The sequence below is a fragment of the Engystomops pustulosus genome, chromosome 10 (genome assembly GCF_040894005.1).
Source record: "Engystomops pustulosus chromosome 10, aEngPut4.maternal, whole genome shotgun sequence".
Lineage (NCBI taxonomy): Eukaryota > Metazoa > Chordata > Amphibia > Anura > Leptodactylidae > Engystomops > Engystomops pustulosus.
This window is the reverse complement of record NC_092420.1, coordinates 48344593-48488771: the sequence shown is the minus strand read 5'-3', so window position 1 is coordinate 48488771 and position 144179 is coordinate 48344593. Positions and strand designations below refer to the sequence as shown.

At 43.4% G+C, this 144179-nt stretch overlaps 1 protein-coding gene across 2 annotated transcripts; it reads right to left on the bottom strand.

Annotated features, from left to right (window-relative positions):
- Positions 1–84781: 84781 nt before the first annotated feature.
- Positions 84782–130163, bottom strand: LOC140103987 (beta-1,3-galactosyltransferase 2-like). Of its 2 annotated transcripts, XM_072127308.1 has the most exons (3): positions 88845–88923; positions 87443–87525; positions 84782–86249 (listed from the first exon to the last, which is right to left on the bottom strand). In XM_072127308.1, exon 3 carries the CDS (start codon positions 86183–86185, stop codon positions 85079–85081), a length of 1107 nt encoding a protein of 368 aa, XP_071983409.1. In that variant the 5' UTR covers positions 86186–86249; positions 87443–87525; positions 88845–88923; the 3' UTR covers positions 84782–85078. The 2 variants fall into 2 exon arrangements, with proteins under 2 accessions (XP_071983409.1, XP_071983408.1); XM_072127307.1 differs by lacking the exons at positions 87443–87525; positions 88845–88923 and adding an exon at positions 129917–130163.
- Positions 130164–144179: the final 14016 nt, after the last annotated feature.

Below are 144179 nucleotides of genomic sequence, written 5' to 3'. Positions count from 1 at the left end.
TGCCTATCCCGTGACCCTCGTGTTCAAAGAATTTATTCCAGCACCGATTACTGGGTATTCACTCTCCTGGACCCAAGGTACAAGCACTCTCATCCCTGGAGAGGAAAGGAGTGTGAGAATGCATGAATACCAGCAGGCCCTGGTGCACAAGCTGAAACAGTATTTCCCTTCTGACAGCGCTAGCAGCAGAGGGTGTACTTGTGCGGGACAAGTAGCGAGGGAGAGTAGGCGAGCAGGCAGCTTGTCCAGCACTGGCAGAGGTACGCTTTACAAGGCCTTTGCCAGTTTTATGTCACCCCAGCAAGACACTGTCACCTGTCCCCAGTCTCGGCAGAGTAGGGCTGATCTTTACAGAAAGATGGTGAGGGAGTACGTAGCTGACCATACCATCGTCCTAAATGATCACACAGCTCTGGGTTTCAAAGCTGGACATGTGGCATGAACTGGCGCTGTACGCCTTGGAGGTTCTTGCCTGCCCTGCCGCTAGCGTGTTGTCCGAGCAGGTTTTCAGTGGCATCATCACCGATAAGCGTACACGCCTGTCGACTGACAGCGCTGACAGGCTGACGCTTATCAAGATGAATAAAGCCTGGATTTCTCAGGAATCCCATTCTCCACCAGGTGAAAGAAGCTCAACCTGAATAATGCATGCACTCCTCCTCCTCATTGTCCTCCTTCTCCTCCTCTTTGTACACTAAAGCAGAGGAAACTGGCTATTTTTTGCAGGGCCAACTGGCTTTAGCTATAGTACTCTATGTATTTAATTTTTCTGGAGGGCCACCTACCCGGTCCCCTGTTTTAAACAATTTTTGGGAGTGCCACATACAGGCACTCAATCTGTTTAATTTTTCTGGAGGACCACCTACCTGCTCCTCTGGTTTGAAAACTTTTTTGGACTGCCACATACAAGCACTCAATTTATTTAATTTTTCTGGAGTACCACCTACCTGCTCCTCTGGTTTGAAAACTTTTTTGGACTGCCACATACAGGCACTCAATCTATTTAATTTTTCTGGAGGACCACCTACCTGCTCCTCTGGTTTGAAAACTTTTTTGGACTGCCACATGCATGCACATGCATGCACATCTAAATTTAATTGTCTCCATAGCAGTCTCCACACGTCGTCTTTTTAGCTGCCTCCACACGTTGTCTCCATTGCTACCTCCACACGTCATTGCCATAGCTGCCTCCAAAAGTCGTCCATATAGCTGCCTCCATACATGGTCCCCTTATCAAACGAGCTGTGTCAGGCAGAATTTTGGGTTGTTTTCATGGCTTCCACATTAAACTTGTTAACTTTGTCGCCACCCTGCTGTGTAATCCACAAAATATACTGGCAAACTTTTATCATTTACCAATATTATTTCAGCGCTTCTTGCACATCTGTTTACATTCCCATCACCCGCCATAACCCAAACTTATAAGAACACTACTACACTTCACTTCCTCCATACATCGTCCCCTTATTAAACGAGCTGTGTCAGGCAGAATTTTCAGGTGTTTCACCAGATACATAGTGGAACTCGGCCCATCTGTCGCCGCCATGCTGGAGACATGAAGTTGCAATCATAGTAGCGCAATATGGATGCCCCATACTGTCGCTCTTAATCATGGAACCATTTCCGAAAAAACAATTAAAAATAGAACCACTATGCTATTCCAATATTCCTAGGTGAAATATTCAAACGACCCGGGCAGCTTTGAAAATTAGAATTTTTTTCAAAGTAAACGCTTCTGGCCCCCAGGCCCATTTTGGGTGGGGAGGAGCCGAGAGACAGGGGCTTGGACAGGCGAAAGCTCGCCTGGCAGCGGACCGCCAGCTCCATCCCAAGATTAGTCAGCCTCAGAGGCATCCATGCATGCTGCCCCTGCTGTTTCCTGTCCATTTTGCCTCCAAGATCCTCCACAGCGTCCACCAATGTCTCCATGCGCAACTTTCAACTCTCTATACCCTAGACGCTGGAGAACGAGAGGATATGCAGCACATCATCCCCTTTTCAAACAAGCTGTGTCAGGCAGTATTTTCAGGTGTTTAGATAAGATAAGATAATCCTTTATTAGCCCCACAGTGGGGAAATTCACAGCGTTACAGCAGCAGAGAGGGTACAGAGAGTGAAGTACAAACTATGACAACAATAATATTAGGGATAAATGAACAAAAAGAAAAGGGGGATAAAAAAGACAGAAAAGAGACAAGCAATGATCGGCAGTTTTATGTTTAGTCTGTGGATGGGACTTGAAGGGACTGGTAAGGTGGGGGGCACGGGATACTTCTGTTTGGGCCTTGTTTGTTGAACAGCCTGATGGCAGCGGGGAGGAATGACTTACGATACCGCTCCCTCTCCCACTTGGGGTGAAGCAGTCGGTCACTGAATGTGCTCCCCAATGCCACCACAGTCTCATGCAAGGGATGGGAGCTATTCTCCAGAATAGACTTCAACTTACACAGTGTCCTCCTCTCAGCTACCACCTGCACTGTGTCAAGAGGACCCCCCAGGACAGAACTGGCTTTCCTAATCAGTTTGTCCAGTCTGCTCCTCTCCCTAGCTGAGATGCTGCTTCCCCAACAGACTACACCAAAGAAGATGGCTGGTGCCACTACAGAGTTGAAGAAGGTCTTAAGAAAGCCCCCCGCACTCCGAATGCCCTCAGCCTCCTCAGCAGGTGTAGCCTGCTTTGACCCCTCCTGTGAAGTGCGTTTATGTTCTCTGCCCACTCCAGTTTATAGTTGAGGAGGACACCCAAGTATTTATAGGACTTCACTGCCTCAATGTCTGTCCCATGGATAACCACCGGTTGAGAAGGAGGACTGTGCTTACGAAAGTCCACCACCATCTCCTTGGTCTTCCCAGCATTAATCCTAAGGTGGTTTCGCTGGCACCAGTCGACAAATTTCCATATCAGTTCTTTGTACTCCCTGTCGTTCTCACCTGTAATGAGGCCGACTATTGCAGAGTCATCAGAGAACTTCTGGAGGTAGCAGCTACATGAATTGTACCTGAAGTCTGCTGTGTACAATGTGAAGAGAAAGGGAGCCAGAACTGTACCTTGAGGTGCACCTGTACTATTCATCAAAGTATCCGACACACAATCCTGGGCTCTCACATATTGAGGTCGGTTTGTGAGGTAGTCTGGGATCCAACTAGAGAGATGGTGGTCCACTCCAGCTAGATCCAGTTTGTCCCTTAGTAGCCCTGGCTGTATGGTATTGAAAGCACTGGAGAAATCAAAGAACATTATTCTCACAGTGTTCCCAGGTTTCTCCAAGTGAGAAAGAGTTCGGTGTAGAAGGTGGATGATGGCATCATCTACACCAATGCCTGGCTGATAAGCAAACTGTAGGGCGTCCATAGATGAGCTCACTAGAGGGCGGAGATGTGCGAGAACCAACCTCTCGAAGACCTTCATCAAATGGGATGTTAATGCCACCGGTCTGTAGCTGTTGAGGTCCGATGGGTGAAGTGTTTTTGGAACTGGTACCACACAAGATGTTTTCCACAGTTGTGGTACCCTTCCCAACTCCAGGCTCATGTTGAACATATGTGCATTGATACCACAAAGCTGATCACCAGAAGTCTTGATTAATCTTGCACTCATACCATCTGGTCCTGTAGCCTTGCCCACTTTGAGCCAGATACATAGTGGAACTCGGCCCATCTGTCGCCGCCATGCTGGAGACCTGAAGTTGCAATCATAGCAGCGCAATATGAATGCCCCATACTGTCGCTCTTAATCATGGAAGTCGTCTCCATGGCTGCCTCCACATGTCGTCCCCTTATCAAAAGAGCTGTGTCAGGCTCATTTTTTGGGTGTTTCACCAGATACGTTATGGAACTTGGTCACTATATCGCCACCATGCTGTGTTATCAACTAAATATACCGTCAACCTTTTGTTCACATAGGAAATCATTTCAGCGCTTCTTGCTCACCTCCTTTGGTGAAGCCTGAGTCCATTTAGGGTATGTCGCCATGACACTCTCTAGCCTGCCGCTGCTGCCGCTGCCTCTGCATGCCGTCCCCTATAGTGTCAGGGTCAATTATTGCATGTTTTAGATGCTATCTAGCCTCATTCGGTCACTCTGTCATGGCCATGCTGCTGCCCATAATTTTGGCATAATGGTGCAATTTAGCAGCCTCAAAGGCATCCATGCATGCTGCCCCTGCTGTTTCCTGTCAATTTCCGTGGTCTTTCCATCCTTTTATGAGGTTCCCAGGTGTTTTGCCAAGCTTCCCTGTGCAGAGCCTTGGTCCCCTTGAAAAATGCTTGAGTCTCCCATTGACTTCAATGGGGCTCGTTATTCGAGACGAGCACTCGAGCATCGGGAAAAGTTTGTCTCGAATAACGAGTACCCGAGCATTTTAGTGCTCGCTCATCTCTAGTAAGAATCATTGTGCAGAAAGAACTAGCTGGTAAGATGACGAGCTGATGGCAGATCAGGAAGAGGAACGAAGTGGGACATTTTAGAAAAATGGTCTGTGACCACCCGGATTACGGTATTACCGGTATTATGGATATGGAAAATCCATAATAAAGCCCCTGGCCACGAGAGTCAACGGACAGCTGGGTATAGGCAGTAGCAGGAGCAGACCTGACGTTTATGACGTGATGACTTATTTCATGCAAAGGAAGTGCAGGAACAGCAGAAAGTCTTGTACATCCTTGACCATACCTGGCCACCAGTAGAAAAGAGAGATGAGAGTGACAGATCACTGCACCCCAGGGTGCCTAGCCACACAAGCACAATGTCCTCAAGATATTATGCTTTTCAGAAGAGCAGGTTGGACAAAGGTCTTGCCAGGAGGAGTTTGCCATACATCCACAGGAGCAGCAACAACAAGTCGTTCAGGAGGAACGATAATTCGAGGAGCTGGTTCATCCCCAATAACATCGGAGGCATGAGAGAGGGCATCAGCTTAGACATTCTTCTCCCCTGGACGAAAATAGATCAGGAAGTTGAAGAAAGAGAAAAGGAGCGACCAGCAAGCCTGTCGTGGATTAAGGCATTGAGTGGTCTGGAGATACTGGAGATTTTTGTGGTCAGTATAGATAAAGACCCGATGATGAAACTCCTTCCAGAAGATAACACCCCCACCAAGGGCTTGGAAGACACCAGAGAATTCATGGTGGACACAGGATGAAGTGCCACCAAATAGCATGAATGGAATTCAGGTCTCCAACAAAGATCTTCCCCGGTTTGCCTGTTGAGCACAGGAGCATGACGACACAAGACCCAGGAGAACAGAAGCCGTAGATTGGGGAAGCACATAAAACGACAGTCTTTCTTTGTGCAATGTCCCAACTTGCAGGCACAGAGGCACGGTGCCCACTGACAGACGAGAGATAAAGCTACTATAATACTGCCCCCTAGATATGGGAATATAACTACTATGACATATAAATCCACCAGCCACTCCCACCCCAGTATACAGCCCGACCCCCCTGTATATAGCCAGCAAGCCCCCCCCCCCAGTATATAGCCAGTCATCCCCTCCCCAGTATATAGCCATCCAGCCCCACCCCAGTATACGGCCTCTCCTCACTAATAACATGTCCAGCAGTGGCCTCCCTCATTAATAACATGTCTGCAGCAGCAGCCTCCCTTTACTAATAACTGTCCAGCAGTGGCTTCTCTCATTAATTACATTTCCAGCAGCGGCCTACCTCATTAATTGCATGTCCAGCAGCAGCCTCCCTTACCTATTAACATATCCAGCAGTGTCCATCCTCCCTTCACTAATAACATGTCCAGCAGTGGCCTCCTCTCACTAATGACATGTCCAGCAGAAGCCACCCCTCACTAATAACACGTCCAGCAGTGGCCTCCCCTAACTAACAGCATATCCTGCAGCATCCCCTCACTAATAACATATCCAGCAGCGGTCTCCCTCAATAATAACATGTCCAGCAGCGGCCTACCCTAACTAATAAAATGTCCAGCAGCGGCCTACCCTCACTAATAACATATCCAGCAGCGGCCTCCCTTCACTAATAACATGTCCAGCAGCAGCCTCCCTCATTAATAACATATCCGCAGCGGCTTCCCCATTATTAATGTAATGTCCGCATAAATGTAATGTTTCCCCATAAAATGTCCCCAGCATCGGTTCCCCCATAAAATGTCCCCAGCATCGGTTCCCCCAGAAAATGTCCCCAAAATTGCTCCCCCCAGAAGATGTGCCCAGCAGTGCTCCCTTCCCCCCATATGAAATGTTCACATCGGAGCCCTTCTAAAAATAAAGAAAACACTTACCTTCCCCACGGGTGCATGAGGCAGACGCGCTTCTGCCAACAGTGCAGGGAAGCAGAGGATAGAAGAAGCTGAAGCCGCGGGGTGAAGAGGAGTGCCAGAGGTAAGTTCTGACTTTTTTTCCAAGTTTCATATACCTTCAGCCGCCGGACCGCGGTATGTTTCACGGCCCGGTGGTTGAAGACCACTGGTCTAAAGCATGAGACAATTTGAATGCGGATGTCGTGTTTCTAATCTCCGCCACACATAACACGTCCATTAATAAATGGTCATGAAGGCGCCAAGAAAATCGTTTTTTCATATGTGGAAGCAGGTTCATCGCCCCAAGCACTGTGGCGTGATCTGACCACAGTATAGTATCTGTGGAGCATGTTAAGCTGAGATCAAGAAACTCATGGGTGATCATCAGTACATTGATCCTACTGTTAGTGTTGTGTACGTTAGATTGATAACTAAAATATTTCTTTGTGGGATGGAGGACTCACTACAAGTCCACTAGGTGTAGTTTCACCAATTGCATTTTCAATCTGGAGATGGCTGCAAAAGAAACTGAGGACTCTAATGTATCTAAAACCAGATAAAAAGACATGTTGAAATACCCTCCTAAGATGACATCTGATCCTCCAGCAAAGGTCACCAACTCCTCCAGCATCCGGAGACCCTAAGATACCTGACCTGTATTGGGAAAGTACACATTAGCTAGGGTATAAATATCACCAGATACCGAGATTTTGATAAAGTGGTGTCTCGTCCCCAGGTCAGCTTGTGTGGCAATTACCTCGCGGTTAAAGAATGCGTGGGGCGCAATAGACACCCCCTTAGATTTTTGTAAAACGTTCTTTGCTTGAAACCTGGTACTATAGAACTTATTGCAAAAATTTGGACCTTCACTCTTTTTATCCTAGAAAAGAAGAATAACCCTGTAAGATTTTGGTGCAGTTTTTTTTTTTTTTTTAATGGGTCGATAAGCTATTTGCTATGCACTTTTCAATATTTCTTACATGTTCACTTATGCTTGCAACAAATATTATTTTTCTGGTTAGCCAATAAAGGTATCATACCTTAAGCACTTTTGTAGTTTTTACACAAAGGTATTTACATCAGATATTTTATGTTTACTTATGCTAATTTTATTTTTTTCCCATTTCTGTCGCATTCATTAGTCCACATGCACAGATAATTATATAGATGACCAGTTTAGAGTGGTTTCTGGTGCCTTGCATTACCACTGGGGTAAATTTGGAAGCCATTACACTATACATGTACAGATCCCCTCACAGATCATGTGATAAAGAAAAAGCTGTGTCACTGGATGGCAACGTGACAGCAGAGCAGCAATAAATTCCATTACTGATCACTTACATTATACTTATTGTAAAAAAAAACTCCCCTGCAAATACCAAATGAGCAGTAGTCACAGCATTTTTCAACATATTGAATTTGAGATTTCTCATTCTACATATGAATACTTCTCTTCTTTTTTAACTTTGCTATTTTCCAGGTGGGAGAATTGTCTAAGAAGGCAGAAAATGTTGATAAGCATGAGGAAGTGTAGAACGCTACAATGCTCCAGGATATTCAGATCAAATAATAATGCTTGCTGATTCTTCAAGTAGTAATAACCATTCCTTATAAATAAATTAGCAATTGTGTCCATGTACTATGTACATACAGAGTAAAAACACTGCTGATCTGAATAGCTGTACAGCAGATGTTATGCAGCACTATTTTATCATCTATGCTAGTGACCATATGTCTTTCATTCAGTTTGTCATATACGTAAACATTAGTCAGTTGTGAAGTGGTAGGTAATGCTTAATATTTATGTGTGTAGTTCTCGCTAAGAATCTATAGTGGTAACAACGGAATCAGCTTGATACTCAGGCGAGACAGGTGGCATTAATTGGAAGGATGATGTTGGTCACTAAGGTGGTTTTGTGACTTGTGTAATGTAAAATGACATACAAATTAATAATATTGAAGTTCCTATGTTCCAAAAGAAAAAAGGGAAAAGTAAAAAATGTAAATTGAATATTAAATAATGCTAAACTTTTGCTGGGGGTGTTCCGGCTTTAGATGATAGGATGGGACACTGTTGGGGACCTGTCTATTTCAAAATATAACTACAGGCGATCCCCTACTTAAGAACACTCGACTTACATACGACCCCTAGTTACAAACGGACCTCTGGATATTGGTAATTTATTGTACTTTAGTCCTAGGCTGCAATAAACAGCTGTAACAGTTATCAAAGCTGTCTGTAAATAAGCTTTAGTGTTAATATTGATTCTTATGACAACCCAACATTTTAAAAATCCAATTGTCACAGAGACCAAAAAAGTTCTGTCTGGGATTACAATGTTAAAATATACAGTTCCGACTTACATACAAATTCAATTTAAGAACAAACCTACAGACCCTATCTTGTATGTAACCTGGGGACTGCCTATATATATATATATATATATATATATATATATATATATATATATATATATATATCAAAATTTTGATTGTTTGTGCATCTCTGAATTTTGGCTTGTTGTTTTCCATATCCGAGCGTTTTGTCTTCACAAACAACAGGTTTAATTCAGATTGCTATCTTTATGGCCATGCATTTATTTTCACAAACGTACCTTTACTTTCTTCACAGATTTTGTCTTTGAACCTGGATTTTTGACTCTTTTGACTCTTTGACTTCCACAACTTTTTAGATTCTCCACCAAACTACATCTTTCCTAAGCCCCCTTTTCAAGCAATGGCTTGTATGACTAAACTCACATCAGTACCACAGTACTAACCCATGAATAGTTTATTGTATCATAGTATAATCTTAAAAAAGAGATTAGTCCATCAAGTCCAACGTATTCAAATATACTGGGGCACATTTACTAAGGGTCCGCACAGTGCATTTTCGTCGGGTTTCCCGACTATTTCTGATTTGCGCCGCATTTATGTAGGATTTTTGGTGCGTGCGATCGTATTTTAGTGCCGACTTGCATGCGACACAAATCGGGGGCGTGGCCAACAGACAACCTGGTAGATTCGGACAAACTGCAGGATTTACAATTCAAATTGTGTCACAAGATAATGCACTCACATACACGGGGAAGAAGAAGGTGAACTCCGGTGGACCTCAGCGGGGAAGTGTCAGATGCAGAAAATGTAAGACAGAATAGGGCCACTTGGCCCTATAAACCCTTTAATGCTCTTTAAAATTTTACTTTTAATTCTCATCCACTTAAAAATATAGAGTGAAAAGACAAAAATGTGTGAATAAACTAGATTACTGACTCAATTTGGTTGTCTAAAATTATCAGAGAACACAGGTTAGCCTGTTTTGGCTTGTTAATCTATCACATTCCTCTCAGCATGTTTTGGTTAGTATTGGAGTCTTTCATTCTGGTCAGCTTTCAAACGGAGGGTATTAGTAGGGTAGGGGAAGATTTAGGATTGGGGTAGGGTAGTTCACACCATGCATACATTCCACTGCATCTATCTAAGGGATCCTATACTGCTGATTTTCCCCTCGTCTCATTTGCTACCTCTCTTAGGTGTTTATCTTCTGTGTTAGAGCCTGACCTAACTCTCTATTCCATTAGGCTCCTCTCTGTCTCTGTGCTAAAACCTAGCGTCGCCCCCCCCGACATGTTTCACCACCTAACGTGGCGTCCTCAGGGGTTTGGAGCAAAAGCAGAAAATGGACGCACGATCTTGTCCTCTTTGGACAACGCACCTCGGTGATCGCGACAGGACCGAGTACGTAAATGTGCCCTGCTCTGTTGTTCAAAAAGGCAAAAACCCTGCAAGGCGGATGCTTATTGGCCAAAGCGGCGTCAGTATAACTCAACAGAAACTACTTACGAAAAGTTTTATTCCAATAGCATGTGATATTATTGCTCTCCAGAAAGGTACCCAGGCCCCTCTTGAACATGTTCAAATTGTCAGCCATTATAACATCTTGTGGCAGAGAGTTCCATAGTCTCACGACTCGCACAGCAAAGAACCTGTCATGGGTGCCCCTGTGATCCACGTCACGGTATTGAACTCACCTCTCCAAGCTCCCACTCCCATCCAGCCTGGCTCGCGCGTGCTTTCCCGCTCCCTAGGGCGCTTGCGCACTGGCACTCGAAGATTTAACGGACCAGTGCACCGCTGATTGGCGCTGGCACTTCCAGGCTTTCTTAAAGGCCGGCTGTTTCCAGGATTCCCTGCCAGATCTTTGAGCTTCGTGCCATTGCAAAAGCCCTCTTGCGATTGTCCCAGTGTTCCCAAGTTCCTGTGTTTCGTTCCCATGTTCCTGCTCCTGTGTTGCCGTGCTCCTGTGTTCCTGTGTTCCTGGGTTCCTGTTCCGTGTTCCTGTGTTCCCGTTCCTTTCTGCTCTGACGTCCCATTGTTAACCCCAGATTGGACTTTGACCTTGCTACTCTGCTGCCTGCCCTGACTGCCCGCTTGAGCCTGTCTACGAGACTGTCACCTCCTAACATACCTCAACCTTGGCTGCCATCGTGGGCTAGGCGCACCGGTGGAGAGACCTGGTGAGTCTACTGTACTCTACTGTGTAAACCCTCTCTGTGGTCATTTATAAAAATTTTGAAAAGAAATAGCCCCAAAACTGACGCCAGTGGCACTCCATTTGTAACTTCAATCCAATCTGACATTTGCCATTAATGACAACCATCTGTTTTCTATCAATAAGAAATTTGCTAACTCAAATACACAGATTTTTTTTCTTAGTCCCTGCAGTCTCATTTCATGTACTAAACTTTTATGCGGCAATGTATCAAATGCCTTGGAAAAGTCCACATATATAACATCCACAGGTCCAATCTTGAACTTACCCCCTCATAGAAGCCGATCAGATTAGTCTGACAGGAGCAATCACTCATTATGTACAGCTGTATCAGAAGATCCTGAGCAGCATTCCTGGCTCTAATCTATCAACTATTTATATCACCTCTTGATAAATACAGGTGCAAATTAACAATAGCTTTTTGTATTACTCTGTGTGTTTGATCTAATACTTATCTCTTGGCGTCAATCTGTTACATTTCCTATAACATCTTTTGGAAAATATCTCTCTCCCTCTAGGTGCAAGCTAACAATAACTTCCTGCATGATATTTCTCTGTGTGGATTGCTTAACATACACTCACCGGCCACTTTATTAGGTACACCTGTCCAACTGCTCGTTAACACTTAATTTCTAATCAGCCAATCACATGGCGGCAACTCAGTGCATTTAGGCATGTAGACATGGTCAAGACAATCTCCTGCAGTTCAAACCGAGCATCAGTATGTGGAAGAAAGGTGATTTGAGTGCCTTTGAACGTGGCATGGTTCTTGGTGCCAGAAGGGCTGGTATGAGTATTTCAGAAACTGCTGATCTACAGGGATTTTCACGCACAACCGTCTCTAGGGTTTACAGAGAATGGTCCTAAAAAGAAAAAACATCCAGTGAGCGGCAGTCCTGTGGGTGGAAATGCCTTGTTGATGCCAGAGGTCAGAGGAGAATGGGCAGACTGCTTCGAGCTGATAGAAAGGCAACAGTGACTCAAATCGCCACTCGTTACAACCAAGGTAGGCAGAAGGGCATCTCTGAATGCACAGTACGTCGAACTTTGAGGCAGATGGGCTACAGCAGCAGAAAATCACACTGGGTGCCACTCCTTTCAGCTAAGAACAGGAAACTGAGGCTACAATTTGCACAAGCTCATCGAAATTGGACAGTAGAAGATTGGAAAAACGTTGCCTGGTCTGACGAGTCTCGATTTCTGCTGCGACATTCGGATGGTAGGGTCAGAATTTGGCGTCAACAACATGAAAGCATGGATCCATCCTGCCTTGTATCAACAGTTCAGGCTGGTGGTGGTGGTGTCATGGTGTGGGGAATATTTTCTTGGCACTCTTTGGGCCCCTTGGTACCAATTGAGCATCGTTGCAACGCCACAGCCTACCTGAGTATTGTTGCTGACCATGTCCATCCCTTTATGACCACAATGTACCCAACATCTGATGGCTTCTTTCAGCAGGATAATGTGCCATGTCATAAAGCTGGAATCATCTCAGACTGGTTTCTTGAACATGACAATGAGTTCACTGTACTCAAATGGCCTCCACAGTCACCAGATCTCAATCCAATAGAGCATTTTTGGGATGTGGTGGAACGGGAGATTCGCATCATGGATGTGCTGTGTGATGCCATCATGTCAATATGGACCAAAATCTCTGAGGAATGCTTCCAGCACCTTGTTGAATCTATGCCAGGAAGAATTGAGGCAGTTCTGAAGGCAAAAGAGGGTCCAACCCGTTTCTAGCATGGTGTACCTAATAAAGTGAGTGTATGTTCCTTGACTTATCTCTCTAATTTTCTAGGAGAGACTGTACATGTGTACGTGGCCCTTTACTCTGCGTATATATGTACAGGCAGTCCCTGGGTTACATACAAGATAGGTTCTGTAGGTTTGCTCTTAAGTTGAGTTTGTATGTAAGTCGGAACCGTATACTTTATTATTGTAACCCCAGTCAAAAATTTTTTGGTCTCTGTGACAATTGGATTTTAAAAATGTTGGATTGTCATAAAAACCAGGATTAATAATAAATCTTAATTACAGGCACCATTAATAACTGTTACAGCTGTTTATTGTAGCCTAGGACCAAAATCCAGAGGTCCGTTTGTAACTAGGGGTCATATGTAAGTCAGGTGTTCTTAAGTAGGGGACCGCCTGTACATACCTGTTTAAAGTTTGAATCATTATGTTGAGCACGGGGAATATCGAGTCGGGTTGGGGAATATCCCTTTGGGGTGAAACTGAACCCTAGCAATTGGTAATATCAAATCGTATAGGTGTCCCGCTAAACGGTGTACATATCTATTATGGCCCCAAAAGTTGATAAGACAGAGAAACGTAAATCTCAAGGAACAACCTCGCCCAAAGAGAAATCATCTAATAAAGGTAATAATAAATTGGATAAAATGTTGCAATCGCCTCAGACAAGAACTAAAGCCAGCCAGAAATTCTGCAGGCTATTAAGGATTGCAATATGTCTATATTGGATCTAACTAATACATTTGATACAGAAATAACGGTGATCAGGGGTGACCTAAAAAAAAATAAGGGAAAAAATGAAAGACAATGATTCCAAAATTGTTAAACTAATTAATGAAATGGCAGTCTTAAAAAAAGGGGTCCATAACCTACAAGAAGGGAAAATTGCGTTAAAGAATAAAATTACTGAGATGTAAGATAGATTCCGTAGAGCTTCTAATGCCGGAAGGCGAAGAGGGGAAAAATCCGATGGATTATAGAGGCAGTGGGCAAAGACTGTTTGTTACCCGTGTTTTGTGTAGAAAGGGCCCATAGAGTGCCTGGGAAACCACCACCTCCAGGTGGGGGAGCAAGACACTTTTTGGTTAAATTACTAACAACGAAGGATAGGGATATGATGCTGAGAAGGATGAGAAAAAGGGGAAATGTTTTATGATGGCTCCAGAGTTATGTGTTTCCCAGATTACTCCAAAGCAACGCAGGCCAAAAGGAGAAGTTTTCATGATATAAAATAGGGATTACAGAAAGCCAATTTGAGGTACTCTTTATTATTTCCCTTTGAAATTGAGAGTCATACATCAGTGTAAGGAAATTTTTTTAAACACACTGGAGGAATCTCTGGAGTGGTTAGATTTTAAAGGATGGTGAAATATAGTTGGTACTAGTAGTAGGAAGTGTAACCTCAGCTGCAGAAGGTAGATAGATATAGATATAGCAAGCTCTCGATCTTGCAATATTGATGAATTATTGAAGATTGATAGGTATAAAACTCGCAGGGATTTGGCCGTGGGGGTGGGGATATGGAGTGGTGGGTTTGGAAGTCAAGAGATCTTCAAGATGTTGTTGTTGTTGTGGGTCAATTGGGGAGAGGGGAGCGGGGAGTATTTTTTTTATCCCTTCTTTTGAAGCATGAGTGTTAAAATTATGGCATGGAATGTCAGAGGACTCGGGGACACCATAAAACGAATAGCCATTTTCGATTGCATACAAAGGCATTTACCAGCTATTGTGGTTCTCACTGAAACACATTTAACACAAGAGACCTTATGGAGAGTTAAACGAAGTTGGATATGCATTGAGTATCATCTAAAATTAATGAACATGGTCGATATATTTTTTTGTAGGGTATTTTGGAGGGATTGCGATGTGTGCTCTCATTTGTGTATATCCCCCCACCTTATACCTCAGACATTATTAGACAACTAATTATTTTTACGTAAAAAAGGCCAGAATGTCCAGTTTTGTCATGCACAGATTATAATTGTGTGATGAACAGAAAATCAGAATCTTGGGTGACCGAACAAAGAGAATGGAAGGGGGTTCCCCATGAAAAAAATATGTGATGAGGTTGGATTGGTGGATATGCGGAGAAAGAAATACTTAAATAAAACTGCCTTCTTATGTTTTAGTAGCTCACACAAGGCAATGTTGAGAATTGATCTGGCTCTGTGTAACAGTATATGTTTGGAATATATAAATAGAATGGCTTATGTGCCAAACAGCATATCAGGTCATTATCTTGAAGTTGTTAACTTTAGTACAAGGAAAGGTAGTAATGGATCCACTACTCCATTTAGAGTCAACGCTCACTGGTTATCAATACTTGACATTGACCAAGAATTAATGGAGGAAATTAAAGAATTCTGAGATAAGAACAAATGAGAAATGGACATTATAATTGCGTGGGATATGTTAATGGATTATGACCAGGGCATTTTATATAATAAAATTAAATGAGCAAAAAAACCCAAAAGGCTGCAGGAAGATATTGTCATGGTTACACCCGCGATCCTCAGTACGGATCGCGGGTGCACCCGTGCCTGCTGCCGCAGTCCTCCCTCCCCCAGGTCCATACTCACCTCACCTGACTCCGGACTCTACGACGATCCCGTCCTGGTCCCATGCCGGCTTCCTCCGAGGCCGCGCTCTTGCTTCCTGCCAAGGCATAGTGCGCGCCCCATCTTTTCAAGAATTTAAATGGCCAGCGTCCTCCTTATTGGCGCTGGCATCCCGGCTCTGCTATATAGCCTGGCAACTCCCAGCATCCCCTGCTGGATCTTCAGGTCATTCTACTGAAGAGAAAGCCTCCCTGAGCGTTTCCAGATGCCTCCAAGTTTCCTGAGAGTTTCCAGACGCCTCGGTGTTCCCGTGTTCCTGTGGTATTCCCGTGTTCCTGTGGTGTTCCCGTGTTCCTTGAGTGTTCCCGTGATTCAATCCTGTGGTGGTCCTGTAATCCTGTGGCAGTCCTGTAATCCTGTGGTGGTCCTGAAATCCTGTGGCGGTCCGGTTATCCTGTGGCAGTCCGGTTATCCTGTGGCGGTCCGGTTATCCTGTGGGGGTCCGGTATCCTAGTAGTCTTCCTAGGTCCTACCAGCCATCCTTCCGAGGTCCTGCCAGCCATTCATCCGAGGTCCTGCCAGCCGTACTTCCGAGGTCCTTCCAGCCCTCCATCCGAGGTCCTGCCATCCCGAGGTCCTACCATCCCGAGGTCCTGCCATCCCGAGGTCCTGCCTTCCCGTGGCCCTGTCTTCCCGTAGTCCTGCCTTCCCGTGGTCCTGCCTGCCCTGTGTCCCAACCTTGGCTGCCACAACGGGCCTAGTCGCATCTGTGGAGCGACCCAGTGGCTCCCCGCTGCAGCAAGACCATCCCGCTTTGCGGCGGGCTCTGGCAAAGACCAGGAGTCCACTTAGACTCCACTCCCGGGTTGCGGCTGGCATCTTTATCTCCCGCGGTGGTCCAGGGAGTCCACTGACTTTAGTCCCAAGGGACTATTCCCATAGACTGTGACAGATATTTATAAACAGAGAATACAGACATGCAAAACTGAATTTAGCTGTACCCCTTCCAAGGTCAATTAGGAAAATTAAAAGAGGCCCATAAAGAATATACAAATTTTTTATTGGACAAGGCACATCATGCGGCTTTATTCGCAGGATATAAAAGATTTTATGAATGAGGGAAAACGGGAAAAACACTAGCTAAGGTTATTCAAAACCAAGTGCACATAGGTTGGGGTTTTTTCCAACGCTATTTATGCTGTAAGCACTTTTCAGTGCACCTTGTCAGATGCAATACAATCAGGCGCAGTTTGTCCAGGTTCTGCCATACATAAATTTTTACATTATGCCAATAACACACAGTGTCCACCCAGGGATGACCCAGTTATGATCGATTTTTTAACATAAGTCCCATCCTAGACAATTTTAGGGCCAAGTTTGTGCAGGCATACACCCACAAAACATATGTCCATAGATGAGTCCCTGGTACAATTTAAAGGGAGATCCTGCCAAATAACGGCAAGAGTACATCAGGGTATACGTACAAGTTCACACTTTATATGATGGGAAGGACTCCAGAATATATCCCCCAGAATGCCCCCCCTTCCTGGGCATTACTGCAAAGGTAGTTTGGAATTTGGTGCACGCACTACTGGACAAGGGCTACCACCTCTACCTGGAAATTTGTTATACCAGTGTTGCACTATTTAAGCAGAAATGCTGCGGTATGCAACACTGTAAGAAGAAATCAGAGAGGTCTCCCGAAGACACATCTTGGCGAAAAATGTACATTTGACTGCACCCTAAAGGCTACAAACAGTTCTGCTACATCCATTCCTTCAAACACACACAACTCAGCCCAAGACCAGGCCGTGGAACACGACCTTGGCCACAAACTTAAATTAGAAAACATAAAAGATGATACTTACCTCCACTGGTCCTCTTCACCCTGTGGCCCCGACTCCATCTCTCCTCAGGTTCCAGGCACAAGAACATCTCTGCCGTCTGCTGACGCACACCCACTATGACGGAGCTGTGTCACCAGCCGATTACATCGTAGACATGCCACTGCCGAGAACCAGAAGAGAGATGAATTTGCAGCCGTGGGGTGAAAAGGAGCGCCGAAGGGAAGTGTTGTTTTATTATTTTTATTGGATGGGGGTGGAAGCACTGCTGGGGACATTTTATGAGGCCACCGCTGTAGACATTTCATTGGGGAGGTGGAAGCACAGCTGGGGGCACTATATGGGGGAGAGCACTGTTGGGGGCATTTCATTGGGGTGTGCACTACTTTTGTATTATATTGGGGACCACTGTTGGGGGCATTTTATGGGGAGAGCACTTCCGGGGGAATTTCATTAGTAGGGGCACTGCTTGGGGCATTTCATTAATGGAAGAGCACTGCTGGGGCATTATATTGGGGTCTCTGCTAGGGAATTCCATTAGTGGGGGACGGGCACTGTTGGGGGCATTTCATCAATGGGGAGCTCTGCTGGGAGAATTTCAAGGGTGGAGCACTGCTTAGGACATTGTATTAGGGGTGGGGAGCACTGCTGGGGACATTTCATTAGGGGGCAATGGTGGGGACATTTCATTAATGGGGGAACACTGTTGGGGTCATTTCATTAATGGGGGAACATAGTTGTGGAACTTGTGTTGAGGGGTCTTAGCTGGGGACATTTCATTGGGTGGGGTCAAGCACTGCTGGGGACGATTCATTGGGAGGTACACTGCTGGAGACATTTCATTGGGTGGGGAGCTCTGCTGGGGACATTTCATTGGTTGAAGGGCACACTGCTGGAGACATTTATTTGGGTGGGGGCTCTGCTGGAGACATTTATTTGGGTGTGGGCTCTGCTAGGGACATTTCATTAGGTGGGGGAGCATTGCTGGGGACATTGCATTGGGGGGGGGGGCTCTGCTCTGGACTTTTTAGTGAAAAACCCAAAGACAAGACGAAATTAAACGTGTTTGGGGGTTACTGTAGAAAAGGGGGAATTATAACATGCATTTCTCTGTAGTCTTCTTCTTATCAAGCACACATACTGTGAAGAATGTAACAAAATGCTTGTATCACAATGTGCATTCATAGTATCATAGTATATAAGGCTGGAAAAAGACGCAAGTCCATCAAGTCCAACCTTTTAGAATTAAATAAATGTTTTATCCCCATACCCCGTGATATTATTTCTCCAGAAAGGCATCCAGGCCTCTCTTGAACATGTACATAGAGTCCGCCATAACAACCTCCTGCGGCAGAGAGTTCCACAGTCTCACTGCTCTTACAGTAAAGAACCTTTGTCTATGTTGATGGTAAAATCGCCTCTCCTCCAGGCGCAGAGGATGCCCCCTTGTCCTGGTCATAGGCCTAGGTAAAAAAAAAGATCTTTGGAGAGATCCTTGTACTGTCCGTTCAGGTATTTGTACATTGTAATGAGGTCTCCCCTCAGTCGTCTTTTTTCTAAACTGAATAATCCCAAATTTTTTATTCTGTCATTATATTCTAATCCCCCCATTCCCCTAATAATCTTGGCTGCTCTCCTCTGCACCCGTTCCAGCTCTACTATATCCTTTTAATACACTGGTGCCCAAAACTATACACAATCTTCCATGTGTGGTCTGACCAGGGATTTGTATAAGGGCAAAACTATGTCTTTATCATGAGATCAAATTTATAGGGATTTCTAGTGATAAGAGATGTTTGCACATGATTAACACATACATTGGCTATAAGTCATTTATTAATTACCTGAAGATTGTCAGATATCAGACTCACAGATCATTTGAGAATGTTTGCTAGGCAGGAAGTAGATGCAGTGTATGTAAGCAACACAGAAAATCTGTAAAAACAGTAAAACAATATATGTGGGGGTAAATCATTCTGTGTTTGTTCGCACTGTTTGACAGGAAGCCCCAATTTTATTTTAGGTGTGAGTCAAGAGATTTCCTATGCAGGATTTTAGGATTGATATTCCATGGAATCCTAATGTGAATTTAGCCATCGTATTGATATGTTACAGTATTGTCATTTGCAGCAGGTGACCTACAGCATGTCTGCACTCTGCAACACAGAGTGTTTTACTAATGTGCCTGTGATGGATATGTTTTATGGATTGATGGAATTTTTCTAATAAAGTCTGAAGACAAAACTTTTTAAATAACCTGAGGGTTTTGTAAGCTGGGTTAATCTGCTATTTTATTGTATTGTATTTTACTCCAAGGAGGGATCTACACTATATACAGCCACAGAAATTGCTCCTGAAATGCTGATGAGCTGGACTTTTTTGCAATATATTTGAGTGGTACATGTATTGTGTCATGACAGCACTTTTCATGGGAAGTTCTACATCATCTAAACATGCCCCCAAAAAACCTGGACAATATGAAGGAATGTTTTAGGAAATATTACACCTTCCTGGATATTAAGATGTTTACACTGATGCACAGTTTACAAATAATACCTCATGCCGCACCTTCCCTTCTGAGCCCTGCCATATGCCCAACCTGAAAATTATTGCCACATATTGCCGTACCCGTGAGAAACCTTTATAACAATTTTTGGCATGTTTGTCTAAAGTGGCATGAGTTGGGCAAAATACATTTGTGACTAAAATGGAATATCTGAGTAGAAGATGCAAATACTCTGCATCATTCACTTCGTATTAAATTTGGGCCTGTCATCTTTGGGAATTTTCTATTATAGTGGTACTTTAGAGGCCTTGCAGATACTTTGTGGCACCTGAAAACATTTGAAGTCAAATTGTTCTTTGCGCTGCAAAAACCCCATAGCACTAATTCACCTTCTGCACATTGCTGCGTACTGAAACAGCAGTTGACCCACATGTGAGGTATTGCCATATTTAGGAAAACGGCCCAAATATCCTACAAAGGTGTACATTTTAGACCTAAATGAGAATATTTGTATAAAGATTGAAATTTAAATTTTCTACTCCATGTTTGTTTAATTCATGAGAAACAATTAACGGGTTAACAGACTTCCCAAATGTTGATTTGAATAGTTTGAGATGTTAAGTTCAAAACATGGTGTTACTTCTGGGGGTTCATAGCTAGAGATGGGTGAATCGATTCTAACGATTGTAAATTCATTTAGAATTTCAGGAAATTTTTTGATTCGTCACAAATCAGAATTTTATACTGATTTATGGGAACGAATTTCGTTTTTAAAAGAAAAAAATTCCCCCCTTTATTAGCAAAATGGCCGTGAGCACTACGTGTTACATGGGGCAGAGAACTCTGGGGGTAGTGTTCCTCACTGTATGGCGGTAGTGTTCCTCACTGTATGGGGATAGTGTCCCTCACTGTTTTGCCGTAGTGTTCCTCACTGTATGGCTGTGTTCTTCACTTTATGGAGGTAGTGTTCCTTATTGTATGGGGTAGTGTTCCTCACTGTATGGCAGTAGAATTCTTCACTATATGGGGGTATTTTCCCTCACTGTATGGCGTTAGTTTTCCTCATTGTATGGTGGTAGTGTCCCTCACTGTATGGCGGTAGTGTTCCTCACTGTATGGCCGTACTGTTCCTCACTGTATGGCTGTATTCTTCACTGTATGGCCGTAGTGTTCCTCACTGTATGGCTGTATTTTTCACTGTATGAAGGTAGTGTTCCTTATTGCATGGGGGTAGTGTTACTCACTGTATGGCTGTATTCTTTACTTTATTGAGGTGGTGTTCCTTACTGTATGGGGGTAGTGTTCCTCACTGTATGGCGGGTAGTGTCCCTCACTGTATGGCGGTAGTGTTCCTCACTGTATGGGGGGAGTGTTACTCACTATATAGGGGTTGTCTTCCTCACTGTATGTGGATAGTGTCCTTCACTGTATGGCAGTAGTGTTCCTCACTCTATGGGGGGAGTGTCCCTCACTGTATGGTGATACTGTTCCTCACTGTATGGCGGTAGTGTTCCTCATTGTATGGGGGTAGTGTTCCTCACTGTGTGGCAGTAGTGTCCCTCACTGTATGGCGGTAGTGTCCCTCACTGTATGGGGGTAGTGTTACTCACTATATAGGGGTTGTCTTCCTCACTGTAAAGGGATAGTGTCCCTCACTGTATGGCGGTAGAATTCCTCACGGCATTTAATGGGTTGAACACCAGCGATCGGAGCCCACTCCGACCCCGGCTGTTACACTCGGGTGTCGGCTATATGTTACAGCCAGCAACCCATGTTTCTCGATGCCGGTTTCGCTCAGATCATGAGCTGAACCGGCATCAGCTCTGCGTCTGATATATCAGACGCTGAGCGCTAAGTCACTGAGCTCAGCATCTGATATATCGGACGCAGAGTGGGAAGGGGGTTAAAGACTGTACAACCTTTTGATCACTTTTTATTGAATTTTTAAAATATTTTTCAAAATGGCACAAAACTGCCATTTTCAAATTTTGCGCTACGTTAAACACAGTGGAAACACAGTGAAAAAAACGTTATTATATTTTGATAGATCTGGCATTTTCAGACGCAAAGATAGCTAATGTGTAAATGATTTTTACTGATTATTTATTGTTATATCAGTACTAGGGAAAAGAAGTGATTTTAATTTTTTAGGGGTTTTTTTATTATTACTATTTTTCAGACTCACTTGGGTACTTTAACCCTAGGTTGTCTGATCAATCCTATCATATACTGCCATACTACTGTATGGCAGTATATGGGGATTTCCCTCATTCATTAAAATGTGCTGATCACACATTGTAATAAAGGGGTTAAACCCAAGGCTGTCATGGCGACGGATCGTGAAATTGTGAACCGGGTCGAATCAAATTTTTTATAAATTCGTTATTCATAGCACATAAGCTTCTAAAAGGTACTTCCAAACTAAATTGTGATCATAAATATAGCTTTGTTCAAATCTCTTGAAAATCTGAGAACTTGCCTTTAAAACTATACACCTTCAAAAATTCGCAAAAAAGTGGTGGAAAAAACAAACATAAAAAATGATGACATTTTGTCTAAAAAGTGTTGAGTTTTAAAATTTGAAAATTGTCCATTTTTCCTAAATTGCTACCATCAAGATGATTGGGGCAGTCCGAGCATGTGCAGCCTGCTACTCCACACATCTTGGGGAGCGACAAGGGCTGTGACTGGGGCACATCGGACCTTGTGATCTGTGGGGACTCATCACTGAGACTCCCAATGATCAGCAAGGGCCTAACTTGTTTCATGGGAAAACCCTTTTAAGGTGCACAGGAGACCCAGATAATCAGTGATTCTAACTACAATTATTATTATTAATGTGTTTAGGTAGATCAACGCATTTCGGGGTCACAATACTACTTTTTCAAGATAATGGAGACTTAGAGAGTGTGTTTTCAAGAAAATATGTAGAAGATAGACCCTCTTCCACAAGGTTGGTAATCATCCTGAATGTTCCCAACTTGGAAAGGTACTGTTAAGGAGATCGCACTGGTTTCGGATGCCATCTTGCCTACTGTCCGCCATCTTAGATACAGCGGCGAAGTTCCCTGACCATTGTCAAGTTAATGTCATGATTCAAACTTCATTTTATGTAACCTGTTTGCTCGCCTGTCAGCTAAAACCCTTTGAAATTTAATGAGAAGCCAGTCTGTCCTTGATGCTACATTATATTAGGATTCTGGAGTCCGCTTATCTTCTTCTTCCCAGGAAATTAGTATAAACAATATCTGTGTACAAGGTCTGTGAGAACTGAGCACAATTAATTGTTTTTTTCTTCCCAGAATGTGCTGATGACCAATAACTTTACAGTATACTATTCAAGCCTCTTTGATTACTCTTCTGTCTGTGATATTATGCATTTGAGATATTAAACGGGAGAAGATCTTTACATACACTAAGAGACTGACGTGTGTCTTAGTTTTTATGTTCAATCATGAAAGGGTTAATTAGGACTCACCTTACAATTGTCAAGAGGGCTGTTGGGGCCCTGCATAAAAAATCCCTATCAGTACCAACCCTGAAGAGATCCCTGCCCTGTTTTGGCCCCCTTTCCTTTATAAAACTTTTATACCTTCTGAGTGCTGCCTGGCTTTTGCTTCCTTCAATGATACAACACTAGTAGCCAGATCTGTAGCAGGGTTCTATAAAAATAGGGATATAAGTCAATAGAGACAAAGGAAAAAATATCAGTATATATATATATTTATATTTTTTTTCTCCCCATTCCACAAATATATTATGAAAACAACATACTCATAATACAGCATAATATTTTCCAAACAGTGCAGCTTAGATATAGGGGTTGATCTGTATGTAGGGTACATACCTCTACAAAACTGAATAGAAGCCAGTGTCAGGATCAGTGGATCCTCTGGACCACCGCGGGAGATGGAACTAGCCGACACCTGGGACCGGTGTCGAGGTACCTTAGCGGATGACAGTCTCGTAGTCAGGTCCAGGCACAGGGTCAGGGCAGGCGGCAGAGATGTAACGTCAAGTCCAAGTCCGAGGTCAGCAACGGGAGGTCCAGACAGGTGGGAGCGGGAACACAGGCACACGGAACACAGCAACACGGAGGAACTCGGGTAACACGGCAACACAGGACTACGGGAACACACAGGAATACACAGGAACGCAGGAATACACAGGAACGCAGGAATACACAGGAACACAGGAATAATCGCTTGGAAGCTTTCTCTTAGGCTATGAGGCACAAAGATCCGGCAAGGGTTACAGGAAGAGGCAGGCTTATGTAGAATTGGGCAATATGGCCAGCGCAAATTAATGGCGCGCTGGCCCTTTAAATTCGGAGAAGGTGCCGCGCGCGTCCCCGACTGCTAGGGCGCGCCCGGCACCTTCTACGAATTTAAAGGACAAGCGGAGGGGAGCGAGCCAGGAGCCGGGACGGGTGAGATGCGCTGGCGGCGCGCTGGTTGGGGCAGGGCAGCACGGGTGAGCCCGCGACCCGCGATGTGGAACGCGGGACCACCCTTGACAGCCAGCTTTATATGGCGAGGAATACTTGCACTCCAGTCTGGTGGTGTCTTCTCTGAATGTAGTTACGTTTTCCAGGATGGGAAAACATTGCCTCTTAGTTACCTTGTTCATTACTCAGCTAAACCAATCCCCTACACTACACCGAAGAGAGGCAACCACATCAAAATCAACCACATCCCGTCTACAGGTGGGTATCCTTCTGGAACATATATACTGGTTTGGCTTTAATGATGTCACTAGGCTCTCTACAAGTCACCCTTGATGTTAAGGGGCTGCTTTACAATGTAGCCAAGAGGCAATGTTTCCCTTCACCCTTCCTGGAAAAAGTATTTGCATATTTTCCAGAATCTACTAGTTCAACATTAGAGATGAGCGAACATACTCGTCCGAGCTTGATGCTCGTTCGAGCATTAGCGTAATCGAAACTGCTCGTTGCTCGGAAGAATACTTCGCCCGCTCGATAAAATGGCAGCTCCCGCCGTTTTGCTTTTTGGCGGCCAGAAACAGAGCCAATCACAAGCCAGGAGACTCTGCACTCCACCCAGCATGACGTGGTACCCTTACACGTCGATAGCAGTGGTTGGCTGGCCAGATCAGGTGACCCTGGGATAGACTAGCTGCTGCCCGCGCTGCTCGGATCATTCTGTGTCTGGATGCCGCTAGGGAGAGAGCTGCTGCTGGTCAGGGAAAGCGTTAGGGTGTTCTATTAGAATAGTGTTAGGCAGGAGTGATTCAACAAGAACCCAACAGCCCTTCTTAGGGCTAAAATAACGTTATACTTTTTTTTTTTTTGTTTGCTTGTGGCTGGGCTTGCTGGCACTAGTAGTGCAGCTAGTACCATATTGTGAGGAATTTGCAGGGGGACTTGCTACCGTTGTGTTTAGCTCTTAGTGACACACATATCCACCTAAAACACCAAAGTGGGAAAATTTATTAGGGGTTTGATTTCAATTAGGCACAGTCTGCCATTTCCTTTTTATTTTACGTTTATTTTTTCATAACTCAGCATCATCTCATCAGTGTGCTTTCATACTTGGCTAGAAAATAGCCAAAGGAGAATCCAAACGGCTTACTTACGCCTACAATAGCGTTATATATATTTTATTTCTGGTTGATCTGCTGGTGGCTGTCCTTGCTGCAGTGCATATACTAGCCAATTGTCAGGAATTTGGAGTGAGACTTGCGACCGCTGTGTTTAGCGCTTTTTTGACGCACATATCCATCGCAAAGACTGAAGTGGGAAAATTTATTAGGGGTTGGATTTCAATTAGGCACAGTCTGGCAGTTTCTTTTTATTTTACGTTTATTTTTTCATAACTCAGCGTCATCTCATCAGTGTGCTTTCATACTTGGCTAGAAAATAGCCAAAGGAGAATCCAAACGGCTTACTTACGCCTACAATAGCGTTATATATATTTTATTTCTGGTTGATCTGCTGGTGGCTGTCCTTGCTGCAGTGCATCTACTAGCCAATTGTCAGGAATTTGGAGTGAGACTTGCGACCGCTGTGTTTAGCGCTTAGTGACGCACATATCCATCGCAAAGACTGAAGTGGGAAGATTTATAAGGGTTGGATTTCAATTAGGCACAGTCTGGCAATTTCTTTTTATTTTACGTTTATTTTTTCATAACTCAGCGTCATCTCATCAGTGTGCTTTCATACTTGGCTAGAAAATAGCCAAAGGAGAATCCAAACGGCTTACTTACGCCTACAATAGCGTTATATATATTTTATTTCTGGTTGATCTGCTGGTGGCTGTCCTTGCTGCAGTGCATCTACTAGCCAATTGTCAGGAATTTGGAGTGAGACTTGCGACCGCTGTGTTTAGCGCTTAGTGACGCACATATCCATCGCAAAGACTGAAGTGGGAAGATTTATAAGGGTTGGATTTCAATTAGGCACAGTCTGGCAATTTCTTTTTATTTTACGTTTATTTTTTCATAACTCAGCGTCATCTCATCAGTGTGCTTTCATACTTGGCTAGAAAATAGCCAAAGGAGAATCCAAACGGCTTACTTACGCCTACAATAGCGTTATATATATTTTATTTCTGGTTGATCTGCTGGTGGCTGTCCTTGCTGCAGTGCATCTACTAGCCAATTGTCAGGAATTTGGAGTCAGACTTGCGACCGCTGTGTTTAGCGCTTAGTGACGCACATATCCATCGCAAAGACCGAAGTGGGAAAATTTATTAGGGGTTGGATTTCAATTAGGCACAGTCTGGCAGTTTCTTTTTATTTTACGTTTATTTTTTCATAACTCAGCGTCATCTCATCAGTGTGCTTTCATACTTGGCTAGAAAATAGCCAAAGGAGAATCCAAACGGCTTACTTACGCCTACAATAGCGTTATATATATTTTATTTCTGGTTGATCTGCTGGTGGCTGTCCTTGCTGCAGTGCATCTACTAGCCAATTGTCAGGAATTTGGAGTGAGACTTGCGACCGCTGTGTTTAGCGCTTAGTGACGCACATATCCATCGCAAAGACCAAAGTGGGAAAATTTATTAGGGGTTGGATTTCAATTAGGCACAGTCTGCCATTTCCTTTTTATTTTACGTTTATTTTTTCATAACTCAGCGTCATCTCATCTGGCATAGCAGTGTGCTTTCATACTTGGCTAGAAAATAGCCATAGCAATAGGATAGCATTGTTTGGTTTTAAAAACTAAAAAACACAAAAAAAAACTAAAAAGCACAAAAAAACACAAAAAAAAGTAAAAAAAAAATTAAAGTTATAACTTTCATTTTCAAAATGTTTAACCCGAGGGCTAGGGGTAGAGGACGAGGGCGGAGACGTGGGCGTCCAACTACTGCAGGGGTCAGAGGCCGTGGTCCTGGGCGGGGTGAGACACCACCTGCTGATGAGGGAGCAGGGGAACGCCGCAGAGCTACACTCCCTAGGTTCATGTCTCAAGTTACTGGGACTCGTGGTAGAGCACTGTTGAGGCCAGAACAGTGCGAACAGGTGATGTCGTGGATTGCCGACAATGCTTCGAGCAATTTGTCCACCAGTCAGTCTTCCACGCAGTCCACCCATGTCACCGAAATCGGCACTCCTCCAGCTCCTGCACCTCAGCCTCCTCCCCCCCAGTCTGCCCCCTCCCAGGAAAATTTGGCATTTGAACCGGCATACTCTGAGGAACTGTTTTCTGGACCCTTCCCACAGTCACAAACCACTTGTCCGGTTGCTACTGAGCAATTTTCCGATGCCCAGGTTTTCCACCAGTCGCAGTCTGTGGGTGATGATGACCTTCTTGACGTAGTGGAAGAAGTGTGTAAAGAGGTGTCCGACGATGAGGAGACACGGTTGTCAGACAGTGGTGAAGTTGTTGTCAGGGCAGGAAGTCCGAGGGGGGAGCAGACTGAGGGATCGGAGGATGATGAGGTGACAGACCCAAGCTGGGTTGAGAGGCCGGGTGAACACAGTGCTTCTGAGACGGAGGAGAGTCCTCGACCAGAACAGGTTGGAAGAGGCAGTGGTGGGGCCAGACGGAGAGGCAGGGCCAGAGCAGGTGCATCAGCGCCAAATGTGTCACGTAGTGAAGCTCCCGTGGCGAGGGCTCCCGCGGCGAGGGCTAGATTTTCAGAAGTCTGGAGGTTCTTTAAGGAAACACCGGATGACAGACGGACTGTGGTGTGCAACCTTTGCCAAACCAGGATCAGCAGGGGTTCCACCACTACTAGCTTAACTACCACCAGTATGCGCAGGCATATGAATGCTAAACACCCCACTCAGTGGCACCAAGCCCGTTCACCTCCGGCCGTGCACACCACTGCTCCTTCCCCTGTGTCAGCTGATAGTCAGCCCCCTGCCCAGGACCCTGGCACAAAAACCCCATCGTCGCCTCCACGATCCTCCACAGCATCCACCAGCGTTCAGCTCTCTATACCCCAGACGCTGGAGCGGAAACGTAAATATAGTGCAACCCACCCGCACGCCCAAGCCCTTAATGTCCACATCTCCAGATTGCTTAGCCTGGAGATGCTGCCCTATAGGCTAGTAGAGACCGAGGCCTTTCGCAACCTCATGGCGGCGGCCGCCCCTCGCTATTCGGTCCCCAGCCGCCACTACTTTTCCCGATGTGCCGTCCCAGCCCTGCACCAGCACGTGTCAGACAACATCATCCGTGCCCTGACCAACGCCGTTTCTGACAAGGTCCACCTGAACACGGACACGTGGACGAGTGCTGCCGGGCAGGGCCACTATATATCGCTGACGGCACATTGGGTTAACTTGGTGGAGGCTGGGACCGAGTCTGACCCTGCGGCTGGTCATATACTGCCGACGCCGAGGATTGCGGGGCCTACCTCGGTCCAGGTCTTTCAGGCCTACTATGCCTCCTCCTCCTCCCATCCCTCCTCCTCCTCCGAACTACCATCCGTGGGCATGCCGCCATCAGTCGGTAGCTCTAGGCACAGCAGCAGTGCCGTCGCTAAGCGACAGCAGGCGGTGCTCAAACTGCTGAGCCTAGGCGATAAAAGGCACACCGCCCAAGAGCTATTACAGGGCATCACGGCGCAGACTGATCTGTGGCTGGCACCGCTGAACCTGAAGCCAGGCATGGTTGTGTGTGACAACGGCCGTAACCTGGTGGCGGCTCTGCAACTCGGCAGACTGACACATGTGCCATGCCTGGCCCATGTGTTAAATCTGATAGTTCAGCATTTCCTCAAGACATACCCCAATCTGTCTGATTTGCTCACGAAGGTGCGCCGCATCTGTGCGCATTTCAGGAAGTCCAGCACAGATGCTGCCACTCTCAGGGCAGCGCAGCGCCGCCTCCAACTGCCCGCTCACCGACTGTTGTGCGACTTGCCCACGAGGTGGAATTCAACATTAACCATGTTATCCAGAGTTTACCAGCAGCGCAGAGCGATTGTACACTGCCAGATGTCAACTTCCACCAGAACTGGTAGTCAGGTCAGTCAGCTTCCTCAAGTCTACAATGAGGAGTGGACGTGGATGTCTGATATCTGTCAGGTGCTGAGTAACTTTGAGGAGTCAACACAGATGGTCAGTGGCGATGCCGCCATCATCAGCCTCACCATCCCGCTGCTTGGCCTGTTGAAAAACTCTCTGATCAGCATGAAGTCGGAAGCTTTGCGCTCGTCACAAGAGACGGGGGAAGAAGATTCCCTTGTTGATAGCCAAAGCACCCTTAGGTCTGTTTCTCAGCGCATATCGGAGGAGGTGGAGGTGGAGAAGGATGAGGAGGAAGAGGAGGAGAATGTTGGTGAGACACAAGAGGGGACCATTGTTGAGTCCTTCACTGTTCAGCGTGTATGGGCAGAAGAAGAGGAGTTGGAGGATTTGGAGGAGGAGGAAATGGACAGTCAGGCCAGTGAGGGGATTGAATTCTTACGTGTTGGTACTCTGGCGCATATGACAGATTTCATGCTAGGCTGCCTATCCCGTGACCCTCACGTTCAAAGAATTTATTCCAGCACCGATTACTGGGTATTCACTCTCCTGGACCCACGGTACAAGCAAAATCTTTCCACTCTCATCCCTGGAGAGGAAAGGAGTGTGAGAATGCATGAATACCAGCAGGCCCTGGCGCACAAGCTGAAACACTATTTCCCTTCTGACAGCGCTAGCGGCAGAGTGCATAGTTCTGCGGGACAAGTAGCGAGGGAGAGTAGGCGAGCAGGCAGCTTGTCCAGCACTGGCAAGGGTACGCTTTACAAGGCTTTTGCCAGCTTTATGTCACCCCAGCAAGACACTGTCACCTGTCCCCAGTCTCAGCAGAGTAGGGCTGATCTTTACAGAAAGATGGTGAGGGAATACGTAGCTGACCATACCATCGTCCTAAATGATCACACAGCTCCCTACAACTACTGGGTTTCAAAGCTGGACATGTGGCACGAACTGGCGCTGTACGCCTTGGAGGTTCTTGCCTGCCCTGCCGCTAGCGTGTTGTCCGAGCGGGTTTTCAGTGCAGCTGGTGGCATCATCACCGATAAGCGTACACGCCTGTCGACTGACAGCGCTGACAGGCTGACGCTTATTAAGATAAAGCCTGGATTTCTCATAATTTCCAATCTCCACCAGGTGAAGGAAGCTCAACCTGAATAATTTATGCACTCCTCCTCCTCCTCATTTTCCTCCTTCTCCTCCTCTTTGTACACTAAAGCAGAGGAAACTGGCTATTTTTTGACAGGGCCCACTGGCTCTAGCTATAGTACTTTATGCATTTAATTTTTCTGGAGGGCCACCTACCCGGTCCTCTGTTTTAAACAATTTTTGGGAGTGCCACATACAGGCACTCAATCTATTCCATTTTTCTGGAGGGCCACCTACCTGCTCCTCTGGTTTGAAAACTTTTTTGGACTGCCACATACAGGCACTCAATCTATTCCATTTTACTGGAGGGCCACCTACCTGCTCCTCTGGTTTGAAAAGTTTTTTGGACTGCCACATACAGGCACTCAATCTATTCAATTTTTCTGGAGGGCCACCTACCTGCTCCTCTGGTTTGAAAACTTTTTTGGACTGCCACATACAGGCACTCAATCTATTCAATTTTTCTGGAGGGCCACCTACCTGCTCCTCTGGTTTGAAAACTTTTTTGGACTGCCACATACAGGCACTCAATCTATTTCATTTTTCTGGAGGGCCACCTACCTGCTCCTCTGGTTTGAAAACTTTTTTGGACTGCCACATACAGGCACTATCCAAATTAAATTGTCTCCATAGCAGCCTCCACACGTTGTCTCCATTGCTACCTCCAAAAGTCGTCCATATAGCTGCCTCCATACATCGTCCCCTTATCAAACGAGGTGTGTCAGGCAGAAATTTGGGTTGTTTTCATGGATTCCACATCAAAATTGTTAACTTTGTCGCCACCCTGCTGTGTTATCCACAAAATATACTGGCAAACTTTTATCATTTACCAATATTATTTCAGCGCTTCTTGCGCATCTGTTTACATTCCCCTCACCCGCCATATCCTAAACTTATAAGAACGCTACTACACTTGATCTTATACAAAAGGTTCTTAGAAGTGCTGTTTGGGGAGTAGCCTAGAGACAGGGGCTTGGATTGGCGAAAGCTCGCCTGGCAGCGGAGCGCCAGCTCCATGCGCATCATGCGCTTCTTGCGCATCTGTTTACATTCCCCTCACTAGCCATATCCCAAACTTATAAGAACGCTACTACACTTAACTTGGTGCAGGCTGGGACCGAGTCTGACCCTGGGGCTGGTCATATACTGCCGACGCAGAGAATTGCGGGGCCTACCTCGGTCCAGGTCTCAAAGGCCTAGTATACCACCTCCTCCTCCCACCCCTCCTCCACCTCCTCCTCCTCCGAATTACCATCCGTGGCCATGGCGCCATCAGTCGGTAGCTCTAGGCACAGCAGCAATGCCGTCGCTAAGCGACAGCAGGCGGTGCTCAAACTGCTGAGCCTAGGCGATAAAAGGCACACCGCCCAAGAGCTATTACAGGGCATTCCACATCAAACTTGTTAACTTTGTCGCCACCCTGCTGTGTAATCCACAAAATATACTGGCAAACTTTTATCATTTACCGATATTATTTCAGCGCTTCTTGCGCATCTGTTTACATTCCCCTCACCCGCCATATCCCAAACTTATAAGAATGCTACTACACTTGATCTTATACAAAAGGTTCTTAGAAGTGCTGTTTGGGGAGTAGCCTAGAGACAGGGGCTTGGATTGGCGAAAGCTCGCCTGGCAGCGGAGCGCCAGCTCCATGCCAAGATCCAACTAACATAGTTTTAACTGCAGCACCTTTAATCTACTACTAGTTCACTGCCTCCATACATGGTCCCCTTATCAAACGAGCTGTGTCAGGCAGAATTTTGGGTTGTTTTCATGGCTTCCATGTTAACTTTGTCGCCACCCTGCTGTGTAATCCACAAAATATACTGGCAAACTTTTATCATGTACCGATATTATTTGAGCGCTTCTTGCTCACCTCCTTTGGTTCCTCTCTGCCACCCATTGGTTTGAAGCCTGAGTCCATTTAGGGTATGTCGCCATGTCACTCTCTAGCCTGCCGCTGCTGCCGCTGCCTCTGCATGCCGTCCCCTATAGTGTCAGGGTCAATTATTGGATATTTTACATGCTATCTAGCTTCATTCTGTCACTCTGTCATGGCCATGCTGTTGCCCATAATTTTGGCATTATGGTGCGATTAAGCAGCCTCAGAGGCATCCATGCATGCTGCCCCTGCTGTTTCCTGTCCATTTCCGTGGTGTTTCCATCCTTTTCTGAGGTTCCCAGGTGTTTGGCCAAGCTTCCCTGTGCAGAGCCTTGGTCCCCTTGAAAAATGCTCGAGTCTCCCATTGACTTCAATGGGGCTCGTTATTCGAGACGAGCACTCGAGCATCGGGAAAAGTTTGTCTCGAATAACGAGTACCCGAGCATTTTAGCGCTCGCTCATCTCTATTCAACAACAATGGCTATAAGTTTCCACACGCCTACAAGGGGGCCTTAGCTGGCAAAGTCTCTGTAAGGGCAACTCTTACTTCCTGACCCTGAAGTTTGTTGATGAATAATGGAACCCCCTGCTACTGCGTTCACTAATTTAGCATGCATTACTTGACTATACTGAATACTTACCTACTGCTACTTCTGACATTAAATAGTAAACAACCTAAGGGTTGGAGCAGGTATGACTGGAGGCTTTTACTACTGTCATAAATCTCAGGGTACAGATAAGGTTGAAAGTTTTAGGATGCTTAAATTGCCAGAAGTCAAAGGAAATAAAAGTGTTTCACAGAGGTTTATGGGCCCACTTGGCTTATGGGCCACTCACAACTGTGATCACTCCAACCTCTCTAGCTATGTCTCTGAAAATGAATAATATATATTTATTACATACTAAATAAAAAATTGACAGTGTATAAGCAACTATTGTTCTCACTAAGATACAAAATATCAGGTAACTGACACAACCTTTTGCTTATATTGCTTATAATACCCAGTAGTCATTTGACAAAGTATAAATATAAATGACAAAGTGAAATATAAAGCATGGGATACAATTATAAGGTCTACTATATAAATGTACTTATATGTAGAGTATATACTGCACATACACAGAAAGATAATTTATATCTCAACAATGTAAATGTATGTAAATACATATTCAGTAGAGATGGGTGAATATTTCAAAAATTCAATTTGCTGAGTTTGGTGAATATACCAACAAAATTCAATTAGACCCGAATCATGGCGAATTACATTAAAAAAAGGTATTTCCTGGCTGCAGAGAGCCTGTAGGGTATTGTAGAAAGTTGTACCATGCTTAAATATGCATAGGGAGCGTGGTTTGGTCTTCAAACAATGCTGTGTTTTAGTATGACACACACATGACAGCCGCCGCTCTTAGAATCACTTCACTCTTCAATTCCATGGGCACTTACAAAGGCCAACTTCACCAAATAAGCGAAGCGGGAACGCAGCCTGACAAGGTAACGTCTGGGCCAGTTCGAAAGGACCAATATGAGAGCCAAGATCCCACTATAACATCAAAGAGTGCACTCTTTTTACACTGACATCAGATTATTCCATACATTACAACAGAACAGCTGTTAAACGCTGATACATGTAGAAACCCCCCAAAAGAGTGGAGATGGTGTTGGGAGTAATTTTGCATTGACGTCACTGATCATTTTGCACTTCTTTTCATCAGTGTCCGCTTTCAATCTGTCAATAATCCATCAGTATTGCTAAGCCAAAAACAAAAAAGAGTTGATCCAAAACAGAGATGACCAGTAAATGGGATATTTGCATGTCCTCTGTGTTATGTATCCACTCCTGCTTTTGGCTATCAATACTGAAGCTTTTGATTTCTTCTGACAGATGAAATGTAGGGGAAAACCAAACATAGTGGCAATTTTATAGAATGGTGGAGGGTGAAAACAGCATTATGGAAATCACAGGGTGTTCCATGGAGACAGTGGTCAGTTGGCAGCAGCATAAGTAGGCTGCAATGTGGCACAATGACAAATTATGGAGGTAGCAGCAACACAGTGGCAGAATGACAGAGTGTGGCGGTGGCGGCAGCAGCATGACGTCAGAGAGTGGCACAATGACAAATTCTGATGGTGGCAGCAACATGGTAGGCCACAGTGTGGCACAATGACAAATTATGGAGGTGGCAGAAACACAGTGGCAGAATGACATAGTGTGGTGGTGGCGGCAGCAGTATGAGGCCACAGAGTGGCACAATGACAAACTCTGGAGGTGCCAGCTATATGGTAGGCCACTGTGTGGCACAATGAGTGTGGAGGTGCTGGCAGCAGCAGCAGAAGGTCAGAAAGTGGCACAATGACAGAGTGTGGAGGTGTGTGACAATTCCACTCACTGGCAAAGATGCTGGGAGGAAGATGGAGCAACTGGCAGCAAATGTGTGGCATCAGAATAGTGGCTGATGCAGGTAGTTAGAATCCATACTCATTTCTCAACTTTTGGGGGAGGCGTCATGGCTGATCTAATCTGATGCATAAGGCATTGGTGTGTTGAAATCCTGGCCGATCCACAGCTGATTCTTCTTGACAAAGGTCAGTCTCTCCACATTACAGGTGGACAAGCGGGTTTTCCTTGGGGTAACGATGGCCCCCACCGTACTGAACACCCGCTCTGATGCCACACTACTGGCCGGGCAGGACAATTTTACTACTGCAAACTCTGCAAGTTGTGGCCACACAGTAAGTTTGGCTGCCCAGTAGTCCAGAGTGCTGTCCAAGTAGACCACCACCTGCTGGTGCAGGGTCTGCTCCATTTCCTGCTGCTCCTGGTGGCGGCTATCTTCCTCACTCGGCGGGTGAAAGAAGCTGCTCATTTAGGATTACAGACTTTAGCTGCTGCTTATGGAGCTGCTACTGCTCCTACAGCCTCATCTCACCACAGCAGCTGTGGCAGTATTACGTGAGCGATGACTGCCAGAAATCCCCTGGTCAGACCTGACAGAGGATGGACAATGGCCCACATAGCCAGCGGCCATCTGTTGGCACAGTATTTCTCTATAGTACGCCAGTTGTTCCTCCCTCTCAGCAGCTAGAAAAAATCACCCATTTTTGACCGGTTGCAAGGGTCCAAGAGGGTGAAGAACTAAATGTCATCCTATGCCGGACTATTTGTCTGTCACTAGTTAGGTAAAGCAGCATGCTGCGGGCCATCTGCACAAGTTACTCTGAGGAACTCCCGGCCTCCATCTCCACTGTATACTGCCACAATGCTTCTGGGTCATCTGCCTCAACTTTTACCTCCTCCGGATGCTCCTGCTCTTCCTCTCCTGTCACCTGAGTAGAAAAAACCCTATTTGCACCAGACTCTGCTTGTGCTCCAATGTCCTTTTCCTCCTCCAGTTCAGCCCCCACTGGACTCATGTGGCAATGAGATGTAGTCGCCACTTCTCCAGTGCCCTGAGTAGACAGATTTTGCAGCATCTGCTCCAGGACATGAAGCAGTGGATTAACATTATTCATCCCGCAGTCCTTGCGACTGACAAATAACGTGACCCCTTCAAAGGGCCTGAGCAAACGGCAGGTGTCACGCATGCATCATCAAAATATCATTAATGGCTTTTCTCATACAGGCAGTCTAACATATGGAGGCTGGAATTCCAACGGGTGGAAACATTCGATAAGAATGGATGAAGTGCATGCACAATTTCCTGGCTGACAAATGCTCAAGTAACATATACATTGGGACAAAGAAAATAGGACTACGCGTTTTGGGGAGAATTTCCTCTTCTTCAGGTCCAAGTTCAGCCCCAAGCAAACACGGTCATTGCTTGCGCTGCTGTTGTTTTATGCACGGAGCGCGGTGTATTTTTTTTTATCACTTGCAGATGGGTGGAGGACTTCAGGAACCTTTTGACAACCAGATTGAACATGTGTGCCATGCAGGACGCATGGACCATCTCTCCTTGGTGCAGCGTGGACACCATGTTCCTCCCACTGTCTGTCACCATGGTTCCAATTTGCAGTTGTCGCGGAGAAAGCCGCACATTGATTTCTTCTTGCATGACGCGGAGCAGTTCCTCCCCTGTGTGACTTTGTTCACCCAGGCAAACCAGGTGTAGAACTGCGTGACACCGCTCTGCCCTGAACATGTGGTATGATGGAGCAGCACTCAGACTTGTGAAGGCTAAGGTGTTGGTGCAGAAGGAGGAGGATGAGTCGGACATTGGCATAGGAGCAGCAGTTTGACAAGATGGAGTAGAAAGCGGCATCTCCTGTTCAAGTTGTTGGTGTAGCCAGGCGGGATGCACATTCACCCAGTGGGCCATAAAGGACATGTACTGACCCTGACCATAGATACAGCCTCAAACGTCCACGCTGCTGTGCACCTTGTAAGAAACCAATAAGCTCTGGCCCACTTTCTGTTCTACATATTTGTGAAGGGCTGGTACTGCCTGTTTGGAAAATACATTTTGGACCTCCACCTTGGTTAAGCACATACCATTAGTTCTCTGAAGAGTGCAGAGTCCACAACTTGGAAAGGGAGGGACTGCAGTACCAATAACTTGGACACGAGCATGATCAGCTTCTGCACCTTAGGATGGCTGGATGCATACAGTTGTCTCTTTGTAACCGCCTCGTTCAACGAGGAGCGGGAGATGATGTCAAAGACAACAAAGACAAACATCTCCCTTTGGCAGAGGTGCTGGAGCCTTGAATGGCTAAAAGGCATGTGTGCCATTAGGAGCTGCTGCTGTTTCTCCCAGGCTATTGGATGGTGACACTGCATGTGTTGACGGGGGATCATGGTGCCAACGTTAGCTCCCTGGCCATGCTTCACTTTCTGCCTGCAGATTCTACATATACACATGCACTGAGTGACTGCTAACGCTGCTGCCTTGCTGAACCCCTGTGCCACTGCTTACTTGGACCTGCGAAGCGGGTTTTGTACCCCGCTGCCGTTTGGCTCCCATCCTCGCACTGTTGCCACCCTGCTGACTCACGGCCACAGTAGTGACTTGCTGCTTGCTTTGCCGCCTGACCCTCAAGCTGACACCCTCTTCTCCCGACGATGATGATGAAGCCCTTGCTTCACCCGGCTCCCAAGTGCGGTTGGCTACATCATCATTGATTTGTGTTTCCCTGTCACTGGTATTCTCCTCAACGGTCTCTGTATGCACAGCCTGACTACTTTCAAGTGTAATATCACCTCCTGTGCCATCTCCATATTTCTACTTTCCCGCCTATTGCACAAAGCAGTGGATGTCTCCCCCACCTCTTCACTGCCAAGCAGCTGCTTACTGTCCTCAAAGAGTTCGTCCTCGCTGTTTAGTGGCTCTGAGCCCAGACCACCTAGTAGATCTCTGGCTAAGGGAAATGAACAGGACAGAGGCTGGTTGAGGACAGGTGAGGCCCACTGACCTGCTCCTGGGCCATGCCAACTAAGTCTTGTATCTGACAAACCCTCGGACTCTAGGCTGGGGTTGTCAGATGTCATTTAGGGGGAAGTGGATGACCTAGGCAACCAATAGAGAAACTTTGGGTTGTTCATCAACACACTGCCGCTAGATGACACTGGCAGTTCTGGCCTCACACAGTCACCCCTGCTGCGACGTCCCCTTACTGTACTGTGACCTGTACCTGCTCCACCTGCCACCTCTCTGTTTGACATATTAGTTAATCAACTATGTTGATTTGACATGGATTTCTTGATATCAACTTTAGCAACAAAAAAGAATTGAAATTTGGGGAAGAAAGAACCCCAAAAACTGACACCCTGGACTTCAAGAAAAAATCACTCCAGCAGCTATGTGGATTTGACACGGATTTCTTGATATCTACTTTAGCAACAAAAAAGAATTGAAATTTGGGGAATACGAAACCCCAAAAGCTGACACCTTGGACTTTGAGCAAAAATCACTCCATTAACTATGTTGATTTCACACGGGTTTATAATAAAGTGGATAAGGCTAATAAAGGGGAAAAAATAAATTAGTTCCCACAAATGACCGTAAACTTCGGATCTGTGCAGAACCGAAGTTTTCCTGAAATTCTAAACGAATTCCACTTCGTTAGAATCAATTCGCCTTTCTCTAATATTCAGTATTCATATTCATATACTATTTCTCCAAAACATGTTTTTATTAAGACCACTCTTTCACATAAATTAAGCACCAAGGAAAGGAAATAATCCTCCATTTGATGAATGTTATAAGATCAGAAACATGATGCCCAAGGCGGGTCGACACCTTAAATGTAACTGTAATGTAAGAAGGAAGATAAAAGTTCTACAGACAAAAGAAATAAAAGAGAAATACTGGTTATATGACCTTTGGGTATATAGACATATAGACTGCTGAAGAGAAAGACAAACCACAGGATTTAACTTAAAAATTGTGTCCCAAGCCATGCACTTACATGCACCGGGAGGAAGATGGTGAACTCCGGCGGACCTGAGCGGGTAGCGACGATCTTCTTGAATCGCGGTACAGTGCATTACCGTCGGACAATGCACTTTCAGGATCTCCTCCGGAACGGGTAAGTAAATATGCCCCTGTATGTTGAAGATGCACCAAAAATAAAATGGTGCACACTTCTAGAGCACTGCATGGTGCCGCAGATAATTGAAGACCTTGCACCACTATTCAATAATCAGGTGCACCCTGCAGAGTCATGAGGCAAACTGCACTTAGTGTGTGATAGATAAAAAAAAAGATATATGAAATAGGAAAGTTGGGTGGTAAAGGATCCAATGCCTGAGATTATAGGTCCACCTGGAGATCGCCCTTTACATAAGCAAAGAAGCAAAATACCTATGGAAAGAAAATTCTACCGCTATAATTCATGGCTGGGAGAAGCTGTTATGGAGTTTCTGTACCTGGGGGAGAAGAATTGTCAGCAGTAAGTTGCTAGATATCATTTCTGCTTCTGCATGTTCAGTTCTAGAATTACTGGGCAAACTTCTAGTTTATCAGAGACTTCCCGGTGAGCAAATTATTGTCACGGATGCTCCTGCGACCCATGTCTTGGGTCTCACCCATGCCCCTCTGTGTCCTCGCTCCTGCTTCTGGTCCGGCAGCCATGCACGTACATGCTTCAGAAGATTTAAAGGGCAAGCGCACTGGCCATACCCAGAATCCTTTATAACCCAGCCTCTCCCTGCATACCCTGCCAGATCTTTTTGCCTTATATCTGAAGCCAAAATTATGATTCAAGGCTCTTGGTTTGAGGCTGCCCATCATGTAAATCCAATAGCTTTCCGTTTGGAGAAGCAAGTTGTCCAGGTCTCCGCCTCTAACTATGGATTAGAGGCGGAGACCTGGACACATTGCTTCTCCAAACGGAAAGCTATTGGATTTACAAGATGGGCAGCCTCAAACCTAGAGGCTGCCCATAGCCGGTGCTACACTGTGTGACAAGTCAGGGGATGCGATATATCTTACTGCTCATCGCGATCACTCCCCAGACAGTGGAAGCAGGCATGATCACAGTACAGTACTGTGCCGCATAGTAACTTTGTGCACTGGGACTATTCAATCTTAAACCGCTGTCCCTAATCCCCACAGCAGAGTAACGTGGGAAAATTACAGAATTCGGGAGGGCAACAATAAATTGTAAGGGCATCCATACCCGAGCTTAAATCCCAGGGTGTTATGATATAACCCATGTGACAAGGATAAAGTATGGCAGCCAGAATCACTGCCATACTAGAACTTTTTACACATCAGTATGGGAATATACTGTAGATTTTAAGAAATTATTAAAAGTAAAAGTAAAATCTCTTTTCCCAATCCCTCTTTCTTTTCCCATGTCCCCCCTTTTTTTGGTTTGCTATGATTCTGCTCAACATCTTTGTACCTCGCCTTGGCTGCCAGCGCTGACAAAGTGGCACCTGTGGAACGACCTGCTGTTTCCACACTGCAGCAAGCCCAACCCACTTTGCAGTAGGCTCTGGTAAAGACCGGGTACCACTTAGATTCCGGTCACAGGTGTCGGCTTACCTCATCATCCGTGGTGGTCCAGTGAGTCCACTACCCCTGGAGCCTGACAATTATGCTTTCTGAATGGGAGATGGCAATGTAGTTCAGAGATAGTTATCCTTTATCATTAATGTTGACAGCATTTTTTAGTTGGAGTGTGGGTATTTTTGTGAGATATTTTTGGTAATTTTAGTGGACATGATATAGAAACATGATCACAGGTATGGGGTTGGGGTTGCTGGGGGCAAGATGAACTCTTACCCCAGGGCCCATGAAAAGAACCAGGGGTCAACGTATCTGCCTGTTACATTTACAATCATTAATGATGTGGCAAAATAGAAGTTGTCGGACTGACCTGATTTGCTTTTATAAAGAGGTGAGCAGTTTCCTGGACAGAGGAGCTGCTGTGGATTTTGTGTTTTTGGACTATGCAAAGGCATTTGACACTGTAACTCATAGATGCTTAATGGTTAAAATAATGTCTATTGTTTGCAAGGAATCGTTGGACTGAAAACTGGTTGAAAGATCATATCCAAAGAGTTGTGGTCTATGATTCCTACTCAGAATGGTCACCAGTTATTAGTGGTGTACCCCAGAGCCCTCTATTATTTAATTTATTTATTAATGATATAGAGGTAGGAATTAATAGAGCTGTGTCTATTTTTGCAGATGACACCAAACTGTGTAGTGTAATACTGTCTATGGAGGATGTTCATAGGCTGCAGGGTGACTTGGACAAACTGAGTGTTTGGTCATCCACTTGGCAAATGATGTTCAATGTACATAAATGTAAGATTATGTAATCCACATACAATATATGTCCTTGGTGGAGTAAATCTGGTAGAGTCTTTTGTTGAGAAGCACCTGGGTGTACTAGTAGATTATAGATTAACTGGTTCACGGCCGCGGTCGTGTCCCGCTGCTAGCACCGATCGCGGGTGTTGTCACAGCGATAGCTGCCGGCAGCCTCAAAAAGGTGCCAGCGCATAGGCACCGCCATCTTGCCTAGGATGGTCACTCCCCGTGACGTCATCAGGGAGCAGCGATCCGTCTCCATGGTAGCCTCGGGTCTTCCGAAGACCCGACGCTATTTTGTTTTAACCCCTTCATTACAATCAATGTGCTGATAGCATATTGTAATGAATGAGGAGGAAAATCCCCATATACTGCCATACTGTTGTATGGCAATATATGATAGGATCGATCAGACAACCTAGGGACAACCTAAAGTACCCTAGGGAATCTTAAAAATAGTAAAAATAAAAATAAAAAAAAGTTAAAAAAAAAATTATAATAAAAAACCCTAAAAATTCAAATCACCCCCTTTCCCTAGAACTGACATAAATATAAATAAACAGTAAAAATCATAAACACATTAGGTATCGACGCATCCGAAAATGCTGGATCTATCAAAATATATTAATGGGTTTTCAATGCGTTTAACTCTGTAATGGAAAATAGCGCCCAAAGTCGAAAATGGCACTTATTTGCCATTTTGAAAAATATTTAAAAAATCTATAAAAAGGGATCAAAAGGTCGTACAGTCTTAAAAATGATATAATTGAAAATATTATCAAATGTAGCAAAAAATGACACCACCGACAGCTCCGTACACCAAAGTGTAAAAAAGTTATTAGCGCCAGAAGATGGCAAAATCCCAAAAAAATTTTGGACAGGAGGTTTTAATTTTTGTAAATGTATGAAAACATTATAAAACCTATACAAATTTGGTATATCCGTAATCGTACCAACCCAAAGAATAAAGAAGACATGTCATTTGGGGTGCTCAGTGAAAGCCGTAATATTCAAGCCCACAAGAAAATGGTGCAAATGCGTTTTTCACCATTTTCACTGCATTTGGAATTTTTTTCCCGCTTCAGAGTACATGGCATGGAATATTTAATATCATCACTATGAAATACAATTTGTTACGCAGAAAACAAGCCATCACACAGCTCTTTCCTTGTAAAAATAAAAAAGTTATAGATTTTTGAAGGTGGGGAGTGAAAAATGGACATGAAAAAACAGGAAAGAGCCCGGTCCTTAACCGGTTAAGTAACATACAGGGGCAGATTAATTTACCCGGTCCATTCGCGATCCAGCAGCGCGTTCTCTGCGCTGGATTCGGGTCCGGCCGGGATTCATTAAGGTAGTTCCTCCGCCGTCCACCATCGGAACGGAAAAGCATCGGAACGTGCTGGAGTTCACCGAGCTGGGCTGAGTTAGGTAATTGTAAGCTCTGCGACAGATTTTTTTTTTAAATGCAGCAGTTTTTCCGAATCCGTCGGGTTTTCGTTTGGCCACGACCCCCGATTTCCGTCGCGTGCATGCCAGCGCCGATGCGCCACAATCCGATCGCGTGCGCCAAAATCCCGGGGCAATTCAGAGGAAATCGACGCAAATCGGAAATATTCAGGTAACACATCGGGAAAACGCGAATCGGGCCCTTAGTAAATGACCCCCACAATGTCAAACAGTTGCCTCTAAAACCAGCAAGATCCTGTATGACCATGTATCAAAAGTGGTATGGACTATTGGGATAGGGATGTAATATTACCACTGCCATTGGTCCAGCCTCACCTGGAATATTCCGTCCAGTTCTAGGAAGCAGTCCACAAAAAGGAAGCCCTGGTGCTGGTGAGGGTACAACGAAGAGCCACAAAAATGATGTTGGGTATGGAGGGTCTCAATTATGAGGAAAGATTAGAACAACTTGATTTATTTAGTCTAAAAAAGAGACAACTAAGAGGGGACATGATTCATTTATATAAATATATAAATGGTCCATACAAAAAATATGGTGGAAATTTGTTCCAGGATACGTAAACCAGGAGACAAAGGGCCACTGTCTGCATCTGAAGAAAACAAGGTTTAATCACCAGAGTCGACAGGGCTTTTTTTACTATGAGAACCGTCAGTCTGTGGAATAGCCTGCCTCAGGCACTGGTCACAGTAGGGAGCAGGGGAAGCTTATGTTATTATTGTTTATTGTTTCTCTTAAATCGCTTCCTAATCCAATCCCTTGCCTTCCTTTGTTGCACTTGATGGACATTTGTCTTTTTCAACCTTATAAATTATGTAAACTATGTAAAGCATGATCATAAGTAAACAACGATAATACCTACCAAATAAAAATGGTAAGAGGAAGGAACTTTAATACAAGTGTATCTTTCTATGCAAATATTGGAATAACGTGTTGAGCAATAATTAATACAAGAACAATGTTTATACCCTTTGATGCAATAGTGTCCATCACAAGATTCCAAAGTCCTTTTACAATTTAATAGAATCCTCCTTCTACTTCTCCACCCATGGCTTTACTTTTAACTCTTTCCAGGTCTGAAAACAAAAGACTTTTGGTGGACATGTATATTTTCAGGTACTACATGAATTATTAAATTTTCTATAATTTTCAGTAAATAAAACATATTGGGCAGATTTACTTACCCGGTCCATTCGCGATGCAGCTGCGCGTTCTTTGAGGTGTATTCGGGTCCGGCCGGGATTCACTAAGGTAGTTCCTCCGACGTCCACCAGGTGGTGCTGCTGCGTTGAAGTTCCCCCGAGGCCCGCCGGAATGCACTGAAGTTCACCGGCCTATTCCTGGTGAAGGTGAGCGCGAGTTCTGCGACACTTTTTTTTTTAAAAATCCGTCGGGTTTTCGTTCGTCCACGCCACCCCTATTTCCGTCGTGTGCATGCCAGCGCCGATGCGCCACAATCCGATCGCGTGCGCCAAAATCCCGGGGCAATTCAGGGAAAATCGGCGCAAATCGGAAATATTCGGGTAACACGTCAGGAAAACGCAAATCAGGACCAAAGTAAATGACCCCCATTGTGTGAAAATGCAATAGATTATGTATTTACTCTACATACCACTTTGATAGGATAAGCAAGTTGCAAGTGCTTTCAGTGTTGAAGACTTACATTTAATACATTATTTGTAGAATCGAGTAGCATGCCTGGCTGTATGATGTAACAAAAACTAGGCATAAAAAATTCCTGGCATTCTGGCTCTGAAAATGATTCAATACCTGAGAATGACACCTATCAGAGTTGAATATTTTAGTGTTCTAAATATGTAATCTTTTATGTTGAATTAACCGTCTGCGTCTTTATATACTGGCTGTATTAGTTTTGGCTTGAAAAACACTTAAAAAGTAAAAACAATGTTTTGCAGGGCTTTGTATACAGATATACAGACATATGCTCTTTATAAACTACTAAATGTAGCTCCCATCATTGCCTTAGCTAGACCAAAAAAAATGGACTAACAAAAAATATTTTATATGTATATATATATGTATATCTCTCTCCAACTGTGTCTATGTCTCTTTCTCTCCAACTGTCTGTGTGTTTCTCTCTCCGACTGTCTCTGTGTGTCTCTCACTCCGACTGTCTCTGTGTGTCTTCCTCTCTGACTCTATCTGTGTGTGTCTCTGTCTCTGACTGTCTCTGTGCCTCTCTCTCTGACAGTTTCTGTGTGTCTCTCTCTGACAGTCTTTGTGTCTCTCTCTGACTGTGTCTCTCTCTGACTATCTCTGTGTGTCTTTCTCTCACAGCCTCTGTGTCTCTCTCACAGTCTCTATGTCTCTATCTCAGTCCCTGTGTCTCTTTGTCCCTGTGCATCTCTATGACAGTCGTTGTGTGTGTCTCTCTCTGGCAGTCTGTGTGTCTCTTTCTGACAGTCTCTGTGTATGTATGTCTCTCTCTCTGACTGTGTGTCTCTCTGGCTGTCTCTGTGTCTCTCTCTGACTGTCTCTGTGTCTTTCTCCCACACAGTCTCTGTGTCTCTCTAGGTCACTGTCTCTTTCTCTGTGCCTCTATCTCTGCCTCTGTGCATTTCTCTCTCTGTACCCCTCTCTCTCTCATTCACAGTCTGTGTCTCTCTGTGTGACAGTCTCTGTGTCTCTCCCTGACTGTATCTGTGTCTGACTGTCTCTGTGTGTCTCTCTGACTCTTTCTGTCTCGCTATCTCTCTGACAGTCTCTGTGTCTGTGGGAAGATTTATCAGAAGTGTCTGAGAGCAAAACTGTTCTAGATGCCCATGGCAACCAATCAAAGGTCAAGTTTCATTTTGCCATCGGGGTTTATAAAATTACAGCTGATCTCTGATTGGTTTCCATGGGCAACTGGAACAGTTTACCTCAGACATTTCTGATAAATCTCCCCCTATCCCTATATCAATATCCATCTTACCACCTACATAAGTGTCTTATACTCATTGTCTATAGTAACCAATCACAGCTCAGAGCTCATATTAACCCCTTAAGGACGCAGCCATTTTACAGCTTAAGGCTCAGTCCCATTTTTTGGATTCTGACTTGCGTCGCTTTATATGGTTATAACTTTTGAACTCTGTTACTTATCAAAACGATTCTGAGATTGTTTTTTCCCCACATGTTGTACTTCATTTTAGTGGTAAATTTTGGCTGATAAGTTTTGCGTTTATTTACAAAAAAAAAGAAAATATGATGAATTTTCTGAAAAATTTGCCATTTTTGAAATTTGAAATCATTGCGTTTTCAGGCAGATAGATTTACCACCTAAATAAATTGCTGAATAACATTTCCCATTTGTCTACTTTACATTTTCATAATTTTTGAAATGTCTGGATAATTTATTTTGATGTCACGCGGCTTACAAATCGAATAGCGCTTTTCCGGATTTTCAGAATTGACTATTTTGGGGATAAATACAGTTTTGAATGAAAATTTACATATTTAGCATCAAAACCCCCTATATAATCAACCCAATTTCAAATCTGCACCCCTCAAGCTATCAGAAACAGATTTTACGAAGATTGTTAACCCCTTGAGATCTTCATAGTAATTACATCAAAATGGAGGCGAAATTTAGAATAGTCAAATTGTGCCGGTTATACGTTCAAAAAATACAAAACCCACCATACAATTTGTTTTACAATTTCTCCCGAGTACAGAGACCCCCCACATGTGGCCGTGACTTGTTTTATGGGCACACAGTGAGGCGCAGAAGGGAAGGAGCACCCTACAGCTGCCAGGATTTTACTTTCCTCATTGGCCTCTTTTGAAGGCTGTAAAATTTTCGCTTTTGCGCTATTAGGGCCATGTGATGCCATTTTTTTTGCGGGATGAGATGCTTTTTCCAATGTTACCATTTTGGGGTTGGTATCACCTATTGTTGAAAATTTAGGAACTTCTTTATGAGAGCAGGAGTAGAAAAGCATCAATTCTCTACTGGTTTTTTTACTTTTTTTTGTGGTGTGCACCGTATAGACTAATAATCATATTATCTTCATTCTATGGGTCGATACGATAACGGGGATACCAGACACGAATATATTTTCTTGCGTTTTACTAAATTTGTAAAATAAAACCCTATTGTGGGGAAAAATCTATCATTTTTGTATTGCCATCTTCCAAGTGGCATAACTTTGTTACGTTTTTGGCTACGGAGCTGGTTGATGGCTTGTTTTTTGTGGGACACGTTGTACTTTGCACCAGTATCATTCTAGAGTACATATGTTTTTTTGATCACTTTTTATAGCATTTTTTGTGGGATTGAATAGGTAAAAATCATAATTTTTGGAGGGTTTATAACAGTTTTCTTTTACGGCGTTCATCGTGCGGGTTCAATAATTATTTATTTTTATTCTACGGGTTGTTACGGACGCGGTGATACTATATATGTGGGGTTTGTGTTATGATTTAGACTTTTTTTTCAGTTATATGTCTCTTTATATGTTTTGGGGCTTTTGGGCATTTTTGGTGATTTATTACTTTATTTTTTTATTGAATAATTTTTTTTTTTACTTTTTCACTTTTTCCACCATGGGAAATGAACAAGCAATCATCTGATTGCTTGTTCATAATAATACCCTGCAATACTTATGTATTGCAGGGCATTATCAGTGTCAGCCTATGCACTTGCATAGGGTGGCACTCTGCCAGTAAGATGACGTCATAGACGCCATCTTACCGGCAGTTCCTGCAGGTAACACTGGGGTCCAGATCGGACCCCAGTGATACCGTAGCAATGATCGGTGCCCCCCAAAAATGATTCGGGGGGGGCGATCGTGGGGGAAAGACCCCCCAGATGCATGTTAGATGCCGCGGTCGCGATGACCGCGGCATTTAACGGGTTAATCACCCGCGAGCAGAGACAACTCTGATCGCGGGTGTTACACTGGGGTGCCGGCTATCAGTCACAGCCGGCACCCCGTGTTTCCCGATGTCGGTTCGGCTCAAATCTTGAGCTGAACCGACATCGGCTCAGCGTCCGATATATCGGACGCTGAGCGTTAAGTCACTGAGCTCAGCGTCCGATATATCGGACGCTGAGCGTTAAGAGGTTAATGAACTGTGGCAGAATAGCAACCTATCATGGCTCAGCTTCCAACTGCAGAAGCAGACAATGTATATGGTTTTTAATAAGCATAGTGAAACAGTGATACAAGGTGGTTTTAAATCCCCCGCAGGATGTGACATCACGATTACAAAAACAGGAGGCGTGATAATGAGTTGTTAAATCATGCTCAAAAACATATATAAAAGGTATATATACAGCATATCAATGTGCAATATTATTACATCATATGATCATAACACAGAGTCAAGTGTACAAAAATCAGTGTAGCCAATTGATAGTCCCCTGCGCGCCGTCTAGCCACAGTATGTAAACATCATGTTAACACATGTCCTGAACCCGTTGCTAAGCAACATGACACTGCACAGCGAATACAATCTTAGCTTAGCAACGGGTTCAGGACATGTGTTAACATGATGTTTACATACTGTGGCTAGACGGTGCGCGGGGGACTATCGATTGGCTACACTGATTTTTGTACACTTGACACTGTGTTATGATCATATATGGTAATAATATTGCACATTGATATGCTGTATATACCTTTTATATGTGTTTTTTTAGCATGATTTAACAATTCATTATCACACCACCTGTTTTTGTAATCATGATGTCACATCCTGTGGGCGATTTAAACCCACCCTGTATCACTGTTTCACTATGCTTGAGAATGGCTGCATAGAGTCAGCCGAAACGTAGCACTTACCACTGGTGGAATAAATATTCACTATTTATCTTGGAGTGCTGCTTCCTTCCTTGGAGTTTGTATGCATATGGGATCCTGAGTCAGTTCCTTGAAGGCTGCACCCACATTGGATTTAATCTGGTTAAAGTCACAGAGTATGACTGTGCAAAATTTGATGATTGTAAACGTGATGGTGCAGATTGCTATAGCGGACACACATACACACACACATACAATCTTTATATATTAGATGAGTGGTTGGCATATGAATAAATTGTTGGGGCTGTATATAACATATGGGTGACTTTATAGATTCTTGGACTCTATATAAACTATTTATACTGTGTGTTCACACTAGGTTTCAAAACATCTAGTAGCAGATGATCAGCTGACCTACTAGTGTGTGAGACAGCATGTGTATTGTCATTAGTATTTTTGTTTGCATTTTCTGATCATGAGTAGGAAATCATGGGTAGGCTCATGGAGGGGCAGCATTTAAAGGGAACCTGTCAGCAGAAATAGACCTTATAAACCACTACCAGTATGTCATGAACAGCTGAACACCTTCTAGATCATGACTATTTCATAGCCCAAGGAGGTGGAGAGTTTAACACTGAAGTCAAGCTTTCCTCACTTCAGATTGCCTCTTCACTGTAAATGATGGTCATGCATTCAGACCCATCAGTAACTAGATCTCCTTCATTCTGAGATAGTGAGAGCTTGACTTCAATGCTGAGCTCTCTGACTACATGATTTTATGCAACCAATTTACTTCTCACTTCAAAGTTGATTTTCTAAATGATGCCACCACACTAAGCCACGAAAGAAACATGATCTGGAAGGTATTAATCTCCTTCACAAAATACTGGTAATTGTTCGGCCAATTTCTGATCACAGGTTTCTTTTAAGTTTTAATCCTCAGTCAGCAAAAAGGCTCCAATTGGCCCTTTCCACCCTCCCCCACAGACTTACGATGTTGGGTGATGGTGGAGCAGGTGCCCACTCCACCTCTTCTCCATCTCCACAAAGATTAACAAGGTTAGTTTTATTGGCTACTAGAGGATAGTTCTGTGACAGACTATTGGCTACTTTTGGGCAGTCATTGTGACAGACTATTGGCTACTGGGGGTAAGCTCTATGACTGACTATTGGCTATTGGGGTAGGCACCGTAACTGACTATTAGCTACTGGCGACAAGCTCTGTGACTGTCTATAGGCTACAGGGTACAAGCTCTTTGGCTGATTATTGGCTGCTGGGGACAGGCAGTGTGGCAGACTATTGGCTACTGAAAGCAAGCTTCGTGACAGACTATTGGCTACTGGAGGCAAGTCCAGTGACTTACTATTGGCTATAGGAGGCAAGCTCTGCACATGACTACAGGGTAGAAGCACTGTGACTATTTACTAGTTTCACAATCATGGATATGCAGCTTGAGAAAAGTCACTGTTTGGAGCCGAAACGTTACTCTTTCACATGGAATAAATCCACTAAGGTATTTTTTCACTACAATCTGGTGTGCTGCCTTTTTTTCATCTCTCTCTCTCTCTCTCTATATATATATATATATATATATATATATATATATATATATATATATTTATACTAGCTGTATCTCCCGGTATTGCTCAGGCAGTCTCTTTTACTGACCGTCTCTGTCTCCGGAAGTTTCTTTTACTGACCGTCTCTGTCTCCGGAAGTCTCTTTCAGTGACCGTCTCTGTCGCAAGCAGTCTCATTCCAGTGCCCGTCTCTCATTCCAGTGACTGTCTGTCTCTGGCACTCTCAGTCCAGTGACTGTCCCTGTCACTTTGTTTATTGGGAGATTTATCAGATGTGTCTGAGAGCAGAACTGCTCTACTTCCCCATGGCAACCAATCAGAGCTCAAGTTTCATTTTTCCACAGCTGTTTGGTTTCCATGGGCAGCTGGAACAGTTTTACCTCAGATAAATTTTCCACTATCTCTATATGTAGTCGCTTTATGTAATATATTATTTATATTCTTAAACATGGATAGAAAGTAGGATGCACATAGAGCTGAGAATATTAATTTTATTGTATGAAAAAAGAATATGTTAAAAACCATTAAAAAAGCCCTCTATGGGGCCTGACAATACAGACAGACATGAATGCATGGGGACTTAAAGGATGAAACAAAAGGCTGTGCACAGTTACCACTGTAATAAATCAATAATAGGTAGAAGCAATATAGTATTCACATATGTCAATGTGTTAGGTACTAACCTATGAGTTTTATGACCCAATAAGTTAGGTTGTTAGTGGTAAATATACCTATACCAAAAACTGTCTGAGGTGATACAAAATAGGGTAGTTAAAAATAGCATAGTACACAGTTAAATTACAAGGCATAGTGGCTAGCACGGCACACAAATTACAATTGCACATTAGCGAGCATACTCGTCCGAGCTTGATGCTCATTTGAGCATTAGCATACTGGCAACTGCTACGTGCTCGGACGAGTATTTCGCCCGCTCAAGAAAATGGCATTTTGCGGCATTTAGATTTTTGGCGGCCAGAAACGGAACCAATCACAAGCCAGGAGACTCTGCAGTACACCCAGCATCACGTGGTACACTTAAATGTCAATAGCAGTGGTTGGCTGGCCTGATCAGCTGACCCTGGAATATACTAGCCCCTGCCCGCGCTGCTTGGATCATTCTCTGTCTGGATCATTCTCTCTGTAGGGATAGAGCTTCTGCTGGTCAGGGATAGCGTTAGGGTGTTCTAGTAGCTTACTGTTAGGCAGGAGTGATTCTCCAAGAACCTTACTGTTAGGCAGGAGTGATTCTCCAAGAACCCAACAGCCCTTGTTAGGGCTGTATTAGCGTTTTTCTAAAGTTAAAGTGACAGTCACAGCACAAAATTCTTTTATGTGCTGTCAGTGTTGGTTAGAAACTAGCCATAGCAATCATCTTCTGAGGTTGCTGTCTGATTTCTTCTGCACGTCCTTTTTTATTAAAAAAAAAATTACAGTTTATATTTCTGTTAAGTCGATAAAATAGACTTTAATTTTGAAAATGTTGACCCCGAGGGCTAAAGGTAGAGGACGAGGGGGTGGGCATCCAATTACTGCAGGGGTCAGAGGCATTGGTCCTAGGCGGGGTGAGACACTACTTGCTGATGAGGGAGCAGGGGAACGCCGCAGAGCTACATTCCCTGGCTTCATGTCTCAAGTTACTGGGACTCGTGGTAGAGCACTGTTGAGGCCAGAACAGTGTAAACAGGTGATGTCGTGGATTGCGGACAATGCTTCTAGCCATTTGTCCACCAGTCAGTCTTCCTTGCAGTCCACCCATGTTACCCAAGTGAGCACTCCTCCAGCTCCTCCACCTCAACCTCCTTCCGCCCAGTCTGCCCCCTCCCAGGAAAATATGGCATTTGAGCCGGCATACTCTGAGGAACTGTTTTCTGGACCCTTCCCAGAGTCACAAACCACTTGTCAGGTTGCTGCTGAGCTCTTTCCCGTTGCACAGGTCTTCCATCGGTCGCAATCTGTGGGTCATGATGACATTGATGACGTAGTGGAAGAAGTGTGTAAAGAGGTGTCGGACGGTGCTTCTGAGACAGAGTTTCTGAGACAGAGGCGAGTCCTATACCAGAGCAGGTTGGAAGAGGCAGTGGTGGGGCCAGACGGTGAGGCAGGGCCAGAGCTGGTGCATCAGCGCCAAATGTTTCACGTAGTGAAGCTCACGTGGCGAGGGCTAAATTTTCTGAAGTCTGGGGGTTCTTTAAAGAAACAGCTTGACCACCACCAGTATGCGCTGGCATATGAATGCTAAACACCCCACTCAATGGAACCAAGGCCGTTCACCTCCGGTCGGGCCCACCACTGTTCCTTCCCCTGTGTCATTTGCTCCCTCTGCTAGTCAGCCCCCTGCCCAGGACCCTGGCACAAACACCTTCCACTGGAAAACCACACCTTCGCCTCCACGATCCTCCACAGCGTCCACCAATGTCTCCATGTGCAGCGTTCAGCTGTCTATACCCCAGACACTAGAGCGCAAGAGGAAATACAGTTCCACCCACACGCCCAAGCCCTCAACGTCCACATCTCCAAATTACTTTCGCAACCTCATGGCGGTGGCCGCCCCTTGGTATTCGGTCCCCAGTCTCCACTACTTTTCCCTATGTGCTGTCCCAGCCCTGCACCAGCACGTGTCAGACAACATCATCTGTGCCATGACCAACGTCGTTTCTGACAAGGTCCAGGCAGGGCCACTATATATCGCTGATGGCACATTGGGTTAACTTGGTGGAGGCTGGGACCGAGTCTGACCCTGGGGCCGCTCATATACTGCCGACGCCGAGCATTACGGGGCCTACCTCGGTCACGGTCTCTCAGGCCTACTATGCCTCCTCCTCCTCCCACCCCTCCACCACCTCCTCCTCCGAATTACCATCCGTGGGCATGGCTCCATCAGTCGGTAGCTCTAGGCACAGCAGCAGTGCTGTCGCTAAGCGACAGCAGGCGGTGCTCAAACTGCTGTGCCTAGGTGATAAAAGGCACACCACCCAAGAGCTATTACAGGGCATCACAGCACAGATCGATCTGTGGCTGGCACTGCTGAACCTGAAGCCAGGCATGGTTGTGTGTAACAATGGCCATAACCTGGTGGCGGCTCTGCAACTCGGCAGACTGACACATGTGCCATGCCTGGCCAATGTGCTCACCTTGTTTGGTTCCTCTCTGCCGCCATAACCAGGCCAAATACTGATACGTACAGTGCTACACATTATCCTCGCCAAATGGAATTTTTTGAATTGGTTTGAAGTCCATTTTTGGGTATGTCGCCATGCCACTCTCTAGCTTGCCACTGCTGCCGCTACCTCCGCATGCCACCTCCTATAGTGTCAGGGTCAATTATTGGGTGTTTTAGATGCTATCTCGCCTCACTCGGTCACTCTGTCATCGCCATACTGTTGCCCATAATTTTGGCATAATGGTGCGATTAGGCAGCCTCAGAGGCATCTATGCAAGCTGCCCCTGCTGTTTCCTGTCCATTTCCGTGGTGTTTCCATCATTTTCTTAGGTTTCCAGGTGTTTGGCCAAGCTTCCCTGTGCAGAGCCTTGGTCCCCTTGAAAAATACTCGAGTCTCCCTTTGACTTCAATGGGGTTCGTTATTCGAAATGAGCACTCCAGCATCGGAAAAAGTTTGACTCAAGTAACGAGCACTCGAGCATTTTAGTGCTCGCTTATCTCTACACATTACCAGTCCCGGCTCATGTCAGGTAAAGATGCCCCACGCATGTCGCCTAACAAGTAGGCTTCATTAGGGGTAGTGTTATGCCTGTGAGGCGACTGCCCAGCATGCATTTCAGTCAGAATACAGGAGTATGTGCATTACAGCCAAAAGCAGCCAGAAATGTGTCATTATGTAGTAGGAGTACAAATTATGGAACGCACATGCGTGTCAAGAGACATAAACACGTTAATCTGTAGAGAAAACAAGAATCACGGAGCGCAAGTGCGTCTCAGAAGTTGACGGACCAATTATACAGCCGAGAGTAGGTGGAGCTCACACCCATGGAACATAATGGGGGTCATTTACTAAAGGCCCGATTCGCGTTTTCCCGACGTGTTAAGCGAATATTTCCGATTTGCGCCGATTGTACCTGAATTGCCCCGGGATTGTGGCGCACGCGATCGGATTGTGGCGCATCGGCGCCGGCATGCGCGCGACGGAAATGGGGGGGCGTGGCCGAATGAAAACCCGACGTATTCGGAAAAACCGCCGCATTTAAAAACCGAAAAAGTGTCGCTTGGGGAGCGCTTACCTTCACTTGGTCCGAGGTGGTGAATTCCGGCGCGATGAGATGACTTTCAGCGCAGCAGCGCCACCTGGTGGACGGCGGAAGAACTACATTCATAAATCCCGGCCGGACCCGAATGCAGAGCAGAGAACGCGCCGCTGGATCGCGACTGGACCGGGTAAGTAAATGTGCCCCAATGAGTTTGCAGGTAACAGGAGGACTCAATTTGAAAGATGAGAATATATATACACGGCGAAAAACAAATTGTGGACGTGGATAATCACTATCAATATGTTAAAGGGTCCTATTGGTTAATAAGAGATGCGGGTATTCATGTCGATATGAAGCCCACTATATAATGGAAAATAAGATACCATACTAAAACAAAAGAAAGAGATAAATTACTCTGACCGGAGCTCCGACAATCCTTTATAAATTCTTTGTGAATCCAACACGGTATATTGCTTGATGCATCAATCCTTTTCAATGAGTATTGCACGTCTCCACAGGTTTCTGACAAGAATAGGTCACCATTCAGACCAATTCCATCGGGTTGACATCTCTAAGACAATTTCAATAGAAGAAATACGCGTACAGATAGTGTACTATATTCTTTGTAGTTTAAAATTTTATTAAAAAAATATACTCACAAAATATTTGTAAAAATGCGCATATCTAGACATAAGCAGGACTCCAGTCACACATGTCCACCCGACCCTGGGTACAATACTCATAGTTCCTAATATATACAAATGGCAAAAACAAAAGGATGGTAAAAATGGAATAAAAAGTGTACATCAGCCAAGTAATTAAAAAATGTGCATATATATATATAATGTGAATTGAAAATATGCAAATTAGTACAAAACGTGCTGGAGTGCAAGGAAAATGCTGAATGTGCATCTACATATAAATATGGATCATAAGAATTAAACATATGTACAATGTTATAGTTGCAAGTGGGGACACAATTACTGTATAAGGAAGAATAAAAAAAATGCCTATAACAGTACCTATGAATTGGTTGTTACTAGAAAATGCTGTTGATATATTGTATGGCAATAAAATGTCATAAATATTAGAAATGCATGCCGGGCAGCGCAAGACAAGATGATTGTGTTAGAGATGTAGGTATAAAGAATAATAAACAATAAGAAAACAATGTTGGAAGTAATTAATATCAATAACCATCTGTAAATACACTAGTAATATACACTCACCGGCCACTTAATTAGGTACACCATGCTAGTAACGGGTTGGACCCCCTTTTGCCTTCAGAACTGCCTCAATTCTTCGTGGCATAGATTCAACAAGGTGCTGGAGATTTTGGTCCATATTGACATGATGGCATCACACAGTTGCCGCAGATTTGTCGGCTGCACATCCATAATGTGAATCTCCAGTTCCACCACATCCCAAAGATGCTCTATTGGATTGAGATCTGGTGATTGTGGAGGCCATTTGAGTACAGTGAACTCATTGTCATGTTCAAGAAACCAGTCTGAGATGATTCCAGCTTTATGACATGGCGCATTATCCTGCTGAAAGTAGCCATAAGATGTTGGGTACATTGTGGTCATAAAGGGATGGACATGGCCAGCAACAATACTCAGGTAGGCTGTGGCGTTGCAACGATGCTCAATTGGTACCAAGGGGCCCAAAGAGTGCCAAGAAAATATTCCCCACACCATGACACCCCCACCAGCCTGAACCGTTGATACAAGGCAGGATAGATCCTTTCATGTTGTTGACGCCAAATTCTGACCCTACCATCCGAATGTCGCAGCAGAAATCAAGACTCATCAGACCAGGCAACATTTTTCCAATCTTCTGCTGTCCAATTTCTATGAGCTTGTGCAAATTGTAGCCTCAGTTTCCTGTTCTTAGCTGAAAGGAGTGGCACCCGGTGTGGTCTTCTGCTGCTGTAGCCCATCTGCCTCAAAGTTCGATGTACTGTGCGTTCAGAGATGCTCTTCTGCCTACCTTGGTTGTAACGGGTGGCGATTTGAGTCACTGTTGCCTTTCTATCAGCTCGAACTAGTCTGCCCATTCTCCTCTGACCTCTGGCATCAACAAGGCATTTCCACCCACAGAACTGCCGCTCACTGGATGTTTTTTCTTTTTCGGACCATTCTCTGTAAACTCTAGAGATGGTTGTGCGTGAAAATCCCAGTAGATCAGTAGTTTCTGAAATACTCATACCAGCCCTTCTGGCACCAAGAACCATGCCACGTTCAAAGGCACTCAAATCACCTTTCTTCCCCATACTGATACTCGGTTTGAACTGCAGGAGATTGTCTTGACCATGTCTACATGCCTAAATGCACTGAGTTGCCACCATGTGATTGGCTGATTAGAAATTAAGTGTTAACTAGCAGTTGGACAGTATAAGCACATAGAATTTCAAAGACAACATCCTGGAGAAAGAATGACCTAAAAAGCAGACCTGGGGGGACATCCAGATAGGAGATCACCAGCAATTTGGAGAAATAGTTTGAGGAAGGTTCATACGATGACAATCAAGGGACCTCAGGGAATGGCGTTGGGGACAAGAGGAACTGATCCCATAAGGACGAACATCAGGAGAAGAAAGGCTTGGACCAACTGTTCCATAACATGTAATTTCCTTCACTAGAGGCAGTTCACGTGACGGAGACAAGTGACAAAAGTGATATCTATAAAATAATAAAGATATGATTAAAAAAAGGTGTGTACCGTGATGTGGAAGAGGTCCTGAAAATCCAAAACCTATAAGGGACCAATTAAAGAAAAAAATGTGAGTGTGTAACAGCAAACAAGTGGACTTAAAGTACTAGTGATATTATAGGGAAAAAATTATAATAAATAAAAATATACGAAAGGATATTGCGCTGCTATGATTGCAACTTCAGGTCTCCAGCATGGCGGCGACAGATGGGCCGAGTTCCATTATGTATCTGGTGAAACACCCGAAAATTCTGCCTGACACAGTTCGTTTGATAAGGGGACGATGTATGGACGCAGTAAAGTAGTAGTAGATTAAAGGTGCTGCAGTTAAAACTATGTTAGTTGGATCTTGAGATGAAGCTGGCGGTCCGCTGCCAGGCGAGCTTTCGCCTGTCCAACCCCTGTCTCTCGGCTTCTCCCCAAACAGCACTTCTAAGAACCTTTTGTATAAGATCAAGTGTAGTAGTGTTCTTATAAGTTTGGGTTATGGCGGGTGAAGGGAATGTAAACAGATGCGCAAGAAGCGCTGAAATAATATCGGTAAATGATAAAAGTTTGCCAGTATATTTTGTGGATAACACAGCAGGGTGGCGACAAAGTTAACAAGTTTGATGTGGAAGCCATGAAAACAACCCAAAACTGTGCCTGACACAGCTCGTTTGCTAAGGGGACGATGTATGGAGGCAGCTATATGGACGACTTTAGGAGGCAGCTATGGAGATGATGTGTGGAGGCTGCTATGGAGACAATTAAATTTGGATAGTGCCCTTTATGTGGCAGTCCAAAAAAGTTTTCAAACCAGAGGAGCAGGTAGGTGGTCCTCCAGAAAAATTAAATAGATTGAGTGCCTGTATGTGGCACTCCCAAAAATTGTTTAAAACAGAAGACCGGGTAGGTGGCCCTCCAGAAAAATTAAATACATAGAGTACTATAGCTAGAGCCAGTTGGCCCTGGCAAAAAAATAGCCAGTTTCCTCTGCATTAGTGTACAAAGAGGAGGAGAAGGAGGAAAATGAGGAGGAGGAGTGCATACATTGTTCAGGTTGAGCTTCTTTCACCTGGTGGAGAATGGAAATCCTGAGAAATCCAGGCTTGATTCATCTTGATAAGCGTCAGCCTGACAGTGCTGTCAGTCGACAGGCGTGTACGCTTATCAGTGATGATGCCACCAGCTGCACTGAAAACCCGCTCGGACAACACACTAGCGGCAGGGCAGGCAAGAACCTCCATGGTGTACAGCGCCAGTTCGTGCCACATGTCCAGCTTTCAAACCTAGTAGTTGTAGGGCACTGTGTGATCATTTAGGACGATGGTATGGTCAGCTATATACTCCCTCACCATCTTTCTGTAAAGATCAGCCCTACTCTGCCGAGACTGGGGACAGGTGACAGTGTTTTGCTGGGGTGACATAAAACTGGCAAAGGCCTTGTAAAGCGTACCCCTTCCAGTGCTGGACAAGCTGCCTGCTCGCCTACTCTCCCTCGCTACTTGTACCGCAGAGGTACGCCCTCTGCCGCGAGCGCTGTCAGAAGGGAAATACTGTTTCAGATTGTTCACCAGGGCCTGATGGTATTCATGCATTCTTACACTCCTTTCCTTTCCAGGGATGAAAGTGGAAAGATTTTGCTTGTACCGTGGGTCCAGGAGAGTGAATACCCAGTAATCGGTGCTGGAATAAATTCTTTGAACGCGAGGGTCACGGGATAGGCAGCCTAGCATGAAATCTGCCTCCAACTCCTCTTCTTCTGCCCATACACGCTGAACAGTGAAGGACTGAGCAATGCTCCCCTCTTCTGTCTCGCCAACATTCTCCTCCTCCACCTCCTCCGATATGCGCTGAGAAACAGACCTGAGGGTGCTTTGGCTATCAACATGGGAATATTCTTCCCCCGTCTCTTGTGACGAGCGCAAAGCTTCCGACGTCATGCTGACCAGAGAGTTTTTCAACAGGGCAAGCAGCGGGATGGTGAGGCTGATGATGGCGGCATCGCCGCTGACCATCTGTGTTGACTCCTCCGACGTCCACGTCCACTCCTCATTGTAGACTTGAGGAAGCTGACTGAACTGACTACCAGTTCTGGTGGAAGTTGACATCGGGCAGTCTACAATTGCTCTGCGCTGCTGTTAAACTCTGGATAACATGGTTAATGTTGAATTCCACCTCGTGGGCACGTCGCACAACAGTCGGTGAGCGGGCAGTTTGAGGTGGTGCTGCGCTGCCCCGAGAGTGGCAGCATCTGTGCTGGACTTCCTGAAATGCGCACAGATGCGGCGCACCTTCGTTAGCAAATCAGACAGATTGGGGTATGTCTTGAGGAACCGCTGAACTATGAGATTTAACACATGGGCCAGGCATGGCACATGTGTCAGTCTGCCCAGTTGCAGAGCCGCCACCAGGTTACAGCCGTTGTCACACACAACCATGCCTGGCTTCAGGTTCAGTGGTGCCAGCCACAGTTCAGTCTGCGCCATGATGCCCTGTAATAGCTCTTGGGCGGTGTGCCTTTTATCGCCTAGGCTCAGCAGTTTGAGCACCGCCTGCTGTCCCTTAGCGACGGCATCTGCTGCTGTGCCTAGAGCTACCGACTGATGGCGTCATGCCCACAGATAATAATTCAGAGGAGGAGGTGGAGGAGGGGTGGGAGGAGGAGGCATAGTAGGCCTGAGAGACCTGGACCGAGGTAGGCCCCGCAATCCTCGGCGTAGGCAGTATATGAGCAGCCCCAGGGTCAGACTCAGTCCCAGCCTCCACCAAGTTAACCCAATGTGCCGTCAGCGACATATAGTGGCCCTGCCCGGCAGCACTCGTCCACGTGTCCGTGGTCAGGTGGACCTTGTCAGAAACGGCGATGGTCAGGGCACGGATGATTTTGTCTGACACGTGCTGGTGCAGGGCTGGGATGGCACATCGGGAAAAGTAGTGGTGGCTGGGGACCGAATACTGAGGGGCAGCCGCCGCCATGAGGTTGCGAAAGGCCTCGGTCTCTACCAGCCTATAGGGCAGCATCTCCAGGCTAAGTAGTTTGGAGATGTGGACGTTGAGGGCTCGGGCGTGTGGGTGGGTTGCACTGTACTTCCTCTTGCACTCCAGCGTCTGGGGTATGGGGAGCTGAACGCTGCGCATGGAGACATTGGTGGATGCTGTGGAGGATTGTGGAGGCGAAGGTGTGGTTTTCGCACGGGAGGTGTTTGGGCCAGGGTCCTGGGCAGGGGGCTGACTAGCAGAGGCAGCAGATGCCACAGGGGAAGGAGCAGCGGTGTGCCCGGCCGGAGGTGAACGGCCTTGGTGCCATTGAGTGGGGTGTTTAGCATTCATATGCCTGCGCATACTGGTGGTGGTTAAGCTGGTAGTGGTGGAACCCCTGCTGATCCTGGTGTGGCACAGGTTGCACACCACAGTCCGTCGGTCATCCAGTGTTTCTTTAAAGAACCTCCTTACTTCCGAAAATCTAGCCCTCGCCACGGGAGCTTGACAACGTGAAATATTTGGCGCTGATGCACCAGGTCTGGCCCCACCACTGCCTCTTCCAACCTGTTCTCGTTGAGGACTCTCCTCCATCTCAGAAGCACTGTGTTCACCCGGCCTATCAACCCAGCTTGAGTCTGTCACCTCATCATCCTCCGATCCCTCAGTCTGCTCCCCCCTCGGACTTCCTGCCCTGACAACAACTTCACCACTGTCTGACAACCGTGTCTCCTCATCGTCCGACACCTCTTTACACACTTCTTCCACCACGTCAACAATGTCATCATCACCCACAGACTGCGACCTGGGCATCGGAAAAGAGCTCAGCAACAACTGGACAAGTGGTTTTTGACTCTGGGAAGGGTCCAGAAAACAGTTCCTCAGAGTATGCCGGTTCAAATGCCAAATTTTCCTGGGAGGGGGCAGACTGGGGGGAAGGAGGCTGAGGTGGAGGAGCTGGAGGAGTGCTGATTTCGGTGACATGGGTGGACTGCATGGAAGACTGACTGGTGGACAAATGGCTAGAAGCATTGTCCGCAATCCAAGACATCACCTGTTCGCATTGTTCTGGCCTCAACAGTGCTCTACCACGAGTCCCAGTAACTTGAAACATGAACCTAGGGAGTGTAGCTCTGCAGTGTTCCCCTGCTCCCTCATCAGCCGATGGTGTCTCATCCCGCCAAGGACCACGGCCTCTGACCCCTGCAGTAGTTGGACGCCCACATCCATGCCCTCGTCCTCTACCTCTAGCCCTCGGGTTCAACATTTTCAAAATTAAAGTGTAAACTTTAGGTGTTTGAGATGTGTGTGTCACTAAGAGCTAAATAGAACGTTCCCAAGTCTCTCTGCAAATTCCTCACAATATGGTACCAGCTGCACTACTCGTGCCAGCAAGCCCAGCCACAAGCAAACAAAAAAAAAATAAAATATAACGCTATTCTAGCCCTAACAAGGGCTGTTGGGTTCTTGTAGACTCACTCCTGCCTAACAGTAAGCTAATACAACACCCTAACGCTATCTCTGCAGCAGCAGCAACTCTCTCCCTAACGGCATCCAGACAGAGAATGATGCGAGCAGCGCGGGCAGGGGCTAGTCTATTCCAGAGTCACCTGATCAGGCCAGCCAACCACTGCTATCGACGTGTAAGGGTACCACGCATGCTGGGTGGAGTGCAGAGTCTCCTGGCTTGTGATTGGCTCTGTTTCTGGCCGCCAAAAATCAAAACGGCGGGAGATGCCATTTTATCGAGCTGGCGAAGTATTCGCCCGAGCAACGAGCAGTTATGAGTACGCTAATGCTCGAACGAGCATCAAGCTCGGACGAGTGTGTTCGCTCACCTCTAATTGTGTCCCATACATAGGAGGGTAGTTTGAGTACTAGGGGTTGAAGATAGAAATCCACGTAGGTACAAAGCTTTCCATTGTGGCCCCCTGTCCCAGAACCAAAGGACAGCCCGGTGGCCTTGTCATAGATTTGTGTACCTTGGGTAGCATTTAGAAGGTAGGAATGGTAGGTCGTCCAATGTCAAGAATTTCAGTTCGTTCTTATTCACGATCCCCACTTGGAAGGCTAATTCCAAAAGGCGGTCAATTTTCTTAAAAACCTCGGTTGGATCTGAGGGGAGAATGCATTGCGTTCCATGGGTGTGAGCTCCACCGACTCTCGGCTGAATAATTGGTCTGTCACCTTCTGAGACACACTTGCGCTCCATGATTCTTGTTTCCTCTAAAGAATGACGTATTTCCAGCTCTTGACACGCATGTGTGTTCCATAAATTTTACTCCTCCTACATAATGACACATTTCCGGCTGCTGTTGGCCATAATGCGCATACTCCTGTATTCTGACTGAAATGCACGCCAGGCAGTCGCCAGAATATAGGGCGGCACCTCACAGGCATAACGCTACCCCTAATAAAGCCTACTTTGAGGCAACACGCGTTGGGCATCTTTACCTGACATGAGCCGGGACTGGTATTGTGCAATTGTAATTTGTGTGTTGTGTTAGCCACTATTCCTTGCAATTTTAGTGTGCACTATGACTTTTTATGGTATAGGTATATTTACACTTAAACACTAACAACTTAACTTATTGGGTCATACAATATATAGTTAGTTAGTACCTAACACATTGACATATGTGAAAACTATATTGCTTCTAACTATTATTGATTTATTACAGTGGTAACTGTGCACACCATTTTGTTTCATCCTTTAAAACCCCTTAAGGACGCAGCCATTTTACAGCTTAAGGCTCAGTCCCATTTTTTGGATTCTGGCATGCGTCTCTTTATATGGTTATAACTTTTGAACACTTTTACTTATCAAAGCGATTCTGAGATTGTTTTTTCCCGACATGTTGTACTTCATTTTAGTGGTAAATTTTGGCTGATAAGTTTTGCGTTTATTTACAAAAAAAGGAAAAAAATTATGAATTTTTAGAAAAATGTGCCATTTTCGAAATTCAAAATCACCGCGTTTTCAGGCAGATCGATTTACCACCTAAATACCTTGCCGAATAACATTTCCCATTTGTCTACTTTACATTTTCATAATTTTTTAAACGTTTGGATAATTTATTTTGATGTCACGCGTCTTACAAATCTAATAGCGATTTTCCGTATTTTCAGAATTGACCATTTTGGGGATAAATACTGTTTGAAATTAAATGTTACATATTTAGCATCAAAAACCCCTACATAACCAACCCATTTTCAAATCTGCACCCCACAAACTATCAGAAACAGCATTTACAAAGATTGTTAACCCCTTGAGATCTTCATAGTAATTGAATCAAAATGGCGGTGAAATTTAGAATGGTCAAATTTTTTCGGTTATACGTTCATTTAGCCCTAAAATTTACACATTTCCAAAAGATAAAAGAAGAAAACCCACCATAAAATTTGTTCTACAATTTCTCCTGAGTGCAGCAACCCCCCACATGTGAACAATACTTGTGTTATGGGGGCACAGCGAGGCGCAGAAGGGAAGGAGCACCCTGCAGCTGCCAGGATTTTAGTTTTCTCGTTGGCCCCTTTTGAAGGCTATAAAATTTTCGCTTTTCCGTTATTTGGGCCATGTTATGGCATTTTTTTTGCGAGATGAGATGCTTTTTCCAGTGTTACCATTTTGGGGTTGGTATCACCTATTGTTGAAAATTTAGGAACTTTTTATGAGGTCATGAGTAGAAAAGCATAAATTCTGTACTGGATTTTTTACATTTTTTTTTCATGTTCACCGTATATCCTAATAATCCTGTTATCTTTATTCTATGGGTCGATACGATTACGGGGATACCAGACATGAATATTTTTTCTTATGTTTTACTAAATTTGCCAAATAAAACCCTAATGTGGGGAAAAATCTATCATTTTTGCATCACCGTCTTCCAAGTGGCATAACATTGTTACGTTTTTGTCTACAGAGCTGGTTGATGGCTTGTTTTTTGCGGGACATGTTGTTCTTTGCAACAGTATCATTCTGGAGTACATATGTTTTGTTGATCACTTTTTATTGCATTTTTAGTGGGATATAATAGGTAAAAATCATAATTTTTGGCGGGTTTTTAACGTTTTTTTTTACGGCGTTCATCATATGGGTTCAATAGTTATTTAGTTTTATTCTATGGATTGTTACGGACGCGGTGATACTATATATGTGGGGTTTGTGTTATGATTTAGACTTTTTTGAGCGTTATATGTCTCTTTATATGTTTTGGGGCTTATGGGCATTTTTAGTGATTTATAAAGTTATTTTTTATTGAAAAAATTTTTTTTTACATTTTTTACTTGATCCACCATGGGATATGAACAAGCAATCATCTGATTGCTTGTTCATGATAATACTCTGCAATACTGATGTATTGCAGGGTATTAGCAGTGCCAGCCTATGCAGATGCACAGGCTGACACTTTGCCTTTAAGATGATGTCACAGACGCCGATCGGACCCCAGAGGTGCCATAGCAGCGATCAGACCCCCCTAAAATAGCGCGGGGGGGGCGATCGTGGTGTAAAGACCCCCGGAAGTCATGTTAAATGCAGCGGTCGCGTTGACCGCGGCATTTAACGGGTTAAACGCCCGTGATCGGAGCCCACTACGACCGCGGGTGTTAGCCGGGGATGTCAGCGGTAGATTACCGTTGAAATCCCGCGGCTAGCGATGCCGGTTCGGCTGCTATGCAGCGCTGAACTGGCATCGTCTCTGCGCAGTAGCTGTACTGCTCTGAGTGCTATTCGCGGGACTCAGCGCAGTACAGCTATTCGCGGGACTCAGCGCAGTACAGCTACGGCGCAGAGCGCTAAGGGGTTAAGTCCCCATGCATTCATGTCTGTCTGTATTGTCAGGCCCCATAGAGGGCCTTTTTAATGGTTTTTAACTATTTTTATGTCATACAATAAAAATGTAGATACTCACCTCTATGTGCATCCTCCTTTCTATCCATGTTTGAGTATACAATTGTTTTGGATGCATCTTTTTCTAGATGTTAAACAGACCCATTATTGAATTATGTATATATGTATGTGATAATATTACTAATGTACAGTTTTTTTTCTATATTCTTTCTTGTCTTTCTTTGTGTTGTTTCAATCATGTCCTGTCTCCTGCGCTCCATTTGGCCAGAGCTTTCCAACCAGCTTTCCAACCAGCTAGGAAGAGGAGATGGGCAGTGTGTCTCTAACACCCCATGGAGTCATGCTCTTCCCTAAGTGAGGAAATTGACACCTTTGGCCAGAATGTGGTTCAGGAAGGGGGATGAAAGAACCAGCAGACTATGTGGTTTTTACCCTCCAAAACTTAGACAATGGGAAATATCATAGCTGTCCATAACTGGGGCATAATTCATAATTATGGGTCCCCAGTTACACAGGACAGTTATGGGGTCTATATATGCTCCTGGAGAGAGACTTGGAAGGTTAGCTCCAGAGGAAGTCAGCCAATAGCAGAACACCCCTGATATTTGGCTAAGACACCCCAAGTTTGGTATGGGGTTAATGGGAATAAGGAACCCGGTTGATTGGAAGCAATGGCACCATTGTGCCATCTTCCAATCAAAAGTTCTGGGGTTTTAATGAAACCCCAGAACCAGAAAGTACCTCACTGATGGGAGGGGGATAGTACAACTCCCCCTCACAGTGACATCACAGCCAGTCAAAAATCCCCTGGGTTTAAATTAGTGAAGCAGCCACAAGCCACAAATTCAGTTCATTTCTAGCATAGTCAGTGTAGTAGTCATAGTGTAGTAAGTGATTGCATGTTCTGTGTGAATTTATCATTGTAATATCGTATAAGTAGTGAGTGTGTGGTGTGTAAATCATCAGGGTGCACTGTCTGTGTGGTTGAGGTGCCTACGGCCTTCTTTGCGTAGATAACTCGTGGGTGGTGGCAGTGGATTGACTGGGTGCTGAGATTGCATGGAGTAAATTTAGCGTTAGGAAGCCATTTTGTGGAAGGATTTTTTGAATTGCAACACTGCAAATGTAGTTTATATCATCTATTGTACAGCCTGTAATTTAATGTATATTGGTCAGACCTCCCGTAAATTCAAGACGCGGTTTACAGAACACCTCCATGACATCACAAACACTCAAGGTCGGAACCTATCTGGTGCATCTCAGCACTTTATTAGAGTCCACCATGGAGACACTAAAACACTTAGCACTTATGCCATTGAGAAAGTGAAAAACAATGTCAGGGGTGGTAATGTCAAAACACGCCTAGCCAATAGGGAGGCATTTTGGATGTTTTCACTTGAAACTTGTTTCCCCTTAGGTCTCAACCTTAAAAAAGAATTAATGTATCATTATTAATAATCCTTAAACATTAGGTTGATACATTTGAGCCCACATAAGGGTTTATAGCCATCCACCACGTATCTACTAATTTTTGCTTGTTCGCTGTAGAGATCGGTGTTACATGTTTGACTTATTCTGTAGTTCTCTATCCATTATACCCCGCTTATTAGGAGTATATTTTATTGCACCCTAATGGATTTTAACCTTTATGTGTGTTATCCCTAGATTTTATGGACCTTCCATCGGGCCGCCTCTACTTTGCTGCACGGGATCCCTTCACTTCACCGGGATCTCAGCTCCCCATTAGGCCGATGGATCCCTGCTGCACCGCCGATGTGACCTGTATGGAATTTCACTTACCTGCATTATCACTGTAGCCACGTCCTGATATCTCCTTCCACATGATCGATCATCTGCATGCTGTTCAGCTACGGCTCCGATATCTTCAATGAGCTCATATCACATGACCGGCCATGTGACCTTCAATCACGCCGCAAGATTATCCGCACGTTCCCTAGCAACGGTTTCAACCTTCACAGTGAGCTCATACCACATGATCGGTCATGTGACCTCGAACTTTGTCTCCGGGACTACGAGCAGCCGCCTACATGGGTGCTCAATGACTTCAGTACAGAACTTTATATTTCTAATATATCTTATATTTTTTATATGATTCCTATGATACTCATATGTGTTTTTCATTCTTTACAGGTAGCTAGTCCTTACGATGCATGTTAGTTATTTTAACTATAACAAACTCTGTTTCTGACATATTATGTTACAACGAAGGAGTTAACATAACCGGATGTGTGCTGGAGGGCGGTTCTTAGGGTGGGGTTTATCCCTTTATATGTTGGATGTTTGTCATTGTATGTTAGCCATGACTAAGGACAGGTAATCTGTCTGAAACGCGTAGGCAACTACCGTCTTTCTGAGTGGATCTGTTATTGCTATATATGCTTCAATAAAGAAAAACATTTTTAGACCGTGGACCTTGGCTGGACCGTCAATTGTTTGCCATACACTTGAATTATGCTTGCGATTGAGGACAGGGAACAAGTGTTTTGCATGTGAACAATGCAAAACAATTGGTGTTTGTTCCTAATTACAGTGTAAATGTAGGTACAATCAGGAGAAACTCTTTCCCACTGAGCTTGAATTGTGTTCCTGATTCAAGCTTAGTTTGCCAGATGCTGCATTCTGATGCTGATGTGTTTGCAATGCAAATGCATAGGGAAAAACGCATCACCAATTGCATATGGGTTATGTGAGTAGCAAAATGTGTTTTCCCTTTTTACATTTTAAAGTGATGACTAACAATACAATACTATACAATGAAACTTCATTCATCCCAGTCGGGAAATTGTTTTGTACACACTGTTGAGCTAGGGGATAGGGGAAAACAACGCAAACACATAATACACAATTAATCCTTTAGCATGCAGTGCTGTACTAGCAAGGTGCAGGCTCCCACTATTAAACCCTTAGCGCTCAGTTCCGTACTAGTAAGGCGCAGGATCCCGCTATTGGCGCTCTGTACTGGAGCCGAGCCTGCATCGGGAGTCACAGGCATCTCTGACATCTCTGAGTAACACCTGTGTTTGTAGTGGGCTCCGACCGCGCATGTCTGACCCGTTAAATGACGCAGTCAGCACATCATTATAACAGCAATGCAAAAAAAATTAGAGTCTTATTTGGCAAATTTTGTAAAACATAAGAAAACGTATTTAAGTATGGTATCCCCGTAATCGGATCCACCCATAGAATAAAGATAACATGATTATTAGGCTATATGATGAACACTAAAAAAAATGTAAAAAATCAAATTGATGCTTTTCTACTGCTGACCTAAAAAAAAAGTTTATACATTTTTAACAATAGGGGATACCAACCCCAACATGGCAACACTGGAAAAAGCATCTCATCTCACAGAAAAAAATGCCGTCTCATGGCCCCAATAACGAAAAAACTAAAATTTTATAGCCCACAAAAGGGACCAATGAGGGAACTAAAATTCTGGCATCTGTAGGGCGCTCCTTCCCTTCTGCGCCTCGCTGTGCTCACATAACACAAGTAATGTCCACATGTGGGGGGTCTCTGTACTCGGGAGAAATTGTAGAACAAATGTGAAGATGGGTTTTCTCTTTTTAACTTTTGGAAGTGTGTACATTTTAGGGCTAAATAAACGTATAATTGAGAAAATTTGACCATTCTAAAGTTCACCTCAATTTTTATTTAATTACTATAAAGATCTCAAGGGGTTAAGAATCTTCCTAAAAGCGGTTTCTGATAGTTTGAGGGTGCAGTTTTGAAAATGCGTTGATTATTTAGGGAGTTATTAAATGTTATATAGTTAAAATTTCTTTCAAAACAGTATTTATCCCCAAAATGGCAAATTCTGAAAATACAGTAAACCGCTATTCAATTTGTAAGCCGCGTGAAATCAAAATAAATGATCAAGATGATAATAAATTATAAAAGTTTGCCAGTATATTTTGTGGATTACACAGCAGGGTGGCGACAAAGTTAACAAGTTTGATGTGGAATCCATGAAAACAACCCAAAATTCTGCCTGACACAGCTCGTCTGATAAGGGGACCATGTATGGAGGCAGTGAACTAGTAGTAGATTAAAGGTGCTGCAGTTAAAACTATGTTAGTTGGATCTTGAGATGGAGCTGGCGCTCCGCTGCCAGGCGAGCTTTCGCCAATCCAAGCCGAGGCCCCTAATTTTAGCACAAAAAAACTGGAAAAACCTATTGACTCGAGTATAAGTCGAGGGTGGAAAATGCATTGGTCACAGCCTCCCCAGTATTTAGCCTACCAGCCCCTGCCCCAGTATATAGTCTGCCAGCCCCTGCCCCAGTATATAGACTGCCAACCTTCTGCCCCAGTGTACAGCCTGCCAGCCCCAGCCCCAGCCCCAGTATTTAGCCTGCCCCAGTATATAGCTTGCCATCCCCCTGCCCCAGTATATAGACTGCCAGCCCCCTGCCCCAGTATACAGCCTGCCAGCCCCCTGCCCCAGTATACAGCCTGCCAGCGCCCTGCCCCAGTATACAGCCTGCCAGCCCCTGTCCCATTATTTAGCCTGCCAGCCCCTGCCCCAGTATACAGCCTGCCAGCTCCCTGCCCCGGTATACAGCCTGCCAGCCCCCTGCCCTTGTATACAGCCTGCCAGCCCCCCTGCCCTTGCATACAGCCTGCCAGCCCCCTGCCCCAGTATACTGCCTGCCAGATCCCTGCCCCAGTCCCGTCCCATCGGGCAGCCGCTCCCCCATGGTACAGCTAGTTGATTAAAAAAAAATAAATAAATCTAAACTCACCTTTCCGGTGGCCCCCCCGGTCTTCTGTGCGATGCGCACGGCAGCGGCGGCAGGTCCATGCTGCGCACAGCTCTGACGTCAGCCTCCAGCGCTGACCGGCTGCCGGCACACACAATACCATGTGTCTTTGCACGGACCTGCCGCCGCTGCCGGGCGGATCGCACAGAAGACCTGAGGGGGCCCCCCGAAAGGTGAGTTTTGAGTTATTTATTTTTTTGACTCGAGTATAAGCCGAGTTTGAGTTTTTCAGCACATTTTTTGTGCTGAAAAACTCGGCTTATACTCGAGTTTATATCTGCCTGAAAATTTATCTGCCTGATAAAAAATGATTTCGAATTTAAAAAATGGTACATTTTTCAAAAAATATATTTTTTTTAATACAAAACTTACCAGCCAAAATTTACCACTTAAATAAAGAACAACATGTGAGGAAAAACAATCTCAGAATCGCTTTGATAAGTAAGTGTTCAAAAGTTAGAACCAAATCAAGCACCGCATGTCAGAAAACAAAAAATGAGGCTGAGCCTCAAAGTGTAATTGTCATTCTGAGCAAAAAAAACTAATTCTGCTACAGGTGTCCCTGGGAATCATTACTCAAAGTATTTTATCTCTCAGTCCTCATTTAGTACCTCTTTTGGCCCATAGCAACCATGGTTTCCAGCTCTCAAAATAACTACAATTAGCAAGATGGAGGGGCAGGACCTGCCTCCTGTCACCTCATCACAAGTATGCGCTGCTGACCAATGACACCATATCTATCCATCTATCTATCTATCTATCTATCTATCTATCTATCTATCATCTATCATCTACCTAACTCATATCTATCTATCTATCTATCTATGTCCCTACCAACCTAAGTAAAACTTCAGGACAGCACTTGAGGGGACAGCTTGCAGATTTGGAGAGTCTCTCCTGCCACTTCCTTGTGTGAGGTGATGGGGGAGGTGGAGCTGCAGTTTCTGTCTGTGTGAATTATTTGCTTATACACAAGTGTAGTAAAAGTTGAGGGAGAGATAAGTGTAGTTGTTTGGTTACTATATTAGTTAGGGCCATGAGGTGAACAGCTGATTGCAGGGAGAGAAATGTGGGCGTGTCTCCTGCTTCGTAGTCTCTGCTCCTTTCTGAAGACGGGATGTGCTCAGCAACAGCTATCTGAGCAGTCACTGACATCTAGGGGAGGTCTGCAGAATACAAGAGAAAGGAGCAAGATTTGGGTAACTAATCCAATTGCAAAAGAGCTTAAAATTACCTGTCCTACAACATATCAAAAGTTTTTTGAAATCACGGTTACACTTTAAGCTATGAAATGGCTATGTCCTTAAGGGGTTAAACAATTAAAAGAAAAGCAATAAAAGAAAACAGATAATGCGGCATGATGGCAAGAGGAGCACTAGGAGGACGTATATGTGTGACAAATATTGGTGGTAGGGAATGAGGAAGTGTTGGGGTTCGCGGCGGTGAGTGCTTGTCTTCATTTTGTGTGTGTCGATTTATTAAATATTTCAATCGCTTTTGGGCCAAAGGAGTTTTGGAATCTTGTGGTTCGGAGGTTTAATTGGTGGTGACGGGGTGTGCCAACTATGTTCTGAGCCTTCTTCATGATTTCTGAGATCCTACCCTCTCTCTTTTCTTGATGGAGCCCCCACCAGCAGGTGACAGCAAAAAAAAATTGCACTTGCAATCGAGGACTCATAGAACATTTTTAGCATCTTGTTGCATACATTGAATGATTTGAGTTTCCTAAGGAAATACATTATCAATGCTGCTTTCTTAACAGCAAGGTTACAGTTTCCTGCCAAGACCAGTTTGTCGCCGATGATCGTCACTTTTCTTGAGTTTTTTCCACAATGCCGGTAATTTTTTTGATACCTGTCGAGACCTCCTTTGTGTTGTTAGGGGCCAATTTCTTCCCATAGTCGGCCTTGCACTTGCATATTTTACTTTTAAGCTTGGAGTGTATTATTTTAATGGCTGATTTGTCCCTGCATCGGAAAGCAGCCTTTTTCATGTTCAGTAGAATCTTGAGATCCTAAGTTACCCAAGGTTTATTTTTGGGAAGCAGTGAATTACTTCTTTGAGAATGATGAGTCCATGCAAAACTGCAAGTATTCGGTGATACTATCTGTCCATATATTTATGTCCACCGTTCGAAACACACTCCAGTCATGCATGCTGAGGTTTGCTCTGAGTTCGTCAATTCTGTCATCAGACCATCTACATATTGTCTTGGATATTGATACGTATGTCACACAAACCGTGCACATATTGCCACTCAACTAATGTATCAGACTTCCATAATTGACTACTTCTGTATCTTCATTGCTCCTTGGTTTTTGTTTAAGCAAGGTTCTGAAAATGAATTGTCCTGGCTGGGACCCTAACCCAGATGTAATGTGCTGTAGGAGCCTATTTGAGTAGCAGGTCAGCAGCCTCTCTGAGCTGGAGGCGTGTGTCAGGTACAAACTAGAGTAACAGACAGCCGAACCAATAGTCTCCAGGGGTAGTACGCATCCACTACATTTATACCTGCTAGTTTACCACACCAGTGCCTGTTATTGACTTTACCTTGTTGTTTGTCTTGTGCCTTTTTGTCCTACTGCACTGTGTACTTAGTCAAGGTAGGGACTGCTGTCAAGTTGTCGCCTGTAGTTTATCTCAGTGCTAGCAAATAGCCAGAGACAGAGGCTACGAGAATCTCAGGGCTTCCCTATCTTGACACAATAAAGTTTACTGTGAGACCTATGGGTTTTTTTTATCAGATCATTTTTATTGAACATCAATTCCATTTGCCACATTTTATGGTTCAATATCTTTACAACAAGAAGAGCAGGAGGCCCACAAGATGGGCAGGTGCCATTTGCCACTTAACATAAAACATAAAATAATACAACAATACCAGAACATACAAATCCCCCAATTCCCCCCGCCCCCTCCAGGACCACCACCACTGGGGCCGAAGGGGCAGCGCACCACAATCATACATTTACATAGATAAAAGGTGTGGGAGATTTGGCCCAGTAGAGACCGTGGTAGCGGGGTGCTGTGATGCAGTTCAAGACAGTGACACCAAAGTACAGTCCAAAACAGGTCTTCCCTGCGTTTATTGTAGCAGCAAAATAAAACAGCCTTTACATTCAGGCATTAAATAAACAAAAATCCTACCCGTCAGGGTGCTAACTATACAGGTGTTCACTAACTCACCACTATACAAAATCACTTGGCTGCTCCAGGCCCAGAGGTCAGGGCTGTGTGCTCTCCAGCCTCCTTCCAGAGAGAGACAACAACTTCAGCTCTGCTGAGCGGTTTAAAAAAAAAGACTGATTGGGCTGCTCCTATCACCTGTGTCCAAGGTGCTGGACACCCAACCTCAGCACTAAGGCCTTGCATAATAGCAAAACCTAGGGGAAACATACCGCCCATCCACAGTTAACCCCTTCAGTGTCTCACAAAGGCAGCACAACCGGTAGGCAGAACAGTTATAACATGAATGGCAGTTAATAGCTAAAAGTGTCAAAAACTTAAAACCAATTTGGTGTTATTTGTCATGCGAAAAGGGAAGGCAAGGTCCTACATTTCAGAACTTGAGCACTGTATCTTGAGACCTACAGCTTTTAAAAATATATTTGCTATGCCTTTGTTCAAGAGAGGAATAGTGAGCTTAACATGGTTTGCAGTCTTTACAGTGGGGTTTGTACTAGGTGCAGTTTGCGTGTGAAGTGTGTAGGCTGCACTACATTGACACACCCTGTACTGCTCCGACAGTGCAACGGAACACAAGTTTCAGTGCAGAATTTTGTGTTGCATCGGGTATATGTAAGACAATTTGTTACCCGTGGTTCAAATTGTACTTTTTAGTGGCACCATTTAATATCCCATGCAATGTACTGGAAAGCTGGAAAAAATTCCAAGTCCAGTGAAATCGACAAAAAAAAAATGTAGGCTTTTTTTGTGGGCTCCGTTTTACAGCTTTCTTTCTGCACTTCAAATGACACTTCCTCTTTATTACTTCGGTCGATATTAGGTTTTAGTAGATTAAAACTTTTTTTTTTTTTTGTACAAAAGATTATTTACCATTTTGCCAAATTCTGAGGCCAACAACTTTTTCACACTTTTTCATACAGACCTAGGGGGTGATTTAACCCCTTAAGGACGCAGCCATTTTGTAGGTTAAGGCTCAGCCCGATTTTTTGGATTCTGACTTGCTTCGCTTTATATGGTTATAACTTTTAAACACTGTTACTTATCAAAACGATTCTGAGATTGTTTTTTCCCCACATGTTGTACTTCATTTTAGTGGTAAATTCTGGCTGATAAGTTTTGCGTTTATTTACAAAAAAAAGAAAATATGATAAATTTTTTGAAAAATTTGCCATTTTCGAAATTCTAAATCATTGCGTTTTCAGGCAGATAGATTTACCACCTAAATAAGTTGCTGAATAACATTTCCCATTTGTCTACTTTACATTTTCATAATTTCTGAAATGTCTGGATAATTTATTTTGATGTCACGCGGCTTACAAATAGAATATCGCTTTTCCGGATTTTCAGAATTGACTATTTTGGGGATAAATACAGTTTTGAATGAAATTTTACATATTTAGCATCAAAACCCCCTATATAATCTACCCATTTTGAAATCTGCACCCCTCAAGCTATCAGAAACAGCTTTTACGAAGATTGTTAACCCCTTGAGATCTTCATAGTAATTGAATCAAAATGGAGGTGAAATTTAGAATGGTCAAATTGTTCCCTTATACGTTCATTTAGCACTAAAATTTACACATTTCCAAAATATAAAAAGTGAAAACCCACCATACAATTTGTTCTGCAATTTCTCCTGAGTACAAAGACCCCCCACATGTGGCTGTGACTTGTTTTATGGGGGCACAGCGAGGTGCAGAAGGGAAGGAGGGCGCTGCAGCTGCCAGGATTTTAGTTTCCTCATTGGCCCCTTTTGAAGGCTATAAAATTTTCGCTTTTCAGTTATTTGGGCCATGTGACGGCATTTTTTTTGCGGGATGAGATGCTTTTTCCATTGTTACCATTTTGGGGTTGGTATCACCTATTGTTGAAAATTTAGGAACTTTTTTTGAGGGCAGGAGTAGAAAAGCATCAATTCTGTACTTTTTTTGATAATCATGTTATCTTTATTCTATGGGTTGATACGATTACGGGGATACCAGACATGAATATATTTTCTTACGTTTTACTAAATTTGTCAAACAAAACCCTAATTTGGGGAAAAATCTATCATTTATGTATTGCCGTCTTCCAAGTGGCATAACATTGTTACTTTTTTGGCTACGGAGCTGGTTGATGGCGTGTTTTTTGCGGGACATGTTGTACTTTGCACCAGTATCATGTCTGAGTACATATGGTTTTTTGATCGCATTTTATAGCATTTTTTGTGGGATTGAAAAGGTAAAAATCATAATTTTTGGAGGGTTTATACCAGTTTTTTTTTACGGCGTTTATCGTGGGGGTTCAATAATGATTTACTTTTATTCTACGGGTTGTTACGGACGCGGTCATACTATATATGTGGGGTTTGTGTTATGATTTAGACTTTTTTTTTAGTTATATGTCTCTTTATGTTTTTTTTTACTTTTTCACTTTTATACCATGGGACATGAACAAGCAATCATCTGATTGCTTCTTCATGATAATATTCTGCAATACTGATGTATGGCAGAGTATTATCAGTGTCAGCCTATACACTTGCATAGGTTGGCACTGTGCCAGTAAGATGACGTCACAGACGCCATCTTACCGGCAATTCTTGCAAGTAACCCCAGATCGGACCCCAGAGTTGCTATAGCAACGATCGGTTCGGGGGGGCCGATCGTGGGGAAAAGACCCCCCAGATGCATGTTAGATGCCGCGGTCGCGCTGACCGCGGCATTTAACGGGTTAAGCACCCGCGATCGGAGTCAACTCCGATCGCGGGTGTTACACTGGGGTGCCGGCTATTAGTTACAGCCGGCACCCCGTGTTTCCCAATGCCGGTTCGGCTCTGATCCAGAGCCGAGCCGGCATAAGCGCTGTGGCGGATATATCCGTCACTGAGTGCTAAGTCACTGCGCTCCGTGGCGGATATATCCGCCACGGAGCGTGAAGTGGTTAAAGTTTTAGTGTTTTTTTAGATTTTTTTTTTACTTTTATTGCAGACCCTCTAGGGTACTTCAATCATACAGGGTCTGATTGCTTATACTACTGTATTGCAGTATATACCAATTTTGATGATGAGATCTAATAGCCTGTCATATTCTAATGAATACAGTCTCTATGAGACTGTAGACTGCCATGGCAACTGATCGCCACCCTCCAATGATGTCACTGGGGTGGCGATCGGTCATCCAAGATGGCAACGCCCATTGGAAGGTAAGTTAGGTGCTGTGGTCTGGTTTGACCACAGCACTTAACAGGTTAACTGCTATGATCGGTGTTAGCACCAACCTCGGCTACAGCTGACACCCTACGTGTATGGAGAGTGCTCAGCCTGTGAGCTCACTCCATACACCCCCTGCGGCATCAGGACGTAATAGTACATGCTTGTGCATTTAGGGGTTAAATACACATGCAAGCAGTTTGCTCTGAAAAGAATGTCAAGTGTGTAAGTGTTAAACTTACCTCTGCCACCATCCTGTATCATGACCACAAGTAAAGGACGGAAGGTCCCGGGAATTGCCTTCAGCAGTAGACCTGCAGCTGCCAGGATTTTAGTTTTCTCATTGGCCCCTTTTGTAGGCTATAAAGATTTTTTACTTTTTCTTTTTGTGTTCACCATATAGCCTAATAATCATGTTTATCATTATTCTGTGGGTCGATACGATTACGGAGATACCATACATATTGGGGCAGATTTATCAAGCTGTCTGAAAGTCATAATATTTCTAGGTGCCCATGGCAACCAATCACAGCTCAGTGCTCATGAATATTTTAAAAGGGAGCTGTGATTGGTTGCCACGGGCAACTAGAAATATTTCAGACAGCTTGAAAAATCTGCCCCAATGGGGCATATTTACTTACCCGGTCCCTGCGCAATCCCAGAAGGGCTTTGTCCGAAGAGGATGAAGTCTGCCGCGATTCACTAAGATCGTGTGCCTAAGATCCTGCATGTGTCGCTTCCCCACTGAGGTCCGCCGGAGTTCACCATCTTCTTCCTGGTGTATGTGAGTGCATGTCTTGCAACACAATTTGAAATTTAAATCCCGCGCTTAGTCCGAATAAGTTGGGTTGTCTGACGGCCACGCCCCCCGATTTGTGTCGCATGAAAGTCGGCACGATTGTGCCAAAATCCGATCACGTGCGCCAAAAACCCCTGTTAAATGCGGCAATAGTCAGGAAACCCGATGAAAATGCGGTCTGTGGACCCTTAGTAAATGTGCCCCAAAATGTTTTCTTAAGTTTTACTAAATTTGCCAAATAAAACCCTAATGTGGGGAAAAATCTATTATTTTTGCATTGCCATCTACCAAGGGGTATAACTTTCACTACAGAGATGGTTGATGGCTTGTTTTTTGCAGGGCATGTTGTACTTTGCAACAGTATCATTCTAGGGTACATATTTTTTTTGATCACTTTTTATTGCATTTTTTGTGGGATTACATGGGTAAAAATCATAAATTTTTGGCAGGTTTTTTACACTTTTTTTTTTACGTCGTTCATCATATGGGTTCAATAATTATTTACTTTTATTCTACGGGTCGTTACGGACACATCAATACTTTATATGTGGGGTATGTGTTGGTGAAGTGGTAGGTGTAAGAAGGCAATACCAAGCACCACCTCAGAGCCGAACCACTAATAATGGGAGCTCGTGCCATACCAGTACAGCGCTGAGTGCTAAGGGGTTAAAAGTCAAGGGGGCTGGCAGGCTACACGCTACAGGGGGCTGGCAGGCTACACGCTACAGGGGGCTGGCAGGCTACACGCTACAGGAGGCTGGCAGGCTACACGCTACAGGAGGCTGGCAGGCTACACGCTACAGGGGGCTGGCAGGCTACATGCTACAGGGAGCTGGCAGGCTACACACTACAGGGGTCTGGAAGGCTACACGCTACAGGGGGCTAGCAGGCTATATACTGCGGACGCTGTGACCAATGCATTTCCCACCCTCGGCTTCTACTCGAGTCAATAGGTTTTCCCAGTTTTTGGTGCTAAAATTAGGTACCCCGGCTTAAACTCGGGTCGGCTTAACTCGAGTATATGCGGTATATAGATTTGGTATCCCATGATTGAGTTACTCAAAGAAAAAAGGTGAGGTTTAATTTTGTTACACAGAAAACAAGCCCTCACACAGCTTTGTATATAAAAATAAAAAAAATAAAAAAATTTATGAATATTTGAAGGTGGGGAGCAAAAAAACTAAACAAAAAAACTAAAAAGGGCCAGATCGTTAAGGTGTTAAACGATAACATGAAACTGGTAGCATCAGACTGAAGTGGAGTAGGAGCTGAAACACATATGGGGGAAGATTTGTCATTCTCAGGCACTCCTGTATGATTGTGGCCACTCCCTCCCTTGTCGGTGGTCAAAACTACACCAGGTCCAACCTAGCATAGCTTTGCGTAAAAAGAACTCGGGCACGGTGTGGGAACAGCCCACTCCACCTACCACCTCGCCCCTCTACGCCCAATCATCGTCCACATGGTGTGGAGGTGGTCTAGTCGCTATTGTTAATCGCAAATTCTTGTAATGCACAAGGATTTGTGATTATTCCACTGCTTCTTCACCAGAAAACTGCCTTAGAAGCAGTGATGCATCTACCACACAGAACACATGCCATGAAGCTACTCATCAGGCATAGGCATATTTCTTAAAATGATATTCAGAATATACAGGAGGAGCTTACAGATATATGGTAGGTCCAGCTTCAGACAACAGTCCAGGATGAATTGTAAAACGTAGAAATTTATTTCCTCTCTTTTTAAAAATTCATGAAAAAGAATGAACACGTGGAGAACAGACCTACACAGCGTTATTGCCGAGGCAATAAAGGAATAAATCCTTTATCATGGCATATCGTGATACATGAACAGGTGATTTTAAATAGCACGCTATTGCGGTCATGTAAAGGAAATGTAAAGATATTTTAAATCTGATATATCATATCATGTCTTTTATTAAGACCTTGGAGAAATCTAATGAGAAAATCCAAAAACTTTCCCTGTTCATAAGTTTCCGCTTATGATCTCCACCACGTATGGGTCGTTCAATTTTCTCTATTGCTGTGACCACAAAATGAATACAATCTCCTTTGTGCGTTAATTGAAAGTGTTTGGAAGCCATGTATATGTTCAGAGCCTGCAGATTCTTGGCGTCTGAGAGGTGATGTCTTTTCCGTACTTTTAGTGCACAAGTCGTGCATCCCACGTACTGCACATAACATTCTTTACAGGTAATGCAGTATATGAAATAAATGCTATTACAGTTGATATAGTCACGAATTTTGAAGCATTGCTGGGTAGCTGCAGAGACAATAGTTGTGGTAGGAAAAATATATTTACAGCATATAAAAACAGTATACCCACATCTATAAGAGCCTTTTGTCTGCAGCCAATTGGAGGGTTCTTGGACCCTTGAAGAAAAAAGGCTTGGTGACCACAACTGACCGGGAGTGGGAGCTTTCCTGGAGACATAATTCACTCTATTGTTTAGCATGTGGAATAGATCCTCATCACAAGACAAGAGGTAAATATTTACATATGATTGTTTTAATGTCATTAAAATGCTCACTATCTCTATGTTGTGGACTTGGAACTGAGATGTTCGTGCTGCAACATGCCGTGCAACGCTACATGGCTTTCAGGTGAGCTGACTCTCCTTCTCTTTAGTTCATTTTCATTTTGTTTGGTCGTGCACACCCAAAGCCTTGTTGGCTAAAAGTTTGTTGAACATGGAGACACATGACAAAACAGGGGCAACCTGCCTTGCTGATATGAATGATGACACTATACGTATAAATAAGGCAACAACAATTTTCAGCAAAACAGTGCCCCCTGCTACACAAGATGATTTTAATTTGCAATTGGGTTTTAAACAAATGGAGGACCTCTTAATCAAGGAGTTGAAACTCTGGTGTTATTCAACAACACTTACATCATATTTGGACAATCAAATGGTCCCAATAGGAATGCGGATATATCTGTCTAACCATTTATCTATCTACCTTTTTGTCAATCTATTTATCTAGATATCTTCTATCTTTATACATCCTCTATAATACATATCCTCTTATATACATCTATCAATCTTTTATCTCTCTTCTACTGTGTCTATCGAGCTAACTTTCTATATATAATTTACTTTATATTTATGCACCTACGAATATATGTATCATCTGTCTATCTCCTATAAAATTCTCCTACAGTTCCATATTACAGATTGCCTTACGATACTACTGTGTGTAACTACAAAGTGTTATTATTATGAAGAGCCTAAGGGGAGTCTCTTACTGAAAGTGACTGTTTATAAAATACAGGCAGTCCCCGGGTTACATACAAGATAGGGTCTGTAGGTTTGTTCTTAAGTTGAGTTTGTATGTAAGTCGGAACTGTACATTTTATCATTGTAATCCCAGACAGAACTTTTTTGGTCTCTGTGACAATTGGATTTTAAAAAAGTTGGGTTGTCATAAGAACCAGGATTAACAATAAATCTTCTTTACAGACGCCTGTGATAACAGTTATAGCTGATTATTGTAGCCTAGGACTAAAGTACTATAAATTACCAATATCCAGAGGTCCGTTTGTAACTAGGGGTCGTATGTAAGTGAAGTGTTCTTAAGTAGGGGACTGCCTGTAGTTTTATTTTGGTATAGTATTGCACAGATCCCTCTCTCTGCTGTCTCTAACATCATGTCCTCTCTCTTCTTGAAACTTAATCTTTCTAAGACTGAACTTCTTGTCTTTCCACCATCTACTAACCAAACCACCCCTGACCTCTCCATCTCGGTCTGTGGGATCACTATAGCACCGAGGCAGCAGGCCCGCTGTCTTGGGGTTGTGCTGGACTCTGACCTCTCTTTTTCACCATATATTCAATCTATTGCTCGCTCTTGCCGGATGCATCTCAGAAACATCTCCAGAATACGGCCGTTTCTGACATTTGAAACTTCTAAAATGCTAATTGTTGCACTTATTCACTCTCGACTAGACTACTGTAACTCCCTACTAATTGGTCTTCCACTCTCTAAACTCTCTCCTCTACAATCTATTCTTAATGCAGCAGCCAGGCTCGTCTTTCAGGCCAAACGCTACACAGATGCCTCCAGTTTGTGCCAATCACTGCACTGGCTACCTGTCTCCTTCCGTATTCACTTTAAAATAATAACCCTCATCCCCAAAGCTCTGAATAATGCTGCACCTCCCTATCTCTCTTCTCTCATCTCAGTCTATCGCCCTTCCCGTGCTCTTCGATCTGCCAGTGACATTAGATTAATCTCTACCTTAATTCGAACCTCCCATGCACGTATCCAGGACTTCTCCCGAGTTGCACCAATTCTCTGGAATGCTCTTCCACAGACTCTCAGACTAATACCCACTCTCCAAAGCTTCAAACGTGCTCTTAAAACCCATCTCTTTAGGCAAGCTTATCACACTCGCTAACCGCATGAAATGTCAACTCTCCCTTTACTAATCCATCCTATCTGGCAAACAGCTGATATATACCAAGCTCCAGGCTTGGCTGCAGTCTTTTTCACCTAGGACCCTGTAAATAAGATGGAGGCTGATGGCTGGTTCAAGCAGCAACATCGTTGTTTAGTAAATTATTTATTAAATTATTTTTATATTGTTCCCTTATAAAGAATGGCTGGACCATTATACAACCTCTTGTGTCACCCCCTCATCCTCATAGTCTGTAAGCTCTTGTGAGCAGGGCCCTCACTCCTATTGTTCTATATGACTGTTTGTTCTTTGTAATGTAATATAGTTGTATATGTCCCCTATGATTTGTAAAGCGCTACGTAATTTGATGGCGCTATATAAATAAAGATTATTATTATTATTATTATTATCCCCAATTTGTCTAAAACTGCCCTTGGTTACTGGGAATAAGTTTGACAGGTCCTCCCACTTTGAAAGGTCTTTTCCTAAAGTTCTCTGTTAGAGCACATCACATACTGTCACTAATAGGATGTACCTTCTCTGCTTTTGTTTCCTAAGGCTCTTATTATTCTTTGCATGAATTTGACTGTTTCTAAGATGGTGCACATTATTATATGACACATGTGCAGTGTATTGAAATTTTGACGCTTTAGAGCAACTATCACGGGCACATATTTACATATTTATGTGGTTCAACCTATAACCATTTTCTTTCTCCAGCTACAAATCTGTGTGACAGGATAACTCATACTTTTCAATGCATCTTTACGGATGCCGATAGCATGTTGATTGATTCCTTTTAATTTTATTAACTCTTTTTGGAGGCATTTAAAAAAAAACATTATTCCACAACCGTTTATTTGCATGAAAAATAAATAACATTTTATTTGTTTTCAATAACTTTTGTTAATATAAAATAAATATTTAAATTATAGAATTTATCATTCGTTGTTTTTCACCTTAGGACGCATTGACCTAATTTTAAGGAATTTTCTTAGAATCATGTTCTCAAAACCAAACAGTTCAAATAGAATATTCTTTCTTTTTCTGATATGTATATATATCCTCCACAGAATACACACCAGCCTCCTGATAGGTGCAGCAGGTTTTCTCCATGATATTTCTATGGCCAGTGTGCAGGTGCGAGGCAGGAATGGCTGATGCCACCCCCACTTTCTGCCCCTTCATGCCCACTTGGTGCAAAGGTGGCATAAGAGTAGAAATAGCTACAATTCTTGTCCTTACGCCAGGAATTGCACCTATTTGAGAGCTTGTATGCCAGAATTCTGGCCCCTCCTTCTCTTATATTTAACAAATTTGGCACAAATTATACCATTGCAAACTCTAAGAAAACTGATTTAAAAATTTCCTTTATGATAAGTCTTAACCTGTGAGTATAATATGGTTATTTCATTGATAAGAGAGCAAGAAGAAAAAGGGAAATCAACCTCAGCATTGTGCTACAGCACAGTTCCCATGTCATGTCTCCAATCCAGACTGCTATCTGCCCATCAAATATCATGTATCCATGTCAATGGTCCTGATTTTACAGAAACTTGATCTCACCTCGAAATGTAGCATTTTGGGGGCTAATCTGTCATCAGAACTAAACATATAAAGCTATTTTTTTTCATATTGCAGAAGTAATTAAATAGTGCAGATGATTCATTTGACAATTCATAATTTGTAAGGAGAAAAGTCAGCTGTGAGCAGCAATGAGCATGGAATTATCCAGGGGATCAACCATGAGAGGGAAGGCATGAACCATGCTAACAACACAGAATAAAAGCACTATCCTAAAATGGAAGAAGAAAAATTGTATGTACATGCAAAGGCTCAAATGACAAGGACATTCAACCCCTCATGAAGTCGCAGATGGCAAAATAACGCAGGGGTGATCCGTGTGCCTCTAAGCATTTTCTGCCTTCTTCATCTTTTTTTACCCACACCAATACTTGTAGTTTTCTGTGTACTTTGTACATTTAATTGGTTTTAAATTTCTAGCCTTGTGTGTATGTCCTATAAAATTATCATTTGTAGCTTTTTTTTGTTTTTCATTGTTTTTTAATGTTGGATGGTATTTTTTACATGCGTTAACTCCTATTGATTCTACAGGGCATTTAGTACCCTGTTTATATGAGCTGTTACAATTTTGCTTTTGAACATGGAATAAAAAGAAATCCATTTGGGATTATAAGAGGTGCCATGTTAGGTAGCAAAGTGATTCCTGAACTTTAAGAAAGAAAGGAGCCCCCTAAGTTGTGTGTGCTAGTAAGACTTGTGCTTATTATCATGACTTTTTGTTGAAATTAGTTATGGTATATGCTGATTCAAAACCATGACCATATCCAGCCAACCACCCTTTTAAAAGACAATTGTTCGGTGAAAATTAAAGTGGTCTGCTCAAAGAGGTCCTTGTGTAAATAATGTATTAATAATTCTACTTGTTTAAGGAAAACCAGTTGTTCATATGTTATAAAAGGTACAGTATACTTACTGTAATGATTTTCAGTGATTAATAACTGTAAGGTGGTGGAGGGTATATCATTGCTGCACTTGCTCACTGTTTCTTACAGTTCATACATTTGGCACAGCTTTAAAGAGGACCTTTCATCACCTTCAACAACTCCAACTCAAGTACCAAGCCACTAATTCCAGGGCAGTTGGAACTTTTTTAGCAGCCTTCATTCCCAAAAACTATATTTGGATCTGTACTGTTAGATAGGCAGAAGAAGAATGCATGCTTCTTCCCAGGTTCCCCATCTGACAGTTGAAGGCCCAATTAACATATTTTTCACTAAAATTATACTAATATGGCTCTCTAATATCAGATAGATAAAGGCAGACATCCTGGTTCTACCAACCTAGGGGTAGAGATTAGGATTTATGTGTCCCAGTAGGGGAAAGAGAAATATTTCCAGTTAAATCAGTTAAACATTGTCTATTAAAATAATGTAGAGAGTTGGTGACAGCGAAGAAAGGTCCCACATAAGTCAGCGCAGTCTCCAGCGAAACTTATGTCAAAAAGTTGTATGCTAATATAATACCCCGATTCAGGATCGGTTTTAGAGTGGGGCCCTAAAAAAAAAACAATTTTATGAACAGTCACAGTCAGTAGGAGGCTTACTTAGCCCTGGACAATAATAACACTATGTATGTAAGGCAATCTGTAATGCGCTGTCACTTTTCTTTAGGCGCAGTATGGGCACAATATAGGCGCAATGTTAGATTCGGACTCTTACACGTGTTTGTCCTACAAGCACCTCTTTGCTTTTCTCCTGCACCCCAGCGTGACACTGACCCTCACAGCAGAGCCCAGTTGTGTTACACCCTGCACCCAGTGACCTCCTCAGCAGTGGCTTCTCCAGGAGGGGATCCCCCAGTGCTGATCTTCTGCTGCCCCCCTGTAATTCTGGCCAGTATCCTCCTCAGACACCAGTGTGGTCATCCTGCTACACGGAGAAACTTCTCTGTAGTATCTGCAAAATCCTACAAACTTCTCTCCTGTCCTGCTCTGAGCCATGAGGCTTTTGCAGATTGTTTTGTTAATAGAAGGCCATGACCTGAGGCTGCACATAGTGTAAACACTGGCTGCTGGGGATAAGCTGCTCTGCACAAGAGCTCAGTACTGGGGACATTTATCACACATTCTGAAAGCCAGAATATTTCTAGTTGCCCATGACAACCAATCACAGCTCCCCTTTAAAATATTCATGAGCACTGGTAAAATGAAAGCTGAGCTGAGATTGGTTGCCATGGGCAACTAGAAATATTCTGACTTTCAGACAGCTTGATAAATCTGCCCCACTGTGTTGCTTTAAAGGTGGTTTACGCCACCTTCAGGCTGGAGTGTTTTTGTGCCCGTTTTTTTGTGCCTGAATGAAAAGTCGCAAATGATGAATATTATTAGGTGCAGCAAAACATCTGGATTGGTAAGATAAATGGGAGAAACATGGTTATTTTTGCTGAGCGGCTAGTTTGGCGTTTAGTCGCAAAACTTGCGCAAGAACAGTGCGACACTATGAAAAGGTACAAAAACAACAGAAAAAACAAGTGATATATATATATATATATATATATATATATATATATATATATATATATATGAGTAGAAAAAAGAGAAGATTGATTAATAGATGGATAGATAGGAGATAGGTAGATAGATAAATGATTTGAAAGACAGATATATAGAAAAGAAGATCTATAGGAAGGAAGAATAGGAATTCTAGGAGATAGATAACTAGACTGATAGATATATAGACAGGAGATAGAAGATAAGCAACTTCACCAGCCAAAGGGTGTTTGAAGAGCAGTACATCCTCTGCCCACAAAAGTCCACAGGCAGAGGGGCCCTTTAGGACATGGGGCCCTAGGCAAATGCCCAGTTTGTCGCACCCTAATGCCAGCCCTGCCCTGATTGTAGTATGACGAAGAAATGTAGTTTGTTGCAAATACTTATCCGCAGAGATGTTTATTTTGCTGTACACTCTCCCAATATCTGATCAGTTCACTGGGCTCAAATTGGTGGGAAGTAACAATTCGGTTGTACAGGCAATGAGAATATGAGACTTTCCAGTGGTTAAAATCGGAGTTTCTAGGTGGTGGTACAGGGGAAATTCCTAGTTTTTGTAGACAAATGCCAACAAATACATCTTCTAAGTGAAGCAATTTAATTCTTGCAGACACCTTAAAGATCTTCTCTGCTAGGTCTCCTGAAAATACATAACCTGTTCCTGAGCAGAAAACAGGATAACGTTCACCTGGGTATAGTTCCGGTGACATGTACCACTTGCTCTGGGTATTACGATTAGGTGAAAAATCTGTCATTAAATAACCAGTGATGTAATTTTTTCTAGGTGGCTTGTCCGGTAGCAGCAGTTTCTTAATTAAATATTCTGTATTAACAAACATGTCACTGTCTGTCTTCATGACATAGGGGATTTGTGGACAGTATGTTGCTATCCATTTAAATCCCATCAAAGACTTTATTGTTAAGTTGTTATAGGTGTCCATATAATCCTGCAATATGATGTCATGATACTTTTGACTTTCCTCAGTAAGGGCTTGCTTTGTGCTATTAGTAGATGTAGCATCTGTTCCTAATAAAAACAGTCGTAGTGTTTGAACACCAGGAAAAAGGTCTTCTTTTCCCCACGTTTCCCGGATTGCTTGGCGGGCTTCGCTCTGCCATGTTTGCACAGCTATGAGAAAAATAAGAAAAGGTTTGTTTTCTCTGCATTTATTTGGCTCATTAATTATATATTTGAAGTTGTTTATTTCGGGTTCTAAAGCTTGTTCCTTTGGTGGAAATATTTCAGGATTCTTTTCCTCTGCTGAATTATTGTTTTCACCTTTCAGGTAATGAAGGTTAGACAAATCATGTGATCTTAGCATGTATGTATTAACAGGTCTCCAAGGAACCCAACTATAATTGTTTACAGTCAGCAACATGAAGAACAGGAATGCTATAGTGACAAATCCTAAAATTATGACATGGAGCACTAAACGTTTCGTGTTCAGCTTCGTCCATGGACAGCAGAAGAGGCATTTCCTCAGGAACATGTCGGAAAATGTCAAGTATTCCTTTCCACTTTCACAGCAATGTCTTGATGTCTGCAAACTGAGACTGAAAATGAAAAAGAAAATAAAGACTTGATCAATAAATAAACAGATATCTACTCAGATTAATCGTTATGAACACATAAAAGTATCCATTCAAAGGAATCCTCCTTTGTAAAAAGTCAATTACTATTCTTTACAACTCTTCTGTCTGTTCTCTACAGTTACTCAGTTTAGTCTTCTATTGTTGGGATAGGCCATTGTAAGATTAGATGACCAAGAAGACAAACAACAGCTTAAACTTCTGTTGAGTGTGGCTGGCTTAAAGGAAATATAAGATTTGTCTTCATGCATTGTGAACCAAACGTAACTTGATTATGCTGTAGCTACACTGATGCAGAAACATATCTTGTTTAATCCCTGATCTGAGTGGTTTGCTCAAACAACAATTATAAAATTCAGGACATTGGGAAAGCTCGGTTGCATGCAAGCTGCTGTTCATAAACACATTTCACATAGCTTCCTGAACTGTCTAAACAGGACTAATAACTTGTGCTGGATGACTCCTAAACAGCAACTGGGGGATGTTGCAGCGATTGATCACTTCTGCCAACACAATGGCACAACACAATGATTTAATCATTCTCTGGGTCAGTGGATAATTAGGGTAAGAGGAGAAGCCAAGCTTGCCACAAAAGCAAGAAATACTCATTATCATAATTTTATAATTGTTTTTTTTTACCATAACCACTCGAGTCAGGGATTACACAAGAAATGTTTCTGCATCAGTGTAGTTTCAAAATTCCTAAGGTATATTTAGTTCACAATGCATGAAAACAAATGGTAGATTTCCTTTAAATATTAACTCCCAAATCTATTGAAATGTAACTATATTAAATTAGATTACAACTTAGATACAACCCTATAGTAATCCACATTGGAATGATTACCAATCAGTAACTGTAATATGCATGAAGACCTATGACTTCAACCATGAGGCACCAATGGGAGAAGCTACCATTGGGTTGTAACATGCCTTTAAATCTTTTGCTGGAAACAAGAAAGTTCCCTGGAAAGTGTTGTTACCAAATGGTAGAAAAATAATGTCAAGGTTTCAGGTCAACTTGCTGGAAAAAAATAGCTACAGCAGACAACAAGACAAATCAGGTAACAGTGTATACTATTGTACTTCTTTCCCGCTTTGTGAATCAACATTGGATTTTTATTTTTGCAATATTTATGACATTATGTAACATAAACCTGCTTTCTTTATAGGCCTCATAAAGAACATCTTTAGTGCATTTGGAAAATGATGTGGATTGATTTTCAATTGCACAAGTTTCCTGTGGAAAAAATATAAAACAATATGACATGAAGTGATATTGTGGGGTCCAAGGTGTGAGACTCTGAAATCAACTAATATCTATATTATTTTTAAAGCAACATACTTTCAAGATTCTTCACATGTAAAGGTTATTTACTCACAATTACAATAAATAAGTAAGTAGCCTGGTATAATGGAAGAGGGAACTCCTGAGAAGCAAAGGAACAAATAGCTTGTTCGAGCCCTACTTCCGGATTTCATGTGTTTGCAGCTTGACAAATACATCCTCTGCATTAAGGCCTTGCATAATAAGAAAACCCAGGGGAAACATTTTGTCCATCCACAGTTAACCCCTTCAGTGTCTCACATACCCTCCTCCTCTGGAGGCGAACACCTTTGGCCATCAGACAGTGGATACAAGACAGGGCATCAGCATTCACATGTATCTTTCATGCACGGTGTTCTACCATGAGCTTGAAATTCTGTAACATTAGGAGCCACCTTGTGACCCAGGCACTCCCCTCTTTAGCCTGACTCATTCAGTTGAGGGGAGAGTGATCAATTATTAGCATAAACTGTCACCCTATCAAGTAATATCTCAGGGCCTATTTGATTGATAAGCACTCCCTCTCAACTATACTATAGTTCTTCTCAGGGAGAGTGAGCTTTCTACTTAGGAATGTTATGGTATGTTCCTCACCCTCCACTACTTGGGACAGGACAGCCACTAAGCCATGTCAGTATGCACAATAAAGGTCTTGGTGAAGTTAGGCGTGATCAGTACCAGTTCCTAGCACGGAACCGTTTTAAGTCTTCACTTCTCTCCACCATCAACCGGCTCGCTACCGTTGGTCAGGTCAGTCAGGGGGACCACTATTGTTGCAAAGTCGGGAATAAATCTGCAATAATAGCCCACTATGCCTAGGAAAGCCCTCACCTGCTTCTTGGTCTCAGACCGACACAAAATCTGAATTAGCCCAATAGGGAGGTGGAATGGACCGCCCCACTACCAGCCTGCAAATCCATTCCATATAACCCTGGCCCAGAAGAGTTTTTAACAACTGTTCCAACAAATAGCTTGTTCGAACCGTACTTTTCGGATTTACAGTGTTTGCAGCTGGACACATCCTCCGCATTAAGGCCTCACATAATAAGAAAATCCAGGGAAAAAATATCGCCCATCCACAGTTAACCCCTCCAGTGTCTCAGTGACAATACTTAAAATTGGACAATTATATTGTATATTGCTGTATATTCCTGAAGAAGGAAGCTTTTTCAATAAACATACAAAAGCCCTTGCCCCATTTAAATACTTCTCTATTATACTTTACAACTTACTATAAGAAATATTTTGTGAAATGTGTTATGGATTAGCCATGTGAAAAAAGGAAATAGTTTCTTGGAGTTGGTTTTTACTAGACTGGTTAGGTGTGGAACAAATGACTCCACACTCTATTATGTGATATAAAAGATGTCATAGTTACAGGATGAACAATGAAAGATAGAATTACTCAGATACCTTACAATACTGTTTAAGAACAAGAGGTAAGTAATACCAGGCAAGCTATACAGGAGCAGTATAAAATTTCTCTATTGTGACAACATAGTACATGAATGTATATATGTAACTGTATCCGGAGTGGGAGTGGTTTTAAGAAGTATTTTCTATGAATAGTAAAGTGTTTGTTTCAACAGAAATGAAAGAATTAGGGTTTATCTAAAAAAGTTATTAACCCATCAGTACCCATGCGATGTGATCACAGGGTCTTATCATCATGGTGGCAGGTGGGTCTGCTGAAGGAGACCTCACATCACCATCACGTCAATAAAGGAAATCGACCACAAGGATGAAGGATTATACACCAAGCACATTTACCTGCTGGTGTATTCTCTCTCTATGGAGCTGACGGAAATTGCAGAATAAATTGATAAAGCAGAACGGTAATGCGCAGTCGGTTGCTTCATTAGTTTGACTGAACGTTGAGAGGTCCGCTGGACCCCTCGTTTTTGCATCTGTAAGGAGTCTAATCACTGAGACCCCCATAGATCAGCAAATTAGGCCCTATCCTAACTTTTGTTTGTGGGAAAATCCCTTTACAACCAGAAAATAAGAAGCTAAAAGAAAAACAGATCCTGCTAGAGGGGGAACACACCAGCATGTAAGTGTGCTTGGTTTACAACCCTTTATCTTGGTGGCAGGAGTCTTTTATCCCAATCGACTATACCACTGGCTTACTTTGAGTTTTCTATATGCCCAGTGTAATAAATTTCAATATGAACGTTTTTCTCTCTACGTTTGTCCCCTGGTGTGCAAATTCCACACTCGGATTAAGTATAAATTAAATAATAGTGGCCTTTTGTAAACTATTTTAAAAACCTAAAGAGCACATTTAGCCCTTTTACCCATAATTTCCCCAAGAAAAAATGTGCACTTTTTGCACTGCAGAATTACAGTATGGTCTTATGGCCACGAAAATAAAAAAATTAGTATACATGTTCTGGTTTTCTCTTCACTTTTTATTCCCAGCGGTGAACCCTCTAACAAAAAATAGCACCTAAATGTCCGAACCACTACTTTGTTGCCATTTTCCAACTCACACAAATTTGAATAAAAAGTGATAGAATGGTCATGCTGTCCTCAAAATGAGGACAGTGAAAACATCATCTCATCGCACAATAAACGAGACATAGGTCGCACATTGGTCTATACTATGAAGTAGCATAAATGTATTTGATGAAATGAAGGCCAAAGGATTTAATTTTTGTAAAATCTATTAAAACACATTTATACCTATCTAAATATGTATTAACCAAGAAATAAAGGGGAGTGGTAATTTGGAACAAAAAATAAGTAATAGATACGGAGCCCACAAGAAAATGGCACTAATGTGTTTTTTGCCAATTTCACCACATTTGGCAATTTTTCCCCACTTTCCAAGTACACGGAATGAAACATTAAGTGGTGTCACTGGAAAGTACTTATTGTTACACAAAAAACAAGCCCTCATACAGCTCTGAACATAGAAAAAGTTAAAAATGTATGAATTTTGAAGGTGAGGAGCAAAAAACACAGACATAAAAACAAAAAAGGACCAGGTCAGTACGGGGTTAACTGTTTTAGATTAGGTTACATTTGATGTGACTAGTGTGGGTATAGGGTTTGATTACTGGCAGCTAGTAAACAAGGGCCTTCATGAAACAGCTGTCTGGTGCCACCTTGTGTACAAAGTGTGTAACAATGTGCATATCCAGCAGTTTCTTCTCAGTCTCATCAGATCATTTGCAGTAACATGACCGTGGCCTTCAGAGTGCACATTAGTTATGATAAAGCTCTGCTTTCATACTGCACATTTGAATCTAATACAAGATTTTTCAGTATTGTTTTGGTTAATTATTTTTTCCTCTCTATGGAACCTCTCTATGGCTCTATGGAACCTTACACTGTTCACATCTATCTTCACTACTCAGCATTGCCTGTTATTTGCAAAGCAAGTAAAAATTACTACAATAACATAGTCAAATAACTTTGGTTGTTTTTTTAGCGACTTTCACAATGAGAACCATAATTTATTGGTCTTACATGCGTGGCTGTCTTCTCCATTCATCTATAGGAGCGACAAGGGGTCTGACAGAGGTACACTGTGGTCGAGCCTGACTCGATTGGTCGGAAAACCCCTCTCACCTTACACTCCTTATGATTAAGAGAGAGCTAATTTAGAGAGAGTGTATTTTAACAGTGTCTATCAGCATTGACTCAAATTTTTGCTTCCCACTTTTAAAAATCCATTACTTTTTTTATTTTTCAGTGTACATAGATCTATAGGGGCTTATCTTCTGCTTATCAAATTGTAATTCCTAGTTATGTAATTTAATATTCCACTCCACAAATTGGGAAGCTTGAAAAAAATTCCAAATATGGTGAACTTGTGAAAATCCACATTTGTTCCATATTCATTTTTGTATGGCTTTTACTATGCGCTGACACTTCCTCTTTATTCTTTGGGTTAGTACAGTCCCAGAAAAAACAAATTCATATAGATTTTATTATGTTTTATGCATTATATTTTCAAAGGGAACCTGTTACCAGGGACCTCCTTTTCATTAAAGACAGGTTGCAAGGGGCAGTCTTCAGCACAAACAATTTACATGTTGTTTTTTGAAATGCATCCAAACCAAAGGCCAACCCCTGAAACTACACAGAGGATTCTGTCAAGATGCCAGGGATGTTATAACACACAATTATATTGTAATGCAAATGTTTAGAGAAAGCTGGAAGATATTTGTAATGCAGGTATGATGGGCTTTGGCAACCTGTCTTTAGTGAAATGGCAACCTTTGGCTCACTTTTTATTTAATTCTTTATGTGCTGCAAAATGGCGAAAAAGTGGGGATTAAGATATTTAGCCGTATCTTTGCATTACGGGCTTATATGCCGGAATTTACCATTTGCTAAACAGGAATTTTGGGATGCGACAGCATCTGACACGTTTATGAAAGAATTTGTTTATTTTGCATTCTAGGGAAAGTGGAGTGAATTTTTCTTTAACATTTTTTACTGTATTTTTAGGACTTGAACCCAAGGGGGTCTGATCAATTATACATATGTTACAATACTACTATATTTCAGTATACTGTAAAACTTCTGTGCAGGGGTGTTAGCTACTTTATGTATGGAGATAGATCTGCCCATAAGTTAGAGTAACATTACATGTTGTTAAAGTGTTAAGGATATTAAAGGACACCTGTCATCAGGTCTCTGTCACTATTTCTGTCACTACTACCTGTTGGAGCAGCTCACAAGGATCCATCCCAGCCTTTATCTAGTTACTAGTTATCTAGTTATATTAATCATTATAAAATACTTTGCAAAGGCATTTGACACTGTCCCTCATAGACACCTGATGGGTAAAATTAGGGCTATTGGTTTGGCAGAAATCATTTGCAATTGGATTGAAAACTGGCTGAAGGATCGTATCCAGAGAGTTGTGGTCAATGATTCCTACTCGGAATGGTCACCCGTTATGAGTGGTGTACCTCAGAGTTCTGTGCTTGGCCCACTACTATTTAATATATTTATTAATGATATAGAGGTAGGAATTAATAGCACTGTGTATATTTTTGCAGATGACACCAAACTGTGTAGTGTAATACAGTCTATGGAGGATGTTCATAGGCTGCAGGGTGACTTGGACAAACTGAATGTTTGGTCATCCACTTGCCAAATGAGGTTTAATGTGGATAAATGTAATGTTATGCAGCTGGGGGCCAAAAATCCAAAGGCAAAATATGTCCTTGGGGGAGTAAATCTGGGAGAGTCCCTTGTTGAGAAGGACCTGGGGGTACTAGTAGATCATAGATTGAATAACAGCATGCAATGTCAGCTGCCTCTAAAGCTAGTAGGATCATGTCATGTATCAACAGTGGTATGGACTCTCGTGATAGGGATGTAATATTACCACTATACAAGGCACTGGTTCGGCCACACCTGGAATATGCTGTCCAGTTCTGGGCACCGGTCCATAAAAAGGATGCCCTGGAGCTGGAGATGGTTCAACGTAGAGCCACAAAACTAATATGAGGAAAGATTAAAACAACTAGATTTATTTAATCTGGAAAAGAGACGACTACGAGGGGACATGATTAATTTATATAAATATATGAATGGTCCATACAAAAAATATGGTGGTAAGTTGTTTCAGATTAAATCAAATCAAAAGACGAGGGGCACTGTCTCCAATTGGAGAAATCAAGGTTTAATCACCGGAGGCGACGGGGTTTTTTTACTATGAGAACTGTCAATCTGTGGAATAGCCTGCCTTAGGCGCTGGTCACAGCAGGGACAGTGGTGAGCTTCAAGAAGGGTCTGGATGCCTTTTTACACCTAAATAACATTGATTGTTATGCTATATAGGATTGTTTACCCTAAATCCCTTCCTCATCCAATCCCTACCCTTCCTTGGTTGAACTTGATGGACAGGTGTATTTTTTCAACCGTATAAACTATGAAACTATGAAACTATGAAAATCATCTATTCTTTATTATGTAAATGAGGCTGGTCACATGGTCAGCTCTCCTCCCCCTGCTCATGTCTGTGTGTAATGTTTAGTAAGGCATTGCTAGTGTGTGTGCTGCATCGGCTGACATGCTGCATCCTCCTAATACACATGTGTGAGAAACACACACATCAGCTACACAAGTACCTGACATGCTCTGCTATAACATGACTACCTGGTGCTGTTGTATCTCTCCTATACACATACAGGCTGCAGGGGGCGTGGCCACCAGCAAGCACTTGGAGCAGCCTTTAGAGCATTATACAGACTGTCAGTCATGCACTGGGGCAGTGGCTGTGCCTCCCACTCATGAATAAGCTGGACAGCTTGAATATCCTAATGACTCATTGGACATTTCACAGGTCATTTGCATACAGCTTTAGGACCTCATTGCTTTGATTTACAGGCATGTAGAGGGACAATGAAGGAATAGGGACAATGCTTTCTAATGGCATTTTATGAAAATCTATTTAGATTAGGGGGGTTATTTTGCATGACGGGTTCTCTTTAAGGAGTGTTAAGGCTCCCAAAATGCTCTCCCAAAAGTAATGGCCGATGCACCTGCTCCACGCCACCACCTCCAGGTACGACAGCCCATGCCTCTGAAAGTCCTGAAGCAAGACCCTTATTGCCCCAGGGGACACAGAGTAGATAGTGGATTCTCCGCTCACAATGCAGGCCACAATGACAGATGCAGGCCAGGACTCCAAAGAGGGCACGCTATGCAAACATAAAGCCATGTGAAGGTACATGGGGAGAACGGCGACACCCGATTTGGGGACCACCAGACAGGCCTCACACTCCGGCCCTCTTTGTCAGAGACCCTTGAATCCTGATAGGAGCCCCTCACTCCAGGAGCTACCGGTTTCTCCAGAAATGTGCAGTCCATCACAAAGGGTCTCTCACTCTCCCTCCACTGGGGTGGGCTTGCCACCACCTTCTTCTTCTGGGGTACCATCTAAGCCGAAAATGCTCAGATCAACACCGGGAGCTTGCAGAGGCCACCATGATCACTCTTGTACCCCAGGAAAGTAGTCACCGGGCGCTTCTTCGATAGCCTCTGGACAGTTAACCCAGCCTTGGAGTGAAGATTTAGCTCTGGTCTCTTGGGAATGCTCCCAACCTGCAGCATATGTGCCATGCCGATCAAGACCCGAGATCCAGCCTTGCCAATCACCGAATTGGCCAGAAAAAGGTGAACCCTGGCTCTCTGAGACCTCGCACGGGGCCTCCTTCTCCCGGACACCTAAATATGTCTCTCCGGACTCTCCTCCTGCTCATTCTCCTGAAGGAGAGGAAACATCTAACCAGCTGGCATTCATCCCTTATCACAGTCAGCCTCAAGCATTGGAAGGATTAGCAGAGCTTCGAAGGATTAGCAGAGCTTTCTAACCTCACTTGAAAGCGATTCCTACAAAGGAAGACATGGAGTGCTACATCTCAAGACTTGAACAATTATATAGTATGGAGATAGCAGGGGTTAGAGAAAAACTTCAACAACTGCATAATACGCTGCAAGAACCAACAGACTCACAGGCATCCATGATTGAAACTCATACCTACTAACTACAGTTCCTTGCAGATCAGTTAGATGATGGAGAAAATAGAGGGCAGCGGAACAATATTCGAGTGAGAGGCCTGCCAGAAATGGTTGAGTCAGCACAACTTCATGACACGCTCTGTTGTGTCTTCAACTCAGTCCTTGGAGTCCCAGAGGACTCTTCCGATGAGTAAGATCGGGCACCTTGTGCACTCCAAGCCCTGCCAGTAGCCAGTGATCATCCTAGAGATGTAATATGCCCGGTACACAGAATGATATTATGCACAAGGCCCGTGAAACCGACTCGAGAGAATTTCAAGGTGTCCACTTACAGCTTCTCCCTGACTTGTCCAGACTGATGTTGCTCAAAAGAAAGGCTCTGAAACCATTATTGAATTCCCTATGTCAAAGATAAATAGCCTACTCTTGGGGATTTTCCTTCCACCTCCAGATACATCACCAAGGCAAAATGCATGTCCCTCATGAGGTCCCTCATGTAGCCGCTGACCTCAATATTCCTGTTCCTAAAATAGAAACATGGCCAGCCCTACCAGTTTCTCCAGGCCTAGCGGCTCCACCTCAGCTGCAGTGCCCCCCGAAGGCCCCCACGGCGGGAGCAAGAGAGGACGTTGAGGAAGACCAGGGGGCCCCCCTAATTGACTCCACTACTATCCTCAGGAGTGATATAGAGGACATGTTACCTTTTCATGTTTGCCTATTTTCATAATTATCTCACTACCAGCACCCAGTTTACCTGCACAAGTGCCGTGGCCCTGGGAGCTGGAGGGGCCATTGTCTTTAAGCGACACTGGTACAAATGATCCCCTTCTGGCTGATGTTGTTTTCTGGCTCTATGCTGTGCTCCCTACGAGGCAGAGTTCGAAACTCACCTGCCCTCAACCTGCGCTCCGCACGGTATGCGACGGCTCTGAAGCCGGCGCACATGATGATGTCATCGGCGCGTACAGCGGGTGTATGCCGAAGGAAGAAGGAAGCTCCTGCTCTGCTTCGGGGAACAAGAAAAGGTGAGTTTGTTTTCTTTCCTGGAGGAGGGGGGCAGTAGAGCTCAAGGGGGGCAGTGTAGCTCGAGGGGGGGCAGTAGAGGGGGAGGGGGCAGTGTGGCTACAGGGGTGAGGGAGCAGTGTGGCTACTGGAGGGCGGCCCATTAAGGGGCCCACTGAGGCTCTCTTGGGATTTCCCTCTTCTTGGGATTCCTCCTCCCCCCCTTTCTTTTTCTCTCGTTAATTGTTGTCTGTATCCATCCCCCCTTTTTTCCCTGGCACTCCCCTTAAATCCACTAATCCCTTTGCAATATGAGTAGCATAGATTTATCCTTTTTCCCCTTTAATGTAAGGGGGCTTAACACACCAACCAAGCTGGGTCAAATACTGTACCATATGCACAAACGGGTAATGATTGCCATATTTCAAGAGACACATTTTGTAGAGGGAGCCATTCCCAAAGGTTCCTCCAATTTTTACCCTACTTGATATCATTGCCCTCAGCCCGAGCGCAAAGTTGGAGGAGTCTCCATTGCATTCTACAAAACATTTCAATACTCCCTCTTAGACACCAAAAGGGACACGATAGGTTGATACATGTTTTGCAAGACATCTGCACGCAGATAAATTTTCACTATAGCTTCTGTTTACTTTCCCAACCAGAATCAGGTTGCAGACTTTGACAGATTTTGTCGACGGCTCACACATCAGCCTCAGAGGGGTGACTTCAATCTGGTTATGGACACAACTCAAGACTCGTCCATGGGTAAGTCCCCCGTCTCTCTTGCCAAAAGACGTAGACTCAAAAATAAGTTGACATCATTACACTTGATAGACTTGTGGCGTACTCTACACCCGAGAATCAAATAATATAGCTATCACTCATTAGCACATAACTCATATCACAGACTAGACCATATAATAAAAATATATACTCCAAGGTGTTGGCCAAGAGGCTTCAAACCCTTATTCCCCCCATTTATAAATAAAGAGCAGGTGGGGTTCATTCCAGGGAGAGAAGCAAGGGACAACACAATTAAGACAATTGCCTTGATTTCACATGCACGGACCTCAGATCCCCTGGTGGCTCTTATCAGTCGATGAAAAAAAAGCATTTGATCAAGTGCATTGGGGGTTCCTTGAGGCTACCTTACGGGCAATTGGCTTAGGTGCTCACATGATTGAGAGGATTATGGCACTGTATCATGACCCAACTGCGAGAGCCAGAGTCAATGTATCCCTTTCAAAGACTTTTAACATCACCAATTGCACTAGACAGGGGTGTGCATTATCCTCTTTTTTGAATGTCTTAGTGATGGAGTCACTGGCAATAGCACTGAGGAATAATCCATCCATACAAGGTATAACAACAGGCCGGGTCACTCACAAAATGCCTTTATTCGCAGACAACCAATATGAAACTTTTAGCAAACTGAGTAATTTTAAGGTAAATGTGCAAAAAACAGAAATACTCAATATTTCCCTTGAGGATTCAGAGGCCAATGCCCTGAAAGAAGAATTTTCCTTCCACTGGGCTGACTCTTCCATAAAGTATTTTGGGGTACACATACCCTCTGACCTCTCCCGTCTTGTGGCCCTGAACCACGAGCCCATGTTGAAACGTATTGCAGATGATTTGTCTAGATGGCAGCTGTTGATGCTTTCCTGGTTTGGTAGAGTAAACGTACTCAAAATAGACATACTACCACGTCTCCTTTATATATTCCAGACCCTTCCGATTCCTGTCCGATTGTAGTGCTTTCTTTATCTCACTTAAACTCAGTACAAAATTTGTATGGAGGGGGTCTCCACCCATCATATAAAGGAGTTTGCTTAATCGTCCCAAGATTTTGGGAGGAGTGGGATTATAGGACTTTACAACTTACTACAGAGCAGCCATAAGGACATGCTCAACTTGGTTTTCTGGGCAGGAGAGATGGGGGAGTCAAAACCCTATTATGTATGGGCATGGGAAACTGCCTTAGGCAAAAATTTGACTGAAGAGCAATGTTCCACTGCATATACCCTGACACACAAACTGTCTGTCTCCTGCCACCTTCAAGAACTCAATTTTAAAATACTGCTGCGATGGAATCGTACTCCAGTGAAGCTGCACCAGATTTACCCTCAAGCATCTAACTGTTGCTGGCCTATCTCTAAAATTAAAAAGCCTTTGGTGACACTTTTTAATGGCTATGCGCCAAGCCATACCCAGAAAGTGGCGGATGGATTCAGCATGCTCGAGGGCATATAGGATTGGTGCCCTCAATCATATTCTCAGGATGGAAGAACTGAAAGCAATTGACGATGACACTTCAGAATCCTTTAATATGCTATGGCAACCATGGTTAGTTTTAAGGAATTCTAACGCCTGTTTGCAATGGGTTGCGGTGGCCACCTTACCATAGAGTGCAGCTACCCCCTCGCCCACTCTCCTGAGATTGTGCTAAAGTATTGACCCATTTCTTTAAGATTTGTACTCCTGTAAGCCTACATTTCAACAGTAGATGAACCGGTTAGCATTCTACTCTCCTACCCCTCCTTCCCTTTACCCACTTCCCACCCCCTGTATGTATTTTTTGTCTTTATGAAACCTTTATGTTCGACTTATGTGCTACTTGCACCCATTGTGGTGAGGGGTTTTCAACGGTGACAGTAAGGTTTCAATCTATACCCCTATATTACATAGTTTTCGTTGTACTTTTGATTCATGTACTCTCACTCAAAGAGGACTTACACAGGTAAATCAAGCGACATGAGTATATTTATGTTCTGTATTTTGTGCTTTATTGTATTTCTTGGAAAACTTGTACAACAATCTGTTTAATAAAGTTATTGATCCAAAATTACTATGGAAAGTTGAATAAAGTGTACAAATCTCACATTTAAGGAAATATTTCATTATATTTTTTCATGAGACTTCACCGATTATATATGACACTTTGATACAATGTAAAGTAGACAGTATTCAGCTTGGATAACAGTGTAAAAGCAGCTTTAATGATAAAAATGGAATTTTTCAGATTGCTGGGAAACAGGAATAGCAAGTCTGGTAACACTGATAAGGTTCACAATTCAATACTGCTTTTGCTGGCAGACAGAGGCAAAAAAAACATAAAGATGTTTAATGCTTTAAACATTGTAAATAGAAACTCTGCAAATATCTTTAAACCAGTTTTCCAAGAGTTACTTCCTTTGAAACAGTCAATACAATTTATATATAGACTAGTGATGTTCTGTGGCCGCAGATGTGAAGTCATTCACTGTACACTCCCTACTGAGTGGAGACTGTGTTAACCATTATAAAATGTAGCTATAATCTTTCTCTGTGAAACAGTCATTATGCTTATCACATTTTTTGTTAAATGGTTTTATGTTGACATTCCTTGGTAATTATGTAAAACAGTGTAAAAATACATCAAATGTTGATCAATGGAGATTACATTACTTATGAATAAACTAAGTGATCATAGAGTGTTCTCTTATTTTGATCATAAGTGTATATGTATGTATGAAGGTATATATATGTATATATTCAATACACTAAATATAGTTGTACAAATTCTTTAGGGTCTTGATTTATGCAAATTTCTTTACTGTTCATGTTTTCCCATATGATGAGACATTTAACATTCGCTGTCATGTACTGGTGAGAAGAGTAGGGCCGTATCTGCCATGAGGTGAAATGAGAATCTTGCCTCACCAGCAGATGTCTGAGCCCTTAAGGGATCTGCACACAGGTGAATCACCATTCACCTTGCCACTCCCACCTCTATAATTACAGCCGCGGTGATCAACACGGGTCTGGGGGAGTTTTTACTTCAATAAAAAAAAAATTCCATTTGTGTGTAAGTTGAATTTATTTTTACCACCTTGAAGACTTTGTAATATTCGCTATCTTATAGACGGCAACCCTTACTAAGGCTTCAGCTTAGTGCTAGCACCAACCCCCAAATAATTATCCACCAGGGATGTCGGGAAGTGCGGGTACCCACAGGAACAGACCATCTACACAAGGGCCAATAACAGCGGCTCATCCTGCCCTTCTACTGCTAGGCCATTTTCGCCTCAGGCAGCAAAAAAGGCTAAAATCAGTCCTAGAAAAGAGTATTATCTGAAGTTTGTTCTTTCACCAGCAGTTACACACAAACTATGCATCAGTATATTTTACTTCTGTTGTTATCATGGGTTCCCCTGCGACCCATGTCTTGGGTCGCATGCGCACCCGTGTACCTCGCATGGCCCGCTGCGCGACTCACCTGGCCGGGTTCCAGCGGCGTCTCCCGCTGAGATGGGGATGCGCACGTGCAAGCTCTGTTAAATTTAAAGGGACAGAGCACCGATAATTGCTGTTGGCCAGCCGCTTTCCCTGATAAATTCCCAGCCCCTTCCTGTGTTCCCTGCCGGATCTTTGTGCCTCATAGCCTTAGAGAAAGCTTGTCTGATGCCCTGTGTGATTCTCCTGATTTCCCATTGTGACCTCAATTCCATTCCTGACTGCGCTCCTGTGCTGCCTGTCCTGACCTTCTGCTACATCCACGACTCTGATCCTGGACTGCCTGTATCGACCTCCTGCCTGTCCCTGACCACAAGTTTGCCTTACGATTCTGTACAAAGTCATACCTGTGGAATGACCTGGTGGTACCACGCCGCGACAAATCCAACCTGCTTTGTGGCGGGCTCTAGTGAAAACCAGGTGCCACTTAGACTCTTGGTCCCAGGTGTTGGCTTACGTCATCGTCCACGGTGGTACAGAGAATCCACTACCACTGATCCTGACAGTTGCAATAACCCTTAAGGTTGGCTATATCAGTATCTCCTTGATATATTGTCTTTTTAATGTGGTGCACTCATTGGGGCAGATTTACTTACCCGGTCCATTCGCGATCCAGCGGCGCGTTCTCTGCGGTGGATTCAGGTCCGGCCGGGATTCATTAAGGCAGTTCCTCCGACGTCCACCGCTGTTGCGCTGAAGAGCATCGGAACGCACTCAAGTTCACCAGCCTTTTCCTAGTGAAGGTAAGTGCAAGCTCCGCGACACTTATTTTTTTTAAATGCAGCGTCTTTTCCGAATCCGTCGTGTTTTCGTTCGGCCACACACCCCGATTTCCGTCGCGTGCATGCCAGCGCCGATGCGCCACAATCCAATCGCGTGCGCCAATATCCCGGGGGAAATCGACGCAAATCGGAAATATTCGGGTAACACATAGGGAAAACGCAAATCGGGCCCTTAGTAAATGACCCCCATTGTTTTTTGATATATAAAGGAAATCTAAACTCAAGTATGATATACCAGGGACACCCAGGCACTGTTACCTTGGTAATATTTTTTTGTTATCCATAGCCTTCATCCTTCTAAAATCATCTATTAAAACTGTTTAAATAAGCCAAAAGGATCATCCATGCTACAGCCCTTCCATGTTGCAGCTTCCCAGGCTGTTACGATGTGCAATGAGCACTTCCCCCCTCCTACTGTGTGTTGAAACTTCCTCTGTTACAGTGAGATTACATGATGCAGAGGGAAGTGCTGAGGATGCAGAGGGTGAATCTGCAGCATGGAGAGGCTCTGGTAACTCTGCATAAAACAGGTAAAGACAGCAAAAATAAAGACGGAAAGAAATATTTCCAAGGAAACTAAAAATAATGCCAAATTATTTTCAAATATGTAAATTAATAAGTTCCAGAATGAATCTGGGGGAGGCTGTGGTAGATCTGGACTTCTCCAAGGCATTTAATACAGTGGCGCATAAAAGGTTGGTACATAAAATGAAACAGCTGGGACTAGGGGAAAATCTGTGTATTTGGGTAAGAAATTGGCTTAGTGATAGAAAACATAAGGTTGCTGTTAATGGCACATTCTCAAATTTGGTTGACGTTACCAGTGGGGTGCCACAGGGGTCAGTAAAGCTGTGTAAAGTAATTAATACTGAGGCTGATAGCTTAGCATTACAGAGTGTTTGGTGGGCAGAATGGCTATATTCTATAGGGGGCAGAATGGCAATATACTACATGGGGCTGGCTAAAAACTACAGGGGACTGTCAGGCTATGTACTACATGGGGTCAGGCTGGCTATATACTACATGGGGCTGGCTGCCTATATACTACAGGGGGCAGGATGGCTATATACTACATGGAGCTGGCTAGCTACATACTGCATTGGGCTGGCTATATACTACAGGTGAAATGCTTGCTATATAATACATGGGGCTGGCTATATACTGGGGGGCATGGGACTGGCTGGCTATATACTATGGGGTTGGTATGATATATATTGGCTGGCTATATACTGAGGAAATTATATGGTAGTATATATTGTAGTATATTGATGGGCCGCAGTGTATTATCTGTATATGCAGGGGGTATTTGCTGTTATTTAGGGTACATTATATTTGACTATGATTTTTTTAGGGGCGGAGTATGGGGAGGCCACAGTCATCAAGGTGGCAAATTCTGCAGAGATAAATCACGGACCGGAGAGGTTTTCATGATGTTCTCTACCTGATGGAGAACTATTGCCAGGAATGAGGAGACTACAGGAGGAAGAGCGGGATGGACCAGGCCAACACAGGCATAGAAGGAGACCGCAGCAGCCTAGCAGTAAGTGATGTCTGTGCCCGAGTGAAGCCCAGATGTGCAGGATAATGCTGGTATATATTAATATGTGCAGTACATGTAATACTGGTGTATATTGATACCAGTGTAGTGTGTAGTAAATTAATTTTTGGTCTATATTTATAAGTCAGGATACTATTATGTGCTGTTTATTCATTACTGGTGAATATTTATATGTGCGGCTCAGTCATTCATATCTATGTGTTTGGTATATTCATTGCTGGAATACATTTATGAGTTTTCTACGTTCTTTTTGGTATGACCATTGCAGGTATTTTCACTGGAGGGACATATTTATCTATTTTACACGATATTCATGGCTGGGAGGACTTATTGTAGATGTTTCCATACCAGTTGACAGTTCTTATTATTTTTAAAGGAAGGGGCATTTATTTTTTCCCATTAAGATGGACCGTAATTCGGCCACGTATTGAAATTGTGCTTGTCTGCCTAGGGCACCAAAATGCCTGCTTTAGGCATCTCTCTTGGCATTGTTCCAAAAAGGAGACGGGTAAATTTAGACTGATACATCACCATTCTTACCCCCCGACTCGGTAAACAATGGCATTCCCCGGGACGAGGTGATGGTATTGTATGCATCTTTTGACCGTGTTGTCCTTCTAGTGAATAGGGGCGGCCCGGGGGCCTTCAGCGCCAATTTGGATATTGAGTTTGCTTTCGACCTCCTTCCAACTCAACCATCCTGATTCCACTTAATGATCCTTTCTTTGTAGACTTATGTCTGCCAATTAGCTGCTCAATATCCTGCCGATTTTCTGAGACGTTTAGCAGTTTTCAGACTGGGTGTTTCATTTTGAGTCTGGTTGGAATTGGATAAGTAATTACTTAGATGATTTCTTTTTCATCTGCCCTCGACATTCTCCTAACTACTAAACCTGTTTTATTACTTTGCTGATCATTTTGGTTTGCCTGTGTCAGCTGAGAAAGGGTCATTCTCAGCACAAGACTTTTCTACTCATCTTGATTGACGTAAACAGTATGACCATCAGACTTCTTGCCGATGATCCTGCTCACTTAAGTAACATTGACTTTTGCCTATTATCAGAAAAAATTAGTTAATCCCCCGGGCAGATTTGGAGGTGTCCCCCTGCCCTCTTTTGCTGTGGGTTTGGTGACGTCCAGCTAACTAAACTAATGTAGCCTTTGTTGTGAACTAGCACTTGGTAAGGAGAGAAGTATAGCTTGTTGACTGGAATGAGGGAACTGGGTAACTTCGCCCCAGACACTGCATGTGTTCCAAGGGTTTATCTATTGCTGCAGTTAGAAAGTCTTGGTGGGGTTGCTTTTGTCTTAAAATAATGGGGTATTCATAATGTTATCAAAGAGTTTTTATACTCTTGTTGAAGAATGAAGGAGCTATTCTTTACTGCAGCAAAACCACCCTTTACTCCTCCCTCACTGTACACCACGTCGCCCTTTGCAATGGGCTCAGCCTGTTTGTACTGTTCCATGTTCAAGATATTCACATCCTCCGTCCCCTTTGCTATGTTTGTTCTAATGTTTATAATACAGTTTTGTTGCTGTTTTGTTGCTTATGGCGAAATATTGACCCTCATGCTTGGCATTAAAACACCTATCGGAACAACTAGGACATGGCCTTGTGGAGGCGGGACAGGAGTTGCAAGGTGAACATCTTAGAAAGGTCAGGGTTCCCCATTTGCTAGTAGGTATGTTTATAAATAAAGATGTGGACAACAACCACAATTTATTCCGTGGCAGGTGAGCCACATGGCAAGTATTAGATAACATTATTATTATTGACAGTCTAGCCATTCCATGATAGCCTCTTGGCTTTTGAGAGTTGTAAATAAGAAGCAAACAGAAAAATAGCTATGATTATTAATATTCTTATGGGGGATCTAGGGATAAGTTACTTACTGAAATTAAACATACCATGTCACATAAAATACTTGTAAAATATTTTAGTGAATTCTAGAGGTATCCTTACTACTATAGTGAGTGGAAGGAAATTAAAATTACATTACCCTTGTCATTGGTTCTTTGTTTGTGGGTACAGGGCTGGATTATAGGTGGGGCTCCCGGGGGCCTTCACCAGCTGACTGACACTGACTGGGATCCCCCCGATCACGATCGCAACCCAGCCGGTGGCGGCAGGGAGGCGGCTATATGAAGATGTGTTACTGGGGGTTGGCGGCTGTATGTAGAATTTTTACTGGGGATGAAGCGACTGTATGTAGCTGTGTTACTGGGGGGAGGCGGCTGTATGTAGCGGTGTTACTGGGGGTGAAGAGGCTGTATGTGGCTGTGTTACTGGGGGTGCGGCGGCTGTATGTTGCTGTTTTACTGGTGATGAGGCGGCTGTATGTTGCTGTTTTACTGGTGATGAGGCGGCTGTATGTTGCTGTGTTACTGGTGATGAGGTGGCTGTATGTAGCTGTGTTACTGGGGATGAGGCGGCTGTATGTACCTGTGTTACTGGGGATGAGGCGGCTGTATGTAGCTGTGTTACTGGTGGTGTGGCGGCTGTATGTAGCTGTGTTACTGGGGATGAGGCGGCTGTATGTAGCTGTGTTACTGGGGGCGAGGCGGCTGGATGTAGCTGTGTTACTGGGGGTGAGGCAGCTGTATGTAGCTGTGTTACTGGGGATGAGACGGCTGTATGTAGCTGTGTTACTGGGGGTGAGGCAGCTGCTTGTAGCTGTGTTACTGGGAGTGAGGCGGCTGTATGTAGATGTGTTTCTGTGGGGAGGCGGCTGAATGCAGCTGTGTTACTGGGGATGAGGCGGCTGTATGTAGCTGTGATATTGGGGGCAAGGCCGCTGCATGTAGCTGTTTTACTGGGGGTGAGGAGGCTGTATGTAGCTTTGTTATTGGGGCGAGGCGGCTGTATGTAGCTGTGTTACTGGGGGCGAGGGGCTGCATGTAGCTGTGTTACTGAAGGTGAGGAGGCTGTATGTAGCTGCGTTACTGGGGATGAGGCAGCTGTATGTAGCCATGTTACTGGGGATTAGGCGGCTGTATGTAGTTGTGTTACTCGGGATGGCGCGGCTGCATGTAGCTGTGTTACTGGTGGGAGGCGGCTGTATGTAGCTGTGTTTCTGGGGATGAGGCGGCTGTATGTAGCTGTGTTACTGGGGGAAGGGCGATGGTATGTAGGTGTGTTACCGGGGGCAAGGAGGCTGTATTTAGCTGTATTACTGGGGGCGAGGCGGACGTATTTAAATGTGTTAGTGGGGATGAAGTGGCTGTATATAGATGTGTTAATGGGGATGAGGTGGCTGTATGTAGATGTGTTAATGGGGATGAGGCGCCTGTATGTAGCTGTGTTACTGGGGATGAGGCGGCTGTATGTAGCTGCGTTACTGGGGATGAGGCGGCTGTATGTAGCTGTGTTACTGGGAGCAAGGCGGCTGGGTTACTGCTGGGATAGTGAGCAGAAGGACATGTATGTATGCTACACTCAGTGGGGACCTCCACCAGATTTTGCGCCCAGGGGCCCCCACCAACCTTAATCCGGCTCTGGATGTGTAGTCTTTGGTTAGTAAATAAAGTAATAGAAGCTTGCAAAGGACATACAGTAGTTCCATTCTTGTCCTTTCTTGGTGCAGCATAGTTGGTTTCTTCTTAAAGTAGAATTGTTTCAAAAAATAGAAGTTATGCCAGTAGATCACATTGTATATTCTTTGGCTTTGGTGCCCTTGTACTCTGTCACCCAACAGATTACTTTATGATGTGTGAGTGGGAAGGGAAACGAGTCTGTTAAAAATTGTTTGCATTGTTTATCTATAATATTTTCAGGAAAGCGAGAAGGGTGGTACAGTGGTATTGGATACAGTCAGTGGCATAACTAGCAGAGGTTGGGCTCCATGACAAACTTCTGCATAGGGCCCCCCTTCCCCTTAGGGCGAATTCACCTGAGCATAGCAGGCTCACGGCGGCGCACGGGACAGGAGGAGGTGGTGAGCGCTGCCATATTATGGGAAAAGATAGGACACCTATCTTTTCCCCAGGTACAGAATGGTACAGTGCCGTACCGTACGACTCTGTACCCTGCCATGCATCCATTGCCGGCCAATGGGGAACATATATACGTCCCCCAATGGCCGTATGAATGTAGCCTTAAAAAAATATACATACATATTTGTACACATGTTTATACATTTGCACACATTTATACAATTTCATTTACACACATTTCTATACTTGTACACGCATACAAACATGTATACACTTATACCCACACATTTATGTACACACGTACATACAGCATATACACAAATACAGTATATACAGACATGCTGCATTTACATACACATAAAACATAAACATACATACAGTATATACAGCATATACACACAGCATATACACTCACACAGCATATTCATACACCCACAGGGCACACAAACACCATATACACAACACAGCACATACACTCACACAGCACGCACGCACACACAGCATGCATGCACACTCACACAGCGAAAACACACACTCACATACACACACAGCATATTCATACACTCCCAGGGCGCACACACACACACCATATACACAACACAGCACATACACTCACACAGCACGCATGCACACACAGCATGCATGCACACTTACACGGCGCACACGCTCTTACACAGCACACACGCTCAGCACAAACACACACAGCATATTCATACACTCCCAGGGAAAACACACACCATATAAACAACACAGCACATGCACATACACTTACAAAGCACATAAATACAGACCATACACTCACAAAGCACATTCATACACTCGTACATACAGCATATACACACATACAGTATATAAGGACATGCTGCATATACATACACATAAAACATACGCATACGTACAGTATATACAGCATATGTGTACGTATATGAGAGGGGGGTGTAGCATGCACCAAAATGGTTGATTGTCCCACATCTAAGTGTGTAAATGAATACAACAAAAAGAAAGTAGATGCTAAGGGATAACAATCTTTATTGAGTATACAAAAAGGACTATTAAAAACATTTAAAAACCCAAAGAACAGAATTCATTGGGTACAAAACGCAAACTCCCATGAAGGATATAAATGTCATACATGAGATAAAGACCCAAATCTGTCAATATACCTAAAAATGAAAGCTGATGATAATACAATGTTACAGCAAATTGTGTGGGGACTGAGGAATTAGTTACACGGGCAATGCCCTATACATAAATCCAATATCACAGAATATGCACCCAGTCCCTGAAGTGTTGGTGCAATAACAAATATGACAAGACAGACAGGTTACATTACCGCAGAAATGATTCAGATCACGGGAGTGAGATTGCCCAATAAAGATTGTTATCCCTTAGCATCTTCTTTCTTTTTCTTGTATTCGTATATACAGCATATACACACAGCACATACACTCACACAGCATATTCATACACCCACAGGGCACACACACACACCATATACACAACACATACGCACACACACACAGCATATTCATACACTCCCAGGGCACACACATACCATATACACAACACAGCACATACCCTCACAGAACACATTCATACACTCACAGGGCACCACACACCATATACACAACACAGCACATTCATACACTCGGACATACAGCATATACACACATACAGTATATACAGACATGCTGCATTTACATACACATACGTACAGTATAAACAGCATATACACTCACGCAGCATATTCATACACTCACAGGGCACATACACACCATATACACTTACACACTCACTCACCCCATATACACAACACAGCACATTCATACACTCACAAGGCGCACACACACCATATACACAACACAGCACGCACGCACACTCACACAGCATATTCATACACTCCCAGGGCACACAAATACCATATACACACACAGCACATGGGTGCATGGTCTGGGTGGGCAGGTTGGCCGCGGATAGGATGGGTGGGCCAGACGGCAACAAATCACATTGTTGGCCGCAGACGAGATAGGCCAGCTGTGGATGGGCCGGCTGTGGATGGAATGGGCAGGGCGGGAGGCCGCAGTTGGCAAAGGCAGGCTCCTGTGCCATGCAGCTACAGCTGCTCTTACACCTCGAACCTGGCCATTGCTGGGCCCAGTCACGGTCGCACCTGCTGCAACCACGATCGTTATGCCATTGGATACAGTCCAAATTGGATGCTAGCTTTAAGGGGCTTCTGTCAGGATATGAACGAGCATCCTGTGGCCTTTCTGGTAGATTGTCTACCATTGTGCTATGTGGCCTGATATTTGATGCTTGTCTTTTTGTTATTACCTGCTGGGGTTTTTAGGTCTCAGCTGTGTTAATTTCTGTTATCCTATCAAGAGTGGCAGGGCACCATTTAAGGCTGGTTTGTAATTCTCTCTTTGCTAGGTATTGTTGTATCTGCAGCTTATCCCTGGCTCTGTTCTGTTGGGTTATCTATATTTTCTATTAGCTTGTTACTTTGTCTGTGGTGAAATATTCAGAGGTTTGTCTGTTCTCTTGTGTTCAATCACCATTTTCCTGCCTGTTCCTATTAGTCTGTGTTTATGTACAGTAGTTGTTGGTGCCTTGTGGACTATGGTTGTTGCTTGTTATTCCTGTCCTCCCTATTGCCATCCATTCTGTATTCAGTCTCGGTTGTGTGTTTGTGTGCATGCTGGGATTGCTAGTTCTCCAACTTACTTGCAGCAATCTTTTCTTTAGGGGGTCCCAAACTGAGTACACCAGACCTTGGTATGCTTTAGTTTTTTCCCCTCCTTTCTGGATAGGTCTTCGTGTTCAGAGAGAGAGAAGTTGTCAGGTCTGGAGAGTCCAGGGAAGCTGACCTCCACCCGCAGGTGTTAGGGACAGTTTTCCCTTTTTGTTTTCCTAGTTCTTGCTGCTCTCTCTACACTGTTTCCTACTTCCTTATTAACTGTGTCAGCCTCTTCAAACTTTTTGGAGTGCTGCTTTCTCTTGTTGGATATATTTTCAGGCATATTCTAGAATCCGATATTGTACAACCTCCAAACAGTCTTCAAGTTCAGCTTTTGCTCAGTAGCAGATCTTCTTTAACGTTGTTGTGGGTGCCTAATAAGATACCAGTTTATAAATGAACTGTTCAATTATTTCCTCAGGTTTTCCTAAAGCAACCGATTCTGAGTGAGTTGCCATAATCGCCATATGAATCTCACTAATAATAGATTCCTTTGGAAGGGTATCACAGCTGGCACATAGTACACCTGATATACTATGAGACTCAGGTCCTGATGAATACTACACCAGGTACAGCGTTCTTGGTGTGAGGGTGGCGGAGGGTGGTAAAAATGGACATAGCCAACAATTTCATGTCTTTTTCATGGCCTTTACGCCAGAACACTGGTGTCAAGCCATGATAAATTCCCCATGTTGAGATCTTTAAGAAAATCTTTAATAGCTGGTCTGATGGTGCTAAGCACTGATTAGAAAAAATCACTCCTGGAATAGTTATGAAAAGAGTATCAACTTTTTGACCTCTTAAAAATGGCACCTCCACCTTGGTGCTGAGTATGCACGAATGGCTGTTTCTTTGTGTACAGGACTTTTTCTAGATTAAGTAGGAAGCGCTGCTCCAGGCTTCCTATGGCTATTTTGGAATGTTGCCATGCTTGTGAAGAAAGAGGTTAGTTTAGCAGGATAACTTATTCTTTTTCTTGTGTTTGTAATATTTTTCAGAGCCTGAGCCTTTATTCTGCCACTACACCTGATTTACTGTGTACTGTGAGCTTTGGCCTGGGTCCCCTTCTCAATAGTGGGTCAATGTCCATGTGAGTAATAGTACTAATGTGGTCAGAACAGGCAGCTCAAGTACTATTATTGAGGAGGTTGTAAAAAAATGTGTATGTGCATCTTAAGATGTGAATACAATTGACTATGAGAGCAGCACAGTTGGAAAGCTTCCCCAGCATGCACTGCTCTCCATTACACAGGTGACATGATGACACCATATTGTCCACATCCAAATTCTGGCAAGAAGCGAAGATGGACGTGTAAGTAAGTAATATATTTCATATATTTGATGGGATATTATTTATTAAATAATTCATGGCGGGCACCATACATAAAATAAGTAGTTTACATCTCCTTAAACTTATTATAAATATAATGCAAAGTATGTATGGAAAGTCTACCACAATTCTTGTGCTTTTTTGTTAGTAGATGAATCTAATCACATTTTTGTATTGCTACTATTACAGTATGTTACATTATTAATCAGATTCTACATAGAAAACCATACTATGTGTAGGGAAATTTGCAAACTTCTTTTTACATATTATGAAAAACCTGGCAAAATACAGAAATGCTATTTTCCATGTTTACGCAAATGATTTGTGAATGGTTGTTGATATTGGGATGATGATTTGCATGAAAGAATACAGAAATAAATAGGGGAATGTATGAGGATTCATACATTCATTCCAGTTTAAATGTAATGGAGTCTTTGATTTAATACATTTTAAAATTATTTGGTTAACACATTGTTTGCTTATTTGATCAAACTAATGTTTTTTAAGCGTTTATTACATTTTGTTACTTTAGACATTCGGGAGACATTGGTTATGAATGTACAGATCAGGAAACCCCTAAGAACTATGTGAGAGAAATACATTTACTTTTGACTACTTGTATTCTCACATTTGATTTTGCAGCCAGATCTTGTTGCAGTGAGCACAGTGGATTTTTTTGGCAAATAACCTTTTAAAGAGCATTCAGAAAAGCGAGTGTGCATTGATCCTAAGTGTGCGCAGTGTCCAAAGTGGGACTTGGGGTTAAGGGAAGGAGTACTTTTATTGATCCAGCAACAAATAGATAAGTGCATTTACATTTTTTTTACTGATAATCATTTGTGTGGGTTTTATTGCAGCCAAGTAGATCTGAAGTCTGCATAGTCTGTATATTGTGTGTGTGTGGCGGGGGGGTATAATGTTGGTTAAGTCTCTGAGGCATTCACCCTTGCTTATCTAGACAGTAGAGGCACAGGTGCTGCCTAATTAATAGTGGGGTGTGGCTATCTAATTAGCAGCCTTTATATACTTATGTGGTCAGTTTGTTTGGTGGTTTGCAGCCAGATCTTGTTGCAGTGAGCACAGCAGATTTTTGTGTCAAATAACCTTTCAGAAAAGCGAGTGTGCATTGATCTTTAGTATGTGCAGTGTCCAAAGTGGGACTTAGGGTTAAGGGACTTAAAGGTAAACTACCACCACGATTCTACCTATAAAGTTAGATCGGGTGGTAGTTGGATGAATGGGACGTGAGGATAGCCCTATTTTGGGCTAATCCTCACGCCCCGGCTATCTTTTAGAAAACTTTAATCCTGGTATGTGTTAAAAAATTTTAAGCGGCTACTGGAGCATGGAGTAGCCGGACATGAAGCTACAAGGCGCGGCTACTCCACGCCCCAGTAGCCTCTTTACTCCGCCTACCATTTAATCTTCGGCGCGCAGCTCCTCATAGCTGCGCGCCCTTGTCTGAGTCCCCCGGCAGCTCCAGGGCCAAAGCTACTGCGCAGAACGCCGCAGATGATTAAATGGTAGATGGAGTAAAGAGGCTACTGGGGCGTGAAGTAGCCACGACTCCACAACCCAGTAGCCGCTTAAAAAAATGTACATATCCCAGGATTAAAGTTTTCTAAAAGATAGCCAGGACTTGAGGATTAGCCCAAAAATGGGCTATCCTCACGTCCCATTCATCCACCTACCACTCGATCTACCTTTATGGGTAGAATTGTGGTGGTAGGTTCCTTTTAAGTTTTAGGGATGTTAGTAGGTAACTGCTGTATTTCTGTATTACTTTACAGTGAATTCTTCTTTCTTCCGTATTTCTCTTGTATTCCCCATTAGCACGATGGACTCCATAAGTGGCAATGCTACACAGTGTACATCCTGTGAAATGTATGCTTTCCTTGAACAGCTGTTCGAGGGGGAATACTGCTGTGTGGGATGTGTGAAAATTGCTCATCTGGAAGCCCAGATTCTGGATCTAAATGAGCAAGTTTCAAGGCTGCGGGCAATTGACAATATGGAGCGGAGTTTGCTGCTCCTGGATCACAAACTCTCTGGGGAAAATGGGGTGGGGATGGAAGTATGGAGGTGGGCAATCTGTCAGGGCAATCTGTCACAAAGACCATGCATACCGAACAGTGTGTTGTTTGCCGGGTGCTCGGGTTCAGCATGTAGCGAATCGGGTTGACAGATTACTGGGAGGAGCTGGTGAGGAATCAGCGGTCATGGTCCACATTGGCACTAATGACAAAGAGGTAGGTGGAAGGTCCTTAAAAATGATTTCAGGCATTTGGGCCATAAGATCAGGGCAAGGACCTCAAAGGTAGTTTTCTCCGAAATACTACCTGTGCCACACCAGAAAGGCAGCGGGAGATCAGGGAGGTTAATAAGTGGCTCAAAAGTTGGTGTAGGAAGGAGGGTTTTGGGTTCATGGAGACCTAGGCTGACTTTTCTGTCGGCTACAGGCTCTACAGTAGGGATGGGCGGCACCTCAATGGGGAGGGTGCAGCTGTTTTGGGGGAAAAAATGGCTAGAAGGTTGGAGTGTTTAAACTAGAGACCTGGGGGGAGGACAATTACACTTTTGCAGGGCAAATAGACAGTGTACAGTAGATAGAAGAGTCATAGTGCATGGGGGTGAAAGGGGGCTGGAATCAGATTGGGGAATAAGAACAAAAGGAATAGGGATAGGGAAAACCATATAAAGTGTATGTACACAATGACAGAAGCCTCACAACTGGAACTCTTAATGTTGGAGCGCAAATATGATATAGTGAGTATCAGCGAGACATGGCTGGACTGTAGCTATGACTGGGCTGTTACTATAGATGGTTATAGTCTTTTTAGAAATGATCGTATAAATAAAAAAGGGGGAGGGGTTTGTTTATATGTGAATTGCCTCAAGGCTGTCTTGCGAGATGACATTGGTGACGCAAATATGGACACCGTATGGGTGGAGATAAGGGGAGGGAAAAAGAATAATAAAATGTTACTAGGGGTTTGTTATAAGGCTCCAAATATAATGGAGGCAGCAGAGGAAATGCTGATAAATCAAATGGATGCGGCTTCAGAGCATGGTGAAGTACTTATCATGGGGGACTTCAAAGGAAGCAGGTTTTTGTCGACAACAAAAGACAATCACCTGTCGCAACTAGTCCTGGAGCCAAAGAGGGGGGGGGGGTTGCACTGCTGGACCTTATCCTAACCAACAGACCTGATAGGGTATCAAAATTACAGGGTAATAGTGATCATAATATCATTGATTTTGTATTACGCTTTACTAAGAGCGTTAATGGAGGGGCAACCAACACTCCTCTCCCCAAAAAATGGGACTTTTTCTCATATATTCTAAAAAAGTCCTGTGAGAAACACATACCATATGGGAAAAAGCATAAGAGGAACAAGAAAAAAATAATGTGGCTAACTAGTCTTGTAAGGAAAGCAATAAGTGAGAAAGATAAGGCGTTTAAGGTGCTAAAAAATAAATCCTGTAAAAAGCAGATAAAGGCCGCAAAAATAGAGACTGAGAGAAATATTGCCAGGGAGAGCAAAAATAATCCCAAATTATTTTTCAAGTATATAAATGATAAGAAACTAAAAACAGAGAGTGTGGGTCCCCTTAGAAATAACATGGGGGTCATGGTGGAAGGAGATGAGGAAAGGGCCAATCTAGTGAATGTCGTCTTCTCGACTGTCTTTACCCAGGAAAATCCCCTGGTGGAAGACACAATGAGGAATAATGTAAATTCTATTTGGAATGTCAGTTTAACGCAGGAAGAGGTACGGTGCCACCTCACAACCACTAAGATAGATAAATCACCGGGGCCAGATGGCATACACCTCCGGGTTCTGCATGAACTATGTATCGTGATAGACAGACTGTTATTTTTAGTATTTGAAGATTCCCTGAAGACTGGTTTTGTTCTACAGGACTGGCGGATAGCAAATGTGGTACCAATATACAAAAAAGGATCAAAAAACGATCCTGCAAAATATTTGAGGGAGAATACCCTTCCCCGGACTCTCAGACTAATACCCACCCTCCAAAGCTTCAAACGGGCTGTTAAAACCCATCTCTTTAGGCAAGCCTATCACACTCGCTAACTGCATGAAATGTCAACTCTCCCTTTACTAATCCATCCTATGTCCTCCTCCCGTCTGTTATTTGGCAAACAGCAGATATTTACCAAGCTCCTGGCTTCTCTGCAGTCTTTTTCACCTAGGACCCTGTAAATAAGATGGCGGCTGATGGCTGGTTCAAGTAGCAAAATTTTTATTTATTAAATTATTTATTAAATTATTTTATATTGTTCCCTTATAAAGAATGGCTGGACCATTATACAACCTCTTGTGTCAACACCCTCATCCTCATAGTCTGTAAGCTCTTGTGAGCAGGGCCCTCACTCCTATTGTTCTATATGACTGTTTGTTCTTTGTAATGTAATATAGTATAGTATATGTCCCCTATGTTTTGTAAAGCGCTACAGAATTTGATGGAACTATATAAATAAAGATTATTATTATTATATTATTATTGTTTATTAGAGATGTTATCCTGGAGTATCTCACTGTACATAACCTTATAACCCAGCGACAGCATGGGTTTATGAGAGATCTGTCCTGTCAGACTAATCTGATTGGTTTCTACAAGGAAGTAACTTCAAGACTGGACCTGGGGGACGCTGTGGATGTTGTAGATCTGGACTTTTCAAAGGCATTTGACACCGTGCCGCATAAAAGGTTAATATATAAAATGAGACTGAAATTAATTCTTAAAGGACTTGATGGACTTGATGGATCTTTTTTCGGTCTTATACTATGATACTATGTTTTCCTGTGTTAAAATCACACATTTTTATGCAAGAACTTCAGTTTTTTTGCCCCTCATACCACTTTTCTGAACAGACTATTATCTGGCATATCTTTCTGGCAGAGAGGACTCAATTGATTTTAATGAATTAGGTGCGTCTCACTCCAGCACGCGTTAGAATAAGACTGTGTCGATGAAAGCCAATTTTGATAAGCTCTCCAACTAGCTTAACATTATACTTTGTCATTGATCTCCTGTATAGATCATGCACTTAAGAACTGGAACAAATCTGCACAGATATTAATGACACTCTATGTATGTACTTTCACTGTATAATTCCAGCTGCAGTTTTGAAATGATTACCCATGGAGACTCTCCACATTACCCTGTCCAATCTTGTCTTGTCTTTTAGGCTGGTCAGCCTTCATGAGGGGACTTAAATGAGTTTTATGTTGTAAAGATGCAATATTCTAGAAATCACAGACTTGAAATGACCAACTTCTCTTGCTATGACTGATAAGGTTACCCCTTTGGTCTTCATCTGAATAACCTGCTTCTATTGGGTTTTAATCACTTCGGAATGGCACACCATTTTTGCAAAGTCAGTGCTATCAGTAGGGGTGTAACAAGAAGAGGCAGATCTCTGGATGGGGCCCCCTACCCCCTCAGAAAATATAAATATTTTTGTACTTGCACATTTATACACTATTGCACAACTTTATACACCAATGAAAACATTTATCCACTGATATATACACTTAGGCTACATTCACACTGCCATTGCCCGCCGTACCGTAGCAGGGAGAGGAGATCTTTTTCCCGGGTACGGAGCGGTACGGTGCCGCACGTGTGCTGAACCGTACCGATCCCGTAGGGCGCCATGCGCCCATTGACGTATATTGGCCGTATATACTTCCCCCTTGCGGCAGTGTGAATGTAGCCTTACACTGAGCTGTCCTAGTAGCTGCTGACCACATGGGGTAAGTACACCGCAGGAATAAGAGCTGCCAATTCATGTTGTGTACTGTGGAAGATGTGCACTGTTATATACATATTATGCTGTACAAAGTGTACCATAATATGTATATAATGCATCCTCCATTCTTTAGTTTGTTAGTTTGGATGCCAAAGCTCACTGACACTGCTGGGCCCCATAGCAGCTACCAATGTAGTAAAGTCCTTGGCTGCCAGTTAAATAGGGTTTGTCAAATTAACGCCTATAACTTACAGGAATCTGAAAGTGTCTTACAATTTTCTATAGTGTTCTTTTTCAATCGTCATTTGCGTCACTCGCAAATTTAAAAGCCCAGCGCTCCGCTGATTGGCGCTGGCCACTTCCCAGGTTTCTAAAATGACCGCCTGCTTCCAGCATTTCCCACCGGATCTTTGAGCTTCATGCCATTGAGAAAGCTTCCCGTGAGTGATACCTGTATTTTGACCTCCTGTTGTGACCCCGGACTGCAGGGCCTGGCATAGAAAAAAAACAGTAACCCCCCTTACGCCCCACTGGCGTAAAGGTGGCAGAGAGGGCAAAATAATCCAAAGTGCTAGTAAAAAGCTAGCATTTGCGATTATTTTAGGGCCTCTACACCGCTGATGTCGCGCAAAGGTCCTGATAAATATGCCCTAATTACCGCATTGAAGCCATTTGGATGCAACATGCATCATTTGAAAAGCCAGTAAGATTCTCTCCTATTCAGTTTTAACTCTATTTTTACACTTCACTAGTGTCTGTTCAATTGGAGTCAGATATAGATCTCCAAAACAGCAGCTTTTTCTGTTGCCAGATGTTTGGATAGGCTCTGTTTTGGCTTTGTCTATGGTCCTTCATTCTAACTCGAATTGTCTAAATTGTACGGCCCACATTTTGTAGACCACAGGTACAATATGACACAAATAACAAAATTGGAGGCACATAAGAGCTCTTGTTTTATTTGGAATGTTTCTCCTGTATGGAGGGATTTAAAGGATATAATCCCAGTGTTCAACATCTCATAACAAAGGCATTTTTTTATGGGCACACTTTTGAATACCATTTAACTCCCACAGGGTTTTTTTAAGGGTTCGATTGATCTCATTTTGCTTGTTTTTAAGAGTAGTGGCTTTGCAGAAAGTAATTTTAGGTTTATTTGGGATAATACCTATCTTTTAGTAGGATATTCCAATGTTTGCTTACTACTCTTCGTATTTCTTATTTCAAGGCAAAAGTCTTATTCAATCCTTCATCTTCGTCTATCGTCTTTTTTTGCAAACAATCCACTTGTTTGCGTTCCAGATTGCTCCTGTAAGCTTCGTCTATTAGAGGTTTGGGATATTTTATATTTTGGAAACGTTTCTTCAAAATGAGTGATTGTTCTTTTTCTGATCCTGTATTCTAGTGCAATTTTTTCTAAAGGGACATTCTTTAGCCATTTGTTCACTCCGGTATTCCAAGTGGCTATTGCTGTCTACAAGTTTAAAATAAGTTTTATTGGCGTCATGGGTGACTTGTAGATCTACAAATACAGTTTCCCTTTTATCAAGATTCATCGTAAAGTTCAATCCCAAATTATTATTATTTAGATATCTAATAAAATCATGGGCTCCCAATTCATCCCCCTGCCATTTAAGAAACAGGTTGTCGATATATATTTTATAATTTTAGATATTGGAAGATAATTCCTGTTGTGTGTAAATAAAAAGGGACTCTAACCTCACCATAAAAAGGTTGGCAAAACTGGGGGTGGCCTGGGTCCCCATGGCCATTCCTTTTGTTTAAAGTTAAAATTCATCCTAGAAAATGAATAGATTATGTTCCAGGATGAATTCCAGACTTTTGATTAGAAAGGAGATCTATTTGTTTGTTAGTGAAGTATGGTTTTCTAGATACCAGAGTGTCGCTTTCAGTCCCAGTTGGTGCTGGATGTTAGAGTAAAGGGACAATGTATCTAGGGTAAGAAACCATACATTTTCCTTCCAATGGAAGTTGTGTAAATCATTAATTGGAGCCCGTCCAAACATCTGGCAACAGAAAAAAAGCTGCTTTTTTGGAGATCTATCTCTGACTCCAGAACAGATACCGGTGAAGTGTAAAAATAGAGTTAAAACTCTGAATAGGAGAAAATCCTACTGGATTTTCAAATTAGGCACTTGGCACGCAAACTGTCACAATGCGCTAATTGAGACTATGTAAGTCCATAATAACTATGCTACCTGTATGTGATTAAATCCTCCTTATAATAACAATATTTAACTCTGTTACTCTCTACTATACATTTGGTCACTTACCCCTCCACCGATCACAGCATTTCGCTCCAGTTACAAATTATGTTTGTCCCTCCCAGGCTTCCGTAAAAGTGTCACATAGCAACCAGTTTGTTGCTACCATCCTACGGTAACATCCTCCAATAGTGAGATATCTTTTCATATTTATTTTCTTGACTGTGTAATATAGCAATGACGTAAGCCCTTCATGAGTTTCCCGGGCACATCCTGGTCTGTTTGTGTCTGTATATAAGTACAACACTTGTCTATTATATATTATATATTATACAGTCTCCTATAGATAACCTTCTCATGAATTGACCATAGAGTTACAAAGCTTGTATATACTCTTTCATGTGTGTGTATATAAAATATTAATTTATGTCTCTAAGAATTAACTATGAACTGATCACCTATGTGTCTATATATGTATTTATTTGTTTATTATTAGAGATGAGCGAACATACTCGTCCGAGCTTGATGCTCGATCGAGCATTAGCGTACTCGTAACTGCTCGTTGCTCGGACGAGTATTTCGCCCGCTCGAGAAAATGGCAGCTCTCGCCGTTTTGCTTTTTGGCGGCCAGAAACAGAGCCAATCACAAGCCAGGAGACTCTGCACTCCACCCAGCATGACGTGGTACCCTTACACGTTGATAGCAGTGGTTGGCTGGCCAGATCAGGTGACCCTGGGATAGACTAGCTGCTGCCCGCGCTGCTCGGATCATTCTCTGTCTGGATGCCGCTAGGGAGAGAGCTGCTGCTGGTCAGGGAAAGCGTTAGGGTGTTCTATTAGCTTACTGTTAGGCAGGAGTGATTCTACAACAACCCAACAGCCCTTCTTAGGGCTACAATAACGTTATACTTTTTTTTTTTATTTGCTTGTGGCTGGGCTTGCTGGCACTAGTAGTGCAGCTAGTACCATATTGTGAGGAATTAGCAGGGGGACTTGCTACCGTTGTGTTTAGCTCTTAGTGACACACATATCCACCTCAAACACCAAAGTGGGAAAATTTATTAGGGGTTTGATTTCAATTAGGCACAGTCTGCCAGTTTCTTTTTATTTTACGTTTATTTTTTTCATAACTCAGCGTCATCTCATCTGGCATAGTAGTGTGCTTTAATACTTGGCTAGAAAATAGCCATAGGAGAATCCAAACGGCTTACTTACGCCTACAGTAGCGTTATATATATTTGATTTCTGCTTGATCTGCTGGTGGCTGTAGTTGCTGCAGTGCATCTACTAGCAAATTGTGAGCAATTTGGAGTGAGACTTGCGACCACTGTGTTTTGCGCTTAGTGACGCACATATCCATCGCAAAGACCGAAGTGGGAAAATTTATTAGGGCCCGGGGTTGTATTTCAATTAGGCACAGTCTGCCATTTCCTTTTTTATTTTACGTTTATTTTTTTCATAACTCAGCATCATCTCATCTGGCATAGTAGTGTGCTTTAATACTTGGCTAGAAAATAGCCATAGGAGAATCCAAACGGCTTACTTACGCCTACAGTAGCGTTATATATATTTGATTTCTGGTTGATCTGCTGGTGGCTGTAGTTGCTGCAGTGCATCTACTAGCAAATTGTGAGCAATTTGGAGTGAGACTTGCGACCACTGTGTTTTGCGCTTAGTGACGCACATATCCATTGCAAAGACCGAAGTGGGAAAATTTATTAGGGCCCGGGGTTGGATTTCAATTAGGCACAGTCTGCCATTTCCTTTTTTATTTTACGTTTATTTTTTTCATAACTCAGCGTCATCTCATCTGGCATAGTAGTGTGCTTTAATACTTGGCTAGAAAATAGCCATAGGAGAATCCAAACGGCTTACTTACGCCTACTGTAGCGTTATATATATTTGATTTCTGGTTGATCTGCTGGTGGCTGTAGTTGCTGCAGTGCATCTACTAGCAAATTGTGAGCAATTTGGAGTGAGACCTGCGACCACTGTGTTTTGCGCTTAGTGACGCACATATCCATCGCAAAGACCGAAGTGGGAAAATTTATTAGGGCCCGGGGTTGGATTTCAATTAGGCACAGTCTGCCATTTCCTTTTTTATTTTACGTTTATTTTTTTAATAACTCAGCGTCATCTCATCTGGCATAGCAGTGTGCTTTCATACTTGGCTAGAAAATAGCCATAGCAATAGGATAGCATCGTTTGGTTTTAAAAACTAAAAAACACACAAAAAAAAAAAAACACAAAAAAAAGTTTAAAAAAAATTAAAGTTATAACTCTAATTTTCAAAATGTTTAACCCGAGGGCTAGGGGTAGAGGACGAGGGCGGGGACGTGGGCGTCCAACTACTGCAGGGGTCAGAGGCCGTGGTCCTGGGCGGGGTGAGACACCACCTGCTTATGAGGGAGCAGGGGAACGCCGCAGAGCTACACTCCCTAGGTTCATGTCTGAAGTTACTGGGACTCGTGGTAGAGCACTGTTGAGGCCAGAACAGTGCGAACAGGTGATGTCGTGGATTGCCGACAATGCTTCGAGCAATTTGTCCACCAGTCAGTCTTCCACGCAGTCCACCCATGTCACCGAAATCGGCACTCCTCCAGCTCCTGCACCTCAGCCTCCTCCCCCCCAGTCTGCCCCCTCCCAGCAAAATTTGCCATTTGAACCGACATACTCTGAGGAACTGTTTTCTGGACCCTTCCCACAGTCACAAACCACTTGTCCGGTTGCTGATGAGCAATTTTCCGATGCCCAGGTTTTCCACCAGTCGCAGTCTGTGGGTGATGATGACCTTGTTGACGTACTGGAAGAAGTGTGTAAAGAGGTGTCCGACGATGAGGAGACACGGTTGTCAGACAGTGGGGAAGTTGTTGTCAGGGCAGGAAGTCCGAGGGGGGAGCAGACTGAGGGATCGGAGGATGATGAGATGACAGACCCAAGCTGGGTTGAGAGGCCGGTTGAACACAGTGCTTCTGAGACGGAGGAGAGTCCTCGACCAGAACAGGTTGGAAGAGGCAGTGGTGGGGCCAGACGGAGAGGCAGGGCCAGAGCTGGTGCATCAGCGCCAAATGTGTCAACTAGTGAAGCTCCCGTGGCGAGGGCTCCTGCGGCGAGGGCTAGATTTTCAGAAGTCTGGAGGTTCTTTAAGGAAACACCGGATGACCGACGGACTGTGGTGTGCCACATTTGCCAAACCAGGATCAGCAGGGGTTCCACCACTAATAGCTTAACTACCACCAGTATGCGCAGGCATATGAATGCTAAACACCCCACTCAGTGGCAACAAGCGCGGTCACCTCCGGCCGTGCACACCACTGCTCCTTCCCCTGTGTCAGCTGATAGTCAGCCCCCTGCCCAGGACCCTGCCACAAAAACCCCATCGTCGCCTCCATGATCCTCCACAGCATCCACCAGCGTTCAGCTCTCCATACCCCAGACGCTGGAGCGGAAACGCAAATATAGTGCAACCCACCCGCACGCCCAAGCCCTTAATGTGCACATCTCCAGATTGCTAAGCCTGGAGATGCTGCCCTATAGGCTAGTAGAGACCGAGGCCTTTCGCAGCCTCATGGCGGCGGCCGCCCCTCGGTATTCGGTCCCCAGCCGCCACTACTTTTCCCGATGTGCCGTCCCAGCCCTGCACCAGCACGTGTCAGACAACATAATCCGTGCCCTGACCAACGCCGTTTCTGACAAGGTCCACCTGACCACGGACACGTGGACGAGTGCTGCCGGGCAGGGCCACTATATATCGCTGACGGCACATTGGGTTAACTTGGTGGAGGCTGGGACCGAGTCTGACCCTGCGGCTGGTCATATACTGCCGACGCCGAGGATTGCGGGGCCTACCTCGGTCCAGGTCTTTCAGGCCTACTATGCCTCCTCCTCCTCCCACCCCTCCTCCACCTCCTCCTCCGAACGACCATCCGTGGGCATGGCGCCATCAGTCGGTAGCTCTAGGCACAGCAGCAGTGCCGTCGCTAAGCGACAGCAGGCGGTGCTCAAACTGCTGAGCCTAGGCGATAAAAGGCACACCGCCCAAGAACTATTACAGGGCATCACGGCGCAGACTGATCTGTGGCTGGCACCGCTGAACCTGAAGCCAGGCATGGTTGTGTGTGACAACGGCCGTAACCTGGTGGCGGCTCTGCAACTCGGCAGACTGACACATGTGCCATGCCTGGCCCATGTGTTAAATCTGATAGTTCAGCGTTTCCTCAAGACATACCCCAATCTGTCTGATTTGCTCACGAAGGTGCGCCGCATCTGTGCGCATTTCAGGAAGTCCAGCACAGATGCTGCCACTCTCAGGGCAGCGCAGCGCCGCCTCCAACTGCCCGCTCACCGACTGTTGTGCGACGTGCCCACGAGGTGGAATTCAACACTGACCATGTTATCCAGAGTTTACCAGCAGCGCCGAGCGATTGTAGACTGCCAGATGTCAACTTCCACCAGAACTGGTAGTCAGGTCAGTCAGCTTCCTCAAGTCTACAATGAGGAGTGGACGTGGATGTCTGATATCTGTCAGGTGCTGAGTAACTTCGAGGAGTCAACACAGATGGTCAGTGGCGATGCCGCCATCATCAGCCTCACCATCCCGCTGCTTGGCCTGTTGAAAAACTCTCTGGTCAGCATGAAGTCGGAAGCTTTGCGCTCCTCACAAGAGATGGGGGAAGAAGATTCCCTTGTTGATAGCCAAAGCACCCTTAGGTCTGTTTCTCAGCGCATATCGGAGGAGGTGGAGGTGGAGGAGGATGAGGAGGAAGAGGAGGAGAATGTTGGCGAGACACAAGAGGGGACCATTGTTGAGTCCTTCACTGTTGAGCGTGTATGGGCAGAAGAAGAGGAGTTGGAGGAGTTGGAGGAGGAGGAAATGGACAGTCAGGCCAGTGAGGGGAGTGAATTCTTACGCGTTGGTACTCTGGCGCATATGGCAGATTTCATGCTAGGCTGCCTATCCCGTGACCCTCGCGTTCAAAGAATTTATTCCATCACCGATTACTGGGTGTTCACTCTCCTGGACCCACGGTAAAAGCAAAATCTTTCCACTCTCATCCCTGGAGAGGAAAGGAGTGTGAGAATGCATGAATACCAGCAGGCCCTGGTGCACAAGCTGAAACAGTATTTCCCTTCTGACAGCGCTAGCGGCAGAGTGCGTAGTTCTGCGGGACAAGTAGCGAGGGAGAGTAGGCGAGCAGGCAGCTTGTTCAGCACTGGCAAGGGTACGCTTTACAAGGCTTTTGCCAGCTTTATGTCACCCCAGCAAGACACTGTCACCTGTCCCCAGTCTCGGCAGAGTAGGGCTGATCTTTACAGAAAGATGGTGAGGGAGTACGTAGCTGACCATACCATCGTCCTAAATGATCACACAGCTCCCTACAACTACTGGGTTTCAAAGCTGGACATGTGGCACAAACTGGCGCTGTACGCCTTGGAGGTTCTTGCCTGCCCTGCCGCTAGCGTCTTGTCCGAGCGGGTTTTCAGTGCAGCTGGTGGCATCATCACCGATAAGCGTACACGCCTGTCGACTGACAGGCTGACGCTTATCAAGATGAATAAAGCCTGGATTTCTCCTAATTTCCAATCTCCACCAGGTGAAGGAAGCTCAACCTGAATAATTTATCCACTCCTCCTCCTCCTCATTTTCCTCCTTCTCCTCCTCTTTGTACAGTAAAGCAGAGGAAACTGGCTATTTTTTGACAGGGCCCACTGGCTCTAGCTATAGTACTTTATGCATTTAATTTTTATGGAGGGCCACCGACCCGGTCCTCTGTTTTAAACAATTTTTGGGAGTGCCACATACAGGCACTCAATCTATTCAATTTTTCTGGAGGGCCACCTACCTGCTCCTCTGGTTTGAAAACTTTTTTGGACTGCCACATACAGGCACTCAATCTATTCAATTTTTCTGGAGGGCCACCTACCTGCTCCTCTGGTTTGAAAACTTTTTTGGACTGCCACATACAGGCACTCAATCTATTCCATTTTTCTGGAGGGCCACCTACCTGCTCCTCTGGTTTGAAAACTTTTTTGGACTGCCACATACAGGCACTCAATCTATTCCATTTTTCTGGAGGGCCACCTACCTGCTCCTCTGGTTTAAAAAGTTTTTTGGACTGCCACATACAGGCACTCAATCTATTCCATTTTTCTGGAGGGCCACCTACCTGCTCCTCTGGTTTAAAAAGTTTTTTGGACTGCCACATACAGGCACTATCCAAATTGAATTTTCTCCATAGCAGCCTCCACACGTTGTCTCCATTGCTACCTCCAAAAGTCGTCCATATAGCTGCCTCCATACATCGTCCCTTTATCAAACGAGGTGTGTCAGGCCGAAATTTGGGTTGTTTTCATGGATTCCACATCAAAGTTGTTAACTTTGTCGCCACCCTGCTGTGTTATCCACAAAATACACTGGCAAACTTTTACCATTTACGGATATTATTTCAGCGCTTCTTGCGCATCTGTTTACATTCCCCTCACCCGCCATATCCTAAACTTATAAGAACGCTACTACACTTGATCTTATACAAAAGGTTCTTAGAAGTGCTGTTTGGGGAGTAGCCTAGAGACAGGGGCTTGGATTGGCGAAAGCTCGCCTGGCAGCGGAGCGCCAGCTCCATGCCAAGAACCAACTAACATAGTTTTAACTGCAGCACCTTTAATCTACTACTAGTTCACTGCCTCCATACATGGCCGCCTTATCAAACGTGCCGTGTCAGGCAGAATTTTGGGTTGTTTTCATGGCTTCCACAACAAACTTGTTAACTTTGTCGCCACCCTGCTGTGTAATCCTCAAAATATACTGGCAAACTTTTACCATTTACGGATATTATTTCAGCGCTTCTTGCGCATCTGTTTACATTCCCCTCACCCGCCATATCCTAAACTTATAAGAACGCTACTACACTTGATCTTATACAAAAGGTTCTTAGAAGTGCTGTTTGGGGAGTAGCCTAGAGACAGGGGCTTGGATTGGCGAAAGCTCGCCTGGCAGCGGAGCGCCAGCTCCATGCCAAGAACCAACTAACATAGTTTTAACTGCAGCACCTTTAATCTACTACTAGTTCACTGCTTCCATACATGGCCGCCTTATCAAACGTGCCGTGTCAGGCAGAATTTTGGGTTGTTTTCATGGCTTCCACATCAAACTTGTTAACTTTGTCGCCACCCTGCTGTGTAATCCTCAAAATATACTGGCAAACTTTTACCATTTACGGATATTATTTCAGCGCTTCTTGCGCATCTGTTTACATTCCCCTCACCCGCCATATCCTAAACTTATAAGAACGCTACTACACTTGATCTTATACAAAAGGTTCTTAGAAGTGCTGTTTGGGGAGTAGCCTAGAGACAGGGGCTTGGATTGGCGAAAGCTCGCCTGGCAGCGGAGCGCCAGCTCCATGCCAAGAACCAACTAACATAGTTTTAACTGCAGCACCTTTAATCTACTACTAGTTCACTGCCTCCATACATGGCCGCCTTATCAAACGTGCTGTGTCAGGCAGAATTTTGGGTTGTTTTCATGGCTTCCACAACAAACTTGTTAACTTTGTCGCCACCCTGCTGTGTAATCCTCAAAATATACTGGCAAACTTTTACCATTTACGGATATTATTTCAGCGCTTCTTGCGCATCTGTTTACATTCCCCTCACCCGCCATATTCCAAACTTATAAGAACGCTACTACACTTAACTTGGTGCAGGCTGGGACCGAGTCTGACCCTGGGGCTGGTCATATACTGCGGACGCAGAGGATTGCGGGGCCTACCTCGGTCCAGGTGTTTCAGGCCTACTATGCCTCCTTCTCCTCCCACCCCTCCTCCACCTCCTCCTCCTCCGAATTACCATCCGTGGGCATGGCGCCATCAGTCGGTAGCTCTAGGCACAGCAGCAGTGCCGTCGCTAAGCGACAGCAGGCGGTGCTCAAACTGCTGAGCCTAGGTGATAAAAGGCACACCGCCCAAGAGCTATTACAGGGCATTCCACATCAAACTTGTTAACTTTGTCACCACCGTGCTGTGTGAGCCACAAAATATACTGGAAAACTTTTTTCATTTACGGATATTATTTCAGCGCTTCTTGCGCAGATGTTTACATTCCCCTCACCCGCCATATCCCAAACTTATAAGAACGCTACTACACTTGATCTTATACAAAAGGTTCTTAGAAGTGCTGTTTGGGGAGTAGCCTAGAGACAGGGGCTTGGATTGGCGAAAGCTCGCCTGGCAGCGGAGCGCCAGCTCCATGCCAAGATCCAACTAACATAGTTTTAACTGCAGCACCTTTAATCTACTACTAGTTCACTGCCTCCATACATGGTCCCCTTATCAAACGAGCTGTGTCAGGCAGAATTTTGGATTGTTTTCATGGCTTCCATGTTAACTTTGTCGCCACCCTGCTGTGTAATCCACAAAATATACTGGCAAACTTTTATCATGTACCGATATTATTTGAGCGCTTCTTGCTCACCTCCTTTGGTTCCTCTCTGCCACCCATTGGTTTGAAGCCTGAGTCCATTTAGGGTATGTTGCCATGACACTCTCTAGCCTGCCGCTGCTGCCGCTGCCTCTGCATGCCGTCCCCTATAGTGTCAGGGTCAATTATTGCATGTTTTAGATGCTATCTAGCCTCATTCGGTCACTCTGTCATGGCCATGCTGTTGCCCATAATTTTGGCATAATGGTGCGATTAAGCAGCCTCAGAGGCATCCATGCATGCTGCCCCTGCTGTTTCCTGTCCATTTCCGTGGTGTTTCCATCCTTTTCTGAGGTTCCCAGGTGTTTGGCCAAGCTTCCCTGTGCAGAGCCTTGGTCCCCTTGAAAAATGCTCGAGTCTCCCATTGACTTCAATGGGGCTCGTTACTCGAAACGAGCACTCGAGTATCGGGAAAAGTTCGTCTCGAATAACGAGTACCCGAGCATTTTAGTGCTCGCTCATCTCTATTTATTATCTATTTGTTATAAGTATATTTTATAGTAGATTATTTTCTAGAGTTTCAGGTCTCCCTGTTACATGTCCTCTTCATGTATTTATCCCATTTTTCCCGATGTACTGACACATTAACTTATACATATCATGTGTTGTTATGTTAATTTTACCTTTAAGTGTATTTTATCTATTCCGTCTATTTTATTTATGTGTGTGTGTGTGTGCGCGCGTGTATGTATGTGTGTATATATATATATATATATATATATATATATATATATATAATATTTAGTAATGTACCAGACCTGATGAAGCATAGTGCGTGACGCGTTGTACCAAAAAATGTCTTCCCAAGAAAAGAAACCTTTACCCTCGAGTATCAGTGCCATCCAGATGCCTCTTTTTTTCTACAAAGGGAGTTACTCCTAGTCACCTACCCTCCAGTTCACAAGTACAAAGCTTACTATGTATCTTTATGCCTGACAAAGGCATGCTTTTAATCAAAAAAGGTTGCTTTTAATCAATTTTATTGTCACAATAAACTCCACAAGTTGGACACCACGCTGTTCTCTGTGAAGATCTGTCCGAGCGCCGGAAACCCTCCTTATCTACTTTGAGTATATTAATTCACACTCTGCGGTCTTGTCCCCTGGAATGGGAAACCCTGATTTCTGGAGGTGGTCGGCTGCTAGTGGACTTTCTCATATATAACAAAAAACAATCTGACCGGAGCTCCTACTGTGTCCTTTTTGTATATGTCCTTTAGTAAATCCACGGTTTCACTCCACTCCTGCTCTCTAGGAATTTCTCAGATGTGGTTCCAACAAAGAGTTACTTAGATGAGAATAGACCACTATTCAGACCATTCCGCTGCGTTTCTTTATCTCCTACTCCCACTTATCATATTACGGGTTACTGCAGAAAAGATTTAAACAGCAATGGTATAGTATGTTTGGTCAAGTAAAATTTATTCGGATAAAAACATACTCACAAAACCAGAGTAAAAATGCGCATAAAACAATCCACCATGCGGACACCATGGTGGATTGTTTTATGCGCATTGCGGACGGTGGATTGTTTTATGCACATTTTAAAATTGAGATGTTTCCTAATGAGAAACATTCTGAAGTCAATACCCTTTATACTCCAATACCGAACATGTTTATGATTTTATTTGTTAATATATTTGGGAACCTATAAAAATAAAGGTGATCCCTCATACAATATACCACAATACTGCAGTATATCATATATATGTTGGTGATCTTTAACAGTGTGCAAAAGGGACAGGCTATCATGACCACCAATTGGCGCCTTCCAATTATGTCATCTGAGATGGCAGCCCCCATTGGCAGTACTGTTAGGTGATGAGGTCCACTTAACAGGTTAACAGCTGACTCGAGCCTTGTATGGAGCGAGATCATCTCTCTATACAGCCCCCATTGCATCACTACATAATATATGATTGTGGTGAGCATAGAGCTTAGGAAGGTTATTTATGCACTTGTTCATGTACTTTTACAAAGGCCATTAAGGTGATCGCAAAGACACTTCTGCAGCTAATACTTGATGTTTGACATATCTGTACAGCAGAGACATAACCTGAAGCTGTTGGGCTCCAATAAAATGTGTCATATATTTGTTTTCCCATATAGGGAAGAGATGCCACATGCTCACTCCTAAGGGTCTTGGACCCAGAAGCTACCGCATCCTCTGCGTCCCAAGTTTACACCACTAGTCTATAGTGAGAGTCATTTCAATCTATCACTTGGAATATTTTAGGAAATTCTTGTCTGATCGTTGACAATTACTGATAATGTTTCATTAAAAGAAATATTTTAGAAATATTATTTTATGACACATAGATTTTGGTCAAATGTAGTCTACACCCGCTTAGTGGCCGATCCTGACTTTAATATATTTTTAATATTTTCACTAAAAGATTTTCAGGTGATAATATATGTTGCTTATTACTTATGTGAAATCTATAACGCATGAGAATCCGTACATACAAAAGCCAAAGAATCTTTGTGTACTTTTATAACATTTTTAAGATCGATTAAGTGTGAATATTCGAACATTCCCTTATAGCCCCCCAGTAAAGACATTACACTTTTTGAAGCTATTCAGGCGTTCATGTGGTATCTGGATCTACAGCTGAAGAGGGATCTGCGTGCAAGTAACTAGAGAGGAATGGGCTTGCTGCTGCCTCCATACATTACATTGTATCAGCACATGAGGATATGGAACAAGTTACTTACCATGTGTAAGAAGATTTGCCACATTCGCCCTGTGTCTGCAGCTTTATTCCTCTGTTGTAGAAGTTTTTCCTGAGCAGCCAGAGGGGCAATTTGCTTGCACTAGCACCCAGCGCAGATGTCCGCACCTGTCCCTTGTATGGAGTATTGTCCCCTGACAGTGCCACTTACTGCCATAACTAGCTGCGCAGTGTCTGGAAGGCTTCCCTTCCTATCACAGACTTTCAGGTACCTCACCTCTTGTAACCACTCCCGGCATATCTATGTAGTTATATGGATGAACAGGTTTACTGCCATCTACAGGCTACTTTGTATGTGTTATTCATATGTTTATTGTTGAAATACCCTACATGGCTTCTGGAAACATAGTGTCAGAAGCCACTAAAGCTCTTATATAAAGCAGATATTCAACAAGAAATAGGGTCTCCTATACTTTAGTCACAAGAGGCACAAATCAGGATATAAAATGGCTGCCAACGACTTTCCTGTCCCATACAGTTTAATGGAGTCTTGGAAGTTAAATGTACCTTCTTCAAATCCAGGTGGGAGGATTATGAGGTGGCAACTGAACTAGATAAGAAAGACCCCAAGGTAAGTATAGCATTATTCTCAATGATAGGGAAAGACTATAGGGCTTTTTTATTAAGGGTCCACATGTGCACTTTCATTGGATTTTCTGATGTTTTCGGGTTTTGCACGGCTGTGACAGGTATTTAACAGGGGTCTGCGCTGGCATTGTGTCGCACGCGATTGGATTTTGGGGCAGCTGCGCTGACCTTCATACGACAGAAATTGGGGGTATCTTCAATACAACAAATCAAAGTCTATCAGAGACTATAGATCAGTATGAAACAAAGCAGAGGGAGTATTACATGATGAACTCACCAAAAACAGAATAGTTTTGTTATCAAGAATGTTTATGAGCGGCCTGCCATGGTTCAGATCCATGCCAAACACTGTAAGTTTTGCGCCCCCGAACCCAGACCTCACTCAGAAGTTCTGGTCCAGGTTGGGGTTTGTTTAACCCCATCTCCATTTAACACCCGCAGCTATTTAACCCCTTCCCGCTCAGCATCCAATATACTGGAGGCTGAGTCTAGAGACTTAGCGCTCAGCGTCCAATATATCGGACGCAGAGCTGATGCCGGTTCAGCTGAAGATCTGAGCCGAACCGGCATCGGGAAACGCGAGGTGCCGACTATAATTAATAGCTGACACCCCAGTGTAACAACCGCGGTCGGAGTGGGCTCAGATCGCGGGTGTTTAACCCGTTTAATGCCGCGGTCAGTGCGACCGCTGCATTTAACTTGGCTTTGGGGGTCTTTTCCCCACGATCGACCCCCCCGAGCTGTTTTTGGGGGCCACCGATCATTGCTACAGCAACTCTGGGGTCCGATCTAGACCCCAGAGTTGCCTGTAAGAACTGACCATAGAATCAAGTTAACATGATTATTAGGCTTTACGGTGAACAAAACAAAAAAAAAAGTACAGTACAGAATTGATGCTTTTCTACTCCTGACCTCCAAAAAAAGTTGCTAAATTTTCAACAATAGGGGATACCAACCCCAAAATGGTAACACTGGAAAAAGCATCTCATCCCGCAAAAAAAATGCCATTACATGCAAAAGCTAAAGTTTTATAGCCTGCAAAATGGGCAAATGAGGAAACTAAAATCCTGGCAGCTGCAGGGCGATCCTTCCCTTCTGCGCCTCGCTGTGCACCCATAAAACAAGTAACTTCCACATATAGGGGGTCTCTGTACTTGGGAGAAATTGCAGAACAAATTGTATGGTGGGTTTTCTCTTTTTATCTTTTGGAAGCGTGTAAATTTTAGGGCAAAATTTGACCATTCTAAATTTCACCTCCATTTTGATGTAATTACTATGAAGATCTCAAGGGGTTAACAATCTTCCTAAAAGCTGTTTCTGATAGTTTGAGGGGTGCAGATTTGAAAATGGGTTGATTATATAGGGGGTTTTGATGTTAAATATGTAAATTTTCATTCAAAACTGTATTTATCCCCAAAATAGTCAATTCTGAAAATCCGGAAAAGCGATATATGTAAGCCATGTGACGTCAAAATGAATTATCCAGACATTTCAAAAATTATGAAAATGTAAAGTAGACGTATGGGACATGTTATTCAGCAACTTATTTGGGTGGTAAATCTATCTACCTGAAAACGCAATGATTTCCAATTTTGAAAATGGCAAATCTTTCAACAAATTCATCATTTTTTCTTTTTTTTGTAAATAAACGCAAAACTTATCAGCCAAAATTTACCACTAAAATGAAGTACAACGTGGGGAAAAAACAATCACTTTGATAAGTAACAGCGTTCAAAAGCTATAACCATATACAGAGACGCATGTCAGAATCCAAAATATGGGGCTGAGCTACAAAATGGCTGCGTCCTTAAGGGGGTTAAAAGCCTCTGGCAAAGCCCCCCGCATAAGCATCGTCCACATGCGATTACGTCACAGGGAGGGACAATCCCTGGAGAAATGGTGATGCGCAGGTGCCGGTGGCATATCAGCATTTAAAAAGTTAAATAGCTAATGAAGCCAAGGTAAAAACTCAATCACACTCTTATACCAACTGTAGGTGCATATATTGTGGCAATCAGGGGGCAAAGAACATTGTCCTGCATATGGATGTGCAGGACAATTTAAAAAGCAAAACAATTTTTCCAGGCAGAAAGCACATGCTAAAATACATATGGCTGCGAAGATGAAGAGAAGTAGCTCGAAGGATCTAATTCACAATTATCGATTAAATAGGAACAGTAATTGCTCCAGGGGCATAATGGTTTGTACCACGAGAGCTTATATTTGGCAGAAAACAGGGAAAAAAAGTTATCCTGCAACCTTAACATACCACTGCAAAATTGCTACAGAGGGGAAACCAACATTTCAGAAAAGCAATGTCAAATAAAAATGGTACAATATATGATACATATAGGTCAATCTGAATTGAAAATACAAAGAGAAAACACATCCACTACATTTCCAAGTTCTGGAAGGTAATCACAATCCTCTTCTCTCAACACATTGGGAATACGCAAACTTAATGTAGAGCACAGTGCATCACCACATGACCATAAAACATCTCCAACCATTGGTGGATTACAACATAGGTGGCGGCAAACCTATGGCACTGGTGCCAAAGGCGGCACTCAGAGCCCTTTCTGTGGGCACCTGGGCCATCACCCCAGCACATCAGACAGAACTCAAAGACTCTTCCTGCAGTTCCAAGCAACTTAAAAGTTGCTGCTTTCAGTCATATATTAAAGTAATACTTACTTTGCTACTTGGGACTGTAGGAAGAGGGAGAATGAGTAGACAGGGCCGAATTATCTTTGGAGGATCTTCTGCTGGTCCCATGTTTCTCTGAGTACAGAGGGACACTGGAAAGAAGCTAAAATGATGAAGATTTTCCATCTTGTCCTCAGAAGGCCAATATGATCAAACGTTGTTGAGGAACAGGGAGCAATAAGTTACTGCTTAAATTTTTGGTTGGCACCTCGCAATAAATAAGGGGGAGGGGGGTTGTGTTGCAGTTTGGGCACTCGGCCGCTTAAGGGTTCGCCATCACTGATATAGGTAATTTGGGCAGTCACCCAAGGTCCTAGGGGGTCCATGACCATGAGAATTGCCCACTAGAAACAGGGACCTTGAACCTAAAGAACAAGACAGGATGTATGCAAGAAATATATAAACTTTATTAAGCAAAAGAATACATAAAACCAATTAAAAAGCACTCATGTGCTAGTGTCCAGCAACCATCCCTTAGGTAGATATTAACATGAATGTGCAATGTTAGCCAGGAACCAATACCTGGTATAGGTCAGAATCACCAACAATATGAAAAGTCAATATTCAACATATAGAACATAATACACAATATAATATAGTTAGGGTGGTTCGACCATAAAAACAGTGATTTAGATAGTTACCTAAAGTGCATGGTGTAGTCAGGGAGGGAGCTGGAGGAAGGATTCCCCACGCGTATCGCCTGTCTATGCAGGCTTCCTCAGGGGTAAGTGTGAGCTATGAGCAGGTCAGGTATAAATAAGGAGGACCCACCTCCCAGGTACATCCCCCAGTTCGCACGCCTCCTGCGTTCCAAGCACCGGAAGCAGTAGGGCGCGCATGCGCAATGATTATTGGATCGGCCATCTGCATACGTTCCAACTACCGGAAGTAGCAGGGCGCGTATGCGCAATGTAAGACAAGCGACAGAGATGGAATGTGCAAAGGTAATGTATAAGCGACAACGCATGCGTCCAAAAGTTAGCACGATATCAAATATAGAAAGAAATATTTAGGATACAGCATAAATGTAAAGCTGCTGATTTACAAAGGTGCCTGATGTGCCCAAATGGCTAGAACACAAGAGGGGGTAAGTAACCCATATATCGTCGATCGCGACACAAAGAAAGCGTGCCGACTTTATTATTATAATATTATGCGAAATAAATGGCGACGAACGATGATGGGAGGACAAAAAGTGAAAACAACATGAGAGTACCGTGAAACATTAATATTTCATATATATATTATAAAAGACAATTTATTGCATGTGCAAAAATTAAAAATTAAAGATCGAGTGAACAATACTGGATCAAAGCGAATCTTAAAAGAAGAAGAAAGTGAAGATTATTGAGTATATGAAAAAACAAAAAAAAAAAAAATAAAAGTGCCCTTTGGCCTATATATATTTTTTGGACCCTTCTTTCCTTGTAAATAGAAAAAGGGACCTTCTCATAACCGGCCAATTCCCACCCGGCTTTGGTGTCTATGGCAGAGCAAAGGAGTAACACATTACCTGCTCTGCCATTACTCCAAGGAGTGCCCAGGACAGCAGCATCCTGGTGCAGTTGGCACAGTGGCATCGCACACTGTTGTATATCTTTGGGATGTAAGTTTGTGGTGCAAGGGATTAATAAATTGGCACACAGATTAAAAGGTTTAGAACTCCCTAGACATGCTTTCAGCTGCTCTCATTTTGCGCCACAAAACCAGTCAGAAAATTAGATGCACCAAAAAGCTGTTGGATTCGCAAGCGGCGTCACAATTTTGCACCCAAAAATATAATTGATGCATTTAAAAAAACAACACGTGACCTGTCTGAGCTGCAGGCTGCCTCCATCTTTGTGCTCCTGTACAGCTTGTCCCTCCCCCACTGATGTCAGGTTGAGTGACCTCTGAGAAGGAGCAGGAGCTATACAGGAGCACAAAGGTGGGGGCCAAGCTCCGAGGAGTAACACAGACAAGTCACATGTTGTTTTTTGAAACCAAGTCCAGCCCCTGTGACCACCCCATGATTTTTTCAGGGTGCAAGGTAAGTTATAACACACAAATATATTCAGTGGCTTAACTAGGAGAGACAGGGCCACCTAGCAGGCTACTGCATGGGGCCCCCTTTCCTACTTAAAAAAATATACATATTAGTATACACACACATGCGAGTTACAATCACATATAAATACACTCATGTGTACACAAAGCATATACACACATATAAAGTGCCAAATGCAACATACTTACATACAGTGTATAGAGACACCATATACACATCACATATACAGCATATATACATCACAGTATATGTTATATACTGTACATATTATGCTGGACAATGTGCAGTACAATATAGATATAATGGTGCACATCCTCCATTCTTTCTTATGTCAGGTCGGATGACGGGGCCCCCTGACACTGTGGGCCCCATAGCGGCTGCTATGGCTGCTACCGCTGTAGTTACGCCCCTGATTATATTGTAATCCAAATGCTTAGGAAAGGCATATTTGCAATGCAGGTGTGATAAGCTTCTGCAACCTGTCTTTAGTGAAAATGAGGTCCCTGGTGACAGGTTCCCTTTAACCATTAATCACCATGAAGACTTTTTAGGCGAATGGTAGCATGTCCTGATGCTGAACAGACCATCCACCACAGCATAAAGAGGCATAGATGATGATAAAAGTAATCTTCTATTATTTAATCCAGTGGAGTTTCTCTACCACATGATGCACAGGAGGGTATTGTAAACTTTCATTGTATGTTTACAAAGATGTGAGTGTTGGAACGTGTAGGCCATTTATCTCTGTTCCGAGTGATATTATATGGTTTTTATTATAGATGAAATAAGGAAGATTACTTTTATCATCATCTTTATCTCTTTATGCTGTGCTGGTAGCCATTGATGCGAGTATAAAAAACAAGTTGTTCTACAATCAGATCTGGCCTTTGTGTCTCATGCTTTTTTCTGATACCTATGTATATATATTTTTATACAAGATATACTATGTAAATAGTTGTTACAATACATAATTTTTCAGACTGAGGAATGCCAAGCTGCATAAGGATAAAGGTGAATTATCGGTAATAAGAGATAAACAAGTAGTCCAAAGGACAAATTATTCCTTTACTGGAGATTCCCTGGAGAAGACGATTAACTCTTCAGTAACTAACTTTAGTTGCAGGCTATTTTAGTAGCACTGTTTTTGTTTTTCAGTCCTATCTTCCAAAAGCATTAAGTTTTTGTCCTCTGAAATGTAGGCCTGTTTTGTATGTAGGAAAAAATGTCTTAATTTTTTTGTGAGGTCTTTTGGGACACATCTTTTTTGTTGCACATTTTGTAATAGTTACAGTTTGCACAATTACAGTCAGACAAAATGCCATGGGTGGAAAATTATAAAAAAAACTCATTTGATGGAAAAGGTGAAATAAGAAAGAAAGAGAGGGGGATAAAGGAGTGCAGATGCTACATCCGGTGTAGAGATACGTTCTTCTCATGCATTGGTCACATCTCCATATGAAGCACATGAGTGCACAGAGAGCACTACCACTGTTTGCACTTCATCAGTAGGTGCAATGTTAGGGAACCCAAGAACTGAGGAAGAGGAACAAGATAAAATTAGCTGATGCAACTTTCAGACACATTCAAAATGGATGTTATGTGAAAGTGTTTATATTAAAGTTTGGGTTAATAGGTGAAATGCATAATTTGTAGCAACTTAAAATGTTATCGGATATAGCATTGAATTCATCTTCCAACAAGCTATTTCCTTTTCCTCATCAATACTTATTGTATATAATTTTTGTCACAGGTGCTCCCGCGACACATATCATGGGTCACAAGCTCACTCGTGCCCCATGCTCCCCATTAGTGTGGCACCACGCCATTTACCTGTCCCCGTTACTGTTCCAGCTCCAGCAGCTGTGTGCACACGTCCCCAGCTCCTACGGCGCGCGGGCGCTGGATCACGAGGATTTAAAGGGCCAGCGCACCGCTGATTGGTACTGGCCATTCCAGAATATGGTTAAAAGGCGGCCTTTCACAGCATTCCCTGCCGGATCTCCATGATCTCTGCCATTGAGAAAGCTTGTGTCCCTGTCTTGTGCCTATTTATTGATTTCCCGTTATGACCCCGCTTCTGTGATTGACTTTGATCCTGTTCTGCCTGCTCTGACCTGTTGCAATGGCCCCGACTCTGATTCCGTGCTGCCCATCCTGACTTCCTGCCTGTCCCTGACTACGATTCTGCCTAATGTCTGTGTACCTTTCCTTGGCTGCCACCGTGGACAAAGTTACACCTGTGGAATGACCTGATGGTACCACGCCACAGCAAGTCCAACCCGCTTTGCGGCGGGCTCTGGTGAAAACCGGGTACCACTCAGATTCCGGTACCAGGTGTTGGCTTACGTCATCATCAGCAGTGATCCAGTGGGTCCACTGCCCTTGGAGCCTGACAGTTTTTATTACATTACATTACATTAGATAGTTTTTATTAGATGTCATTTTTATTTATTTTTTTTTTTATATGACTTCAAATTTTTTTTGTCCAATTAGGGGATTTAAAATAGCTTGACAAATAGCTTGACAAAGTCCTTCAAGTCAAAATATATCTTAATGTCTTTTGGGGGAAAGAGATTAAATCTGCAAAAGTTAAAGGGAATCTATCTCCACAATTTACCAACCAGAACTATCTTTATGCTACATAGGACTATGCCAACACACCCCAACTATATCTTTGTTTTTATTTTCCAGCTTTACCTTCCAAACTAAAACATTGCTTGAGAAATAAATTCAAATGAGGATACAGTGCTTTCAGGGCTCAAAACCCCTGCTACACTAAATGGACCCAGGAGTGATATAGCTGTATGAGAGAAGGCATTAATGCTCCCCCAAAACAAGTCAGCTTAATTTGCATATTTCTGTGCAGTTTTATCATGGAGGGAGCAGGATTTTACTTCAGAAAATAAAAACAAAGGCTTGGATGACGTGTGAGCATAGCCCTATGTATCATAGCAGTTAGTTCAGGTAGGTTAATTGTGGTGAAGGATGCCCTTTAAATGCTTTACATTCATCAATCTCCACTTAAATATGTTGCCCTCTGGCCCAGTCAAGGTTTAGTCATTTGAAATTGCAAAACTTATGAAAATGCTATTTTGAAAAGGTCAGTAAACCTAACATACAGGTTTGGCTACATCACAATTTCTATGCTTTGAATGTGTGGGGGAGAGGTTGGAGGTGAGCATGAATGGTTCCCTATCATAATACCTTAGCTTTCTAGCAAGCACAGAATTGATACCACCAATTAGTAAAAGAAAAATGCCCCAATGCCTGTTGGAAATGTCCTTAATTTTTTTACTATACAGCTTCTATCAAATAATTATTATGTTGGCAACTTTTCCTTCCTTCCATGCACTTTTCGGTTTTCGGTAAAAATGTTTCTCACTACTGTAATGTTCATATGAAGTTGAATATACACATGAGGTCTGTAGTTTTTTCTATTTTTTTTTTTTTATTTTTTATTTCCTTAACAACCTCCTCTAGTCAAAACCTATCTTTGAAGAGTTTGGAAACCAAAACATCTTTGATTTCTCACTTTTCCATCAAATACAAATTGTGTATATTATCACTGTTTCAGAAGGAGTTAAATAGCACTAATCTGTTGCTTATGGCACAATTAGTAATAAGTGTTCAACTGTGCCCCTAAGAAATTTAGTGCTAATCATACTGTATTCCAGAGATGTATAGAGGGAGATTCATTATTGCATTCTCCGCCAGTTTTCTGGAGAAGAAACCACTTGAATCTTCCCGGCATTCTCTATGGGCGTGTCACATTTACTTTAGTCTCCAATGGAAAAAAATCTCCACGAGTTCCAATTTGTACCAAAGGTCGGAACTGGCGCAGTTTGTGACCATATTCACTAAGAGGCTGGAGCCTCTTTGTGAAAAGGGGTGTAAAAGATAATGTTCTAAATGCGAGTCTTAATGAATTCTCCCCAAATTATATAAAATAACCATGTTGGAGCTGTTTGATAAGATAAACTAGGGAACAGGAGACTGTTTTAGTTTCTGAATTTTTTTTTTGTCGCCACATGCGTTGGCTCCAAAGAGGGTCACTGAGGCTCTGTCGCCCACGCCTACTGAAATCTAGAGCTGACCCTGCTGCCCAGACTGGGAAGTAGGAAAAATGCAAGCTTACAACATTTGTAGTTAGCTTGAGCATTCATACACATAATTTTTGGGTGTTTTTATTGATTTTAACGCATAACAATAAAGTTGTATATTTGTTATTGTAAACATTTGATGCCTATTTTATAGCACCAGAGCTTGAGTGTAATGGCAGGACACAAACAAGGACAGTGAGCCTTGAGACTGAGACCCCCAATCTGTCCCTACCTACTTATTGGGTCCCCCCTAAACGGAGGCCAATAACTGGGCGGCGTTCCCTCCCTGGGTAAGGTGTGAACACGTAACAATACAGGAAAACTAACACAATAAGGCGAGGTAAACAATCCGAGTTGGCAACAGCAGGAAATAACAATAACCAAATCACAATCCAAATAGAGTAGTCAATAAACAGGCAAGAATTCAGAAATCAGAAATACAAGAGAGCTAGAAACACAGCAAGATAGCAGTTTGACCAGCAAGGAGTCAAAGCTAACCTAGACACTTATAGGGAACCTAGGCCCTGCCACAGGTGGTAGGAGTAAGCAATTCCAGATCCACAGAGTTAACTCTTTCAAGGACAGAGTCTAAGAGAGGAGTGGCAGACATCAGGTAAGACAGCCATAGAACCTAGTTCAGACTGCAGGATGATGAAAAACTCAGTGTCTCCTAATTCTGCTAGCATGGCTACAGGAGACAGCAGGCGCAGACGTGACATTGAGTAGATGGTTCAGTAAGATCCCTGGTAAACCCCAACATAAATCCAGACAAGGATCTAAAATAAATATAGATTAATCCAGCCGGTCAGACTCTTTGCAGAATACAAAATACAGATTAGACCCTTACTGCAAATTGATCCAGGTTCTGTGAGTATCCACACACATTATCAAATCTGGTTGAATTGTAAAGAATTTTTGAATTTTCTAAAAATCTAATACACATGTGGCCGTCAGTATCACTTGTTGCAAGCTTAATACTTTGGAGGAGATTTAGCATTTACAGGCACTTTATTTGCCAGCTTATGATAAAGCTCCCGCCCCTCCTCCACGGCAGAGCTCATTCTATAGCTGCCTGCGTGCTGCTCTGGTGGACAAAACTATGCCTGGTCCAACCTAATGTAGTTTTACGTGAAAACAGGTAAACATACAGCAATGAATGTTCACAGGTTTTCAGAAAGTGTGCAATTGGCTTCATGCCTCCTCCACCCCTACATGGAGTGGAGGTGGCATAGTCACAATAATAATCTTACAATGTCTCTCTTTGTCTCTTTTTCCAAATTCTTTCATCATTATTAAACTATATGAAAAGTATAATAAAATGTTAATAGACTCCTAATCCTTACCTCCTCAATTCTCCTCAAACCTCCACAATAAAGCATGGCAAGTAAATCTAAACTAAAATCAAAAATTAGAACAAATTATTTCCCTAATATTAAAGCCACTCATCCACTAATTACCGTTCACAACTAGTTGTCTCAACAAATGAGACAAATAGTTGTCTGAAAGCTGTGCAGAATTTATATAAGGATCTAAGCCTGAGGACAACTAGGACCCCCAATCTATCCCTGAGGAAGGAGGCGGTGAGCCTTTTAAACTAGTTGGAAATCAGTTGTGCCTCACTAAGTTTTCGATACCCAGGTGCATGGATGGACTGGCCCACCGGTTGCCAGTGAAAACACCAGTGGGCCACGACCCATATTTGCTCCACCCCCACCACATGCTGACTCCTTCCCCGACAACCTGACTTCATCCTTGCCGGCCGTGTGTGGACTTTAACTCTTTCAGCTCCCCCTCATGTTGTGACCTCTCACCTCCCCCTCATATTATGGCCCCTCCTCTCCCTCTCATATTGTGACCCCTCTTCTCCCCCAAATTGTGGCCCCTCATCTCCCCCTCATATTGTGGACTCCTCTCATCTCCCCCTCATATTGTGACCCCCCACTCATATTGTGGACCCATTATCTCCTCCTCATATTGGGACCTCTAAACTCCCCCTCATATTGTGACCTTTTAACCCTCCCTCATATTGTGGCCTCTTTCTTCCCCTCATATTGTGACTCCTTATATCCCCCTCATATTGTTGCTTCTCATCTCCTCCTTATATTGTGACCTCTCACTTCCCCCTCATATTGTGGCCCTCATTTCTCCCTCATATTGTGACCTCTTACCTACCCCTCATATTGTGGCCCCTCATTTCCCACTCATATTGTGACCTCTTACCTCCCCCTCATATTGTGGCCTTTCATCTCCCCCTCATGCACTCTTTTGGAACAGTACATTAAGAAGATGCACCACAAATCCAGGATCTGGTTCCCCCTGCACGTTACACAGGCAAACTGCACATAGTACAGACTGCACTGTTTTTGATAAATTTGCCCCATAATGTGAATGCTGCTTAAAACCATATGCACAGGATACAATTGAATTGCATCAACTCTCCCTCATATTGTGGACCCCCCTCATCTTCTCATATTGTGAGCTCAACTCATCTCCCCATCATATTATGACCTCTCATCTCCCCCTTATATTGTGGCACCGCATTTCCCTCTCATATTGTGGCTTCTCTCATCTCCTTCTCATATTGTGGCCCCTCTCATCTTGTGGCTTCTCTCATTTCCCCTCATTTTTTGGCCTCCTCTCATCTCATCAAATGACCTGCCATTATAGAGTATATGAATTCCAATGAGTATAACATACAAACAAAACTGGAATCATAAATACACTTATTTTTATTTCACCTATATACAAAAATTCTTTACATACGAAAAGAATATCAGGATTCCAAATACAATATAGGCAAATAGCATGTGAACTTACATGCGGAAATAAGTACCTCTAAAGTCAAAGTTGCCAGTCTCCTACAGTAACTAACAATAAACCAAATCAGGGTATCTAGGAACCCCCATATCTTAAACACTTATATAAAAATGTGCACATTTACTCCTTACCAAGTGGTATAACAAGGCCCCAGTGGGTCCAGGTGCTAACTTGTAATCAAGCCCCCCTATATGTAAAGCCTCGCTGCCAGCCCCATCCTGCATGTAATACTTCAGTATACACATAAATCATATATACATTCAACTGACATACACATACACTACATATGCATAACACACATATACAAACACAGTACTACATATACAAATACACACACAACATATATAAGAAACACTCAAATATAGGTGCATTAATTATATATACCCACACCAAAACCCACATACTTCTAAAATACTTATAATATTGCAGTAATTAATACATCACATATATAAATATATACCAGCTGGGAATCTACTGCACATTACTATATAGCACCAAAATGTATTGCCCACCAGGGCTGCCATAAGGCAGATATAGACATCACATACTGTAAAAATCAGTTGTAGCTCTGACCTTCTATCTCTGATCTGTCCTGGTCTTCATCTGGATGGCTCCTCACAGATAACAATTCTATTTTTAGTGGTCTTAAAGTATCAATATTATTTCCACCCTTATATAGAATTATATACAATTATAGATCTCTAGATAGTGGTGTCTAATTTTGCAGCACTTTTGATAAATGCATCACATTTGATAAATCACAAAACATTTGATAAATGTGATGAGAAAAAGACATAATAAAAAAAAACCTGGTCCTTAGAAAGTTAAATTAGAATTAGATATATAAAACACACAAACACTTAAACAGTGATATTATTTATTTAATTACAAATGAAGTGTGGGGAAAATATAGCAAATTTTAATAATAAATAATAATTATAAAACGTATTCATCCCAAATAAGGGAAATTGGATTGTTACATGCAGCTCCAGATAGTGACAAAGATAACACAATTCATAATACAATAAAAATAAAAAGCACATGCAATAATAAATACTATGAAAAATGGGAACAACCCCTCTCTACACGATCCACTGAACGACTAATCTCCTTAAGTAAAGTATGAACTGTCCTTTCTAAATTCTCTCTTTTATGTGAAATCTCACCGGTTTACCTATAAAAAAAATCTCACCCAAAGTCAGGCAAAATTGACTATTGTCATCGCATGGGATGAGTCAATTGAGTGGTTACAGGGGTCATTTCACAAGCCTGCAATTAAAGATGAGAATGTCATCTTTCTGGTTCCATCAGGCTTATGTTTCTCTGAGATATGGACCTGGACATACAGGCAGCTAAAATTTAAGCAGGAACTGTATCTTTTTCTGCTGCTTGCATTTCCAAACTATGTTTTTAGCTGTCTGTATCTAACTATCAATATCTAAACAATCGACTACTGATATTAAATGATCACAACAAATACATAGAACAACTTACTGCTGCTCTTTTTAAATTCAACATTCATTAATGTTAGTTTGTAAAGCAATATTCCCTGCTGAATAGTATAGAAGGCATTGTGGAAGCAATAGAATGTAACGTGCACCATAGACATCATGTCTGACGAAGAGAACTAGTATTCTCGAAAGCTCACCATCAAATATACTCAGTTAGCCTCAAAAAGGTATCGCCTGATTTCTTCACTCTTCACGTGCACCATAGAGTTAGCCTCTAAGCATGTGTATCTAACAATCCGATGTGTGTTTGTGGCTCTTTTCTGTATAGAAAATTTATTGTTGCCACCGACCACAGAACACAAGTTAGATAGAAAAGATGAACTGGATAAAACCGCTGATGTTACTAACTTCAACCACCAGAAAATTTTTAACTATTGTGAAATATATAAATATTTTTAGTTGTTTAAGGGGAACCTGTAATCAACTACAGAAGCAATAAATCTTATGTCCCAGCTTAAATATGCTAAATATTTCTCC

What these genes read in the sequence shown, in the direction of transcription:
- LOC140103987 (XM_072127307.1), bottom strand. Translation starts at nt 86,185, where the DNA reads ATGTTCCTGAGGAAATGCCTCTTCTGCTGTCCATGGACGAAGCTGAAC.